The sequence below is a fragment of the Hirundo rustica genome, chromosome 4 (assembly GCF_015227805.2).
Source record: "Hirundo rustica isolate bHirRus1 chromosome 4, bHirRus1.pri.v3, whole genome shotgun sequence".
In the NCBI taxonomy this organism is placed as follows: Eukaryota; Metazoa; Chordata; class Aves; order Passeriformes; family Hirundinidae; genus Hirundo; species Hirundo rustica.
This window is the reverse complement of record NC_053453.1, coordinates 63,954,930-64,096,580: the sequence shown is the minus strand read 5'-3', so window position 1 is coordinate 64,096,580 and position 141,651 is coordinate 63,954,930. Positions and strand designations below refer to the sequence as shown.

The window sequence follows — 141,651 nt, the reverse complement described above, 5'->3', positions numbered from 1 at the left end:
GTGGAGGTTGGAGGCCGCTTGGGGCACAGTGATCATGAAATTATAGAATTCTCGATAATTGGTGAAATAAGGAGAAATACCAATAAGATCTCTACACTGGACTTCCGGAGGGCAGACTTTGGCCTATTTAAGAGACTTATTCAGAGAGTTCCTTGGGAAACAGTCCTTGAAAACAAAGGAGTCCAGGAGAGATGGGTGTGCTTCAAGACGGAAATCTTGAGGGCACAGGAACAGACTGTCCCTGTGTGCCGAAAGATGAGTCGACGGGGCAAACGTCCAGTCTGGATGAGCAATGAGGTTTTGAAGGAACTTAGAAATAAAAAAAAAGATGTAACATCTTTTTAAGGAGGGACTGATTTCTCAGGAAGTATTTAAGGGAGCTGCTAGGGCATGTAGAAAAAAAATCAGGGAGGCCAAAGCCCAGTTTGAAATTAACTTGGCAACTTCTGTTAAAAACAATTAAAAAAGTGTTCACAAATATATCAATGATAAAAGGAAGGGTATAACCAACCTCGGTTCCTTATTGGATGAGGCAGGCAACTTAGTAACTAAAGATGAGGAAAAAGCAGAAATGCTTAATGCCTTCTTTGCCTCAGTCTTTATTGGTAGGACAGCTTATCCTCAAGACAACTGTCCTCAGGGGTTGGTAGGTGGTGCCAGGGATCAGAATGGTCCTCTTGTTATCCAAGAGGAGGCAGTCAGAGAACTGCTGGGACACTTGGATATTTATAAATCAATGGGACCAGATGGGATCCACCCTAGGGTGATGAGGGAGCTGGCAGATGAGCTTGCGAAGCCGCTCTCCATCATTTATCAGGAGTCGTGGCTCACTGGCGAGGTTCCAGGCAATTGGAAACTGGCCAATGTGACACCCGTTCACAAAAAAGGTAGGAAGGAGGATCCTGGTAATTACAGCCCAGTTAGCCTGACCTCAGTACCAGGTAAGATAATGGAGCAGTTCATACTGAGTGCTATCACACAGCACTTACAAGATGGCCAGGGTATCAGACCCAGTCAACACGGGTTTACAAAGGGTAGGTCATGTCTGACCAACCTGGTCTCCTTCTATGACCAGGTAACTCATCTGGTAGATGCAGGAAGGGCTGTGGATGTTGTCTATTTAGACTTCAGCAAGGCCTTTGATACTGTCTCCCACAGCATACTCCTAGATAAGCTGGCAGCCCACGGCTTGGACAGGAGCACTCTTCGCTGGGTTAGGAACTGGCTGGATGGCCGGGCCCAGAGAGTGATGGTGAATGGTGCAGCATCCAGCTGGCGACCAGTCACCAGTGGTGTCCCTCAGGGGTCTGTATTGGGACCAGTTCTATTTAATATTTTTATAGACGACATGGATGAGGGCATTGAGTCCTTCATTAGTAAATTTGCAGACGACACTAAGCTGGGAGCTTGTGTTGATCCATTGGAAGGGAGGAGGGCTCTGCAGAGAGACCTAGATCGGTTGGATGAATGGGCAGAGTCCAACAGCATGAAGTTTAATAAGTCTAAGTGTCAAGTTCTACATTTTGGCCACAAAAATCCCCTACAGCGTTACAGGCTGGGGACAGTGTGGGTGGACAATGTTCAGGCGGAAAGGGACCTGGGGGTGCTGGTCAACAGCTGGTTGAATATGAGCCAGCAATGTGCCTTGGTGGCCAAGAAGGCCAATGGCATCCTGGCCTGCATTAGGAATTGTGTGACCAGCAGGAGTAGGGAGGTCATTCTTCCCCTGTACTTGGCACAGGTGAGACCACATCTTGAGTGCTGTGTCCAGTTCTGGGCCCCTCAGTTTAGGAAGGACATTGAGACACTTGAGCGTGTCCAGAGGAGGGCAACGAGGCTGGTGAGGGGCTTGGAACACAAGCCCTGTGAGGAACGTTTGAAGGAGCTGGGGTTGTTTAGCCTGGAGAAGAGGAGGCTTAGAGGTGACCTTATCACTCTCTACAACTTGCTGAAGGGAGGTTGTAGACAGGTGGGGGTCGGTCTCTTTCACCGGGCAGCAACTGACAGAACAAGGGGACACAGTCTCAAGCTACGTCAGGGAAGGTACAGGTTAGATATTAGGAAAAAAATTTTCACTGAAAGAATAATAAAGCACTGGAATTGTCTTCCCAGGGAGGTGGTGGAGTCACCATCTCTGGATGTGTTTAAAAAAAGACTGGACATGGCACTTAGTGCTATAGTCTAGTTGAGGTGTTAAGGCATAGGTTGGACCTGATGATCTTAGAGGTCTCTTCCAACCTCATTATTCTGTGATTCTGTGCCTTACAGGGCCTTACAGCCGAGTACCGTAAGGGAAAGTCCTCCCTTCCTCTCTTAGTGCTATAGTCTAGTTGAGGTGTTAAGGCATAGGTTGGACCTGATGATCTTAGAGGTCTCTTCCAACCTCATTATTCTGTGATTCTGTGCCTTACAGGGCCTTACAGCCGAGTACCGTAAGGGAAAGTCCTCCCTTCCTCTCTAAATGCATTTTCTGCATCTGTGCTGAGCCACAGTGACAAGGGAAAGAAAACACATGGTATTTCTTCCTTTTGTGCAGCCTGCAGTAGAGCCTTGCTGGGCTGCCCTGGCTCAGTGCTATGCACAAAGGAAACCTCCTGAGACACCCGCGGGGCTCCCATTTGCCTCTGAAGCAGGAGATGTGGTGACCTCTGTTTCAGTGTGAATAATGGCAACTGTAGTTCCTGCCCCTCCACTGATGCAGGTCTTTATTAGACCTGACTGGGTCCGTCACCTCTGCTGGCTGCAGCTTCTCCCAGCTGCTGGTGTGCCGTGTGAAGTGCTGGTTCTACTTCCTCCTATTCATGCTGACCTTACCTGCAACGAATGGTGCAATCATGCCGACAAGATCATAGGGAGGTTCAAAGTCCAGGATGGAAAAAGGAGAGGGAGGGAAAAAAAACACCAAAAAAACAACAGCTCTAAAAATAGAGTTTCCAGGGCTGGAGGTCATTTCAGTGTGGGGCTCAGGGAACACCAGAGACACGCTGGAGCCTCCAGATTGGAGGGGTGTTGGGGAGGAAGAAGCCAAAAAACCCTATAAATATGATTGCCTCTATTCTGAGAATGAGATACCTGTAAGTGAGATAGAATTGAAAGTAAGTTTTGATGTTTGAGATGTATTAGATACTGGATGTCTGGGAAAACAGTTATGTGACCATCTGAAGGTTACCTGCAGCCAGACCCAGAGGTCAAATGGAATGTTCTGTCTCACCCCCAATGTATGGTTCATCCCACACCTGTACCCCTCCCCTGAAGTATCAGGTATCTGTAACCCCATTGGCACAAGTCCTGTTCCAGCCCACCTCGAGACCCCTTATCTGGGGGCTGCGAAGGTGGCTCGGCCTCTTTGCTCTCTTTTTGCTCGCACCCTTCCCTGAGGACTTTCCTCTCTTGGAATTTCCTCTCCCTACTTCTCCCTTCCCCCACTTTCCTAGGCCTTGCCACGAGCTGCAGCCTGGCAGCTCAGAGCAAGGCCCCCACATCCCTTACAATAAACCTCATCTTCTAAAACCTAACTTCAGAGATCTCTCGTCTACATTTATCTACACCGTCCTGGAGTCCTCAGCAGCAGGAGGAAGCAATTTCTACAGAGGGGAACATCCACTTGGTGCTTTTCATTTCCTGTAGCTCTCTGCACTTAAGCAATCCCAACTTGCAGCAGTTTTGAGTCCACAGACTTCAGGGGAACCCAAAGAGAAGTGAGGCTCTGGGGGCTGGTGGAGCCCTGGCTGCTGGAGAGGGAGCGGGGGCAAGAACCATCAGCAAAGGCCTCTCTGAGCTGATCTGTGAGGGTGAGCTCCTGGAGGCCTCTGGAGGGACAGATGACATGCTGTGGATAACAAATACAAGCTGGGATGTTCTGAGTGGCCTTTGGGAGAAGTTTCTCCACAGGGTGGTGGTGCAGCGCTGGAACAGGTTACTGGGAGAGGTCAGGGACTCTGAACGGGGTGTAAGAATTGGCTAGACAGAGCAAGGGATGATCTGAGCTAGTGTTGGCAATAATTCCGCTTCTTAGAGGAGACAGGGCCAGAGGCACCCAGAGATCCTTCCCAGCAGATACTTCCATGACTGCACTTGCATTAAAATTGAACAAACATGGCCTTGTGTTGACTTAACCTTCCCAGTGAGCATGTTGATCTGGTTTTGTTGACAGGCTTTTTCCTAGAATCTGATTCTCACTAAATGCAAGTGAAAACAGGGGGTGGCCTGTATGTTACCTGAAAACACATGAGTTAGGTGTTTTGTTTCTGGTGCTGTCCCTCTGGCCCTGGGAAGTTGGCAGTTGCTGCACTGCCTGAGACGATAGGGTGCCCTATTATATAAAATGACATATTTGTCTTTTTACAAGTCACTGCTCCCTGTTACCCAGGACAGACCAGGACATGCGTTCTTCTGCTGTCTCATGGGGGCTGAGGTAGAGGTCAGAGAAAACCCTTCTTGTTCCCCTTCCTTCCGTCAGAGGCCTGGAAAATGGTAAGGAATTAATCCGAAAGTTTGTGTAGTAAAATATAAATCCCCATTGCCTGAAAATTGCTGGCTAAGGGCCAAAAAGGCCTAACAAGGAAACATGTTTCTTCCAGCATAATTATATATTTGGCTTATATTTTATTAAATGAGTAACAGCTGAGCAGAAAGGCCGAAAGGAGAGAGACTCCCCCCACCCAGAGGTGTGTTCGAGGCAGAGGCTGGGCTGAGTGAGTCGGGTGCCAGAGTGGGTGATTTAGCATAAAACACTGAGGTTTAACTGCGGATTAGACCGTGAGTAGCAATCAAATTGAGTGACTAATGCAGGTGTGTAAGGGGTTGCTGTTTATTAATGTTTAAATTTTCTTTTGAATTCCTTGAAGGTGGGAAGAGAAGGAGCAAATCCAGGCATTGAGGTCAAGTCTGAGGGGAACTGGAGGCCTGAGGTGATAAATCATCAACACTGCAGTGAGTTTAAGGGGGGAAATAATGTAATATATGAAGCAATATGGAAAGAAGAATTTTATTACTTCAGTCAGCTCTCAAAGGATTCCATTCCAGATGGTTAAAGCAGGGTAGATCAGGAACCTCCATCGATGGGGCCCACCACCTGACACCAGCAAAAGCAGCAGAGGGTTTCTTCTGACTCCAGCAGGAGTTTCACCAGGAGAGAGCTGTCTCTATAGCAGGATAAAAGAGCTGGTATGAGTGAGAAATTACCTCTTTGTGAGGAAAGCTGGTGATGAGCCTGACTATTTTGGCATTTTCCCCCACTCAGGAAATGTGTCTTGTTCTTGCAGAATATTTACGGAGAGGCTTCAGGATTAGTCTGCAGCTCTAAAGCACTGCCTGTTTCTGGATGATGGTGGCACTGGGTTATTGCTGGTGGGAATACTGGCTTTGATAATGAGCCCACCATAGCAGCCCTGCAGGGAAATAGCCCCAGGGGTGAGTGACAGCCCCCACAGAGCAGCCTGAGTCCCTCAAACCTGTTTTTTTCTAAGTCACCAAGCAGTGGCTAGGAAGCAGTGTCCTTCATAGCCCTCAGCCAAGGTCTAAGGTAAAACAAAGGCCTGGTTCATGGAGGAATTTTCCCTGCAGGAGTGAGAGCTGTTGAGCATTGACACTGCCCAGCTCCAGGTCCGAGGCAAAAAATCTCCGAGACCTCAGCACTGATGCAGTGCCGCAAACCATTGGAATGAGGGGGGATGTTTCTCTATATTGTTTTTTTTTTCTTCTTTTTTTTTTTAATTTCAAGTGCTTGAGAAGAATTCTCATTTGGGGAAAGTTTGGCTGTACTTTGCTACACCATTAGACTTCTCTGTTGGGTGTCTTCTGCTAGAAACGTTTAGATTTATTTTTGTTTGTGTTCTGTCTTACGCAGCTAAGAAAACAGTTTTGAATAGGACAAATTGTCTTGTTCCAGGGAGGAGGTCTGATCTGGAGAGTGAAAACAGCTTGCTACTTGGAGGACTGTTCACAGAAGAACAAAGCTCTGAGGACACTTCCCTGCACTGTGCCCCACTAGAGATAATGTAGAGCCAAGATGGCCTCAGGAAACACAACTATGTGAGGCAGTCTCTTGTTAAGTGTTTTGTTCCTTTGTTTTTCTAGGATTCATATGCTCCAGTGCCTGGTACTCTGGGTGCTGTTGCTCGTTTGGATCTGATGGGCTGGAAGGCAAGTGCCTTGGGTATTCCCTGCTCCTGCTTGTAAGAAAGAGGAATCATGTTAGCTCATCATACAGGGGTGCTGGTGCACTTTTCTAACAGTCTTTAATAGCTGGTGCTGTAGAAGAGGACTGGAGTCTTTTTTAATCAGGTGTGCATCTTTCCAGATTTGTTTTTTGTGTGTCACAGGCAACACGTGAGAAAGAAATACTCATGAAAGGGCCAGTGTTCCTGTGCACAACATTAATGGGAAATCAGTTCTGGATACACAGATGTGCAAGTTCCTAGTGGCAGCTGAATGGAGATTTATAATTGGATACCTAGAAAAGTGAGATGACGCCGTATGATCTGTGCACCTTGGAAATAAATCAGCCCTACAGTTATAAAACATCTTCATTTGTAATGTCTGCTTTGGCAGACTGGTCATGACGAAGAATTTTAAACTTGGTGTAGAATATAAATCCTGGTAGGAAGGAACTCTCAAGCCGACAGGAATTTAGCCCAATTTTTAGCCAAAGTGTGGATTCAACACTTTCAAGTTCTCAATTAAAAATTCATCCTCATATCATCAAGAGGCCCAGACTCACCGTACCATCTGCCTGTTTTCCAGAACAATTACCCCTGTCTGAAGGATAACTGGAAATGCCTAAATGAGATGATAGAAGCTCTGTGACCTGAGCCAAGAGCAATTTTGCTGTCAAGGCAAAAAGTTTTTCATTAAGACAGAAATGTTAGGAAATAGTAGTCTTTTGATAGACAGTTCACAAGATGATATTTGTGAAACTCTGTAGAAAGAGAAACCAATGGAAATTATTTTTACATTTACACCTAAGGCAATTGCATGGATTTATTACTACATCTGGGGCTGCAAGCCTGAGCCTGATTTATTAACTACTGTCCCTTTTGGTTTCTTATCCAGGGTGGCAAACCAGCTGTAGAACACCGAAAAGAAGTTGAGCTGCATGTCTTGTCCTTTCAGCCTGTTTCTTGTGCTCATTTTGGTCTATAAACAAACATCTCTCAGGTCTCCTAAATAGATTTTCTGATTGAGTTCCCAGAACAGACCACCACCAGCCTCATTAACGCTTATTTATGTTACTTTCATGCATGAATAAAAAAGCTCCCATTCACTGCTGATTTTATTTAGTTAGATTCTGTGCCTTGTGGTAGACATTGAATTGGAGTGACATTTTTGGAACCAAAAAAGAAAAAAAATAGTGAGACTGCAAGGAATACTTTGATGCCTGCATCTTTTGCAGTATGGAAAGGAAGAGGTTAACCTGTCCTTGGATATATGATATTGATTGAGGAGACAAAGAAAATACAGCTGTAAATATTTAGGAATATTCCCTAGTAGCTGGGGTGTTTTTTGAAGTGGGACTCTGGAGGTACAGTTTGTTTTCCCAGGGATGCCACCCGCTCCCTGCATGACAGGAGAAAGGTCACTCGTTGTTCTAGGTCCCAGCTCCCAGCTGAGAATGATGCTGTCTCCCTCCTCTCCTTTTCCAGCTTGCTTGTTTATCTCACTAGCTTTTCGTCGGAGTAACATTCACTCTGCAGAGCACAGTGGGTCCTGCTCTTGACTGGGGTTTCTAGACACCACTACGAGTAACAGACATGATTCTCTCTTTACGCCTGTCTCCTCCCTCTCCGTCCATGCTCCAGTGCTTGTGAGGTAAGATTAACAGCTAAAAAAACCCAAACCAACAAAATAAAATCTGTGTAAATGAAGAACGAGGAAGGAAAGATCCAGTGTATGTGATAAGTTGTGAAAGGGGTTTGAGTTTCTCTAGCCCTGCTGAATGATGATCTCTCTCACGTAAAGGTACTGCATTTTGGGACAAGAAGGATTTGAGGGGTGAACAAAAAGCAGCTTTGCCTGTTTCCTTTGTGCTAAGCACATTGTGAATATTCTTAAGCATTGCCACAAGGATTAACATCCCTGAATTTTAATGTGCCTGGTGCTGGAATGTAGCTGGAAAGCAGAGCAGGCAGGAATGGTCTCTCTGGGCTGTAGACTCTGCTAGGTGACTCTTTGAAGTTCTATTCAATAGCTTTTTGTTTCTCTTTATAATTTTTTCCCTTTTCTACCTTTTTTCCTCCTCCTTCAACCACTTTTGGAATGAGTATTGATACGTTTAAATTTTCTCAAATTTACTGGACTGGACTGTTTTATCTCCACATACTTTTGCACGGCAGTAGTATTAAAAAAAAAAAGGCATGGGGACAGAAGTACAGTTTGGTGTTTACTTTGGATCATTAACCTGGTCTGTAAATTTGATTTGATCTCTCCTTTTTTTCTGTTCCTCCCCTGCTCTCTCTGTAATTTCAGAGCCTGCGAAGAGACGCTGTCTTCTGCGGCTTCAGGACCCCAGCAAGAAATGGGAGTCTGATGGATTGTAAATGCACCTGCTTTGTTTAAAACCCAGCCAAACAGATAAGTGCACTTTTAATTACCTCTGAATGGTGCTTTAGACACAGCTGTGCACAGCATCTCTCTTCAATTCGATTTCAGTTTGGTGAGGCTCTGTGTTTCACCCCTGCAAATGAATGCTCTGTGGGTCTCATTTCAGCTGAGAAATACCAGACGATATTGGTATTTCACATTAAGGTAATTAATTGGTGTCTGAGGGAGCTGCAGCTGAGGGGTTGGGAGGCTCCCAGGTGTCTATCCCTGCTCTTCCAGAGCCACGGTCTCCAGCAGCCCTGTGAGGTTTTGCGACTCTGAGGAGCAGCTCTGTGGGACCAGATGAGGCTGATGTGACCCATGTGAGCCTCAAAGAGTCCTGTGGGACTCATTAGAGGTTTAATAACTAAACTTGGCTGGTTTGGTTGAGAACATGCTTGTGCAGGCTTGGCACAATCTCAGAGAAACCAGCTCATGCTGCTGGCAGGAGAAAGGGCTTTCTGCATGTGCTTGTCATATGTGTGCAGAGAAAGTGGTAACCCCGCTTCTTCCTGACAGTTTTCAGGTGGGAAAAGGGCTGGGAATGGGGGAGAAAAGACCTTGGTTACACTGAGTTTACACAGGGCATGCAAAAAATTATTGTGAGTGAGTGGTAACAAGAATTGTCCCCTCAAAGTTAGGGGAACAATTTTATCTCTCTACCAAGAAAGCAATTTCTGGCTGCTTAGGTCTTCTTCTAGAGGTGACCACTCTCTCTTTGTGGACGCACAACTGTAATGACTAAAATATTCAAGAAACCCATAAAACAGGGTCTCATATAAAATGTAACTTTGCAATAATACACAGCCACGGGGCTGGGGCTAATATTCACCATAATGCAATTTACTGGGTTAGAATAATGGAAAAAAACATCACTGAAGCTGAGTGCGTGAGCATTTTTGGGGATGTGTGGCGGGAGGCCGGACAAGAGCCAAATTATCTACTCCAGACTTGTCTTACCTGCTCTGCCAGAGATAATTGCTAGTGTAAAAGGTCTGCCTTGCTATTAGGAAAACTACAGGCAGGTTTGCTGCAGCAAATTAGGCTGTAGTAACTGACCTGAATTTGTCTTACCTACCTGAGCAGAAGGTGGGTTTCTTGGTGAAGTTGCCAATTTAGGGGTGATAGAAAGAGACAGGAGAGACAAGGAGGGAAGTGGGAAGTTGCTGCAGCTTGTGAGAACTAAATCTGGATCAACTCATGATCCCTGAAGTGTCCTTCTTTTCTAGGAAAAACTTCACTTGCTATTACCAAGGAATGTTCTATATTAATAGAAGAAACGTCTGTTAGTAATGACTAAGCTCTGTCTTACATTGTAAACAGTGTTTATTCCTGGCTCTTCAATACTTTGAAAGCAAAAAAGCTTGGCACTATATTAACAAACACTGATAAAATGGAGAAAATCAGGTGAGAAAATCAGGGCTAGTTCATTCAGCGAGGGTGGATAGGAAGCAAAACAAAACTTAAATCCTCTTGGTGCACCAACTAATGCAACTTAATGTTTTCCTAACCTCAGAGATTCTCAAGGTATTGTTAGATTTGCAGCTTTAAATCTGTTTTCTGCCAGTGAGCTGAAATCATTGGATCTTGGCCTTAGATCCCATTAAATTAACCCTAAGCTGGCCAGTTCCAGTCTGTGCAATCTGACATTACTCAAAGTCAGATCTGGGAGTCATCCTGAGGTGTGGCTGGCCTGTGACATGTCACGCTCTGTGCTGCCTGGAAGAAGAAGCAGAAAACACTTGAAGTGTCTCTTGGGAGCTGCACTGATGAGAGAGATGATACCAGGGGTGTTCTACTCACCTGGTGTGGCTGGCACCTCCTGCAGCTGAGGAGAACAGATTCAACAGCTCTTGTCCAGTTATTGAGAAACAATTCTGTCCAGAAAAGAAGATCCTTGAATCCCTAACTCCCTGTCTTACAGGTGAGCCTTGAGGACACTTGGGAAATCGTAGCTCCTGAATGCGTGATCCTCCCCAGTGATTGGAAGAAAGCCATGGGGAAAGACAAGAAAGAAGAAGCCATCTTCCTGAGGAAAAAGATAACTCTGCTGCGGGCTTTCTCGCTGCTCATCGGCAGCATGGTTGGCAGCGGCATCTTTATTTCCCCCAAAGGAGTACTGGAAAGCTCCGGCAGCGTGGGATTCTCCCTGGTCGTCTGGTTTTCCTGTGGGCTTCTCTCCATGTTTGGTGAGTGCTGAGCTTTGGCAGCCTTTGCTTAAGCACCTGGGAGGTGAGGGGAGCCTGCTCATTTTTATGTTTAGAAGGCTGGGGGATGAATAAACCCAACGTTTCTGGTTCCTATTGCAACAAAGGTTTAAGAAGTCAGGGAACGGTCACTAGGAGTTTTTAGTTCAAATTATTTCCCTGGGGCAATGGACAAACTTCCAGCGCTTATGGTCTGTGAATATCAATTCATGTACAAGTCCAGGGCAGGGGAGTGACAGCGACTGCAAATGGAGACAGCATGGTCTCTGCCAGGAAAGCCGGGAGAGAATGAGGGGCCTCCTTCTGTAAGGTGGAAAGGAGATGTAGGCACCTAAAAGGGAATCTGAGGGCTGTGCTGTGTTTTTCACAGGCACTGTGAAGAGAGTAGGAAGGGAGAGTCCCAATATGCCACATGGGACCCCCTTTCTGTCAGAGAGAACAGCTGGAGCAGAGCGCCTGGGGAGCTGCAGGGTATGCACCAGCCCGTGGCGGGTGTCTGAGAAACGGTGTGGGTATGTCTGATGCTGCCCCACTTTCTGTGTTTCACTGCTGGCTTGATTTCTGTCATTTAATGCCAGTCTTTTCTCACAAAGAGTTGTTGTCATTTTGATGACAGTTTCATTCTAGTTCTTTTGGAATAGCATAGCTCTTGTAAGTTACAGTGGATAAATCACGTGGCTTTTAATTTCTTTCATTAGCTAAAATCACCATCTCAGAAACTCTCTAAAGGTGCTATTAGGACAACTGCAAGTTCTCCCAGCCTAGGAGAGAAATCTGATGCTTATTACAGTGGGTGACTTTAACATTCTTCTTCTGTTGTAACTTACTAAAACAAACAAACAAACACCAATCCAAAACAAAAACAAACAAACCCCAGAAAAAAAAAATACAATAACCCAAAACAAACAGCAAATCCCAAACAAAGCAACAAAAACCCACACAAAGCACCAAGAAAGGAGAAATACTCCATGCCAAAAAACCCCACTTTGACACTGTGGCAGGTACATGCACGTTTAGAAACGGAGACATTCAATTGTTAATAGGGTAACAAGTTGTTCTTATTCTTAGCATATGTGTACCAATATTTCACATCGCAACCTCTGTGTGGCTTTTGTTGAATTATACACTTCTGCTTAAAGAAAAGCTGACAATATAGTGTGAGCATGGTGTTTCTTTTAACCAAGAACAGCAGTAAATGATAATGTATGTGCTAATCACATCGCCAAGCTCCGCACTTGCAAAAATTCTCCCTCTACAGCATCTTTTGATACACTTTGCTGGAAGGGCCTTGGGAGCCTCTCCATCAAGTGATGGCATTTTGTAGCTGGATTTGTTGATTTGTTCTTCCCTTTTATCAGCTTGATAATCTCCCTTGATCATTTCTCTGACACATTTTTTTTTTTGCAGTATATTTAAAAGGCCTGTTTTCTTTTATGCTTTTTTTCTTTCAAGTGGGGCATATATACAAGTCCCATTGCATGAGTTCACCAACACACTTATATGCATGCTTGAAGCATTTAAAGGGGCCCATTGGAAAGGATGGGGTGAGCTGTCTGCCTACATTTGATGCTTTGAACAGGAATTCTGCACAAAATTTCCATCAGGGAGGCAGGAAACATTGAGGTTGTCACCACCTCGCATGACCTGAATATGGCATGATTGCCATGGGACTTGGAGGCATGGCCATGTCACCGCTGGATACAACAGAGGGAAGGGATTTACGTAAAGATGCAAGATAAAGACACAAAAATGTGGCCTGGGATCAAAAACACGAGTGGAATGACCAGTTCAGCCATGGCTCGTGGCTGAGATGCTGTAGCTGCTTTGTCAGCACCATTTCACCAGTCTGTGAGGAGAAGCAAGAATCCAGGGTATCTTTCAGAGGAAGCCTCTTGTAGCTCTGTGCAGCATTTCTATCACACACCCTTCTTCAGAGCTTCCATGGAAATGTTGTAATATTAACCACAAAACAGAAAATTTCTTTCCACCTGGCAGGTAAACCAATTACTTCAAAACTTATTTCAAACCACAGTAGTGCACAAAAATAGGGAAAAGTGGTTCTGTTAAACCTCTTTTTCTTCCTCTCATTCACTACTTATTTTAAATGGATTTGTTCAATTCCTAAAACATCACACAGGAAAGGGAAAATCCATGGGATAATTGACTTGGTATATTTCTACCTGAACTTTTCCAGGTGCCTTGTGTTATGCAGAGCTTGGAACAAGAATCACCAAGTCTGGAGGACATTATATCTACATTTTGGAGACACTAGGTCCTCTGCCAAGCTTCTTATTCCTGTGGGCAGAGTTTTTTGCTATCAGGTAAGAGATTTGGTTTTCTTGCCTCTTTCCTGATGCAGTGATAATTTAAAATACCAAAAGGTATGGCACCAGGCAATGGTCCAGACAGTTCGTAAAGGAAAGAGTAGAAACAAGCTGAATGATTTTTAAAGAATTTTCAATGATAAAAGGAAGAAGATGCAATGCGGAAAGTTGCAAACGTTAAATGTGTTCTGTACATGAAGAATCTCTTCTCCCCTGGAAGCTCATATCCCCCAAGAGCTGTGGTATATTTCAGACTGGCAATAGATGCCAGATTTATTTCAGATCTTCTGTTTTCCGTGTGAAACATTTTCGGTTTCTCCAGATTCAGAAAGTGGAGACAACTTCCTGGCTTAGCCCCAAGTTAAATAATTTATAAAACTGTGAACTGCTTCTCTTTTTTTTAACATTAAAAAGGAAGTCCTCACCTCTCAATAACCTGTATCCTTCATGTAAGCTTAGATGAAGCAGAGCATATGAACTACACTTGCATTGCTCAGTATGATTAATCTCAATTTTTGCTTTCAAGTTGGAAAGTAATCATTTTGCAGCATGTGGGTTTTAACCCCTTTACTGAGAAAAACCTATGAGAAAGACTCGGTGGGAATTCACCATCTGCATGGGTGAGAGGGTTAAGCTGGGTGGGGAAACTCGCTCCCCTTCCCAAGTTTGGTGCCGTTTTACCTCATGCCATTTTTCAGCCATCCTCAGAGCAGTTTGTGCTTGGTTCCCCCCACACTCCCCACTCCAGGCCTGCCAACAGTGCTGTGGTTTCCCTGGCGTTTGGGCGCTACATGCTGGAGCCGTTTTTCGCCCCCTGTGCTGCCCCTGTCCCTGCGGTGAAGCTCGTATCTCTCCTGGGCTATTGTAAGTACTAACACTTATGGCATTGTCCGTCCTGGCCTCTGCCCTAGACTAGGAGCACTTATGGGATGTTATTTCCTGTGGGATAAGGGTCTTGCCTTACCTCCTCAGCCAGCCAAAATGTTCTGATTCAAGGTGGTGGTGTGGGGCCACTGTATTCTCTAGGAAGGGCAATGGGCCTCCCTGTTGACCAGCCGGAGCCCTAGGTAGGGGGATTTTGCCAGGTGTGGGAGCAGAAACCCTCCATGTGTAATTGTGCAAAAGCCACATGAGTTGTGGGTGTAAGGCTTGAGGTTTTGGGCTCCTCTTCTCGTGCATCCAGCCCGTGAAGCTGTCCTGCCTGTCCCACTGGTGTGGACCGGCACAGGGAACGCCGTGAAGTGGGCTGCTGAGATGTCCACACCTTTCCCCCAGGCAGGTGTGGATTGCCCAGCAGGAACGAGGTTCCTGCTCCCTTTCAAGAGCATAAGTCTGCTCCCTCTTTAAACACTGTGTGCTGGAACACACCGATGTTTTCTGACATCCTCCCTAAAGGCATGAAGATGTGGCCTTCCCCCACACCCTAGGGCAGGGAGAGCTGCTGTATCTTTCCCTGTGTGTGATGAGCACAGGCTGCAGCTGTAGCAGTGTTTTCTCTCCAGACACGGTCCTCACCCTCAATTCCTGGAGCGTCACCTGGAGCGCGCGGCTGCAGACGGCTCTCTCCGTTGTCAAACTCCTGGCTCTGGCACTCATCATCGTGCCAGGGATGATGCTGCTGGCCCAGGGTAGGTGTTGCTGTGTGGCTGAGGGAGGGTGCTCGATGTGTCCCCCATCAAGGAGCTTTCTTTGTCCTTGTGCCAGATGTGAATTAGCTGGGAGCTACTGGCGTAGCTGGCACAAGCTGCAACGTTGCACTGGGCTGATGCACCTGGCTGGGTGGGGCTTTCTCCAAAATTTAGTGGGTCTTAGTGAGCCAGAGGATGTGTGATCCTACCCAGGGTCATACTGGCACCTTCCTCTGCAGATGGTCTTTCTTTGGAGTCAGACTTGCCTGTTTCCAGCATAGCTCAAAGTCTTTCCAAAGCAGCACATATTCGATGGACATTTAGGATATGTGACAGCATCCTCCGGCCAGTCACAGCTGTGTAATGAGTTATCAACCCTCAGCTGAGCCCTGGTTATGGCAACTCTAACCCTTCCATGGCATAAGCTAATGTTTTTTACCTCCAGATTGAGATGGGTGGTAATTTAGTGAGTTTACAATAAACTTGGTATGGGATTTCATGCCCGCATGAAACTGAGGAGAAAAACCCTACCAGTAGTATCTTCTGTGAATGATACAAGAGTATTGGCTTTAATCCAAGCCTCAGCTTATAGAAAAGCTCAAGGCATTCCCACTCGAGGGATGAAGCCTGCTCCCTCTCCACGCTATTACCTTCTTGTGCAGAGAAAACACCACAGGCAGTGGGCTTTGTGTTCATGTTTCTCTCTGATGTCTGGAGCTGGCTCCTTTGAACATGCAGAGCTCCCCCTGGGCTGGCAGCGCTTCTGAACTAAAGGACTGCCCTGCAGCTAGGAATCCCGAGCCATTATTGTTAGGAATGCCTTCAAATGACAATCTGGAGCCCTGGCACATGTCCTCTGGTGGGAGGATAAGTGCAGGTGACATCTGGAGGGAGAATTCACCAAGAGACTCCAGTATGAGAGGTTGTATTTCATGTGACTCACCGGGGACTGTAAATTGCTCATTAATGCATTGCAGGCAATAAATCCTTTTCATGCACCATCACTTACCAGCCATCCTTTTAGAACATAAGAAAAGTACCTCAATAGGCCCACTCCTATACTTTGAATTAGTTTTTTTCAAACTTATTTTCAAATTGACTTAATTTTTTTTTGTGTGTGTGTGCTTAAAAATCAGTTTTGTGCTTTTAAATAATTTTGCCTGATTCCTCTGCCTTGTGCTGCTTTTTATATTTTTTTTGACTGCACTTCTGTCCTTTCCTCTGCCATTACCTTCTCTTTGGCTCAGGCTTATTTTAGAGACTTGCTGGGCCAGCATTTCAAACCCAGGTGCCCAAATCTCGTCACTGGACTTCTTGCAGAATCACCTCCATAGAAGTGGCCTGATCTTCTCCATGTGCTCCGTGCCATGTCACACCTTGCCTGGTGAAGCCCAACTAGGCAAGCAGCTCACCTCTTAAAGACAGTTTATCATGGAAAATTGAATATAGATGTGGAACCAAACCTGGGGTTTGAAAATGTTGGGAATGCAATTCCTTTTGACTGTGTTTGAATGAGAAGCCATTCAGCATTTCTCTCTTCTTCTTTTTATTTTATTTTATTTTATTTTATTTTATTTTATTTTGAGAAAATCCTGACTTTGATTTTTTTTATTGTTGTTATGTTTTGTTTTGTTACTTCGAGCAGAGAACTTGAAGGAAAAATAGGGCCGTTGGTAAATATCTGAGGCACCTCTACTTTGAAAATTTGATTTGCTTCACCCTCTGCGTCCTTTCCTGTGGGTGGGTGAGTGGTGGTGGGTCAGACTGGCAGGTCCCTGCTCCATCCCCTCCTCCAGCCTGGTTCCCATGCTCCGGCCAGCACGGGGCTGGGGTCACTGCTCCAGCAGCAGGAACAGGAGAGAGCACAGTGAGAGATGACTGAGCCTCCTCGCTGGCTGCACCACATCAAAGAGGAGTGTGTGTCCAGCTGCTGAGGGGGCTGGGGATGGAACATGGGAGTCAACCCAACAACTTAATTTGGGCCTAAAGAAAGGAGAGGACAGCGTAGATCCCCACGTCTCCTTCAGCTGTTCCCACAGCAGGGTCTGTTGGAAACAACTGGCTATTGTTGTTGCCCTTCCTGAAATGCCTACCCTAGATGTACAAGGGATAGATTATTTTTTCCTTTTTTTCCTTTTTTTTTTTTTTTTTTTTTTTCAAAGTCACTGCAGGAAAGCAAACGTATCAGCAACAGCACTAAAATGGGAGCAATGAAATGAATTTGAATACCCTGCTCCAAGGAAATCGTAATCTTCCCAGGTCTGGGCAAGAGGTACAAGGAGGATGTTATCCTACAGGGAAGGAAGCCCGTCTCTGACATTTTCCTGCTCTGTGTCCATTGTTTATCTCCTCTAGGCCACACCGAGAACTTCCAGGATGCTTTTGACAGACAGTCGCTGGCTCTGGACAAGCTCCCCCTGGCTTTCTATGCAGGCATGTTCGCATACTCCGGCTGGTAGGTGCGACGGGAGGGCACTTCAGGGGCGGCAGACAGGTGCCCTCAGCGCGACTCAGACTCTCACCCCGTCTCTTCCCATCGTGCAGGTTTCAGACCAGCTTTGTGCGTGAAGAGTTGGTCAAACCTGAACGGTAAGGCTTAGGAGGAAGCTGCCCTGGGTTTCCAGCCTCGGGGGTACTGCAGCTTTCCCAAGTGCAGTAAGGGAGGAATAAGTTTGTGGGTTCACCTGACTGCAGTCAGTTGTACTACCAGATAAAATCCGCGGTAATACTGTGCATAACAAGGGCTAGCAGCTTGTTCTTTGTGTGTATGTGTTCTCCTTCCTTGTAGAAACATCCCCCTGGCTGTCATCGTGTCTGTGATCACGGTCATCGTGGGGTACATGCTCACCAACGTCTCCTATTACACAGTCCTGGGAACACAAGATGTTCTGGCTTCTCCTGCTGTGGCTGTGGTGAGTTGTCATTGCTATTGTTATCTCCACAGCGTGGCCAGCTTATGCTGCGGTCATGGCAAGACTTTCAGAGATGGTTTTCCTATAAAATGCTTTATTGTTTTGTAATTTCTCTGGATTACTGGGCAAAAGTAAATTCTTCTTGTCAAGCCTAAAAGATAATGAAAAATAACCTGTAGATGACTGTAGAAAAAGTGAGATTTATGACTCCTATATTGCTCCTTTGATGGAATTTTCTTTTATTTTTGACCCTGATGTCACCCAGAGATCACCACATGTTCCCTAAAGTCACATTTTCTCTTCCTCCAGAGCTTTGTGCAGCGAGCCTTCAAAAGCCTGATCTCTGTGGTCCCTGTCCTTGTTGCACTATCCTGCTTTGGAACCATGAATGGAGGAATCTTCACATTTTCCAGGTCACACCCCTAAGGATCTATTATGCTTTTGGCTCGCTGAATCAGAGGGAAGCATCACTGACCTGTGTGACTTGCTGTCCACACAGTGGCATTCTAGTCACTCTTGTGGGAAAAATAAGGCTTTTGTCTCCCAGGTTGTCAGCTACAGGATGGTCCCTTTGGGCTCAGAGTCCAATTTTTCTATTTCTGACCAAGTCCAGACTTGGGTATCCAGGACTGGTCACAAAGATTTTTGTCTTCTCCCCTACTCTTCAGTTTAAATCCCCAGTTTAAAGTGAAATGTCAGTGTTTCTGGTGCACTAAAGACTTTGTTGATGTCGGCAGCTGCTCAGTGAGACTGAGTCCTCTTTTGCTGGGTTCACCCAGCTGTGCTGTTGGAGGGCATGAGGTCCCTCTGTTGTGAGGCTCTCTAGGCAAACTCTCCCTTGAGGACTTTGCTTTGAAGTCAGTGAAATGTCACTGGGATGAGCTATTCCTAAAGCAATAGTCAAGGTCCAAGAAATCTTGTTATAACAATAAGAAAAGCTTTGTTATGTGGAAAAATAAACTTGCCAGCTTCACTGTCTGCCACGCTCCAGGCTTACAGGAACCTTGAAATTGGAGAGAAGGGCAGACCTCACGAAGAAGTATGTTGTGCTGGTCCTGTGGAGCTGAGAAAACTCTCTGCTGTGGGTTCTGCTTCACAGCTTTGATTGCAAAGGGAAAAATCAGTTGATCTGAAAGCAATGAAAGCCTGAAAGCTAATGAATTATCTGATCGATTACCCTGAATTCCTGTATTAAGTACAGGTGTGGATGATCCTTCCCATTAGCTGCTCTAGATAATGGATGATTTCTTTGAGGATGAGAAGTCTCTGGACAGCACAGTTCTTCGTGTCCCGTGTTGACCTTCTCTCCCCCATCCTGGCATCATTAACATAATTGCTGCAGAAAGTCCGTATAAACACTGATGGGGCCTCCCTGGATGCCTGCCAGCCACACCCCTGCAAAGCCACAGAGACAGCAATAAAACCAGTTGTACACTTGTGCCCCAGCTGCTTGGGGCCCTGTTCAGCCCAGCTGATGCTCTGGCATGGTTTGTTTGGGGATATTAAGTTTATAAAATTGGATGTGATTGTCTTCTCCCTAATTGCTCTTTCATGAGTCAAAGGAGGAATGCAAGCAAGGAACTCCCTGCTCTCATTTTGTAGATGTTCTTGTGTGTAGCTGGTCTCTTGGCAGTATGACAAACTATATTTTCCAACAGCTGACCAGAGGATTGGAAATCATCTGTCATTTGAGGAGATTGCACTTTATTTTTTCTATACATGTACATATAAGAATATAGTCTTCAAAGCTGACAGTCCCCTTTCATAAAACTCAACACCTTCCCTTATAAATGATTAAACTTTGTGATCCCTCCACTTCCTTTTCACTGGAAAGATTAATTCCTTTTTTGATGGCAAGAGACTTTTCTTACTCTTGTTTCCAGCCTGAGCTCATTCACTTTGGACTTGCCCAAAGGTCTCTGCCAATGAGGTGCCCAAGGAGACACTGCCAGTGGTTCTGATGGTGGGCTCTGAACTGCACTGAACTGGTCTTGGGAGAGCTGGGGGAACTCAATCTTGGTTTTCTTCCAAATGTCCCCAAAGTGGAGCTCTGAGCAACTTAGTCTAGTGGAAGCTGACCCTGTTCCATGGCAGGGGAGTGGGTTCCAACGCAAACCAAACTCTCTGTGAAGGTGCAGGTAAAGGCAGAACTGTGGCCTTGAACAGCAGACTTGTGCTGAGGAAAGGAGTGGGTTCTTCGATGCCTCAGGTCAGTCCAGTGACTGATCTCATTTCTAATGTGGATGTAGAATGTTAATGTACAGGGCTCCCTGTCTTTTCCTAGGACTCTCTTTGTGGCTTCCAGGGAAGGGCAGTGGCCTCCTCTCTTCTCCATGATCCACATTCGAAGGCATACCCCCCTCCCCGCTGTCATGTTAATGGTAAGGAGGTCTGGCTCTGTGTGACATGCTCTGTTCTTTTGCTGTCTCGGCTTTCTTGCAAGGACTGGATAAACTGAGGAGTTTTAAAGGGTGTTGAGACATTAAATTACCCCCTGAAAAATAAAGAAGGCAGGATGCAGGAAATGGCTGCAAAGCATTAAGTCCCCTTGAACCAGCGGTTGTATCCAAATGTACAGCCTTGAAGTCCCTGCCTTATAACATTAGACACCTTTTTTAAAAGTACAGTCCCTACCATCTGCCACAGGTGCTGCTCGATATTGCCTTATGAAAACACCCCTCCCAGGCTTTGGCTATTTGTAAATTGAAAGTTCCCAGGTGTGGTGGAAATGCAGGGAATGAGCATTTGTAGAGATGGTCTGGTCTTATGTTTTGGTTTGTTCAGGGCTTTTTTTATGGCCGTGGTTCAGCTCCATCCCAACTGTGCTGCAGTGCCTGTTGGAGCTTGGCTGACCTGCTAAAAACTTAGCAGATGTCATTGTAGATAGCCTGTGTACCAACAGTACAGGCTTTTGGATCACACATGCTTTAATTGTCCTGGCTTGGACACAAAGCATCAAAGATGCTGCTGATCTTTAAATGACCACTCTTTCTTGTAGCACTACAGAGCAGTGCCTTTAGGTCTTTTGCCTTTCGCCTGGGACACTCTTCTGTAAAGCGCTCCAAACTCCAAAGTGTTGGGGCTATGAAGTAGTTGTAGGGGAGTTGGAGGAGGCGATCCACGGCTTTAACGACTGTATTTCGCATCCACAATGCTCAGTTCCCTTTGGTCACTGCCATGGTGTGCATCGGAGACATCTACCATCTCCTGAACTTCTTCAGCTTTTCCCGATGGCTCTTCATAGGATTAGCCACCCTTGGGCTCATCGTCCATCGGCACCGACACCCGGAGCTGCACAGCCCCTTCAAGGTAAATGCACAGCGCATACCTGGCTGCCAGGAGTGTGCAGGCCCCTCATTCCTCTCTTTGATTTGCTAATAATTGCAGCATTACATGGCCATGGACGCCTTTAGGCTCTAAGGGGTTTCAGTCCCTGATGCTTAGTGATGCCTGTGGGGAGCTCCTGAAATTTGTTGATGTGCCCAAACAGCCAGGTGTGGTAAAATGCTATAGAGCCAGCTCTACACAGAGTCCCCAGATGCATGTTAGAAGACTGCCTTCTAAGGGGGACAAAGTCTCATGTTGGAACTGGGAGATGTACAGAGAGCAGTTTTCTCACTCATCTCTTGTGTGCTGCTGAGAAGGGACTCTTGCCTGGGTCTTATTTCAGCGGTAGGTAAGTCTCAGCTCTAGCTGAGAAGCAGGAAGGTGTCAGGTTTGGGGGAAAAGGAGCGTGGGTGGAGGGGTCCTGGGAGCAAACCTAACTAGGGAGGAATCATCTGCTGGTGTAGAATCACGGTGTCATGTAAAGCAGTGGGCCCCTCTTGTGGCCTTTCTCGCTGCTGGGTGCTGGGATCCCCCTCATGTCAGCAGCGGATGCTGGAGCCGGTGCTGGAGCAGCTTTCCTGTGCCTGGGCACCTCTCCCATAGCCGGATGATGTGCAGAAGGCATTCAGCTTGAGGCGAGAGCAGTTTGTCCCTGACTCTGGTCGCCCCTGCATGGTGCCTCCAGCCAGCAGCTCCCGGGGGAGAGAGAGGACCTCCGGGGCCGCTGGCACTGGGCAGCCACCAGCTCGGGGGACAGAGACACTTCCTGCGGTCGCAGGGGTCCTCTGCGAGCTGGGCGCATCCTCCTGCGAAGCTTGGGGTAGTTTTTCTTCTCGGTCTTTGCAGTTAGCAGAGACCTTGAGGCTTCCCAGTTTGTTGGTTGGCTGCGCTTATGTACCACCCCCCAGAACCAAACTGAATAAGCTTTTCTTTTTTCTTTCAAACCAAGCTTCTCAGGGGAGATTTATTAGTGGGTGGCGCTGCTGATGGTTTCAGATGTTGAGGTTTTGCCCTGGTTTTATTCAGACAAAGATTCAGACTTCTAGCGGCTCCTAAACGCTGATTAAACGAGGGAGGGAAATACGGGCCTTTTGGTCAGTTCGGCCGATCCCCCCGCGCCTTTTCCCGGTTTCCATCCGTTCTGCGCAGGAGGGAAGGTGCGCGGACTCCTGCTGCGCTCTAGTGGCCGCGCACGGGCCGTCCCCTGCCGCCGCCCGCGGGGAGCGGAGCGCCGCGTCCGTGGGACAGCGCTGCTACTTAGGCTCTCCACGGCATTTCGAGTTAAAAACGGTGGGAAAACACCGGAAAGAGGAGGGAGCAGTCACATCTGCGTGAGAGTGTGCATGTAGGAGTGGCTGGCAGGGGATGCTCTGGCTGCAAACACAGGAGTACCTAAGTTTGATGGCTGGATGGCTGCCATACCTAGAGCGACTGATGTCTTCCAACTTGGCATGTTGAACATCCAAAATACAATCTTTATTGCTTGTAAAGATTGTCACCCTACATGAGAGCAGCTCCTTCATTCCATCAGCCATGGCAAGGAGTTACTTGGCTGAGTTTGGATCCAGAGACAGAGGGAGTGTTTCACCGTTTTTTTATTTATTGCAGTCTTCCTATTTGCTCTCCAAATAACCCAGATGAATTGGCTCACCCAATTAGGTACGGCTGAAGTGCTGAGTGCTGCTCTGATTTTCACCATGGTGTTGCTGAAGCTGAAGTTCTTGGTGCAGGGGTGGGGAGTCTGGTTTTTCTTGGTTTAGTCACTGTAAGTCTCAGGCAAACTGGAGGCAGGTCAACACGAGTCATGAATTTTGTAAGCAAAGAACAGTTTGTTTCAAAGTGTCGCTTCTTTCTTGGCTTCAGATTTTTCCTCAGCAGTTGCCTTAGGTGGCAAGCAGGTATGTGTGTGCGTGTGCATGCACAGGAGCAGGACATTCACAGAGCCATGGCGTGGAGGTGGCTTCTCCCCCTGCCTGGCTTCCAGCTGCAAGTGAGGTTTAGATTTTGGTGCACATGAATATAGGAGGCATGAACCTCACAGGGCACTCTGGGCTCTGAAGCTGATGCAAGTGTTTGCAGTCTGATTGTACAGAAGCACTCTGCAGGACAGGATATGGTTCTTCTCGTTTTCTTTAGATGGTGAAATGAATACAGTGTGGGCTGGCATATACAGAGTCAGACTGGCTACAGACATCGGTTTTCCCTGATATTCTTCTGTGCTCTTTTCCCCAGGTGCCCCTGTTTGTTCCTGTCTCCTTTACCATCATCTGCCTCTTCACAGTGGCAATGTCTTTCTACTCAGACCCTGTGAACATTAGCATTGGATGCACCATGGTTTTGAGTGGTTTTCCAGTCTACTACCTCATAATTCACAGGCAGATGTCAGACCGCTGCCGCAACCTGTTTTGTAAGTATGCATTTGACTTTCAGTGTTGTGGACCTAAAGACTCTCAAGGATTGAGACGCTGGTTTGTTCCCAGGGCTCACCTCTGATGCAGATTCCTCCTTGACCAAAAGACCTCATGAAACCTAAATCATGACCCCTGGCACCACGCTGATGTCTTTCCCAAGGCACAGCCTCCACAGCCAGATTTGTTTTAACAAAGAAAAGGCTGAGGTCTACCAACAGGGGGAACAGAGAAGGTTGCTTTCCCACCCCAACCTTGGTACCTACTAAACTTTATCACGTCTTTGGGATCACCAGCTCTGGATCAAATTTGTCTGACATGTAGCAAAAAGAAGAGAAGTTAGGATGGAGAGACTACAGGCAGAAAGTGTAACTCTGTGCACAAACTTACTTGCTGAAAGGCTGGGGAGAGGACTGGTAGGAGAAGAGTGCTGCCAGAGATCTGTCAGCTTGGTGAAGAGGACAGGATGGTTTGGGCACAAATGCAGCTGTGGAAATTAAGTGTATCTCCATCCATGCAGTGTCTAGTACAGATTTCCTTTGGATGTAGGCATGGTGGCACAAGGGTTTTTTCAGAAATCAGAGCCTGGGTTTGAGTTCAATTTGTCATTTCTGTTCCTAGTCTTGTTTTCTTTTGATTTGATGTTGGATAGATGTGCACCAGTAACCACTGAATAGAAGAAAACATACAGCAAGAATAGGAAACAGATACAGTGATCTCCCAGCATAAAGTTCTCCAGCCATCAGTGCTGATGCTCTGATTTTCAGCCATATCTCAGGATTTCCTCTGGACTAAGCTTCCTTCCTTTTTTTCCACCCTTTCAGATTATCTTACACACAAACTACAGTTACTGCTGGAAGTCGTCCAACAAGAAATCAAGACTTATTGAGAAAATCATCAGAACTCACAGAAGACGATAAAAATCTGCTTACACCATTTTTGACACCTTTGATCCTACCAAAAGCAGGCCATGCTTTTATTCTTTTTAGTCAGTGCAAATGAGGATGACTCTGAGCCAAAACCTTGCTGCGAGTGTTCCTGTGCTTGTCAATCGGGATCTGTTCCTGCCCTTTTCTTTTTTTCAGAAGAGCAGACTAGTTCCCTGAAATGAGCTTGCTTTGCCTGCAGAGTGTGTTTGGAACTAAGATCCTTATTTTGCTAAGTCCTGAGTAAAACTGAGTGAATGTGTGTGTGTGTGTACAGAGACAGTATTTTGTTTTCTTAGCTTGGCAAATAGAGGAAGTGGGCATGTTGCAAACTTAGAATCCAATACATGGAAGCCAAATGCCAGCTTCAAACAGAACTACTATAGTAGCCTTGTTGTGGACAAGGGGAAGGGTTGGAGAGAGCAAATTAGAGATAAGGGAGATTAATTGGAAAGGGAAATGCAGGGGAATAAAATTTTATTCACCAGAAAGTGCAAACTGAGCTAATGAGAAGATATTTGAAATTCAAGTATTAACAAAGTAATGTCAGAATGTTTTGCTTTGATTTTTGTATGAGAATGAAATTTTTTTAGCTTTGAAATAATTGTTCAACTTTGAATTTTACATTTGTGAAATTTCATTTTAAAATGTACAAATGCATTTTTTAAAAAAATCAGTTAAATGTCAACTAGAATATGTCAGAATAGATCCCTCCCCCAACTCCCCAGACCCAATCCTCACCAGCGAAGTTGAAAACTCAGAATTTGGCCTAGCTCCAGTGAAATACAATTCCTCCTTTAATTAGACAGGACCACTGATGAGACTTGGGCAGATTCCTGGATAAGTGCATGTTTTGGTGCTGTAAGAAGACATGAGCAACTTCACATCCAAGCTTTAACTTGCCAATTGCACACGACTTGCTGATTTAATCATAAATGCTCATTTGAACTAATGGCATAAGAAAGGTTTCCATTATTGGATTACTTTGGTTTACATTATTAATGTGGCAATGTTATGTCCAGATAAAAGAGCAATTAGCTATTTACAATCATGTAATTGTTAATTGGTTCCCAAAAGATGGGAAGGAGCATGCTGAGTCTCCCCTAATGACTGCTGGAAAGAGGAACAGCAGAATGTGGAGCATTTTTTAATCCTTTGTAGCAAACATTTATGTACTTAAAATAAAAGCAAAGTACCATTTACAAATCCAGTGTAATCTACTGAAACGTGTAAAATTTTGGAACTAAAGTTGGGGTTTTTCAAAGCAATGGAGAATTACTATTCCTGTAATGACTGTTTCCTGTTCCTGTGCTGAATTAAGCTGGGACAGCAGCAGTGTGGTTGCCGGGCTTGTTTCCCCGCTGTCCTCCCACAATTTAATTTACAAGCTGCTGGACATTGTCCAACCTGAAATACAGTCTCACTGAGAAAATCCTCACAGAGGAAGACAGCACAACCTACCAGAGAAGGTACTAGCTTTAACTGATAGAATGGATTCAAGTGAGATCTGGAAATGCTTCCAGGCTCCCAGACAAGAGCGAATCCCTCCGCGTGCCAGGCTTTGCTGAAGCTGAACCCCCTGGAACACCTTCCCACAGGACCCAGTGTGGGTGGCTGGGGAACAACCAGCCTGCAGAAGACCTTGCAGAATTAGGTGAGCTCAATCGCCCCAACATTTCGTGAGTCCGCCCACTTAGGTACTGCTTTGGGGGATTTTACCCATCAAGGTAGAAGCATGAGGTACTGCCAGCCTGGTGCCAGGCTGCAGTACCCATGTGAGCACAGTGTGCACGGGTTGTAGCATCAGGACTCCCACATCAAACCTTGGAATAGTCTGAAATTGCCACAGAGCTGCTGTGTGCCACAGAGCCACAGACAAAAGGTGAAATGTCCCTTCTTTGTCCATTTCCTCTGAAGAGAAGAAGTGAACAAGAATTGAAATTCCTGGGAGGAAACTATGTTAGGCTACCTGCTGGACTATGGTTTCTTTATAAAGGATAAATCATTTGACATATGCTGGGAAACCACACTCGTGTGCCTCTGCTGACGGTGCAGGAATTTGATCTTGTGGGGCTATACTTAGGATGTCTGCCCTGAGACCTGTTCCGTTCCCAGATACTGGAAATGCAGACAGATGTAGTACCGTGGTTGAGAAATCAGAGATTCAACAGCTCCACGGATGACATTGCAATTAAAAGGGAAAAAATTTAAAAAACAGTGTTCAGAAGGTATCAGTTTACAGTGAGCTCAAGTTTCCAGTTTGTGGAGAGTTGTTTGTTTTTAGAGAGGATGGTGTGCTGCTCCCAGTAAAAATATGTAAACATTTTCCACCAAGCCAGAACGCTCTTCCTAAAGCTGCTGTGTCATGTCTATTGAAGCTCTAAGGCCTCAGTAGGGCCTCAGAAGTGAAAGAAGCGAAAGAAATTGAGTTCATAATCACATCTGTGGTGCTGGGTTCTGTTGGCTTTGTTTACTTTTTTGTTTGTTTGTTTGTTTTAATGCTATATCTATAGAATGCACTCAGAGTGCACCCTTTCTGGAAACTCAGAGATTTATGTGTTTCAGCCACTGCTGATCTGGTGTGACTGGATCACCAGGAAAGAAAAATGTTCTGGGCAGTTCAACTGAGCACAATCGGAGGGGAAAAACAAGTCAAAGAAATGCTTTCAGCTTAAAAAAATTGCATAGTTAAGATTACTTGACCTGTTGTTAAGCTTTATGCCTCAGAGCTCAGCTGGGCAGCGCTGTCAGCTTCTGAAAGGCTGGAGGTCAGACTGGAAAACTCCTAAGCCCTGTCTGATTTGTGCGGGGAAGAGCAGAGGGGAGGATCAGACTCCAAGGCCCAGGACACAAACACCTGGGACAGCGCAGAGCCCCGAGGGCTGAGCGAGCCTGTCTCGCAGGGCTCTGTGTCTGCACACACAGGTTTGTGAGGCTCAGCGTGCCTCTGCTTGCTGCAACCTCCCCGCCAGTGCCACCACTAGCCCTGGGGGGAGCGGGATGAACGATGAACGATGCACCCACTTCCCGCACTGAGATTTGGGGGGGGGGTCACTTTGCACGGCAACGCCAGCTGTTGGATTTCCAAGAATGATGTTCATTACAGAAGCTGCTCCTTCCAGAGAGGAGAAGGTCCTGAATATCCCCGGCCGTTGGAAGGCTGGGAGGTGCTGGCTTTGGGGAAGTGCAACGACAGGAGCCCAGGAGCAGGGATAAACTCTGCTGGGTCGCAGCGACGTTGATTTTACGGCTGTACTCGCCAAAGGCCCGGGCTGGGCCTGGCCGGCCTGCTCGTGCTTGGCGGACGCGCACGCGTCTGTCGCAATAACCAGCAGGAAATGTTGCTCAGCCCCGCTTCCTTAAGGGTCTGTGCACAGAGGCATCCGTGCTCCCACGGCGAGAGGCTGCGAGGGAGACAGCGAGGTGCAGGTGTGCTGTGGGAGTTCACAGGGAGCTCTCACAGCCGTGCTTTCCTTCCGAAGGTGTCGCTGCACCCGGGGCGCCTTTGCCGCGCAGAGCAAGGGTTGAGCAGGCTCATCCAGCCTGGAAAGCACGAGGTTGGTGCCCACAGCTCCCAAGGGTGTGACTGGGCAGCCCGAGGACAGAACCGTGCCAGGAAAGTGGCACATGCCAGGCTCTGACAGCTTTCCCAGGGTGCAGTTGAGAGGGGAGGGCTGGACACACAGGAAGTTCAGGCTTTCGTAGCTTGTGGACTTGGCTTTAAGGTCTGCCGGAGAGATACCTGCTTGCACTTTGTCATACTGTAAGTTGTGCTTGTATCTTCATTCATTCATCTTTTCCTCTTGTGTAAGAGAAAATGGAGCCTGGGGTTGCTTTTTAAGGATAAAATTTTCTCTGTATAAAGTTATTCCTGTTAAGATATAAAAAGCAAATGTACAGTTGCACAAGACCATGTAGCGAGACCTTCAGCAAAATGTGGAGGGCACTCCCTGTCTTGCTGGTGAAATATTTCTGTTTGCTTTTTAAGTGTTTCACCTCTGTTTACTTCTAGTTAGGGTTAGTTGGTGAGTGGAGAATCTCAGCATGGAGCAGAAGTGCTGGAAAGTGAAAGGTCACGAGTGGACAATTTTGCAAGCTCATCTGATTAGGGCAGACTGGGAGCCCCAAGTCTCAGCAGGGGAGCTGGCAGGGGTTAGCACAGGTTATCTGGAGTGGGGATAGAGGGAAGAGAGAGGGGGTTAGCAGTAGGGAAAAGCTGCCTGGGAGCATCATCCCACCCCACTAGCCTGCTTTCCTTTCCTTTTCCCCTCTCCCCACATCCTCCCTCAAATCCCACCCTTCAAATCCACAAACTTGAAATCCTTCAGCTGTGACAGCAGCGGCATGAGAGGGAAAAAAGGGACAGCTGTGTCCAAAAAACATCCTGGTAGTGCTGGATCTTTTGAATGCCTTGCAATGGGAGAGAAGAATAATTTCAAGTGTTTTTCTAGGAACAGGCCTGGCCAGTGTTGCTGCGTACACAGGCAGCGCTGGAAAAAGATCTGTCTGTGCAGGAGACCCAGGTACTTCCTTGCTCTTTGTTCTGGCAGTCCAGGGCTGCCATGCCTTTGTTTTCTGGACCTTTGCACTGTAAACAGCCCTATGAGGGAGCTATTCCTGTAATCATTTCCTCTCATTGGCCTGCTCTGAATACCCTTGGTCCCTGCCAAAGCACAAAGGGCGTCAGAGCTGGACACGTGATCATTTCCAGTTTCTGTTTCAGTATCGTGTTCAGATTCTTCAGGCAGCTCAGAATAGCTCTGTCACGGACCCTTGGAAGCTCAATGGCTGGCACCTTTTGGCTATAGATATGTGATCCATGACAGGTAGTGTTGTAGGGGCAGTAAAGTGGTGATATACATTAAAAAAGTGTTGTCTGGGTCTAAAACTGGGAGATTAAATGGTGGGTGAAACACAGCAGGAAGCAAAGTAGAATCTCATAAATTGGAATTTTCGATGGCTATGTTTCATCTTCTTCTCTTTGTAGGTGCTGTGTCTAGGATAGAGTGCAGAGCAGAGATTTTGCTGGTAAGTAACGATATCCCCTCCTCCAAGTGAGACCTGCTCTCTCACTCCCTATCCTCAACAGGACAGGAGGGAGAAAATAAGACAGGAAAGTTCATGAACTGAGATAAATCCAAGGTTAGCATTGGGCAAGACAAACTTGACTTCGGGGAAGTTAATTTATTGCCAATTAAAATAGATTTAAATTGTGAGAAAAGAAAATTAGGTCACCTATTCCCCCCCCACCCCCGAATTCCCAGGTTCAACTTTACTCCTTCAGTCCTGACTTTTCTACCCCCTCCTACTGAAGCAGCACAGAGGGGAAGGGAAATGGATGTTGTCCTCAGTCTGTAGGACTTGCCATCTACTCCTCCATCATTCACAGAAATTTCCCTTGCTTCAGCATGGTTCATTTCCCATGGGCTGCAGTCCTTCAGGATAAATGTGCTCTAGCACGGGCTCTTCTCCATGGACTGCAGCTTCCCTCAGGGCCTGTCACCATGTTGCAGGATGGGCTTCTCCATGGGCTGCAGTGTGGATCTCTGCTCCATGGACCTCCACAGGCTGGAGGGGCGCAGCTGTTTCACCATGGCCTTCTCTACGGGCTGCAGGGGAATCTTTGTGACAGGTGTATTTTCTTAAAATGTGTTTTTTAGGAAGGTACATTTTAGGGAAAATCAGTGGCACAGGTCCAAGCCAGGGTAATTTCTGTGGTCCTTGCCATGCCCCATAAACATACAAACACCAGTTCCTCAGTTCTGGGGCAAACCTGCACTTCCCAGCTGGAGGGGCCCTCCTTTTTTGAGAAGTGAATAGGTTTCTGATCAGACCAGGGATACTGCACAATTTGGCAGATTTGGAAACCCCTATTTTGATCTGGATTTCTTCTCCAATGCAGGGCAGAGCAAGCAGCTCTTCTGTACTCGTGTTGTCTCCTGACTCATCCGTCTGCTCCTGAAATGGAGCATGTCTGGTACTGGCTCGATGATTCCAAGCAGTGGATTGAGTACGGGAAAGAGGTGAAATTCCTCCGCTGTTCATGCTGAAAGCTTTTGTTGAACCATCTTTGGAGAGTTATTTAGAGCGCCTTGTTCTGCAGCTGGGGTGTTCTACACGCACCGCTGGGTGCCCTTGCAGTGCTGCTCCAATGCCTGGGCGGAATTGTCTTCTTAATTGTCCCTCAAAGCAGGACTGGAACTCTGTGAAAGCTTTCAAGGGACTGGCTTTGAAAGCGGGTGCGTTTTCCAGAGTTGCCAAACATCATTTGGCTGGAGCTGACCACACAGGCTGAGGGCTGCTTTGTTGCTGTTGTTAGAAGCAGCTGTGCTTGGTGGGGTACCCCTCCGTCGCCGTAGAAATGCTTAAAGCCGTAGAGACTTGCTTCAAAACATTATCCTGTCACAGGGGCCTGGGGAAACATTGGTATTTCCCCACAGTGATACCTAAACCAGAGGGTGCTTTCTAACACGTATAATTTCCTTGTTCTTTCTGCAGCACCCGGGTCACGTCACTGCCACTGTGACATCTGCATTTCTGGAGAATGAATATCAAGCTGACAAGAATGGTGTTATTTTTTTCAGGGCTGGCTCTCAGCAGTATGTGTTAGACTTTGCAGGTGAAGTATTTCCTTGTTTTAAGTTCATTACACAGTGCAGTTGGCTTGAAGGTTTTTCACACTATGTCTGCATCTCTTTGAACAGCTCTTCTTCCTCCTGCAAATTTTCTCCAAGCAGAACTTGAGCAGTAGGTAAATTGCTCTGCAGTTTTGAGATGTCCTACTTGAGCTTCTACACTTGGGCATCTGTGTTCTAAAAAAACTATAACTGACAATATTGTACGTTCAAAAGAAGAGATGGGAGTAAATGCTTAATGGCACCTTATCTTATACATTTGGGTTTATACACCTGAAAAGGAGGAATGAGAAATCAGGGGAAAAAAACCCAAAAGGCACTGAAAAGTTAAAAAGTGAAGAAGTGAGCCCATGGTGAACATCTTGCAAACTACTTATGGGGAGAGAAAGCACAGTGCGGCAAACAAAAATTTAGGGCTGGTTGTGCAGAGAGAGAAAAATGGGAAAATGAAAAATGCTTTTCTGTTTCTAATTTAAAACTCCTTAGCTTTCCAAACTTTAAACGTTTCCTGGCATGAATAAAGAGTGGTGTTTAAAGGAGGAAACAATGGATAATTAGCCATGTCACACAGCATGTGCTCTGTGATATTGTTATAGGACCAAGAGGAGAGCGCAGGCTTTCCTTTTAGCACCATGGAGCGGCCCTGTGCTGCCAGAAAAGCCAGGTTTGTGGCCCCCATTGCACTGAAAACTCTTTCCTGCTGTAGGCCTGCCATGAGATGTGGTTTTCTCTGGCCAGCAGCCTGGATATGAATACCAGTGCAGGTGCAGTTGGTGCTTGGTTGCCTTTGAGTTTTACAGCCTTTGGTAGCAGGTGGTTGACATTGCTGATGTCCAAGTAGGAGCAGTGCGAGTGGGAATGAAGTTTGCACTGAGGTGGGTGGGATAGAGAGAGCAACACGATGCAATATTCAGGGCTACCTCCTCTTTTGTTTTTACTTAACATGTAAGATCCTGCCCCTAGACAATGAATTATCTCATTATTGAGTTATTGTGTTTTTCTTTCAAGACATGGTCCAAACAAATGTGCTCTTTCAAACTCGAAGAAGTGTTATTCGACTGCCTAAACATTCTGAGGGTGGACAAGATGGAAGGTAATGCACATTCATTGTTTAACAATGTCTCTAGAGAACAGCACCTTTCTGCTAAGAAGTTCCTCCAACCTGCTTAGAATGCAGTTTTTTATTTTTAAAATCCGTTTTTAGATACCTTTTCCTGACTGGTTTAACAGTACATTTTGCAGTGACGGTATTTGTAAATTATGCAACGCTTCTGTAAAACTCTCTGGAGGGACTTTGTTGGCAGTCTCTGGCAGCTGTGAGAGACCACTGGAGCAGATCTGCTCTCTCTGTGAGGGGCAAGGCCACATAGGGCTGACACAGCTGTGCCAGGAATTTTTATTCCTTGATTTATGCCCCAACACTAATAAATAAACTGTGCAGCGATTAGGAGCGAGGGACTGCCAATCCCAAGAGCTGCCATCCCAAGGGATGGATGTCATCCCTTGGAAAGCTGAGGATAAACTAAAACCTGGGACAGGCAAATCCACTGAAATTAAGTGAATTAGAGGCACTTACTTGAGATCTTACGGCTTTTTCTAAAAGAAATTCAGCTTAACAGAATTAATGAACACATCTACTATAAATTGTATTTGTGCTACAGATTTATTTTAATAAGAGTTCTCTCTGCTTTAGAAACTCACCAGCAGACAGTGCATGTGAAGCCGAGGGTTCAATTAAAGTGTTGGTTCAACCTAAGGTGTGTTCATTCGAAAAGAAAACAAACTATAGCTCCCAAATGGATGCCTGAAGGCTGCTTTAGAGCCTGTGGTTACATTCTCCAGAAGGGGGATTTGGTTAGTAGTATCACCAGCTGACTGGCTCCTTTTTCTGTTCTGTAGCCAAAACACGACTCTATCACATCCTGTCTATCCTCCACAGTGGGACCAAAGTGCGCTACCTGATATTGGGTTCAAGGTAGGACTTTCCAGCTCTCCAGTGGGAGGGGAGAGCTCTGTTCTGTGTTGATTTTTCCAAGAGCATAATTCAAGGCAGTTGAGATGTTACCAGCTTTTAAATGTGTCTTGTAAAATAAGCAACTACGATTTGAAACAAGACTGACAGTTTCATATTCAGAACAGATGTGCATTTCCTGGGAGGCTCTCTGAGAACCCCTATGATACCACACAGGGTAAGAAAGGCCACTGCTGCTCATACCTGTCCTTTGCACTCTCCCAAGGTGCTTCATCCTCTGATAAAACAGATTAATTGCATCTTAAGGGAGGATTTCCTCTGTCACTTTGGGGCAGGATGTTATCTGCTGTGGTAAAACTGCAGCATAGCCCTGTAGGGAAGGAGCTAGAGTGTCAGATTGAGGTGAAGCTTTCACTCTGCCTCAGCCTGAACACTGCTGTGCATTTCAACTTTAGGTTACTCTGAAATAAAAATAGTCCAGATGTGGAGGTGCATCATCTAAAGGAGCTCACATGGGATTGCACTGATTTCCCTCAGTCAGTGCCTGTGCTTCCACAGGGGGAGTGATGGTAAAGGAAGGTTAACAGGAAAAACAGAAGCAGTTTGTGATTTTTGTGGCAGGGCTTTTCAGCAGATGTGAGAAGGTTGATGAGTCCTTTGGGAGGACTGGGAGTTGTTACTCTCAGTTATGCCTTATTCTTACTGTTTTAAAAATTTTCAGTTGATAGAGCTCAGCTACGATTCCCAAGAATATAGAAAAATCAAGAATCTGTTTGAGAAGACAATGAAAAATTACTGCATCAACCAACTACAGAGGATTCAGAACCCAACACTTTGGGACATCTTTCAGTGGTTTGTATCTATTTTATTTAATTGTCCTTCCTGTATGAGAAGACTGGTGTTTCCTGATCTGTTGTCCTCCATAGTCTACATTTAGAGCTGCCAAATTCAGCAGTCCAGCAGAGGTGAGGCTGCCACATACCTCTCTGCCCAGGTCTGGCTGGTGGCCCAGACTTATGACTGCCCTAAAACCTGGCTCCCTGAGGCTGAGCCTCCCCTGGGGCAGTCCTGTAAGGGAACTGGGGTTCCTCTCTCTCTGGCTGGCTTGTTAGGGTTGCATCTATGTTCTTTTGTGTGTGTAGAAAAGAGTCTTTTATCCCTAGCAAGATGTGTGTGTGTGATTCTTGCTCGTGCTATTCAAAAAGTAAATCCTTTTCCTTCATCATAACTGAGCTTTGGTGTTTCAGGTTTATTATTTTGGTTTTAAACTCTTAAGTTAAAAGAGTTTAAAAAAAAAAAAAAGGATTTTTCTTTTTTGTGATAAAGATAGGGGCAGAGATTATACAGTCTTCACTGTAGCTTCTTACAGCTCAGTTTTATAATCATAATTATGCATTCAGAATTTATATAACATGGGAACTGACCAATTCCCACAATTTCCAGTCAAGAGATGTTTGTCTCTTTACTCTCTCATGTGGTGTGAAGTTGTGGGTGACACAGTCCATAGTGATGCTGAGAACTTTTTGTTTTGCTGGCAGGAGCCAGCTGTGCAGCAGGGTACCAGCAGAAGTGCAAAGCAGGCAGTAACCCCACTGGGAGTGGTTTGTGTCACTGTTCCGCCATGACCCACATTAGGAGGAGTTGAGTTGGGAAATTTCCTTGTTTGAACAAGGATAACAAGTAGTTTTTTCATTTGGTGGGTAGTGTTTTTTTTGTTGTTGTTTTTGTTTTGGTTTTTTTTTTTTTGTCTCTAGGCAAAAAGAAAAGATGAAGAAGCTCCAATTGAAAGAATTGAAAGGGGTGAATGAGAGGCTCCTGTTCCATGGGACAAGTCCATCCCATGTGTCTGCCATCTGTGAGCAGAACTTTGACTGGAGACTCTGTGGGACTCATGGGACAATGTATGGAAAAGGTACAAGTGCAGAAGGGTTGTAGGGGCTGTTGCTGCAGGGATTGCAGACCGCAGCCAGGCTGGGGAATGTGGGTGTGAAATGTCTGGTGGCTCCTGACCCATGTACTCCCGCCTTTAGGGCACTCTCACCTGTGTACATCTGCATTGCTTCAGGTAGCACCCACAGCCATCCCACTCCAGCAAGGGCTAAAAACACCTCTTTTTGCCTCAGCTACCTGCTCTTGGGCAGGTGGGATTGGGAGGTCGATGGCGAAATGTGTCGGTACTTTGCAATAAGCCAGTGTGGGAGCACCTGGCAAGAATGTTCTCGCACATTGGAGGGCTAGCTGGGGTTGTTGAATTGCTGGCTGCCAAAGTGCTGTTAGCACGTGTTTGCCCCTTGGCTGGTGTATTGTCTGACCTGTGGGTTTTTCTGCTCCCTAGGAAGCTACTTTGCCAGAGATGCCAGCTACTCCCATGAGTACTGTTCCTCTCGCAGTGGGCGCTACAGCATGTTCGTAGCTCAGGTTCTCGTTGGAGACTTTGTGCAGGGGAACCCTGAGTACTGTCGTCCTCCACCCAGAGCCAAAAATTCGAACAGGCTTTATGACAGCTGCGTGGATGACCCGACAGACCCTTCCATCTTTGTCATCTTTGAGAAGCAACAAGTTTACCCTGCCTATATCTTGGAGTACAGCAGTGAGACCAGCTGTGTGGTCCTGTAATGAATGGTGGAATGTCCTTTGAATTCACACTGAATAAATTACTCTTCAGTACAGTTTTTTAAAATGTTTGTTCAATTTCACTTGTAGCTTTAGAGCACTCCGTAATGCAGTGAACCAGTAGCATGGTTTTGGGGGTATAGTTTTTTGTTAGGGGCTATTCTTTCCCCAGGAGCCGTGCTAAACTTTAGCATTCACCGTATCTCTAGCCTGGAATGGGGATGTACTTGCCTTGCATACCGTGATGCTGTGACACCTGCTGGGTTAAAAATGACCTTGATCCACTGATATGGTCACCTAGGGTTGTTTTCTGCCTGTGGTGGTGCTGATATGCCAAAAGGAGGCTGGGCAGGGAATGTGGAAGAAGGAAAAGTGAAAGTACCTACATCTTGGTGCTCAAGAGGAACCATGGCCTGTCTTTCAAGTAAACGGCAGGAAGCTCCTGCATCCTGAAGGCTTTGTAATTAATGTTGGCAAAGAATTTTGATTTGTTTCCTGGTCACACTGCTGACATCACTTCTTACCTTGTTCTGCTGTGTCAAATCTGTGACATCCTCTCCTTCCTCTGTCCCCACTGGATTTAGGTCAAGAAAAGCAGGGATATGGCAGCTGCTGAAGTGAGATCCCCACTGTGCCATGACACCAGCAGTGAGGAAGTCCATGGTGAGATGAATAATGTCACACAGCAGGGACCCACCAGGGCTGTGGAGCCAGTTCCTGCAGCAGTGAGGGGTGAGACACAGGGGCTTTGTGAGGGCTGGCTGCTGGCACAGCCACCTCCTTCCCACCCTGCAAGCTGACACTGGTGGTGGCAGTTTTGGGTTACCCTGGTGCTGCCTGGCAATCCTGATGATGGAGGAGTACCCCAGTTGTGTGTACTCCAGCTGGGATGGATGGTGGGGAAAGCTTGAATTAAGGTCATAGTACTTGAAACTTGGTGGATAATGGGATAACATTTGGGATGACTGATAGCATGGAAACAAAAATGAATGGTTCATTTTAAAAGAGTCATGATATGTAAGTTGTGATTCAGCAGAGGAGTCACAAGTGGTTCTCTTGTGTGCGCCATAGCTGGGAGGAACCAAGAGGAGGGCTGTGTGTAGGATCTCATCAGCTTTCCTAAAGCTGCTATTTTCAGGCACAATCAGTGCCTTTAGAAAATTTGGAAAGACATCTGACTGCAATAAGTCCCTAAGCTGCACTAATTCATGTATTTTCATGTCTCACTGATTTTGCAGAAGCCTAAAGATTGTTCTTTTGCAAATTAGTGATCTCATCAGTCACAGAAGTAAAATTGAAAGTCACTTAAAGTGACTTAAAGTGGATGGGAAGGGACTGAACAGTGGCTATTTTCAGCTGTCACCCTGCATTGGTCCTTGCAACATTCCATAGATTTCCTCCTTCATCAGTGTGAGGGGGCTTGGAGATGTGCAGCCTTTGGGCAGGACAGGGGCTGGGAGATGGAGGGTTTGGGAAGAGTTTTGCTATTATACAGAGTACTCTGTGGAATGATGCTTTCGTATAAATCATCTCCCCCCATTCTTCTCCTCCATGACAGAAGAAGCCACCCATCATGTGGGGAAAAGTTGTTTCCAGCAAGGTGGGCTTCAGAGTATGATTGTTAAATTCATCAGAGGCAGGAGAAGGTAAGGAAGAACCTGCTAAGAAGCAGGCTAGCCACAGGAACAGGGGTAGTTGTTGATCTGAAAAAGAGGAAACCAGGCAGAGAACACAGGACAAGTGCAAACATGCACAGTTTGGAAGAAAATTAGATTTTCCAGTAAGTCAAAACTATTCCTGACAGCAGGGAGGGTTTCTCACAGTCTCCAGCTGCCTCCAGAATTAGGTGCTGGGTGTTATGTTGAGAAGATCAGGCAGGATCTGGTGTGAGCAGCTGTAAGAGTGTGCAGTGATGTGGCCCTGCAGTGGGCTCTGCAGGTGCTGGGGTACCACATCTGGCATGGAAATTCTCCTTGAGGAGCCCACGCTCTTTCAGAGTCATCCTCTGCAGCTGTCCCTTGGTGCCACTGCCCAAAGGAGCAGTCCTGCTTCCAGGTGGGTGCTGCTGCTGTTTCCCCCATGCCACTGCTGGATGGAGGAGCAGGTGCAGAGCGTTCACCTGTTTGAAAACTGGCCTAGCCAAAACCCCCATCTACCCCAAACCTGAAATATGGTGTTCAGCATGAGTGGTTTCCAGTTCTGCTTCTGTCAACACCAACAAAGAGCTGAGCAGGCTGCAGCAGGATTTTTAACTGGCATAAGATGATCCTGACCCTCTATCCCAAGCAGATCTGGGAATCTAAAGCTAAAAGACTCAGGAATACTTCAGCCAGTGAGGCACTGAGAGCAGAAGCTGCTAGTAAAAGTGAAAAGCAACTTAATCTAAGAATACTTCTTCATAGGACTTTTGTTCAGTATCATAAATTTGCTAAAACTCCTTCCCAAACTGAACCTCTGGCTGCCTCTGGAGTACTTGGGTGCCTTCAAGTAGTGAGCAGAAAACATTCCTCAGCACCCTTTTAGATGAGAAATGGTTGCAAACCATCAGCAACGTGTGCTAGTTGGCAGGCACCAAGCATGGATCTGTTGGCTTTCCATTCACTTTTTTTCCCCTGAAAAAAAAAAATAAGGTGTGTTGAGAAAGTGTTAAATTGTTTCTGACTCATGCCTGTGACCGACAGTTTCACAGTCACCAAGGTGGTGATGGGGAAGGTCTGAACACTGCGTAGCCAAACTGATTTCTGAGGGGTTTGCCTCTTCCTGTGTCAGCCAGACTGGCACAGGATGGGCACGTGCTGGAGTGGGCTGGCTCTGCAGCAGCAGCCTCTCTTTGTCATCTCCTGGACAGGCTGCTGTGGGCATCAGCAGCTCCTCCAGTAACTCCTTTAGCAATTGCTTTTCAGGAACCAGCAACAATTCAGAAGGATCAATGGATGCATTTTGTACTCATATAAATAATGCATTTTTTTCTACGTGTTCAAATGTACTGTCTTTGTCTCTCCCAGCAAGGATGTTAGCTCAAGTGATCTTTTCATCATCATGTATTTCTCATTGATTTTATTGTGCTTCTCTTAGGGCTTCACAGCATCCCTAGCTTTAACACAGTTGGTTACATATTTGTGCAACTGGTCTAGGCTTTCTATTAAATAACACCTCAGCAGGTTTTCAGGCTTTCTTTTCATTTACTGGTGTCAAGTTGACTTCTCAGCATTTTTAAGAAACCTTTTTAACAATTTTGACAGAATTTATCACAGGATGATTAAACTGCGGAAACCTAATGTTTGATTGAACATGCTGAATGACGTATTATTTTCCAAAACATCCAAACTGTTAAAAATCAACCTGAGCCCCATAACCTGGCATGACCACTGTATGGGTGCCAGGTGAAGAAAACACAGATATTGTTCTTGGCATGGCACGCTCAACAATTGCATTATTTAATGAGGCTGTTTCTAGATTCCCTCTAGATGTTTCTAGAGGGAATAATGAACCCAGATCACTGTGGTAATGATGGGGGCTGAAGGTTTGGGGAAGGGCAGGAGTCTTTACTTCGGGGCCTGTAGGAGACAAGTCTCAGGCAACAGCTTTTTCTGGTTGTTCCTGTCCTTTTTTAGTGCCTGTTGTCTGGCATGTTGAGTCCTAGGCATGATTTCCCAGAGCGACGCAAACTGTCTTCACAAGGTTACTTTTACATCTAGCGTACAAATAGGAGCAATAGGGAAGGCTGACCTGGTTCTTACCCATCTGTTCTTAATAAGCTCAGATTTTCCTTCCAGATGGTTTACAGTGATGTCAGAGGGCCCATTAATCAGTGTGCCAGTGTTCAACTTAGAAATACTTGGGAAATATCGTGATATCCCCACCACTGGAGGAAGCTTTGTCTTCGCTCACTCCCAAGGAGATATTTTATTTCACTGTGTGTTCTGCAAATAATTTTTCTTGGTCTGTATCTTGAGCTTTGGTCTCCTTAACTGTATTTTATTTTCAATATCGTTTTCCATTTACTAAGTCCAAAGGAGGTGTTGGAAGTCACACTGCTCTCTGCTTAAGCAATTTATGCACCCTTTCATTCTTGCTTCTTGCAGGCTCTTTCTGACTGCATTTTGCGGATAGACCCTTGTAACTTCCAGTTTGCTTTTCTGTTAAAAATTCCTGCAGGTTTATGGGGGTTTTTTTATTATGTTCTGTAGCATCCATCTCAAGCTGGGATCCATTCTGCTGTCCTGAAAGGCAGCTGACCTTTGTTTTGTCTCTCAGCTCAAGCAATTTCTTCTGAGTCTTTTTTCATATCCTTTTTCTTCTTTGACCCTCATTCCATCTGACCTCATTTTAGCAGTGACACAACCTCTGTCTTCACATAACTTGACTGAAGGTCCTCACATCAATCCTAATGGCTTAAAGAATCCCTCTTTTTGTTTGTTTGTTCGTTTGTTCTGTGGGTCTTGTTGGTTGGTTGGGTTGGGTTTTTTTCACTGAGCAAGTCAAATTCCTTCCTAACAGAATGTGGTTATTTTCACTGCATGAAGCTATAGGCTGCTAACTAAACCTAAACTTTGTGACACTGCTATCAAAATGCAGTTTTCCTATCAGAATCTTCTTCCACCTGCTGCTATATCTGAACAGTCTCAGTAACTCCATGTTGTGTCCTGACCATTGGCTTTTCTTTTCCTTCTAGGATTGAACTTTGGATTGTTTTTTCTTTTCTTCCCCTCAGCTTTCAGTTCTACCTGTTCCTGTTAACATGTGGCATCTAGGCAGTTTCCTGAGCTGAAACCTAATTAATGACACTCATAAGTAATGCAAAAGATTTATTACATAACTGGGAAGACAACATGCAGGACTCTTCTCTATCTAAATGCCATCAACCGACATAAAAAATTAACGTAATCCTCTAATGACTGTGAATTCAAGATGATTGTGAAAGTTGTTGTTCATCAAGAGAAGCAGCTCCTTGCAGTGACATGAGCCACATGGACAGAATAGCCAGTCCAGGTGATCTATCCCCACGATTGTGGAGGTTTTATTAGGGAACCTATAAACAAAAATTTGCCTTTTTATTAGGCAAATTCAGAAGTATTGATTACTACAGGTAAAACATGGATAACAACCAAATAACACTGTTGTTAGCTAACCAGGCTCAGGTGGCTGCTCAGTGCCTATTCTGTGAGCTGGCACACTCAGAGGGCAGAAAATGGCATGCCTGGGTTTGAGCACTGGCAAAAAGAAAATCCAAACCTTTTAGGACTTGTTTTCTTCCCTGAGGATTTGGAAGCTGGACAATTTTCTGGGCTGTGAAATGATGACAACAGTCCAGGAATTCCTGTAGAGTTTGGGTTTCCCTCTCAAGACTACCGTTAAGCAAACTGCCAGAAGCTGATAATCTTTTTCTTCTCCCTCCCTGTCCACGTGCTCTCTGCATGTCTTGTGCCTTGCCTCAGTCTCCCCACATGCATTTGGATATATTCTGCAGTATCTCATAATTTTACTTATATCACTCATGAGAGGACCATCAGAGGCTGAGACCTGAATGTTGGGTTTTTTCTTAACCAAACTAGAGCTTTTCAAAATTTCTTTTTTGTTGTTGTTTTGTTAATATGTTGTGTGTGCATCTATGAGGAGAGTGCTCTTTTCTTTTTCTTTTGGAAATTCTGACTTACAGCAGGACAATGTGCCAGAAAGCCCTCCTATGTTCTGACAGTTGGACCATTTGAAGACCATTTTGAGAGCTATGGTGATGTTCTCTAATCCTACCCGGAAGGGCTGAGGAGAAGCACCACAGACTGCAGAGATGGATGGGACTCTGGGGATGCACCACCCCACCAGCCCCCAGCCGTGTATGCTGTGATGAGGAGTGAGCAGTGTCCAGGAAACAGCTTATGATGGAGGTGGGGTTCAGCTGGAATGCACAGGGAAACTCCAAGTTGTAGGCAATTATACCTGATTAGCAAATAAAATGCTGTTCTGCAGGTCCTTTTTTTTTTTTTTTTTGTCTTTGTTTTTTTTTTTTTTTTTTTTTTTTTTTTTTTTTTTTTTTTTTCCCTAGTCTCCAAACTACCGCTTTAACCTCTACACAGTCAGAGAAGGCAATTCAGGGTGACCAGACTGGCACTCTGCAGTTTCAAGCAGGTTATTGGCAGCATGAGATCGACTTCAAAGGTGAAGTATCTGTTTGCTCGATGTCTAATGCAGGTGGGATGTGACTGGTGCTGCAGTGCTGCATGTCCTGCACGGGCAAGGCTTGCCCGCCGGGACACAAGAGGAGTGAAAAACTCCTTACTGCTTTTAAGCAGTCAGTGCTACAGCAGCATGGAGGGGAGTGTGGGAAGAGGGGGATTGTCCACTAAGCAGGAACAAGGATAAGTGCAGATGTTGGTGCAGGGAAGGACGCAGCTGAAGCAGAGCGAGATGTACAGGATGGGAGCTGAGGGTGGATTTGAGAAGCCCCTGAACATGGCTGCGGGACTGGCTGCGCCAGGTCTTTCGATCTTTTGCTCTGGATATCTCCGAGAAGCAAAGTGCTCTTAGGAACAGGACAAAACAGGGTGGTGATCTGTTCGGCAGCTGTCAGACAGGTCTTCACGTGCGCGTTCGGAGTCATTGTGATCGGCACTGAAAGAGGAGATGGCACACGATAAAAGGAGAATACAAACTAAGCGCGCCCCTAAAAGAAGGTGAGCCCAGCTTCCCTGCGCTGCCGCCGGTGCCGGGCGGAGAAGGAGCCCTCGGAGCGCCGGCAGGACGTTTCCCGGAGCCGGCATTCCCTGCCAGAGCCCCGTCCCTGTCCCTAGGTGGCGGTGCCCGCCCGCCCGGGAGCGCAGCCCGCCGGAGCCGGCCCCGCTCCCGAGCCCTGGACGGAGCTCGGCCGGCGCGAAGCGCCCGCAGCGCACGGTTTGCGGGGTCCTGCACCGCAGCCGGCTCAGCGCTCCCTGCCCCGACAGGCGCGGCTCAATCGCTGCTGCCGAGCGCGGGGTGCGGGTGGGTGCGAGGCGCGACCCACAGCAGGCAGAGCTGCAGGACGGTGTGAGCGAGGCGGGGAGTGCTGCGGGGCACACCGGAGGGCTGCGGGGTTACCGCAAGTGCTTTCGGCGCTGCCAGAACCTCATCTGCCTCTCTCATTGCCCGCGTCCGTCGTTGTGCGCTATCCGTCCATCGCCGCCGCCCCCTCCGGGAGCAGGATGGAAAGCTGGATGGGCACAACGGGACTCCCTCTCGTGCCCGGTGCTCGTCACTCCCTTCCTGCTCTTCTTACCGCAGAATGTAGGAAAGACTGTATCATAGCAGAACAAGACCTATACCAGAGCCTGTCCCTATCACTGGATCAAAGGGGTGTCCAAACAAAATTAGAAGCTCAAGGCAGACTTGTAGCAATACTTTTCCAAACTGCTCTGTCTGCCTGCGGCAAATTTTGGCTTGGACATCTCCTGCACCAGAGCTGGTATCTAGATATGTAATAACTAGGGATGTGTTTTTCCTTCGGTAATTATTCCATCACTTTTTAAATCTGTATAAAATTTTAGCTTCTGTAACATCTTGTAGCAAATATTCCCAGAGCTGAATGCGATACTGCTTGAGGGAGGCTCTCCTTTGCCTTGCTTTGAACTTAGCACCTGCTAGCTTTGTTTAATAAAGGGGGTGCAGATATTCTCCCAGTGCTTTCTTCATCACCTCACACTTTCTTGCGTTTTTTTCTGATTTTCCTCAATGCTCCCAGGAAACACACATCTGAAAACAGGCTGCTTTTACAGATGGCTTGGGAATTTGTTGAAGACTCATTTTAATTTGAAAGTTCTGGTGTGTTAGAAGAGCTCACTTTCTGCATACTTCTGCTGAAAAACAAATTCCAGAAAATCACCCACTTTTCCCATCAAAACTATCAAACTAGGAGCCATCGCCCTCTGTAAGCTCACTTGGAAATAGCTCCAGAGCCTAGATTTACACTTTCTTCTTCTTGAGAGCCTTTATTCCTCTTCTGAGGGTAGTCAGAGGAGGGTGAAGGGCATCAGGGAGCAAGGAGGGCGGCACTCCAGGGGTGAAGGGGGGTGACATGCACAAGTATTCGGATGGCACTGCAGTCGTCAGCAGTCCTTGGTGGGGACACAGAGAGAAGAGATGGACGTGAGAGAGGCTCTCCAAACTGCTGTGATGCAGGGGCTGGCAAAGGGTGTTTAGTGACAGGACAAGGGGTGATGGCTTTAAACTGAGAGAGGGTAAGATTAAATTAGATGTTAGGGAGAGATTCTTTACTGTGAGGGTGGGGAGGTACTGGAACAGGATGCCCTGAGGAACTGTGGATGCCCCATCCCTGGAAGTGTTCAAGGCCAGATTGAACAGAACTTTGAGCCATATGTGGAAGGAGTTTCTGTTCATGGCAGGGAGACTGGAACTAGATGAACTTTAAGGTGCCTTCCAACCCAAACTATTCTGTGATTCTAAAATTCCATAAAACACATCAGAGGCACCCTGATACAGCTCAGAGACAAACCCACGATCTGTCTGGTTTAAATCACAGGCTTTTCCCTGTAACTTGTATAGATGCTAAATCCAGCTTGTCTGTGACACCTATGTGGCCCAAAGCCAATTGCTAGCAAATATCTCTCTCCTTAGTCCAGGACAAGGTGCTGCCCCTATAACTTCTGCAGATGTGGTGCTACAGTTTCAGATTCATCCGCACACTTTTGAATTTCAAGTGGATTCAGAGAAACACAAGAGAGACTTTGAAGGTAAAAAAATCTGTGTACTTACCTCCTGACATACTTATGGGAGAACTGTCATGCACCTGCCTTTCCAAAATGCCACTGAAAATCCTTTTTTATTTGAACATGAAAACAATGAGGGAACATTTCAAAGAGTACAGGCAGCATCTATCAACACTGGAAAAAGGTAAGGGAAAGGAAGTGAAACAGAAAATAAAGAGACGGGAAGCAGTTTTTGTGAACTAATCAAAACCAGTGGCTCTGGTCTATGCAGAGTCTTTTTAAAGTAATGTCTCTGTCTCCTTGATATTACAACATGCTGAGCTAAGATTATAAATATGGGAACATTCCTTATATGTTTGTAATTAGGAACTAAAGGGCTGAAATAAGGATACAAGTATGTTGAAGGGCACGATACTGGATAATTCAAGATCAATATGCTGTCCCTCTTGTGCACTTTGTGGGTGGTTGTTGTGGGCATTGTCTTTCTATATGAATCCATTTTATCTTGGTGCACAGTGACTATGACATGCTGGTGACTGCTTTTCCTCAGGTGTGACTGTATCATGCAGTTAGGCCTTTTCCAAGCAGAAACCCTCTCTCCTTTCCCCCCGCCCCCCATACTGCTGTGACCATTGCCTCCAGGGAGAGGAACAGGGAAGGAGAAAGGTCAGGGGCATAGTAGCTTAAGCTGTTATGAACTGTATTTGAGTTTCTCTGGCACATACATCCTGTGTAGAGCTTAAAAAGAAATTGTGTGCAGTGATGGTTGCTCATGATATGTTATATTGAAGGTGGCTGTAAGCTGTGGAAGGCAGTCTTGATTTAAACATTAAAAAAATGTGTATGTCATTCATGTCTGGAGGAGATGGTGTGCATTGCCCTATAGTATCTTCCAAAACTAGTCCAAGGGAGCAAGTGGTAGGTAGGATGTCTCCTCCTCAGGTCTGGGGCTGGAAGAAGCACATGGCTTCTCTGGTGGCTTTGTTCAGCAGCTGGAAATAAAGAGAAGTTTATTCAAGGCAAGTGAGCTGTAAGCAGACCAGGGAATCAGTGCTCAGGCTGTGAGCAGCAGCTCCTTCTGGCTTTTATCTTCTCATAGCTCTGCTCCATCACTGCGCTCTTGTAAGTGAGTGTGTGGAGTTCTTATCCTTACATCTTCCCCAGTGATAAAGCTGAGCCTGAGTCATGCAACATATTCTGGGCACGTCACTGCATGGGAGCTGGTGAATCTGGCATTCACTGGAGAGACTGTCAGGCTCCTGAGGCCTCTGCAGGCTCTGGGCTTCCCCAGGCTCTGAAGCATCATCTGGTGCTGCTGTCTGGTGGGCAGCACCAGCTGCCAGGTGGGGAGGAGAGGCAGGAATTTTCCTGAGCGTCTCTGGCAAGCAGCAAAACAGTGAGAGCACCTGGGCTGAGGATTGAAATACGAGGTGCTGTGTCACATCGGTGGAAAACAGAAAAGATGTAGTGTGAGTAAGGCAGAGTCTAGAGGCCTGGAGAAGGACTCTGCAGCTGAAAGAGGCCTGGTTTTGTTGTAAGCATTTACACCATAAAGGGATCCAGATGTTTGCTCTGTATTACCACTTGGTGTGAAGCACAGTTAAAAAGATGTTCACAAACCTCCACAAAATTTTCACAGGCAGTGCTTCTGCTGCCTGTGAGTGTTTTCCCTGTGCTATCATCACAAGATCACAGAGGAGAGGGTCCCTTCTTTCAACACTCCAAGAAGAGCTTGTGCTGGTTGGAAGTCAGGTCAGCAACCCTCTAAGGCTTGGTGGCTTTAGAGATAGATTCTATGTGAAGGAAAGAAAACATGAAGTTGGAATAATCAGCTCCTCAGGCAATCACCACAGCTTGAAAAGACTGCACAGATACCTGCTTACAGATGGCAAAATGCCTGAGGCAGAAGAGAGCAGAGGAGGGGCTGGATGTAGGAGCAGCACAGGAGGCTAATCCCACTGGGTTTCACAATGACATCTGCTCTCCTGGGCAGCTTTCCCAGGGAACAAAAACCTCCTTTTTCATTCATAGTGCATTTATTTTCCCTTGCAAAAAAATGGTCCAGAGACACCTGAACCTTCATTCTGTGATAAAAATCTGCAGAAGTCCTCACACTGCAGTAAGTGGCAGTAGGAAACAGAACAAGAAAAGGTATGGGGTGTTATGCTCATTAATTTCCTGATTGTGGAAATAATGTCTGTTTATTGAGTCCTCTCCTGCTTCAGAGTGACTCACTGATCTGCTGATGTAGGCTGGGTGCAGGTAGGCTGGGTGGTGGGTTTGACAGCGTTGGCAGGCTGTCACTGTGGCAGGCGTGCTGCGAGGGGAGTGCACTCAGGAGACATCCCAGCGGCCTGGGGACTGCCAGGGCAGCTTCCCACTTTCTGCTGATGACAAGTTACATGGCTGGGGTTGTTCAAAAAAGTCTGATGGAGATGGAAAAACACCACAATGGGATTTCTAGAGTTGTGTTTTATATTCTTCTGTTAAGGCTGGTACTGGTGACAAGGTGGAAGAGCAGGTCCAGCTGAGGCATGCATAGCCATAGAGCCTGGAGAAGACAATTTTGGCATGCCACACAACCTGCTGGTGAGCTGGGAAGATCAGGAAATAAGGCTGACATCCTGTTATTTGCTTGCTGTAGCCTACAGCAGACAGAAGAGTAGGACTGCAAAAGCAGAGGTATCAGTTAGGTGGAATTTGTGCAGTGTCTTTGGAACAGGAATGGATGGAGTCTTAAAACAGTAAAGAAAAGAAAATGAATGTTGTGGTGGGAGCAAAAGCAGGTATCGATGATCTCTTGTGGTTTAGGTGATCTTTTCCTTCTCTGTGTGAACAATTTGTGCCACAACATTTTATTTTTTTTGGCCTGAAGAGGCCAGTATGGCCTGGCTGGGGTAAGGGCAGGTAAGGCAAGGATCATGCTCGAAGAGCTGTTGTTAATTTCTTTAGATAGGCCTAGGTTATGATATTGTTAGGCATGTTTATAGGCACGTAGCCAAGCAAGGAAGGAAAAGCTAACACTAAGCTGAAAGCCCATCGTGATACATCTTGCTGCAGAGCTGCATTGTAACAATGGATATTTACTTGTAGCTTGCATTAGTAAGAGAGAACAGTTTATAAAATTTATATGCAATATAAAGACGGAAGTTTTCTGAGGCAGTCTCTGAAACATGACCAGGAGACTCTCTGGTGGAAATCTCTTGAGTTTGTTAATGTCGGTCGAACTTGTTTCAAACGGTCAATCAGACTCTCCTTCACATACATCGTGTTTCCTCCAGACTGGGACCATCCAGCACTGCCTGAAATAGGATATGAGGTAAATAAGTATCTCTTCACACCTGCACACTAGGTTGGGAAAAGTTGTAGTCTGTAACAGCTTCCATCAAGTAACTCAAAAATAAGTGCCTGAGTCCAGGGTCTGGTTTTGTTAGTTTGTAAATATGTTACTTCACAATCTGCAGCTACTAGAGGGACAAGAATGGTTGAGCAGAAGAGCTTTGTAGGGGACACAATTTCATCCATTCACACCATGGTACTGTGTATCTAAATGGCCGGTGCACAGAAATGTTTGTTTATCCATTGTACCTTTAGTTTGACCAAATTGGCAGCTGACGATCTGATCTGGAGGTGGAGCCTCAGTGCTCACTATTCACAGGGCTGTTTCTCCTTTAAAACTCTGCCATGCTCTTGAATTTCAAATCAAAGCATGAGCTTTGGGAGACCATCAACTCATTTAGTATTGCTATAATAAGGTTTAGGTCTTGTCTGTTTTTGAAACATCAGGCAGAGTGATTATAAATAAAGCTGCTTTGATGACTCACTACAGCAACACCAGGTCTTGTCTATGAGGATGAGTCAGTGCACAAGAAAGATAAATGTGCACTTGTTATAGAATGATAATTTCACCTTCTCTTTTCCAGCTGGACACCTGTTCTGATATCCCAGTCTTGTTGCACAGCTTTGCCTCATCTTGTTTAGGATCGCAGATGTTCTCTGGGCAGATGAAATGTGCTCCTCAGGGTCCAATAGCTCCTTTGTATTAATGGACAAGCTCTCGGAGGAGGAGTTTGGAGCACTGTGGAACAGGAGGGAGAGTGAGGGAAGGACCAGGGGAAAGTGAGAGTGGGCTCTGAAAAATCCCAGGCCATGATTGTACCTCTGGTGGGTGTTGGCCAGGTCCTTTGGGACCGACCAGGGAGATACAACCAAAACTGTTGTAACACCTTGATCTGTGTTGCACCCACTCTGGTTTTTTGTTTGTTTTGGTTTTTTTTTTTTTTCCACAGCCAGTAGCAAATAGAGGCAAGTTGAAAACCTGCTTGAGAAGACAAAGCTTACAGAATCCGCAGGGTCTGGAGGAATCGAAGCCTGACACTTTGGCAACATTTCCAGCTATTTGCATCCCGTTTACTCCGTTCCCCTGGGTGGCAGCGGAGCCGTTCCGACACTGGCTGGGCCCCACGCCGTTCTCGCCGCGTGTGGGTGTTCCCCCTTGGCAGAAGGCGAACCCTCTTCCCTGCAGCCCCCGATCCCAGGCGTGTTCCTCGGGAGCCGACCGCTGCGATTCTCTGATTTACGATGGAAAAACAACCAAATCCAAAAGTGGGAGGGGGCATGAAGAAAAAGGGGTTGGTGTCCTGCAGAATTAGATCTGGGTTTGTAGGAAATTTGTGTTTTAATTAGGAAAATGCAGCAACTGGGAAGATTTTGATTATAATGACGGCTACTATAAACCTGGGGGTTTATATTTGGGGTGCATTCAAATTTTGTTTGGTAAGTCTGGTTTTATACAAGCTATTTTTAAAACTATCAGATTCTATGACCTTTTTCAGGAAAAGAAACAGCAAATTTCAAGTTGTACATACCCTCCCTGCTGGTAGAACAACACAAGCTGGGGGAATGTTTTCTTTACTGCTTGGCTTCTTGCAACTGTAATGTTCTCATTCACAATGGAGAAGGCCAGAATATTTTTTTCTTTTTTAATGAAACCTGAGCAGTTGATTAAATACAGCCAGAGGAGTGAGTGGACTGTTTCCCCAGGGTAAGGAAGAACTACATTTAATCATATGCTTGAACTGAACCTAAAGCTGCTTTGTTTGGGTACCTACCGCTATCATTTCACAAATTGAGAGAGAACAGGACAGGATCACTTGGGCTCAAGGGAAGTAACCAGAGATGCCAGTCCAGATCTGAAGTTCTCTAAGGAAGAAAACAGTACCAAAACTGAATGTTCCTGGAAAAAAAAGAAGTGGTTCCATTTGGCATGAGCATTTTCTACATAGTTAGAAAAAGCATTTAGTTAAAACCCTGGTGGGTTGACTCTTTGTTTTGTAGCTGTAATATGTACTTTTACACATTCTCTTGGGTCCAACTTGGTCACGATTGAACAGAGCATGAGAAATTAGTACATAGTTTTGCTTTAAAGGCCAGTGATGGGATACCTACAACTACTTAAATTAATTTTACCCCTCTGATAGAGAGAGAAACTGAAAATGTTTCAATACCTCAAAACTAATGACCCCTTCAGTTCTTCTCTGAGAACAGATATACTGCGTTTGTAAAAAATGTGGTCTGCTTCCTGACCAGTGTTTTGTCAGAAAAACTGTGTTCTGAGACCAAAACTTAGTGTTACTGCTATTTAGACTTATCAGGGCTGCAGAAGAACGTGAGAGCAATATTTGACCTGTGATCTATTTTCTTTATCCCTGGATGAGATATGACTAGCATCTAGCATATTCTTTTAATTCTCTTCTTCCACGTCAAGACAATCATGTACTTCTGCATTAGGTCCTGTTGTACTAACAAAGTTTCTTTTAAATATATCTGAAGCACAGTGTTTTCATGTAGGTAGAAAGAGCACATGGAAAAGATAAGCCTGGGCAGGAGGTGAATGAGTGGCTCCTGTTCCACAGGATGAATCCACCTGATATGCCTGTTGTCTGTAAGCAGAATTTCAACTGATGGATCTCTGTGAGACTCATGGGAGCCCATGGAAAAGCTACAAGAACGTGGGCTGTGTCTGCATCAAAAATTCTTGAGGGTTTCCAGAGTGCAGGAAAAATGCTGTGCTTCCTACTGTGTGGGTCTGATCCTAGATCTTTTTAAAGCAGTAAAGTAACAAAAATCAATGATAAAAGCTGCTAGATCAACCCCATGTGTTGGTGCCTTAAAACAAGCTCAAGCAGAAACACCTGGCAAGGATGGTTTTGGAGCTACCTGGGAAGGAAAGAGAAGAAGGTGCTTGTTGAGGAGTTGCCTGCCAAAATGCTGATAATGGATATTTTTTCCTTTGGTTAGGCACTTCTTACCCATGTTTTTTAATGATTCTTAGGAAGCTGCTTTGCTAGAGATGCCACTTGTTCACATCAACGCTGTCCATCCAGCACAGGCCACCACAGCATGTTTGTAAAGTGAAGTTCTTGGAGATTTTGTTCAGGGAAACCATGACTACTGTTGCCTTCCAACCAGACCTGAAATTTCAAACAGACTTTTGAACAGCTGTGTAGATAATGGAGAAAATCCTTCCATCCTGGTTATTTTTGAGAAGCACCAGATTTACCTGGCATATATCTTAGAGGATACACATCCTGGTAAAGATGATGTCAGAGGTAACAATGTCTTGCCTGGAAATAACACTTCAAGGTTCACCTTTTCTGAACTCTAGGTTGCATATAAGAGCCTCATATCTGACATTCACTTGTACTGCAGCTGTTTCACTTACAGGAAAGAAAACTTAACTATAACTCGTGGAATGGCTGGGTCCACTATGAGAGTTGTTTTCCTTCTAAACAGGCTGGTAGCAGTTAAATCGTAATAAATAATATAACCATCACAATGTGGCGATGATTTGGATACAAGTGCAATATAGATTTAAATGTGCCCTGTGGTTAATTTCTAAAACTAATTGCTTCCATGTAAAGTAGGGTACATAAGTAGATGTTTTTTAGGACATACTTGAGGAAATGAATATAGAAATGGGGGGAATGGAGTATAAAAAGCATGTTTGAGGGGTGACTCTCTGGACTTGTTTTTCCATGGAGAGAAGATCATCAGCATCTTGTCAGTGTAAGAAAAGTAGACAATAGGCTCTGAGCTGTTTTTGTCCTGTGGTTTGGCTGCTCTGAATTTTGTGGCAAGAGAAGGCTTTTAGATCATATCCTAAAGGACTGTTACATCATGTTCCCTAATTTCTCTGCTGGTCCCATTTGGTTATCTTGCAATAAGAATCATAAAGGCTTCAATTCGGATGGAAAAAAAAAAAAAATTCCTGGATAACGAAGAAGCAAATGACCCACTGACCTTCCTCAGTTTGCCTTGGCTGTTGATTGAATCCCGAAGCCAGAATGATCAGACCCATCTTTACATAACCTGTCTGTGGGAACGGGGAGATGCCACAGCCTGTACTGCAGTCCAGTCACACCACAGATCAAAACAACAGCAATCTCCCACTCCTCTAAAAGGGAGTGAAGATGTTATTTTGAGCTGTCAGTGCCCTCCTGAACTGCAGGCTGAGCTGGGGCCTTCACTTAGACGATCTCCCTCCCAAAATTTGAAGGATGAGTGCAAAACCTTCCTTGGATTGAGAGTGGGATATCGTGGTGGAGTTCTGTCTGGTGTTGCCACACAGGTGTGCAGCAGCCTGCTGTGTGCCTGGCCCTCCCATGTAGTGGGCAGTGTTGGGATGTTGAACTGGATCTGCTGGGGAGCAGTTGGGGTGCCATTGCAGGCAGCTGTTGCTCAGCTTTTGCTCACGGTGAGGGAAGAGCAAGTAATTTAGGACTGAGTTGACAGCAAGTTCGTCTGTACGTGGGGGTCAGTCATGGGCCAGCTGGAAGCAGCTCCCTGAAGTTCTGCCCTGGTGCCAGCCTGTACACTCAGCCATGCCCCATGGGCAGCCCTGGCCCGTGGGTGTAGGAACACTTTAGCAGGGCACCACGGCTGCTTGGAGTCATGTTCACTCTGCTGGGAATGAAGTCTCCCACTCTTGACCCGAGCTGTGCATGGGGTCATAGTGTTGGAAACACCTGGTGTCAGTGGCCCCGTGGTGGCTGCCCACTGGGAAACACTGTGAGGAGTTCTGCAGCCTCTGCCAGCGGGAAACTCTGGTAACGTAGGAAATTGGTACTAGAAAACATTGTGGGAAGCCCATAACTAATGCTGGGGATGGAGTTTGCTTTGTTCTCTGGTTGCTCTCAGGACTACTCACCCTGTTTTTCTGTGTGAAGTCTGCCAGTTCCACTGGTGACACTCGACCCCAGACCAGAGCTTCCCTGGATTTAGGTCAAGAAAAGCAGGGATATGGCAGCTGCTGACGTGAGATCCCCACCGTGCCATGACACCAGCAGTGAGGAAGTCCATGGTGAGATGAATAATGTCACACAGCAGTGACCCACCAGGGCTGTGGAGCCAGTTCCTGCAGCAGTGAGGGGTGAGACACAGGGGCTTTGTGAGAGCTGGCTGCTGGCACAGCCACCTCCTTCCCACCCTGCAAGCTGACACTGGTGGTGGCAGTTTTGGGTTACCCTGGTGCTGCCTGGCACTCCTCTGGGGGCCTGAGAACTGCCTTACTGATGTGTGCTGCAACTGGGATGGTTGAGAGATTGTTCTACCATCTGAATTTTCAGCTCTTTTCATGTTTTCTGTAGGATATCCCCAAAGTAATTTAGCCCCTGGACTGGAGTGTTGCATTTGGCTTACTTCCACTGTCTTATATTTTTGAGGGGAGTTGGGGGATTTGAGCGGAAACTGAAGGTTTTTCTTATGTAAACAAGTGATCTCATGGGGAGCTTTGTGGATGTAATGGATGTGGATCTTGTTTGCCATGTCTAAGCACAGGGCTTTTTTGAAAAGACAAGGTAAAAATGCATTGCAAGGGGTCATATGTTCTAGGCAACTCTTCCAGTTGTTGATAAGATTGTTCTTTTAACTTTCTGATAATCAGCATGCCAAATCCAAATCTGTAATTACTCCTCTAGCCCATCTGTCCTGCTAGGTGGTGTTGGGGTTTGCTGGGGTGTAGGTGCTCTGTGTTGCACTGTTATTGAATCTCATGTTCCTCCCCCTGGAGTGTTCCTGTCTGTTTGGATGGCCAAGATTTCAGTTCTGTGCAGTGACAGCCTGAGGACCCCATTTCACTGCTTGAGTAGTTTCTGACCGAGGGCTGAAGGTGTTTGTGTGAGTGTCTGAGATGAACTCGTGCCGTTACTGGGTACAGATATTTTCTCTGCAACTCAAAACACCGTTAAGCATTTTGGGTTAACTGCTTCCTGACAGTCACTGACTGCACAGAAACACATGGGAGCCTGCTGCTAAGTTTTTTATGGAAGTCACTTTTTGGACTCCCAGTTTAGCAAAAACACCCTGCTTTGACAGGCTCTTAACAGGGCAAACGCTGTTAGTGAAAGCACATGTATGCAAACAACTCCCTTCCTTCCTGCTCTGTTGTTAAACCTGGTAACTCAAAATCCACCCATCTCATTTCATGTTTTTCTAAAGATGAGGAGGGAGGTGACTCTACTTTAATTTCACAAAATGCTATTGTGTAGAGCATTTTGCGTCTTTGAATGTTCAAACACTTCTTTGCTAACAAAGTGCTGGAGGACTGAATATAATATCTTGTTTGCATCTTCCTTGCTGTCTGGTAAGCTTTCACATGAGGGTTATCACACCATTAGAGCACGCTGTCCCTTCACATGGTCAAGTCCCAAAGGGAATATTATAAATTTACTGTTATATATTGATTCAATTGTTGTGTGACAAAGGTGAGAAGTGTCTTCTGGTTTTGGTGGTGGAGAAAGAAGTGAAGGAGGTAGACTTTGACCATTACTGGGGAATGAATACCTGCTGGGCATGCATAGATGGCACAGCTGGCTGCAGGGTAGTTACTGGAAGAGGATTTGGTGTTTGACAAGTAGGTAAGATGTTTAACTACCAGGAGAGCCCCATGTATCCTAAAATGATTACTTAGTTACCCACCCCACAAGTAACTCAATGTGTCCCCATATACAAAGAAATTACTGTGATAGATGTAACCATTTTCACTGCATGGGATTTATAACTCTCTTGGGAAAAAATAGCTTTTGGTTGCTGTAGGTCTAGGTAAGCTTTCTGCAGGTTTAGGTAGGTTTCATAGAAAATGTTTCAGTTTAGTATTGGGGTCTCATATCATGGTTACCCTTTTCTGGCACCAAGTATAGGTTGTAAGTTCAAAAACTGCCTTAGAACAATTAAAATTTCCTTTGAGATATTTCTGGGGAAAAAAAAAAAAAAAAAAAAAAAAAAAAAAAGGCGAGAGAAGAAAAGGAAGATACTTAAGGTATGAGAAAGCAAAGCAGAAAGAGAAATACCAGTGGCCTTTATGTGGATTTCAGAATCCCCTTTTCACTCTTTGAATTACCTTAATTTATTTTTTTACTTTTTTTGGTAAGACATGCCTCGATCCCAAAGCCACACAATCAACAGTCCTCCAGTCATCTTTTATAGTGAAGTGGCAGTCATAACAAGATCAGGGTCATTAAATAATATCCCTTTTCAATTTAATTACTATCCATTATTAAATATTCTGTTGTTTAAAACAGAACTGCAGCTCTGATCCATATTTTTCTCTTGGGTGGGGTTAACTGTTCAGGGTGAAATTAAGCTCCACAGGTTGAATTTTGTACTTTAGATTGAAACAGGAAAGAGCGGCGCTATATCCCGTCAAACCTTTGTCCTCTCAAACTTGTTAGCAGGTGTAGAAAGCTGACTCAAATGTTGGGTTTGACCCAGAAAGCTGACTCAGGTGGAATTGCTGAAGGTCAAAGCCTTTGCCAGGATGCCACCTGCATGAACAGCACCAATTAAATGTTCTGTCTTGTGTGAATTACTCAACTCATTTGCTGGTATTAAAATGTAGGTGTTGAGATGGCTATCACTGATAGCATGGGAAGTTCTTTGAATATAAAGGCTGGATCTGCAAAATTGAAATTTTTACAGCAGCAAATTTTAGATTTCCAACAACCCTCCCTAGTTTTCAGGAAATAAGGAATCAAGTTTTTAAAGCTGAAATTCAGTAGAAAAGAAGCTCTCATGAAGAAGCCAGAAGCATTTGTTTGTGTGGTTCCTTGACACTTCTTATTTACAGATGGTTCCTTCCAAAGCGCCTTGGAGACAGCAGATACCTAAATGTCAGCTGGACTCTGAGGTCTAAGGTACATCATGCACATTCATAATTATGGCATTGTGGCTGTTTTATGTGACTTTGCTTTGCTATCAGATACTGTAATATGAGCATGAAAGATCACTTTTTTTCAGAAGGTACAGGGTGTGCAAAGACGAACACCTAAGATAAGATAAGCAAGACAATCTAAGTATCGATATTTAGAAAATGCTTCTCCATCAAATACACCAAAATAATACTGTTCTTTAAAAGGCACCCCTCAGTCCCGACTGTTGTTCAGGTTGGTTCATTGTCCAGAAATCCTTGAATATCCCATAGACCAGAGGCTGAGATTCAACTGACCATTGCACAGAAAGGAGGGCGGCCTCTAAATAAATCTCAAATGCTTTTAAAATACCAAGGATCTAATCATGCTTCATTCCCTTTGGTACATGCTTGAAATTTTCTTTCTCATCCCACAGGTTCCAGTAAGCCCCTCTGTTCTTGGTGTGAATATTCTCTGTACCCTGCTTATTTCTCATACAGATTTAAAATGTGTTGTCTTTACACAACTTTTACTGCATCGGAGGTATTATCAGAAGGAAAGGGAAGGATATTTCAACACACATTAAAATAAGTGTTGGGTTCTTTTCAAATTTGAACATAGTGCAAAGACACTGCAATTTACTAAATTACTATGAGTTCATTCCAAACAATTTTTTATTTGAATAAATTCTGGGACTAATTTAGTTTTATAGTAGCATACTAGGAACACTAAGTACATAAGCATGTGAAATCCTTCAGCCCTGACAGGACAACCTTTTTAGCTGAAGAAATTGATCATTCAATTTTTAATTTTTTTTCCCATTCTTTTTACCAAGCACTTAACAACATGCAGAACTTAATTAATGACAGAGACAAACATCTGTCCTTAAATAGCAGCAATTTCTTCTGCCAATGAAACTGGTTTTCTCCCCCTGCATTAAGCCATGAGCTGGCTTAAACACAAGGAGGGGCTGGGCAAGCAGAAGACAGCGCAGAGAGAGCCCCCCATTTATTGAGACTGGGGATTACCATCTGGATTTCTGCTCCTGCTGTAAAATAAGTCCTAATAATAGTAGTGGGGAGTGGTGTGTGCTCAAAGCACAGAAAGAACACAACGTCCTTTCTCTAGCTGATTAGGGCTTGTAATCTTTTTTTTTTTTTTTTTTTTTAATAGTATTTTTAAATACTCCATCCCTTTTTAGGAGGATGTATGTTCTTTGCCTTTTTAATTGCTCTTATTTTGCAAAGCTGAGTGAGAACAAGTCCTATGGCTTAGGTCACACTCATCTGGATATTATTTCCTAATGCTTCTGACAAACAAATTAGTGAGTGCCCCCCTGGTGAAAGAATTAACAAGGATTCCCAGTTCACTATGCATTTATTGAACTAATGGCTATGTTTGCTTTGGTTTTCCTTGTTTGGGCAAGGCCTTCAGAGGTGACACTACTGATCTGAATTCTGTGTGCCTTTGAAATGATGGTTCTGGCCACTTTACTTGCCAGGTGCTTCAGCTGCTTAGCAACTGGGACAATGGTCCATGAGATCCTCGGTGTCTCTGAAGGGTTTTGGAAACTTAGTGGTTCATGCCTGTCAGCCTTCCCAGACACGCTTTAGTGCCTGCTGGTCTTTCTAGCTGAAATATCCTTCAAAAGAAAACAAGAGGCAATCTTTGTGTTTCAAAAAGCCTAGCCTGTAGTGCACTTAGCCTATCTTCCACAGGCATGTTTTGGATTTTAGCATCTTAGCACAGAGCTCTTCCTTTTATTTTATCTCCTCTCTAATCTCTAGAATTGGGTGCTTTCTTACCTCTTGTCCGCCCTCCCTTCCTCTCACCATGGTTTTCTTTTCTATATTTTCTGACCATTAAAAATATTAATTTTATTAGATTAATTCTAAGACTTTGTATGCAATGATAGGTACTTTTCTTTCTGAACTGTTTTGAGTAAACTTGTATCAGGTAAGTACACATATGATGCGAATGTTAGTACATATAAACACAAACTTTTCTCCAAATGAAGCCTGATCAATTTTGATTTGCAGTTTTATTAGTGAAAAATGCATTTACTGATACATTTCTGTGTGAATGAACCTGAGAGTACATGAGAACTTAGGATAAATATTGAGATACAGGCATATGAAGTCAGAGCAGGTTTCCTTTAAAGGAAATCTGCCTAAAAGAGGTGGATGAATATCCTAACAGGAGTAATGGGACTGTGACATACTTGGCCTGGTTTGGGAAACAGAGGGTGTCTGCTTACAGCTGAGGATCATCAAAAGCAGATTTTCTACCCAGGGTCTCCTTGTGCTCCATCATTTTTCCCAGGGAATGGTGAGGGGAGAAATTTGCATTTGTAGCTGTGGACCAGCTCCCACAGTGCAGCCACATCATCTAATTTTCTTGATCAGGGCTAGAGCCAGACCCACTGCCCTCTTCCTCAGGGGCAGGAATTCTGTTTGCTGCCATCCCTACCCATAGCAGTCTGGTAGTAGCAACAGTTTTCTGGGGAAAACTCTGTGGTGCAAGCAGGACTGTCCCAGTGGGAACAAGGCTGCCCAGCCATCAGGTGTGGAGCTGGGTGCAAGGAACCAATCCTTCAGGCCTGGGGGCTGTATTAATCAAACAGCCAAGGAGGGCATACAGAAAACACCTTCCTCAGTCCTTCTTTCTGTACAAGTCCCCCACTCGCTCACCAGGGTGGGCATCCTGGAAGCAGCAGGAGAGAGTACACCAAGGGCTTGTCCTGCTGCAGTGAATTTTGTAGGAAAAGAAGGATAAGACAAAGCAGACAACAATAATTGCAAAATATCCCGGCTCTAAAATGAGGCAAACTTCCAGAGAGCTCTTATGCAAAAAAAAAAAAAAAAAAAAAAAAAAAAAGAGATCTGGAGATTCAGCTCTCCCACATAAACAACTTCCTTTCAAAGTCAGAGTCCAGGGCAAACAGGCACACAATTCGTATACATTCTGCTCCCTACTGCTCTTGCCCAGCAGGCTTGAGCTACCAAATATGTGCCACCCAATCAGCGTCAGCAACATTTCTGTCCTAGCCACCACCAAACAGTGCAAGCTTGAAATTTAGCAGAATTTAGCACAATCTGTTTGGTTTGAGTTAGCCTTTCCCAGTTCTGTCTTCCCATGCAGGAGGAAAGGAATTGCTATCAGGAGGTGATGCTTGCCAGAACACAGGGTGCCCTCTGACAAGCAGGACTTCAGCTCCATTAAACATCCCCACGCCCTCTGAACAGAAATCTCAGTGTTCTGTATTCTTACAGCTTGGAACAAGCAAATATTTCTTCACAAGCAAATATTTCCTCCTGTACATTTCTAAAGTGATCTCTCTTGCACAACCACACTATGCATTCAGGCAGTTCACTCTAATTACCGCTTTGTAACATTCTGCATCTGCTTCTATTAAGTCACTGCAGTTGCTAGTATGTTTTCTGGAGTTGTTTTACTTTTAAACAACTTTTCTGTGTCTGTCTGTCAACAGCTACACTCTTCGTTTTACACAGATTGAATGCACTCATTTTCTACAGTGTGTCTTGATACTGCAGCTCAGCTCCAAACTGGAACCCACAGCAATCCCTTGACAGGTGTCTATCAGGCTTTCAGGTCATCCCTTATTTCAGGTTTCCTTCCAGACTCATAGAATTTGTTTTTGAACAACAAATAATACAATTTAAGTCCTCAAAGAAGTGTAACAACCACTACTGGAAGTTTTACAGTGTTTTCTCAGTGGGCCAAAGAGCTCTCCAGCCACAGCCAGAAGCAGGCTGGAACACGTGGGTGAGATGTTTGAGTCCTTGGAGTTAGCTGATGTCACCCACTCCATCAAGGTGGGGGTCAGTCTCTTCTCCCAGGTAGTAAGTGATAGCACAAGAGGAAAGGACCACAGGTTGTACCAGGGGAGGTTTAAAATGGATATTAGGAAGAATTTCTTCACTAAAAGGGTTGTCAAGCACTGCAACAGGCTGCCTGGGGAAGTGGAGGCATTTAAGAGTTGTGTAGATGTGGCACTTAGGAACACGGTTTAGTGGTGAACTTAGCACTGCTGCTTTAACGGTTGGACTCAGTGGTCTCAGAGGCTGCTTCCAACTTTAATGATTCTATTGTGGGTTCCATCCCATTTGTAGTAAAATAATGGAAGTCAAAAAACCCCACAGAATAAAAGTATAGCACTTTAAAAAGTGTACAGTAAGTTTTTTTTTTCTAATAATTCCAAATTAAATGCATTTTTTAATGAAATGTTTCAATCATTTTTAAAAATAACAGAGTTGTATCCAATGGAAAAACTGTTGCCTAATATATCTCTAAGGCAACCTCTCTTGAAAACAGCAATCTGTTCTGATGTTCGTGTTCATCACGATTTCCTTCTTTCTGGGGTTCATTAGCGCATTTTCTTAAGTGTGAATTTGTTAGATTTAGGGGGTTCTTTCCTTTCTAAGTTGTACCAGTGATAATCTCAGATGGTGCCACAGGGCCACAAACCCAGGCAGAGTGGCATGCAGTATCAGTGGCGTGCTGAGACTGGTTGAGGTGCTCAAATGTTTGAGGACACCTGTACACCTCCATTATTCTTCTGTTGATGTTTGAGAACATTCAAGTCACCAATTAAGCAATTAGATACATATCAGTATTTGCTTGGTCTTATCTTCCCAATGAAATACCTGGGCAGTACCAGTTTGGACAAAACTCAGGGATTAAGTACCTCAGGTGAAAAGCTGCAGTTGTTATAACTGAGGCAGTGACATTCTTTCATGTTGCTCTGTGTGACTGTGTTATTGCTGACAGCAGCAGCCAGCACTGTTACAGTGCTCCAAGCAGTAAGGCACGCTAAGCAAATTTCCAGTGATGTACTGTGCTTCGTATTTCTCAGCCACAAGCAGGACACAGGCACCTCAGCTTTGAGATTCAGCTTTGCTAAAGTAGGATTTTGAGGCTGCTAGACAGCAAAGGTGTGAGTTGCCCAGTATTGGTGGGATTCCATGCTGTTCACGCCAGGGGGTCACAAAGCCTGCCCTGTCCTGACAGGTAGTGTGTCCAGAAGGCTGAGACAGGCTGCGTCTCTGGGGCAGAGAGGGTTAAGCCACTTTGAACAAAAGCTGGATTCTTGTCTTTTCTTCCTCGAAGGGAATGAGAGAAACAAACAAAAATAAGATACAAAAAAAGCTGTTGTGAAACAAGCCCATTGCTGTTCTCTGGAAAACAAATATGTGAGGATTCATTTTTAGAGGCATGCTGAAGCAGTGGGGCACTGGAGGGTGGCCACAGTCACTCTTCCTCCAGGGGCTGTCACTGCCCTGCCAGTGCCAAGGACTAAAATTGTCTGGTTTCTTAGAAGAGGACGTGGTCCTGACCACAAAAAAATGTCTGCTGTACAAAACCACAAGCTATTTCTCACTCCAAAGCAAAATCCTTAATCGTAGCTGTTCCTGCAGGAATTGGGGCATGGCTGCTGTGTGAGGAGGACTCCTCCTCTCAGCATATCGAGGGGCTGGGAGGTGTCTTCCACCTCAGAGAGGTGTTTGTCTGTGTAAATGAACATTCTTTTCATGGCCAACTGAAAGGTCGATTTTCAGCTGACAATTGAAAAGAAAAAAAAAAGGAATTGCATCTAGGGAAAACAGCTGCTAATGAGTTTCTATGGTTCATAGCAGTGTTGACAAATTTTACCACAGACGAGTCTATTGATTCTGGCAACATTCCTTGACCATCCCAAAAGTAATTGTTACATAAATTTTTGGCATCGATTTATTAAGGGATGGTTATTTAGTGTTTGGACGTCCAGAAAATCAAGGGACTGCACTTCTTGAAGCTGGAGGAATGGCAAGAAACTGCAGTGTATTGCTCTCACATGGTTGTCAATGTGTGCATCTTAGCACAAAGCTCCAGCGGTTTCTTGCAAGTGCAATGTTCTGGAATGGAAGTCTAGAAACAGTAATTACAGATTTCAAATAGTCCCAGGTAAGACCACAAAAAAGAATTTGGAACATAGGGAGCTGTGGACTCTTATGCTTCCTTGTATATATGTATATATACGTGTTTTGAAAGCTATTAAATGAAATCACACACCATTAGGCAAATTCTCTTAAAAGAGAAGAATATATATGTCTTTGAAAAAGTGCGTTTGTAAGCTTGATATATCACAGCTTTTAAAATTACTTTTATTCTGAAAGTGCTAAACCCCATAAACTTTAAATGAGACTTTTCAAAACAGGTTTTGACCTTTTGAATCCAATTGCAACATGTTTTATTTGAATATACAAACTGAAACATAAAATGATGACAACAATTATTCCTGGAAGGTATTAAAAAGTTGATCTGTATGCATAAATTGAATTATGGCTCTGGCAAATGTGCACTATAAGCAAACAGATACAGTATAAACACTTCATACTCCTCTAACATCTACTGCCAAGGTCCTCTAATCATTTAAAATCAGTTCAGAATGTTGCTGTGAGATAGCCTGCCTGTACTTGATTACATACACTCAAAAATAAGAAGATTAAAGAAACTGTCAAGGGGACAAAAGTGATTTCTTGAAAAATTTAGCAAGAGAAGGCCAGAAGCGAAGATAGTGAAGGTGGCACCAGCTACAGTCTCGAGGACGGACTGTTCAAATTCCTGAGTAACACAGGAGAAACCATAGGGGAACCCAGTGCCAGGAACTCTGAAGGCACTTCAACAGCACATTTGTGAAGTGCAATTTTGCAAAAGACTTATAAACTGCCCCCACTGGGCAGGTTTTCCTAGCAAAAGACATAGTCTTGCCATGAAAACTACTGCTCTGCCAGACCTGATGTTCTGCTACAAAGTGTAGCTTTCCTCGTGGAATAGATGTTATAGTGTTCCTCGGATGTTACTGTTGTTAAATAACAACAATAACCACAAGGAAACTGCTCTCCAACATGGAAAATTTCAATATTTGCACAGAGCAAGGCTTGCTACAGTGAAAATCAATGTTAGACCAGGGATGAAGCAACACAGCAAGAGCATGTGTTGTGTCCTTCAGCCACCCCAGGGACACAGGAGTGTTTTGTTGCTATGCCAGCTACTAGTCAGCACTGAAAACTCACTGCCCATCCACAACTGTGTGCTTCTAGTAAGTAATGACAATAAAAACAAACTAATGGGAAGATGTGTTGTAAAGTGGGGTTGCTGTTTTGACCCAGATGACTGCTCTGGGGGTAAATGCTTGGAGATGCCACCATTGCAATAATGAGGAGCCACCAAACCTAGTGGCCTGGACTGTCAAACCTCTTTGCTTCTGTAGAAGTTATTGTGTCATGTAACTCAATGTTGATCCTGTTGCTGGACCCCAGGACTGGATCAGAAAATAGAGAATATCACCCTGACTCTGGATTTTAATAGCATGATGGGCACTTTGTCAAGAATAAGACAAAGGACCTAACACAACTTTTACCCTCAGTCTGTATGAGGTTTACCCAGGGTCCACGCGCTGTTGGCAGAAAACGTAGGATGCGCTGTGAAGGTCCAGAGCTGGGGAAGAAGCTTTAGCTCCATTTTCTCCTATGTCTTTGGAGCCTTTCTCTCTAGGACATCTTCCACAAACCATGTCCAGAGTGCCAGCTATATGAAAGAGAAGGGAGATCCTTGGAAACCATATGCAGATGGCCTGAACCAAGCTAAAATTGGAGAGAAAGAACGGACAGCCAAGGTAGGTGATGAATCATACATCCTACAAATCCAGACTGCCTTGAGCTAAAGAAAACAAAGCAAGCTGGGGAAAGTTGCAATGGTTTAGATTTCCTAAGTACAACAATTTTTATTTTATTTTGAAACAATTTTCCCTTAAGGAATGACATTTCATTTTAAGTTGGAGAAGGCTGGCAGCTCAACCTATGAAATTTTTTTCCATTTTGCTGGAAAGAATTTTTTTTTTTTTTTTTGGCTAATCCAAAACATTATTTCCCCCTTTCATATTCATCACCCACCTTTCAGTATGACTCCCTCACCATTTCAGTCCAGTATTTGTTGGTTATTTAGAAAAAAAAATAGATTTTCCATAATTGTTCTCTTATTATTTTTGCTAAATAACCTGATCTGATGTGGCAGTCTGTATGCTTTAGAATTGTAACTTTCTCAAGTGCTCAGATGGCATGAAATGGAAATGATGCCTAACTCAAGCTGCTCAGTTCAAAAACACTGTGCTGGAAGGAGAATAGACATCTCCTTGAGACCCATCCCCCTGTGTGCTAGTAATCTGTAAATGTCCGGCTCAAAAGCCTGCACTCCAACAGCTCAGAAAGCTTCCCAATGGCCCCAAGAAAACCTGGAGGTCTGTGGTAGAAAAACTGGCACCTTTGTGTGTTATTTGATGGGAAGAAGAGAGAGTGAGTGCATCCTGACCGGGAGGGTCACGTCCCTGTCGGTCACAGCGAGAGGCAGAGACTGTGATGGGCAGTAAAAGGAGATTTGTTTTACACATAGGTAAAATATTTTGTACCAATAAGGACAATTCAGCCCTTCTACAGCTTGCTGGGGAGTGAGGATCCCATTCAGGAAAGTCTTTATGAATACCTGTCAAAATGGTATGGCTGCTTCATCCTGGGGTTGGATATCCTTCTCTGGTCCTGTCCAGATTCTTCTCCGTATTTTTTCCATGACTCATAAAGTATTTGTTAGCTGTTTTGTCCTCTTCTGCCATGGTTTATCTACAGTGGTAAAATTCAGACTCACTTCTGAAGCAGTTTTCCACCATTTCCTCTGAAGCAGCATTCCCTGACTGTTAGCACTTTATGCCTCAAATCAGAGGAAAAAAAATAACAGCTGGAAGATCACCTATCTAAGATCATATCCACAGGCAGAGGAAATCCTCAGAAGTTATAAGGATCCTGAGCATCTCCTGAAACCATGGCTTTTAGCAGGATCATGCCTTCACACCTTACCTTTGTAACCATCCCAAATTAGCCTGTGTGCCACTTTTTCCATTTTTGGGAGCACTTCTGTTCCAGCCATTCTCAATCCTATCACACTATCCACACACAGAATCTCCAAAACCAAGCATTGATTAGCAATTCTCATGAAGGTGGAAACTCTCTGTGATGCTGGACCCAGGAGTTTGCTGGTGGGCATAATGTCGGGGCACAGGGACTCATGAGTGCCAACGACACAGAAGTGACTCCAAGAGGATTTAGACATCCACGCGGTGGTGGAGGTCAGTGCATGCAGGGCAATGATGTTGGCTGCAGCCCTGAGAGGAACATTAGAGTATTTTGCTCTTCTGACACCAGCAAAATCAATCACTGGTAAAGTTTGGGATCCATTTGCGCCTATTGCTGGGAACAGGAAGAGGAGCAAGTAAATAAGACTGGATGTGTTATGGCTAGCTGTCTTTTGTTCTCTTTGATCACTTGAAAAGACAAATGACTGCTTACTTTAGGCTATTAGGCATGTTTGTTATACATAAGGATTCATGGACTTTCAGTTATGCTTTTTTTAAAAAAAGACTTGCTAGAATTTTAGTGGGTATTAATAAAAATTCTGTGACTGTTCTGAATGAAGATAGCAGTAAGTACTGAGGCACTCAGCAGATGCACTGCTCTCTGCATTGGGCTAGTATAATGTTTCCTTATATTAAAGGACAAACTCACAGAAGAGAAATGTGGGTAAACAACGTGTTAATCAGTGACAAGTTTAAATGTAGACCCATACATAAATAAAATTTCATAACTTTATCATTATTTATTACCAAAGCCAAAATATTTCCAGGGGAGTAGTTTTCCACTGGAGGAGAAGGTTCTGTGAAGCTGTAACAACATAGTGACAACTTTTACACTTTTTTGGAAGAGGAAAATTTTATTAAAACATGAAAGGCCGAGTAATTTCATTCTATGAATTACTAGAAATCCAGAAAACAATTAACTGTGTGCAAATCCTAATAAATTACTTGTCTTAGAACTCGTTTAGGGAAATTTATTCACAGAAGGTTCACAATGAACATCATAGTAACTAGCAAAATACATTTTTTAATGATGATCCCTTATGGCATAGAAAAAGAAACCAGTAAAAAAAAATAAAAGGATGTTGCTTTACATCTAAATCTCTTCTGTGTAGCTCCTTCTCTCAAGACCTTTGTGGGGAGACTGATCCCAGCAGGAATGCAATCTTCTGGAAATTACAGCAAAGTCGAGTGTTTCCCAGATGGGTGGAAAGTCCCATCTTAATGCATAATAATAGTTACAAATAGGTGTAAGTCGTGCTTGTCGGATCCTGGGAGTGCTCTTTGGGTTTCCTGCTATAAACAGTAGGCATTAAAGACAAGCAAAGTTCAACTTTCCTGATAAACTAAAGTACAGAACTCAGTTGCTCAGAAGGCTGCAAGAGTTCTCTGGCAGAGGCTGTTGTGATTTGTCTAAACTGTCTAAACTGAAAAAGCTCTGAAAGCACAGGTTTAACAGAGCTCCTGCACCCTTGTGCTAGGACACCTCCTCCAAAAATGTCAAGGAGAGCAGATATTTTAAGGTTAAATAAGGGTGGAAACTGAGATGTTCTACAGTCTTGCTTAATGCTCTGCTCTGCTTATTGACTGGAGAAGTGATTTGGTTAAAAGGTGGTGGAATTTCTTTTTGTTCTTCTCACTGAGTTTCTGAAAGGCCAAATACTTAGCCTGTGGATTTTTAGAGGTAAAACCTTCATGCTTTTCTCAAGAAGCAAGGTAAATTGGAAATAGGAACCTTCTTATAACCAAAACATGAATGTTTAATTCACTCCAAAAGAAGGCTGAGACTTACAACTCTCTGAACTTTCTTCTGACAGCTGTGCCATTGGGGGCTCTCTGAGGTCCTGCTGTCTGCCACAGCCCCAGATGCAATCTTAGAGCCACAAAACCTGTGGGATCAAGTGTCAGCCCTGCAGTGTTTGGTGCTACAACATCCAAGGCCCTCACCCTGCAAACTGAGACTGCAACAGATCTCCTTCCACCTCCAGCTCTCCTACATCAGGGAGGATAACTGACAAAGTTGTATATGAATGGCCCAGTGCAGAGCATGGATTTAAGCCCCCTGGACCCACACGTAGGCGGAATTTGGAGTGTTAAATGTCATTCATCTCAAGCTGCCCTTTTTGCTTTTTCTTACCTGCCTGCTTTAATTTTCAAAGTCCAAGGAAACTGCAAATACAGCCATCCCAGCCCCAGAAGTGTGCATGAGGCGTTCCTGTACTGTGCAGCCCTTCCAGGATGAATTCTCCCACTGTCTCCTGGTTCTGTGTGGTCATATCCGGGCCCCTGCCCAGGTGATGGGGGTGCCACAGCCCATGAGCATGAGCTGCTCCCAAAGGCAGGAGCTGTGCACAGGTTGCTTTCCTGCAAAGCTGCCTGGTGAGCCAGTCGCTGACCCAGGCACGCTCACTGCTATGAGCTTCAGCTTCCTCGACTTGGGAAATACAGGAAAGGCAAGAGGGACTGAGTTACTTTACAGCAATTCCTGCAAAGACTGTGATTCATTTATTTGTTCTTCTACGAACGCCCTAGCCAGATGACTAAGGCAGATCTGCAGGCTGATGACCCAGAAACAGTAGAGCTAAATTTCACATGTGGTGGAAAGAAGAAAGTTAAAAGCTGTATGCAGACTGTTATCTTCCTATTTGCAATAGTTTACCTCTCAGTACTAGCCCTGGGCTACACCAGAGATACAGCACAGAGATTTGCTCAGGGGCTTTTCTCTTTTTTTCTACTTCTTCCTCATCTCAAGGTAGGGTGTCTGAGGTTACCTACACCTGTGACTTTGGAAATTAGCAGTACATAAGCTCACCACAGCTGCTGGGTCTCTCAGGTGGGAGGGTTGGAGTGGCCTATTTCCCTTTTTTGTTGAAGTTCAAGCTGCTGAGATGGAGGCTGCTGGGTTTACTGCACCATTTCTTTCCCTCAGGTAAGACATTTTTCCTTGCAGGGCAGGTGGGAAGGAAAAGGAGTGTCAAGTGTAATAAATCTGTTTTGGTAGCTAGGACTGCTGAGCTCCTGCAGGGGAGGCAGAAACTTGTCTCTACCCTTATCAGAGGATGGGTCTGTGAGATGGCTGCAGTGACTTCTGAGGAATTGAAGACAGACTGGGTAAATGTAGGGGGGAAAGTGCTTCTTGCTGCTTCAGATCTGTTTGTGAAAGACCTTTCTGTGAACAGAAAGTGTCAAGCTACAATGCAAAGTGGGTGTGAAACAATCTACTGCAGACTAACTGGTTAAACCATGCCTAATGTCAAACTGGTGCTAAGGTAATGCAAAGGGCTTCAGTATTTTGTTTGAATTTTAAAATTTGTTTTGGCTGGAGTGATATTCCCTGGGAGGTTGTTGGTGATGCCACTGCTGGGTTGCTCTCAACCTGTGATTCCTTAGTGCCAGTGAAGTGTTGTACTTCTTGGGGTGCTCTGGGTGCCTAGGGAACCTGATGTGCCTCATCCCACCACCTGTTTGTGAAAACATGTGGCAGGACTCTGTAACAGGGCAGAATTCCCAGCCTGTGTGTATACATACCTGTAGGAACCTGCAATCATAAATATGTTCAACCTCTTGGCTGAAAACCTCCAAATATTTCTGTTTTCTGGACTTCCTTTTTTTTTTTTTTTTAAAAAAAAAGGTGCTTTTATGAAACACATCTTGAAAGTATTAAGCCCCAAGCAGCACATGACCCTAGCACTACGAGAAAACCTTTAGAGTCCTCATCATAGAATCCTGTGTGCAGCATGCAGGGTGAGATGGGAAAGTTCTTCTCATCGTGTTCCTCTGTCCATTTGACTAGGCAGTATCTGATGTGGAGGTGTTGTGCACTGGCCATTGCAGGAGACACTACCTTTAAACCCCAACACTCTTGTTTGACCCTTTAATAAGTGTAGCCATGATTTCCAGAAAGCTGCCCTGCATAGTAAAAAATTCATACAAAGATCAATATGCCCTTTGATTTCTTTATTTTTTTTTTAATATTTCCTCAACTATATGAATATCTTCTCATTCCTGTACCATGATATGGGCTGTAAATATAGAGGCTAGTGCAGGTTCCTTATTTTATGGTTTACAATTGGAGAATATTGGCTTCTCTCCATACCACACTAAACAAGTCCATAATCCATCAACTGGCTTCTTCAACACCATTTTTATCCTTTTCCAGTCCTGATTCTGCCAGAGAATGAATTCTGTGGGGCACATCAGACCTTTATTCCATACAAAGTTCATAAACACTCACAGGGTTAAAGTTACTAAAAAGCTGTAATTTTGCATGTGTTTTCCTAGTGCTTTCTCTTTCCTAATTAGTTTTGGTTTGTAATTTCTCATGGTTAGCGCAGTGTATCCACATTTCCATCATAAATGCTACTGGAAAGATGCATTTCACACTCAATACTATTTTTAAAGGCTGGGTTTTCCCAGACCTGGGAAATATCTTAGGTGAATGACCTTTCCATGGAGGTGGGCCATTCCTCAATGAACAGGAGGAATCCAGAAAAATGAAGGCAAACATCCAAGTAATCTTTGCAGGGATTGAGAGTGTCCGAAGGAAACCCTCACTCAGCAGTCAAGTTTGATTTAGTTGTTCATACATGTGGCAAAAAGAAACTTGGGAGAGAGGAGAGAACAAGAATGGATGTGTTTAGCTGCAAAGAGGGTCAAGGAATAAGATTTGGAGGAGGCAAAGAGAGTCACAGAAAGTCAATCACTGATGTCTGTGGAGTGCTGAAACTGTTGGGTGAAAAAGAGGTGCAAATCAATGTGTTAATTCAGTTGTTTCTGGAGTATCTCTGTCCAGCCTTCTAGGGCATGTGCTTGCTTGAGGGATGCTGCAGGGCTTCCTGTCACTACAGTAATTAGTGCCAGAAATGCAGTGAAATTCACATTTACTCATATTGCAATTGAATTATACTCATATCATCCTTTACAACTCAGAGGGTCTTCTCTGATAACATAACTGCTGGTGTGTCCAAAAGAAACAGCAAAGAGAGCAACCCGCGTAGCACTGGGATGAGCCATAGTACAAAGAGGGAAAGGTTTGATCCCTGTTCTGTGTTATCCTGTCACCGGTGACCTGGGTGAGGTTCTGGACTGCAGATGCCTCCTTCCCAAGAATGTACATTAAGTTTCTTGGTTATTTCCCCCTTTTACCCTGATGAGTGGCTCATACAGAGCTGAAACGTTCAGTGTAGTGGATGGAGCCAGTTGCCTTCCATGACACTGTAGGGCTTGGTAACTGGATAAGGTGAGGCATGGGGCCTCTGTTTTGTGCATCTGCACCTTGTGTGAGCTGAGGCACTCCTGATTTTTACATGCTGAAATGTTAGTGGGATGCTACCCAACGTCCTCAGCACGCCACCCTAGCACAAACTTTAGTTATGTGTGAGGTTTCTCTGAGATATGTTCTAGGTCATCGTGAGCTCTCATTTATCTTTTAATTGAGTGTACGTTTGTCCTGGTGCAGAATTTTGCCTTTGGTGTGTTCAGTGACCTTAAACTGATCTGAGACCCCCACCCAGGTAGGTCTGCAGTCTACAGAGCAGAACCTGAGGAGTTTCCTCCAGTGGTGCTCCTGGTGTCCATGTGTAAGTGTTTATACACAAGTGTTGTCTTCCTTTCCAGCTCCTTCTTTCTGACCTCTTTTTCCATTCGGTTCTGCTTTGCGTTTCATTTGCAATGTGTTGCCCTGTTGTGAGTATTGCTCATCCATGTTGAGTTAGTGTTCCCCAAGGAGTCTGTGTGGCATTGGAAAAGTTTTTTTGGCTTTTGCACTCTCAAAGCCCTTTATTATAAGTTGGGGTTTTTGCTCCAGGGTAGTAGGATGTTGGGAAGAGCTGAAATATGGCACTGCTGGGAATCTATTAGTATAAAAACTGCACTAGTACCCAACATGCTGATTTCTCTGACCCCAAAGGCAAAGGTGTTTGCAGTTTAGTCACAAGTGAAATAAGGCTGCTGAATCTCATTCTAACACTCATATCACTCTCTTATGGACTTTCTTCTCCACCCCAGTGCTTACCTCTAGACCTGTGAATCTTCTTGTTGAGATCTGGGAAAAAATGTTTTGGAACAGCAGATCTCTCCCTTCCTCTGTCTCCCAAAAATAAGGAAATCATCTTGCAAATACCAAACTGATTTATTTCAAAGTGTTTTGGTTTGGCAGATAGCAACAAGGAGACTGTGGTTTTACTCACAGTAGAAAGGTGACATCTCATCTTAAATCTTCAAATTTGACCTACTCTACACAAGGGGTATGAATTTGTCCTTACTGCTTGCTGTGGAGGTTTGAGAAATGTCTTGCACATCCCAGGCATGCAATTTCTTTTCCTTTAAGAGTCACTATAACACTGGTTTTGCTTCCACACTTAAACGATTCACACACTAAATTGAAGAATCAACTCTGATTCATTACCAAATGATCTTAATTAGTTAAGGAATGTATCTGCCTCTCTGCTCTTGAATACCTTTGCACCTCTCAAGAATGTGGTAATGGTTAAATATTCTGTCAGTTTGGAGGTGAGCATCTTTGGGGCTTTTTTGGATTCCAGAAAAGAATGAAATGAAGAAGTGTCATTAAATGAGGGCCCTGCTGCATGCAGGCAAAGGCATTGCCTTTTCTGGTCACCTCTCCTCTCTGACTGTTTGTAAAACTCACTATCTGCCTTCAGTTATCATTATACTTTGACCAGGAGAAGAGATCTCATTTTTGCACCCAGGCCTTACTGGCAGGCAACGGGTGAAAACTACAGGAGGAACTTTCTTCCTTTCCCCGTGTCCATTTCTGTCTACCCAAAATTGCATCCTAATTCTGGTTGATGGCTTGATATGGCCGATTGCCCTTTCCTGCACACTCTTGTAAGGTCTCTTGGCAGCTCTGCGGTACGAAAATGGGATATAAATCCAAAGGGCTTTTTTTACTGTAAGACTGTAAAAATGTACACAGTGCACATCTCACTTTGTCTCTTACTATTTTCACTATTTCTCTTGCACAGGATGAGGAAAGTTGTTCTTTCTGACACAGATTCCTATTCCAGATAGTCAGTCTTGGGGAAGAGGAAGCTCTGCCTCCATGTGGGGGAACAAATTCATCTCCCTGTTCAGTGCAGGGTGGGGTGATGTCAGCATGTTAACTGTGCCAGGGCTTCCTTGTTGCTTCACCGAATAAACGTGAGCGTGCACATGCCCAAGGCTGCTGCACTCCAAACCCCTGTGCTCTGCCCTGAGCTTGTGTAACAGCAGGCAATGCCAGGTAAGCCCGGGCTCTGATGAACTGCTGGGGATGTTAGCACATCACGTGGGTTTCTGCTGACCAGACCAGCTCTTAGTTTGCTAGAAGAATCTAAAGTTCTGCATCATTTGCTCTCTTTGCTGTAAAGTAACTTGTGCTTGGCTGAAGTAAACATCTTTGGTCTGGATTTCATTTTACTTTGCAGTTATAGAAAGAGTCACAAAGAATTCAGGTTATTTACCACAAAAGTGAGTACATTTTCCAGTGCATGATTGGGTCTCTTCTTGTCATGTATGAGTGCTGTCAGAGCAGGAGGTGCTGGAGCCTCCTCTGTCCATGCCTGATCCCTCCAGCTGGAGCAGGGCTGTACATGACCATTCCAAGTGATGTGTTTCACACCAGGCAGTGAGGCCAGTAAGACACTGAAATGTGCCAGATGGAAGCAAATCATGCTTGGGGCTGTGGTTTGGGCTTTTCTCCTTGTGCAGCTGCTGGTTTCCCAAGGTCCCACCTGCGGGCCTGTAGCTATCCCCCACCTAAACCTCTTTGTGTAGGGCAAGCTGGAGAACGATGGGTAGCAATGGTCTGAAACTGAGCAGAGTTGGGGGGAAAGTAGGCTATATGTCAGTGGCAGTTTCATAACTGATGGAAACTAGCATGGGAGCATTTGCCCCTGGGAAGAGGCTGCATCTTTTTTCATCAGATTCAAATGAAGCAATGCAAAGGAGGAGGAGGAGGATTCTATTAAAATTAGAGGAGGGGAGGAATTTGATGGCATGACTTGGGCAGGACAAACTCTCATAATCTGCCCTGCTTTATTTAATCAGTATAGGCCAAAGATTATATGTTATTCCTTGTTGGAGAGGTCTCAGCATATTTTCTTCCTTATTCACATGTACATATTCACCTGCTTTATTAAAATCTCCAGCGATGCCTGACCTCAGGGAGGGGGATGCCTGGAAAGAACAGTGAGCTGCAAATGGGGCTGGTGTGAGCATTTAAGCTAAGCACTAGCTGACATTTGCAGTTGTAGACAACAAGAGCTTTGCCAAACCTGGCCTGAATGTTGACTGTGACTGGAGAATTGCACCTGGTCAAGTTACAGTGCAAAAATTCGTACAGTGCTACTGTTAAGCAGTTGAGCCTTGTGAGCTCTATTTAGGGCTTGTACTTATGAAGCAACTGGAATAACATGTTGGGCATGGTGGTGACTCCTCCTCTCTGGCACTTGAATTTAGACTTGGATTTTATTCAGTTTTTTGACCAGGACTTCAGCTGTTTGCAAAGGGGCAAAGCAGGACCTTGTGATAGTGGTTCTGGACACCCCTGGGTGCAGAGTTCCACCTGACCTTGAGATTGTCCTTGGATCTGCACCAGAGGGTTTCTAATATATCTGAGGAGAAAGAAGACACATCTGCCCCAATTTTGTTTTTTATACCTTCCTCTGGTCTAAGTGGGTAAGATAATAAAATGGGAATTGCCCTTGGGTAACCTCCAGGAATTCTCCTTTGTTGGCACAGCTTTATGAATGAATTTATAAATGCTACATGAAGGCCACCCCAACAGAAGGGGCCTGCCTTCTCCAGTGGTGCCCACCGAGCTCACCCAGGGATGCATTTGCACTTGATCCTGTTGGGAGCCTTCCCTGCTGCTCCTGTGAAGTGGTCATCCCTTTCCCTCTTTGTCTCAGCTCTGAGGAGCACACCATGACCATACAGAAGAGTTTCCGTGAACTGTACACTCTGGCATTTTCCTGTTCCAGTCACTCCAGGGATAATGAACAGCAATGGTAATAAATAAAAGCAGATGCTGTAGACTGAAGCTTATATATGACACATTTTCCAATGTATGCACATCCTAGTACATGAAGTACTCTCTCTCTCTGAGTGTATGGTTTAGTTTCTTCTCTGATACCTCTCCAGTGTACTCCTTCAGAGGCAGGAAACTGGGGTGCTTGGGCTCAGGAGGGAGGCAAAGTAGCTTTCTGCAGGTGAGGGTATGGGCAGATGCACCTATAGGCTGCAAACAAGTAGTTTGAAAAAGAAGCTCATGGTGAAGGAGTCAGTGTTCCTTACCCCAGTATACATGCTTATGCCTTCATGTTTATAAGAATTTTTAAGTGAACAGAAATTTCCTTGGGTTAATATCAGTTATAAAGAAAGCAAGAAAGAAGTTTAAGGAATTTTTAATCTCGTGAGATGAGGACCTTCCTAGCTGTAGCTGCAGGTTGTGTACGTAATGCTAGTTAATACCACCCTTGAACAACAAGTACAGTGTCACACAAGTGACATACACTGTCTTGTGTTTTACTGAGGTCCTCAGCTGAGAGCTGTGTGTGTGTGGGAACATGAACATGCTTGTAATGCTTTAGGGCTTGAACACTAGTTCCAAGTGGAGCCAGCCGGGATGTACCTATTGAATAAAGCTCATGTGTGCTGCTGCACAACACTCTGGTCAGAGTTAAATGAGCTTCACTGCATGAAACAGTGCACACACCTAATCCGTATCAGCAAAAAATATGTACGTATGTATCAGATTCAATTAGTTCACCACTCTTGACTTGCTCTTACTCGAGCTGCAGAAGAAAATGGCACTGGTTTGGACCACGTGATCCCTCTGTGGTCTCTTTGAACTTTGCCCGTTCTGTGATTCTGATTCTGCCTCACACCTACTGAAGTGGAATGTTTTGTTTCAGATTAAGTGAAGAATAATCCATTAAATGAAACTGGTTTGACTTGAGCTAGTGAGCTTGTTTTCAGGAGAAATCTTCAGTTTTATCAGCAGTCAGTCTTGACCCTTCAGTGTTCAGCATTAAAACCTGCCAAGCCACAACCAGAATTTCAACGAATTAAATAATTTGGTCATCAATAACAAGAAGAGACTGACAAGACAAAAAGAAATAAATGTCATGTTTTTAATGCTGATTTGAACAGCCTTACATGAAGACAAAGCACCAAACGTTGAGTCAGCAAAGCCTAACAGCAGTGGCTGGTTGTCCAGACCCACCTCTTGTTCAGTATTCATCATTGAAGGGATACTCTGGATGGTCACGCCACCTGTGGAAAGGTCAGATTGGACAAGTGAGCCCCTTGGGTGAAGTAAGATATCAAATCACTGCAGTCATCCTGTGCCCAGCAAACCTCTTCCTTGCAAGATATATGTGACCTTCATGGAAGGCTCTTCTTATTCAGAAGCTGCTGTGCTCTGAATAACTGTGCCTACAGAGTTGGAAGTAAGCCTGTGTATTTGAGGAGAGGACAGAGGACATTTTCCAGACCTACAGACTGCATATCTTAAGGAGATGGGGAAAATCAACAGGTCTCAACAGTATGTCAACTAGTCTCACTATTTAACTCAGGCGAGTAGAAGTGTTTTAGGAAAGGGGACGGCTTCACCATGTGTGCACTGTGGAAGGGGAAGACTTTGTTCAGATGTCTAGAAAGTCCCCTAGAAATAAGGGCTGTGTGTGAAGAAGAGGTGGAGACACCAGACTGTTCTTATGCCCTTAGAGCTGGCATGAACAGGTCAGGGTCTGGGGTGGTGCTTTCCCCAAGCAGCTGCAATACCTAAGCTAGGTCTGGCTGTCCTCTAGCCTACATGTAGATACCCTGCCAGCATCTACAATGACAGAGAATTTACAAATAAGCTTTGGGATGACACAGTTCAGGGGAGAAAGGGATGGTCATGGGTGCTTTGTTTTAGAAGCTGCATGCTTAGGGAAGATGCACAATCCAGGATCATTATAAAAGGCAAGAAGAAAGTTCCCAGGGTCAGCTTCAGGTGAAAAAATAACATGTATTTGCCCGTTATTGGCAGACTTGAGAGAGAGGTAGCTGTTTTCTGTTGTGGGTTTTCTTGTTTGTTTGAGAAGATGATGCTAAATCACAAGCCCTGGCTTGACAAACACTTTCCATTAGCTAAATGAAAAATTTCTGAAGAGCATTCTCAGGTGCACCATGGCAGCTGGCTGCCTTGCCTTACAGCACAGCACAACAAATACTGGCATTTATCCGGCTGTGAATCGTTCCAGTCTGGGAAGGACACATTTCACAATATTGAAGGAAACTAACTGAAAGGCATCAAACATTTTGAATTGGTTGTGTCAAAATATTTCATTCCGATATTCAGCCAAGATCAAGTGTTTACACATTAACAGATTGAGCTGGTTGAAAAAAAAAAAATAAAACCAAAAACCAAAACAAGCCACAACATTTTGGCTTGTTTGACTTCAGAATAATTTGATAATGTCTGAGTTGCCAGTGTCATTATCGCTACTTTTCATCTATCAAGCATGCTTGCTAATCAGATTTCACATATTCAAAAGTCTGAATCCTTTGAGTGAAAATGATTCACTTGGAGGAGTCAGTGCAGCTTGGCATAGCTGGTAAGGAAAAACATCCATAGCAGGGAATGGAAGCATAAGATAAATCAAGCAGATACATTAAGGTAAAACTTGCCCTACACAATGCTTCTAGATTTCTCCAACAGGAGGAGAAACAATTTCAGGTTATGATTTCCTGAAGTACTCATGTTTTTATAAATCCTCCATTTTCTTCTCAGACACTTAACTTGCTAATTCATTCCACTGATTGCATTATCCTGTTTATATGGGCTTACTCATACCATCAGAACAACAGGTTTGCCCACAGTACCCTTATGGTGGCTGATAAGGGGAAGAACCAGAGAAAGGCTGGATTTTTCCATTCCTGCAGGCATGTGCATCACAGCAGTCAAAGGTTTTGCACAAAGTTGACTAACCAAAGTCTCTCAGTATCGTGGTTTGACTTTTTCAGATACAGATTGCTGGATGAAATAAGAAATGTGTTTCGGCTGGTAATTTGTCTGATGCAGTGTCAATTCCAGACACTTCAGTGTGGTAACGCGGAGTGGGCATATATATCTATATATATAAATCTACGTATCTGCTCCTTACATGGCAACATCACTTTTTCAATAAGGCTTTTTTCATAGTTGAGATCAGATTGTACTTAAACATTTTTCCCCAAACATGGAGCTCTTGTGAAAACTAGAGCTGCCAGTGCCTATCCTATGCATCCTGTTTTCCTTATCCTTGGTGGTCTCCTGTGACCAAATTCAGTCTAATAAAGCAAAGCATTTAACTTACTAGCTTTTTAGATTCCTGACTTAGAAAGTTCTTCTGCTGTGGGCATTTACAGCCTTTAACTTTGCTTCTGGAAAAGGCTCTTGCATTTGCACCAAGGTTACATTTCGTGTATATAATCTTTAAAATTTAAATTATGCTATAACTCAATTTTGCTATATAAAACCAGACTGTCAGATACCAAAACACACTAAAGAATCTCCTCGGCTATTTGTGAGAAGCCTTCTAGAACTAAGTACTGCAAATTGATGGAAGGCTATTTGAAGGAACCAATGCTTCAGAGCACCTGGCTGAGCTTAAATGTGAAAAATTAACTCCATTATGATGCTTTTAACTAGTGTATATTTTCAATCATATTTATGCAGCACAGTAAGTGGTTTGTTTGTTTCTTTGCAACATTTCCCTGTATCTTTTGAGCAATGGTCAACATTTTAGAGTGCTATTGATGCTATTTGATGCTGTTACCAATGCTTTTCATTTCACGCTACAGTTTAGCAGGGCACAGGTAATCCAAGGTAGAAAGAGAAATGCGTGGAAATTAATCTCTAGCATTTGGCTACTTACTGAGTGCCCTGAAAAGGGGACAAGAACAAAGTTTGCCCATAAGCTGTAGATGCTTTTGAGCTGAAGGAAAAACAAACAGCCTTATCCTCTGGAAGAGGGGATGTTGGGTAGGTCTGAGTTTTCTGGTGAAGCAAAACTATATTGGGTGGTAAGCTTTAGGTGGCAAGCAGCAAGCCTTGTTTGTTCTCAGAAGAGATAATTAGGAAGTGGTCTAGCAATCAAACAAGCTTCCCGTTCTTCTGTTTTTCTTAGAAGAAGGTACAACACAATTTATTTGAATTCCAGCTCCAGTATCCGCACTCCTAGACAGGGATTATGTTATGCCTTATCAGTGTCTGAGACCACCGTTCCCACATAGGAGAAAGAGTTTAAGGAAATGGAGTAGAGATGGAATAGCAAGAAGTCACTTTCTAATAGGTGAGCTTTGAGAACCTGAACTGCAGGCAAATATTGTACACTTATTTTTGCAGTGGGTCCAAGAACATATTCAGGCTGCATTAAAAGTCTCTCATGTTTAAGCCTTAGGTTAGAATAGGCTTGTTTATGCAAAAGTTAATATTAAAAGGAAGTATTTTTTATTTATTTATTTATTTTTAATTTTCTGAAAGAATAGGAATGTTCTATGAGGATCTAGGATTTCTGTACTTACATTAACAGTTCCACGTAACGAACATTTTTGTTCAGGGCTTCAATTTCTTTCATCTCTTTCTCAGTGAGGGAGAAGTCAAAGATCTAATGGAGGAGATGTTAGGAATACGTTAGCATTTCTTGTCATAATCAACCTTCATATGTTCGAGATTCCAGAATGACATTCCCTCCTTCTCCCTGTATCTCTCCCACAAACCCATCCTTGCTTGCATTTGCAGGAGTCTCAAGGACATGAATAAGCCCAGTCACATTTGCCTACACCTTTTTTGCAAGAAGGGGAAGGTAGTCTGGCAATACTGAGCCACCAGCTTTGAAAGCGGTGTATTTCCAGGGAAAGTAGGGAGCAGTGTGAGTACTGAATGCTGCAAAGGATTCAGGAAAAAAAATTGTCTTATTTTTGGGTGGTAGTCAAACCAAATGTTTTCTGGTGATGTGGTTGTGAACCTTTCTGTAACACTTGTATGCAGCAACATACAAGTTGGCCTCTTGAGCAGCTGACCGATACCTGAAGACGGGGCGGAACAATCAGTCATTCCTGAGCTCCTGCAGCCTTGGGCTGCTGACCTACTGAGTTACCTCATCTTGCTTGTGCTGCTCACTGCAGCAGCTGGTGCTCTGGGACACACCACCAGCCGGAGCTTTAGCTGCTCCAGAGGGTTAAAAGACTCCAACATTTCCTCTATACGTTGCTCAATTATTGTCATATCTTATTACCTTTAAGTGGTGGGGACAAAAAGCATCAAATGCGGCAAAGTTTGCCGTTGGTTAAGTCTTACACGTGTCTACAGGAAAAACGGTGAAATTGCCTTCTGTAGGGGCTAAGCCAACATAAGTGGATTTATCCATGTAGTACTGGGGTATGAATTTACCTGGAAGTTCTCTCTGATGCGTTGTGGATTGAAACTTTTCGGGATCACCACCACCCCTCGCTGGACATTGAAACGCAAAGCAATCTGTGCCGCAGTCTTGTTGTACTTCTTCCCAATGGCATTCAGCACAGGATCCTTCAGTAAAGGAGGGGAGGACACATTTACCCTGGAAAAAAAGTGGGAAGGAAAAGAAAACAAAAAACCTCCTCATCTTTAACGTCAAAACAGAGGGACATCTACTTGTTTGTGGACAGCACGCTGCACCTTCTGCCAAGCAGGGTGAAAGACGGGAGAAAAGCTTTGGCTCTGAGGTTGGCAGGTTGTCAAAGGCAACTTCCTATGTGATGTCCTAACGTTGACTTAGTTTCTCCTTCCTCACCTAAGCCTCGCACATTCCCCATTCCAAACACTTGCCCTCTGTTAGAGGAGACCTGAGGCACCTGGTATTCTTTGACGACAGCATGCAGCAGGAGTGTTGAAAGTTTGCACTCACAACAGTAATATTTAGACACTGAAGTTTAAAACCACTTTAAAAAATGGGGGCAGAGGTATTTTGCACAGAGACCCAGCAGTGGAGAACTATGTTTCCCTGGATATTGTCCTTCTATTAGAAATTAACATGGGGACTTACCATGATTCATCCCTTGAGGTTCCCAAAGGGCTGTACCCAACAATAACAATGTCATGTTGTCTGCAAAATTCTAGGAGTTTGGGTTGGGTGAAGTAGGGATGGCATTCTACCTACAAGAGTAACATAGAAAGAATGATTAATCAACGGGACCAGGCACAGAAGCAGAAGATATCCCAATATTTATGAGAGCTACAGACCAGGTAATGCTTTCAGGAAAGGAGGGAATAGGGAAACTTCATCTGTGGTTACTGTTCTATTCTAATTTTACATTGTTGGGTGAGTGATTTTTTATTTTTTTTTTTTTTTTTTTTTTTTTTTTTTTTTTTTTTTTTTTGTGGACAGCAGATTAATATCTGCAACTTTAATTTGGCTGCAGGGAACTTTTATTAGCCAACAGTGGAAAGGTGGGGATAAGTGGGGATTCTGCAGGTGAGGCAAGCTCACTAGACGAGTAGACTGAGAAGGCAACCCATCTCATGTGGGTCATTTCTCTGCCTCTTGCATTCAGGATGACTAATCTGATGTTGTTTTTAGGGAAGTGTTGGCATAAGCTGTCCCAGTTAGAAGGGTGAGGGAGGTATACAAAAGGTGAGATTATGACCGTGTTGTGAGCTCTGCCATCCCACGTTGCAAACGCTGTTCCCTCACAGGCAAGGGTTTTCTGGCTGTCATCTCAGACTCTGGGAAATGGATGTCTAAAAGGTGACAGAGCAACTACTGTTTGCAGTGGTTGCTATCTGGCAAGTCTGAAGCTATCTGGCACATCTATGCTTGCTGGCCAGCGGCCCTAAGCTGGGCTTAATCTTTTGCCTGGTTTTCCTCGACCCCAGGAAGAATCGGCAATGCTCAGTGTAGTCTTAGAGGCACACCAGAAACAGCAATTGCATTTTGCACCCACTGGACATGTTAATACCAGGGAAGGGTGCTGGAATTTCCTATTCTCACAGGCAGCCTTTCCCTTCTGGCCAAATACAGAAATGAAAGCTGTGGCCAGACTCCTTTTCCTGCCTTTTGGCCATTCCAGCCCTCCGGGCCGTACGCTGGGAGTGGGAAGCTGGTCCCGGTTGGTCCCTGGCCTTTTGTCTGTTACTGCTAATGTAGGTATTTGTTTGTGCCAGGCGAGTCAGAAGAGCTTCCCAGAGATTTCTAGGAAATGCAGTGGGCTGCCAAATCCCAGAGCCAAAGGTACCAGGCGCTCAGATGGGTCGCTGCCACTTGTCGCCTTCTCAGAGCCCCGCTGCTGTAATTTAAATCGGATGTGCCTGTCATCCTCACAGGATTATTGCTTAGCTCGGGCCAGTCCCATAACAGGGTGTCCTTTAATTGAATGTTTTCTCTATCTCTTACAAATGTCTTATGGGAGAAGTACAAGAGAGCAAGTACAGGAAAATCAGGAGCAGCTTCTAATGGCTTTTACACTTGAGACGCTTGGAATGACTCAGGATCTGTAGGGTTGGGCTTGTGTCAACTAAGGTAGACATGGCTTCGTTGAGGACTGGTTAGGTCTGAATGGCTTTCTTGGGAATTTTTGGACTTGAAGTAAGGTACCTTGCAGAGATCTAAGATCTGTTTTGACTAAGCATTCAGTCTTGTTATGAAGCTTTGGCACAGAGGCACCTGTTTTATAGTCCTGGAGCAGAAACTGAGGAAGGTTGCTCCAGAGCCTTCAAATACCGATTATTAGCCTAGATAGGAAGAGTAATATTTTCAAGCTAGGAACAAAAGTATGGAGGGCAGCATCTGTGGCACAGTACGCATCACCTTTCTGTACGTGGTGGCTTAGGCTGTGTGTTTGCGTTCCCCAAAGGGCAGTGGCACCGTGGCAGGCACTGCCTTTCGCTCGCAGTCATACCTGGTTGCTGACAGGTTTGTACTTAAGTCCTGGCTTGTTCATGATCATCTCCAGTTGCCTGCGGTTGAAATTGGATACTCCAATAGACTTTGCCAAGCCTGCATCTTTACATGCCTCCAGAGCCTGCAAAGAAAGCAAAGACAAGAGGAGTCCCACAGGTTGGCTTGATTTCTTGAAGCATGCATTTTAGAGAGAGGTGGAAGATAGACCATTACTGAGACCCTTGGCTGCAGCAGAACGAACAGCTCTATTAGCATGAGGGCTGGTGTTGTCCAGACAAACCAAACCCTATTCTTGTGTCAACCTGCTCTCCAGACAAAACCCTAATGTTTTTCACCTCCTGTGAGGGTAGAATTTGTCTGGAGAGCAGAAAGATTTAACCTGAGATATAGATACTTAAGTGCCAGGCAACCACTTTTAAAGAGTTTTGCTTACTTTTATGCTGCTTTAGCAGCGCCTCAGTGCTGGAGAAGGAAAAGTGAACAAAACAGATTTCTTTCCTGATAAGTCAATTCACTCCTTTTGATTGCAGGACAGTTTTTCATACAAAGTCTGTATCCAGTGAAATCCCCTAAATATCTGGCAAGGAACATCACAAAACCTGCACAGAAAACTTCAGTACAGTATCAACCAGGGGAAAAAAAAAAAAAAAAAAAAAAAGGGATGGGAGAGAGGCATTCTAGATATTTTTCTCTTTAGACAAATCCTAGTAGCTGAGAAACTCTTATGAATACTGGATATGAATATGTTCCCTGGTTTTTGTTAGCTTCATTTGCTGGGTTGTTAAGGGAAAAGGGGGTCCTTTCCTATGGTCTTCCCCTTTTCTGCCCAGAACTCTGCACACAAATAATTCAGTGACTGTTTGAGGCAGAGCAGACCCCACCATGGAGCTGGATGCCCTTCCAGGTTTTGTTATTCTTTCTGTCTCACAGGAGCTGAAAGCAGGGAGGTAAGAGACACTTTGTGTTTGATGACCTCTAGTTGGCCTCATATGCCTTCTATCACTCAGTGACAAGTCAGCAAATACAGTCATCTGCATTAATTTTTGCCGGCTAGCACCACACTGAGAGAGTGAAATTATCTGGATTGAGTTGAGCCATTTTAATTTAGATTAGTGCTGCTATTTGCAGTCACTACCCACCACCTATTTTTCTCTTGGCTTAACTGAAGAGAGTAGCCTGCTATAGAATAACCATTATATTAAACACCAGCTCAAAGATAAAAATATAATGGTGTTGGGAGACCTATTGCTCTCAACATCTAAGCAACCATTCTGTGAAAAGAGGGGAATGAACTGCATCAGCCAAATTCAAGTGTAACATAAACAGCTACCATGGAAGTCCCCCTTCCCCTGAGACCCAGGATGGATGGCTCAGCTGCCAAGGGAAAGTTCAGGCCCCCTCTGGGCTCTCTCCCCCTTCAAAATTTCACTCAAAGTTTCACCGTTCTTCATCTTTATCTGCTGTACCTCGAGTAGAGCTAAATTGGGACACGACTATCCAGATCTGGACAGTGGAAACTGAAGTGGAGCACGTACTAGCACCTCTTATCTCTCTTAGTGTGAACTGGATGTAATTAGTGATGCTATTTCATCAGGCCTGGTGCAAAAGGAGAGTTGAGCAGCTCTGGTCTTGAGCTAAAGAGGTGTCCATGGCTTTAAGAGGCAGAGCTGTGAGGAGATTGCTAGTCTCACTTTCTGCCTCACCCAAGATCCTGAAGCCAAATGGCATTAGGCTTAATGAGACATCTGCCTAAAGGACTAGAGCACATCACAAACAAATGCAGGGTGCAATCTTTCAGGCAAATGTTGCTTCCCTCCAAGTTTTCTTACCAGAAAAATCCTGCGTTCCCATCTGATAAGTAAATTTAGAAGTGAGTGAACTTGTTCTAATGGCAAGTGATGGCAAGGTCTTGGGTTTTGTTTTTCAGCGGGGGTGTGGGGGGGAGGTTTGAGAGGAGAGGTGTTGGTTCTTTTTTTTTTTTTTTGTAATATGGTGGTTTTTGTTGATTGTTTGGGGTTTTTTATGGTGAGCTTCAGGGCAAAATCTGTTTTTTTCCTGCAAGTGAAGATTTAAATTTTTTCAAGATGACCTTAATCTCTTCTGAGGGCTCCAACTTTCTCTTCCTGTGAAGACCTGATAAAGGGGAAGGATTGGTAAAAACCTAATGATAAAAAGCTTCAAGCAGTGAATGTAGAGTGCACTCTCTTAAAGAGGGAATGTGGATGTTTGATGTTTCAGCTACGTTTTGTTATAAAAATAATTAAATGACAGCAAAAAGGATCATGCTTAAGGATATAAGTAAAATTTATCTATGGAGCTAGTAGAATTCAATCCATTTGCCCTGGCAATTTGCTTCAGTTATGTTTATGAAAACCACAAGTCAAAAAGAGAATGAGTATCTGTGGATTTAAAGTATATATGGATGGATGTTGTGTTTGCTTACCTCCCAAGTGGCACATAAGTCCGTCTCATGGTAGATAAATTTTCCATTTTCATCTTTTGGGTAGAGCGCATCTCCAGGCTGAAAAGTAAAACCATACTGCTGTGCTTTAAAGAAAAAAATTTCACTCCTTAGAGCAAAACTTTTTTCACGGACTGTGTTTCTACAAGTAAACAACAAAAAAAATTCAACAGTGTTCTGAAACACCCTAAGTTCAGCAGGTCATTCATGCTGGGCTTACCACATCCTGGTCTGCTGGATCGTCCTTGGATACGCTCCTGAATTGTCACATGAGAGTACACTCAGGAGTTCCTGGATGGCCTTGTTTTTCAGTAAACTTTTGGCCTTTATCTTATGGCATCTAAAAGACTCATCTCTTTCCAAAGGGCTGGGTTAGAGTACCAGCCTGTAACCTCTTCTACTTCTTCCCTCTTCTTTTTGGCCCTTCCCTTGCCTCCTTTTGTCCTAGGCACTTGGGAACTGGACTAAGCTGGTACTCTCCCCAGCAGCTGGAGGGTCCAAGAGCTACTGGCAGTAAAGGGCTATGGGCACAGCTAACCTCTTAAGTGCATTATCCACCTTTCTTTGGGTGCTAGAAACTCTTTCTTCCAATCTTTATACTCTGTAGGATTCAGAGATGATTTATGAGCTGATATCTCACAAGCACAGCTTTCTCTTATTTGCTGGTCATTTCACTGCTGTTGCAGGCAGTGCATTAACACCTCGCTCCCTTGTGTCTGATCACAATTTCACTTTTGTGTTTTGCTGGGGTTTGGTTTTTCTTTTTTTTTGAACAAAACCACTTCGTTGAAGTCTGACATTTGATCTGACTTCAAACCGCTACATTTCAAAGGCCTGGGTGCAAGATGTTGACGTGGTAACTCCTTGGAAACATGCAGCTGTGACTAATATGATCAGTAACTATCACCTCCCAATTCAGTCGAGTTCAAATCCAGGGCATTTAATGGGAAAAGTGAGCCTAAGGAAAACACAGCCTCGGATTTCAGAGGGCCAAGGTCTCAGTTAAAGGCATAAGCCTCTCTTCTCCACAAGTGTTGATTTTCTTCAGAGAATTCCACACAGAAAATCTTGTTTCTTTTGTTGCTCTGTCTTACTGGAAAAAAGAATATCTTGACTAGAAGGAGGTAGGTGGCTGTTGGGTACGTTTTTTTTTCTATTAGAAGGCAAAGTGTTTGCCATCATAACGTGAGGGGGAAAAGCTTTATTTGCAAAACCACCCCATGGTATTTTGGAACAAACTATTCATCCCATGATACCCCAGCACACTTTCCAAGGACTGCAAGTTTAACATATTAAGCAGTTGGACCTGTTTAATTTTAGTAAATGAGTCTGGCTTCAAGACCTTTTTACTCTGTCCCACTTCTAATTCACTAGCTTCTATTCAACTTTTTTTTAAAAATAATAGTCAATAGATAGCAATTATATCAGCTAATTTACTATCCTCCCATGTTTCTCTATCATTTGTGTTTTAAAAATGAACCAAGTCAGGATGAACAGTGCTTGAAGATGAACTTCTCTTGACTGAGATGTGGTGTGAACTACGGTGGATCTCTACAGTGATCAATTCTTCCTCCTACCTGCAGAGATCTCTGCAAAGTGTTGAAGTGCAGTTTTGTCTGCTCAATAGTCTCCGGGCAAAACTTTCTCTACCAAGCTATCTTTTTATGAAAGGGAATTTCTGAATGGAAGAACTGCCTGCAGATGGATAAAGTGCTGAGAGATAGGCAGTGTTTTGGTGGTGTCAGGGTAGTGTTTATGTGATCTTTGAAAAGGTCTTTCAGAAACAGATCACGTACTTTAGCTCTGGGTTCTCATGAACTAGACCATACCAGTCATCCTAGAAATGCTGATGCCTTCTCTTGCAGTTCACTTGGAGAGAGCCTTGTATTTTACACTGGATCAAAGGTGGCTTGTTACCACGCCGCTGCACGAGCACTGAAATTAGTGTGGCAACACCGCACGGTCGCTGCCGTTGTGCAGGATCACATCTCATCGTGTCATGTTCGAAGTCTGGAGGCACTCCAAGAGATACCAGACCACTTACTTGCCAGTTTAAAACCCAGAGGCTGTTAGCCACTGAGAGGAAACGTCCCGCCCCCATTAAAACAATTTTCTCACCAATACACACGCAGGAAGACAAGCCTGCACATTCCCTTGCCTTCATAAAATGGTCTTTGACAAGCAGGCTTTCTCAGGAAAGCAATTTTAACAACCTGTGAATGCCTGTCCTATAAACAGAAGGGCAACAGGAAGTCAAATAGTAATACCAATTGTCTGGTTTGAGTTATTCTCCTAAAATTACAAGATACTTGGATGAGACTTGTTCAGCGTAACATTAAAATATCTGCTTTCCTGACAGATGACAGAATCACTTGGTTGGGGCAGATTTGAAGATCATTTAGAGCACAAGTTGTTGCTTACTGATGAATCGGTCATCTTAGAAGAATCCCCTAAAATACCTGCTGGTTTTTTACCCCTAAAAAAAAAGCTGGGTAAGAGTTCCCCAGGCAGAGGGAGTGCATGTGATGGCGGAGGAGCCCTTTTTCTGCTGGTTACTGCCTTGCTAGGGTGAAGGAGCTGAGCAACACCGCTGGGGGCTAAAGGCAAGAAGGACAGAAGTCCTGAATGGGGAATCTATGTGGGGAAAAAATACAGGGAGGTGTAGATTAATATTGGTAGGTCCGTGAATAATTTCACCCCACGTGGTAGCCATTCTTGAGCTGTTGAAGAGCAGTGGGGCTTTGCCTGAGTGGTGCTCTCTGAAACCATGGTGCTCTTACTCTGCCTGAAAGCCCTGTGACCAGTTGCTGGCTGGGCTCTGCAGGGGTGTGTTTCCAACTGTTTTCAGGGGGGTACTGTTAGTTCTGTCTTGAGTACATCACTGCTTCCAACCAGAGACTGCTTTTGCTAGACTTTTGGGGAGGAAAGAGCCAATGTTTGCAGGCTAGGGGGGAGTAGGAGTTTCTTAGAGTTACATCTGCATGCTCCTCATCAAAGGCAAGCGTCACAGGCAGGATGGGTGTATTCTTGAGCAAGGCAGCAAAGAAAGGAAACCTGTCACCACTGCAAAAGGATGGTGTTTTTTGTATTTGACATAGAAAAGTACATATTTTTCAGGAAGAAAGTGACATTTTTTTTTTTTTCTCTCCTCTCATGAGAAACATGAATGAATCTCTAAGTCTGCTACTCCTTTAGCTACTCAAGATTGTTGATACAAGCCTCAGGGAGTCAGATGTACATTACTTTAAAGCCAGCTGTCTCTATCTTTATATTGTGAGACAATGACCTTCACTATGTGGGAGAATGAACTACTAAAGAATACAAACACAAGAAAAGGGAAACAGGAAATTGCTAGTGGTGGGAAATTTTCAAAAATGTACCCAAAAGGATTCCATACGTGTGGCTGTATAAATAAAATTTTAATATTAGAGTCTGGTTACTCCTATACAGGTTTTAATAGGATATGGTCTCCTCAAGGGGAAAAAAAGGGCTGCTAGTGTAATGTGATAGCCACATTGGTAAATTGCTTCCCATCTGATAGTTCTGGTAATTTGGAGTCTGCAGCAAAATATGACTTTAATAATCAGAGATCTACCTTTCTTGCAAAAAGAGGACAGTTTAGAGCCCACACCTTGTTCAGAAACAATTAACCAACTAAATGCCTGACCCTATGCTTGCCTAGAAGAAAGATTTAATTTGCTCAAAACCGCTTAAATGTTTTGAATGTTACTCTCTTCATTTCATTCAATTTCATTTGCCTTTATGTCATGTACTTGTAGAGTACAAAAAGCTGTGAAAGCAGGAAGATCATGGACTTTCAACTGTGATGTGAGCTCCCTATATTCAAAGGTTTTGCCTACAAGTTGCCTAGAGCCAGCAGAATGAGGGAATATCAGACTTGAACATTTAAGAATGAGAGATGGACAAACCATGGTTGGCACAGGTTGGGATCTAGTGAAGCTGAGTGCTGCAGTTATGGAGATTAAGATCATAACCATGACTTGCCCAGCAGCTTTAATTTGGGACAGAGTAAGGAAACCAACTTGGTGACTTTTTCATGCTTCCCTCTCCCCCTCTGAACTGTGCCCCTGGCCTGTTGCTGCTTTGTATGACCTCTTTCCTCCAGTGACTCACTCCTCATGACTCACAGGGAATTCAGACACATGTACTGCTCAGCTATGGTAATTTTTCAGAGTAGGAACTGCTCAATCGCAGTTGGGGAGCTTCTCCTTCCAGCAGAAAGACTCCAAGCAACGTCTCTCCTGGCCTGTTCTCACACCACCTGTAAGCCAGTGGGTAGTGCACAGAAATCCATGTATGCAGTATTTATCAAAATACATGTTTTCTGCCCAAAATGCTATTGACAACATAGGCAGGAAGCTGCAAGGAATACTCTGAATGGAGACCCTGATACAAGTTAAGTTCATGCACTGTTTCCAAACAATTTTGCTTTTTACCTTGAAAGCCATTGGCAGCTCAATAATATAGAGGTCAACATAGTCCAGCTGCAGGATCTTCAGGGTTTTCTCCAGCGTGGGACGCACCAGCTCTGGGGGGTGGCAGGTATTCCACAGCTGGGGAGGCAAGCACAGGCTTTTTTTGGGTGCCAGGAGGAACAGTGAAGCAGCTGAAGCCCCCCAACACACACTCCCTCCCCCTTGTCCTTCTGGCAGAGCCCATTATGCAGAGTATAAAGACATTGTGCTCTCCATCCCTGCAAGGCAGAGGTGAGGGCCTTACCTTGCCTTCTGTCAGAGCCAGGTGCAGAGGTTAAGACAGGAATTTTTGCCCAGGACTGATGAAGTGTTGACCCAGTAAAGCCATTACATCTTTTTTTTATTACAACACAGGTTCTTCTGAGCTGAGTATATTGCCAACTCTTGCTCAATGAACTTAAGAAGGTTCCTTTTGTTCTCCAAGCATATGCTTTCACTGAAAAACTTTGTTCCCACAAGGAATCTGTGGTCAGTTTTATGCTTGAAGGCAGAAGCTCGGATCATGTGAGTTAGCTGTTGAACAGCCAAGCACCCAGCATTAAGAGAATCTTCTGGTTTTCTTCTGTGGTCGGGGAGCCTGAGAGACTTCCTGACCTAGGGAAGTTTTCTCTTATTCCCAGTCCCCACGGGAAGATGTGTTTGTGTTTAGTCACTCTAGTGCAGGTGCGAGTAGTTAAAGCACAGTCTTCTGTAACTCTTTAAGGCAAACTGCTTCCTTTCAGGGTTATGCCCCGAGGTTGCTATGGAGTGTGCTTAGCTGGTGAGTGTTCAGAACTATCTCTAACTGAACCCTGCTGATGCAAGTCTCTTGCAAGAGTAAAACCATAGCATGGGTAATTAGTAACCAAGAGCTCTTAGTAAACTGATTGAGTTTTGTCGATTTTAACTGCAGCAGAATTAACACACAATAGAAGGCTTAAAGTGCCATTTGAATACACAAAATAAATTGGGTTTTTTGTTTTCGTGGTTTTTTTTCAACTTACAAAACTAACATTTGGAGTCACGTTGAGGTTTTTGTCACTTTTGTTGGTTGGAAAAACCTGCTGTTTGCTGGTACGGTCATTGTCTATTCAGTTCTGCCACCAAAGCTGACAGCCACTGCGTGCCAAGGCATGGAATGAATTTGTTCTAAAGACACAAAACTTGAATTGTGATTTGTGGGAGAAGATATTGATTATAGGTGTTAAAGGGCATAGTCTGTGTAAGCTTTGAGTTATTTTAGATGCTTGTTTTGTTTTTAAACTACGTTATAGTTATTCCCTGGGATGCTCAGTTTTGCCCACAGAAGCAAGGATGTGTTAAGTTGTACTGAGAGCGGGACATTTGACCCTGCCCTAAGGTGACAAGCCAAAACACCTGGAAATTCATACTAGGCCTTTCTTAACTGTATGCTGCAAGATGTGAAGAGTTTTTGATCAGCACACAGTGGTAGGAGGCTAAGGTGTACTACAGTAAGGGGACCAAGGTGCTGTCCTCAAGAGTTTTAAGTTGTTCCACTGGATTTACTGAAAACCTTTGGTCTAGGTGGTTTTTAAGCATGTTCCATGTAAAATGAGCTTAACCTGTATTTAAGTAAGGAAATGACTTTGTAGACACTTCATGTCCAGTTTTGTTACTGTGTTTTAGAAACTTGGTAACCTGACATATATTGCCCTTTCTAACCCAGTTCTACTGAGCTCAGCATTTGCCAGTGAATATATTTCCCTCTAAAAACTGCAGAGATTCTGAAGAACCATCCTTTAAAAACAGCAAACGTTTGTACTATGTCAATACATCGATGCCATGGAAACTTGAGAGTTTCATAACTGTTTTCATGATTTGTACAAGTTATTGTATTATCTACCTAAGCAGAACCCATGTTTGAGCAGTCAGAGCTGCCAGCTGGCTTTGGCATTTTAGGACACCACATTTCCTGGAAATGTTACTTCTAGTTTAATGAAAGAAATATCCTGGGATGAAAGAGGAGACCAAAAAGGTCTTGCTGTATAAGCCAAGTGAGATGTTGGCAGTTGATATAAAACCTCTAAAATTTCTGGATGCTGAGCTGATCAGGCAGCCAGCAGCGAGCGCCAAGTGCAAGTGCTGATGATTTCAACTGGCAGATGCAGCGCGATCACACCAGGTCACTGTTCCAGTAACGCTGCCACTCAGCAGGGCTGCTCTCGTCAGTCCCTGCTGATGGATCAGCCTTCCATCTGCAGCAACTTTGCTTAAGGAAAGATCTGCTCGGGGGGCTTGAGCCTGAAGGCTCTTGGGAATTTCCAGTACTTCTGATGTCAGTAAGGCAGAAAACATAACTAACTTCTGTGGTGCCTGGTGCTTCCAAGAATGGTCTGTGTATCTACCATGCTTCGTAGGAGATGCAATAGTTCACATCAATCAGTTACTGATCAGTGCCTGAAGTATCTTCTGGGTAGAGATTTGCCTATAGTTTGAAAGGTACTTAAGTTTGTGAGGTACATTAAACTAAAGATACATAAGGTAAGGGAGATCCATTCCTACTCCTTCTGGGCAGTTCAGAGCTGCTGTGAGAGCTTTGAGTGAAACCTGTGAAAATCCTAGATTGTGATGGATTGAATTAATTGCAGAGTATTTTCAGTTTCTGCCTTTGAACTCCTTTAGTGATTGTAGAAATGTTGTAGTGGACTATCACTCTGAGCAGCTACCATTTTGTCAAGCACAAACAGGACACTGTAAGAGAAAACCCTGCGTCTTCTCACATACACACGGCAGGCTGGGAGCACAGGCATTGGCTGTTGTGGCACTGTGTGTTGCAGCCCTGTGGCTTGCAAGACCTGCAGTTTTCAAAATGACTCAATGTTTAAGTACTGATTATCATCTAGGAAAATCATCTGGTTATCAGATCAGACAATTGAGTATAGAAAAGCTTAATAAATAAATGAAGTTTGGAAATTTTACGAGGAGATGTGCTTTCATAGAGCCTAAAGGTTGATATGGGCAAATAAACTGCAGGGGAAGCAGTTGAGAAAGTTAAAATACTTAAAATTGTTAGGACATCTGGTTCTACCCTTTTGGCACAGCTTGGTGGTTTTGATTTGTAATATTACTGATAATTTGCAGTAATGAAACCATAAAACTGCTGAAAACAAGTATTTGCACTGATCCAAATCAACATATTTGGCATATGAGACACTGAGAAATTACCCTGATAAAGGCAGAGAATTTGAGAATGTGAGGTTTTTCTCAGAATGGCAAGGTTGTTATCAGTAGAACCAAGCAGGAAACTTGGAAAAGAGGTGCATATTTTACAGATTGGAAATTGTCTATGGCCGCTGAAAATCCACTTGGTCTGCAAACTATCCAATCTGAAGCTTAGGTTTCCCAGATCATAGAACTTAACTGAATTGTTCACAGTAAGCCAGGCCTCTCATCCCATAGGATCTTTCACTCTAGGAACAGTGGTGTTTATTTGCAAGTCTGTTGAGTAATTGTGGATTACGTCTTATTTGGGAAAGGAGAAAGGGAAAATATTAGGCTGATATGTTCAAAGAAGCACTGCAGGAAGGACTATTTGAGGCCCTAAACTCCCTTAGAAAATGGACAGGCACCATCAGTCTTTATTCTAAGATGTGCAATGAGCTCTCTTATACCTGGGGTAATTCATGGTAGTCATGGCAGCTTTTGTCAGACACTTCACTGGACAAGAGATTTCATTCTTTTAGGAGAGAGTCAAGTCAGAGAGTTAAGACTTGAATGTACAAAGTAGCTCATGTGTTATTCCAGCCTCATTGTTCTCTAACAGAAGTGTAATGACATCTTCTCTCCGAGTAAGTTGATTCATCATCCTAAAACTTTTTAATGGCAGGTGATACAGTAACTAAGGGTGTAGCTTGATGAGTAATTTTCTGGCAGTAGTAGCAATGTAGTCTCTTGCTGTTCTCCCATACACAGACACTGGCATGCAGGTGCTTGCTGCCACCCCTTCCATTGTGCAACCTCATGGCAAACCTGTGCAGGGAACTGCTCTAATAGAAAACAGCTCAGGTGCAGGATCATTGCCCAGACGGGGCTCTGTGTGTGACAACACAACGTGTGGCACAGTGAGAGGTTAGGCAGCACTTTAGGCTGAATGTAACCATGGTCTTAACTTGCAGGTGCTTACAATAGTAAACAGTAGGGATGTTGCATGGTTCCCACTGCTGTCAGAGATTTAAACAGAGAACAACAGTGATTCCTGTGCCTCACAACAAACCTAGTGTTCATAAAGATCTACAGCACTCTGGTAATGCTAGGAAAGAAAAATAAAGGATGTTGGGTCTGGAAGGAAGCATTCCAGATGTTGACCAGTGGCATTCTTAAGAAAGACCATTCACGGAAATCCTGGATTTAGTGTAAATAATCTTGAGTGCAGGTTCTCACCTTGCCACAGTAAAATATGTCTTCTCGCTTGATCTTCCCTTCAGCAATCTTCTCCCGGATGGCTTGTCCCACTTCATGCTCATTGAAATAGACAAAGGCACCGTCAATGTGGCGGTAACCGGCATCGATGGCAGTCTTCACCGCCTCCAGACAGGAACCTTTGGGAGTCTGATGGGAGAAGGAAAAGAATGAACTTTGTGTCAGCCTACTGCTTACCTCTCCTTCAGTGCTAGAGGGTCCCTGAGGTGTGCGTGAGATTCGTGGTGTATTTTATGCTGAGTGACCATCCCAGGCAACAACGTTCCAACTTCTAAATAAAAAAACTGCTGCGCACTTTTTCTCAAAATTGTTGAGCATGTGGGATTCGACTGGGAAAAGGCAGCAAAGCAAAAATGTCTCTCTGTGCAAGAGAGAATACAAGTGTCCTCAGGAAGTAGAATTGAATGCATTTGATATGAAAATTATTTAATAATTTCTTATGCAGAGAGCAAGGTCTTTCCTACAACAGCCATTTGATAAAATCCCATGCTCAAGGGGAAGATGACTTTTTGGTTGAGCAGAGCTGGACAACCACCTGCTGATCAGAAGCTGTTTGAGTAGCTTGAACCTTTCAGCATTGCAAGAATTTAGATTTGACTTTTTTCTCCTCAAATCAACTTACCATTGTTGATATCACCCTCTGAAGGTCAGGACTATCTACTGGTATTCCCAGTTCTGAACAGCTGCTTTAATGTGTTGTTAAGAAACAGTAGTTGCTTTAGTGTATATATATTTTAATGCTTCAGTTTAAGATGAGCCCAAGAAACCTCCAAATAAGTGATATTTTTGCACTGTGTGCTGCATTTATGTTTGCTCATCGTTGCCAAAATTCAGAGTAAGCTTGTTTTTTTCAGAACAGTCATATTTTCCATTAGCCAATGTGGCAAGCAAAATTACATGTAGGCCAAACTAAGCAAAAAAGCATAAAATTGGTTACTGAAATTATTTGCCTGGTCACTAAAATTGTACTGAAAACAACTTATGGTTCGTACACTTTTTATAATGAGAGAGCAGCTCTAAGTGGTGGTGGCCAAGGGCGTAGAGCAACGCTATTCTCCCATCCTTTTCATGGGCATTGCTCTGCTGCAACAGGGGACATCTGATTCACTTTAACAAAACCTCAAATAGGGCAAGTAAAACTGCTCTGCTGTGCTGCTGTCTGTCAACAACAAATGACAAGAGTTGCATTTTGCTGCCTGCAAGTGCAGGGCCAAGACCACACTGCTTTTCCTGTGAAGAAAACAGATGCCAGAGGCACCTGGAAATGAGATGATATGAAGAGAAGATCTCAAGTTTGTTGGTTTTGACAATGCCACGGGAAGAAGGGAAGCAGGACTGGCAGTAAGTGTTGTTGGGAAGGACCATTTTTTACCATAGCAATAGCTCTCCTTCCTCTCTCTCCTAGCTGCCACTGGCCTGGCTGTCCAGAAGTTTGCCATGAAAGAAACAGGTTCTCTTCCACCACTTGCTGAGCTAGAAGATGTGAAACTCATAGCTGCTATAGATAGGATGCTTCAATGATTAAGGACATTGGTCTTCCCTTCCATGTTCATGAAAGAAAAGTCTTTAAAGGACTGCTGAAGACACCTGGGGGTGTTTTCATCCCTGTCTTTCAGTCCCAGAACTGTAGGCTGGTGACAGATCGTTCTGGGATAATGGGACCATATTCCAGCCTGCTTGCTCAATGCCCCATCCTGGCTGGCTCTGAGGGACACAAAATGGACCAACTTCTGTTTGGGCATGGGAGGAAACTTTCTGCTCCAGCACGCAGTGCCTAAAGGTTACTTAAAATGCAAAGCTGCTCACACGTGCCCTGATTTATTACAGACCTGAATGAGGCCTGCTAAGCAAAATGGCACAGTTTGGCACTCTAGAGTGTTTACAGCAGTGATGATGCAATACTGTGTGCTTAATTGAGGGAGACAATGCAATGCTTGTTTCAGTGCCTTGCTGCTTTCATTGTGGAAGCCTACCAAAAGCACGCTTGGCCCCTGGTGGGGCCCTTTCCTGGTTGTTAGTGGGATGTAATGAAGACCATGGCAGCTACCAGCTTTTCAGGCACCCTCAATGGCTACTTTTCATTTGGGGCATGCTGGGCAGTGTTACAGAAGCGCGAGGCATGGAGCAATGACAACCTCCAACATGTTCTCTGCTTTGTCCCTGCCTGAACCTGCCAGGAGAGGGTTTGAGAGAGGCATCAGGATGAAAGCTCTGACACGAGCATTACAAGCCTGCGGTGACTGATGACAGTAACTCAGATCTCTGCCCCAGCAATGAGCTGCACGAGGTTGGAGCCGCAGTTGCAAAGCTCAGGCTGACTGGCACAGAGCAGCAGAGCTCAGCCGAAAGGTCTGGGGAGCTCGAGCCTAAGTGATCATTAGTTATCTGAGAGACAAATATATTTCCAAAAGTGCTATCATTGTTTTTTCTCTCTGAAAAGTGATTTTGGAAACAGTGTGTCTTCTAGATTTCTTCAGCCTGTTTGACTTTTACAATTCAAATGTATGAAAGCAGAGTATTTAGAGGACAGCAATGCATTACCATAATATAGATTTTTTTGGGGGGAAAAAATATTATTTCTTTTTTACTTTTTCTATTTGTTGAAGAGACTGAAAATGGGATGTGAACCCAGTACTAGAATTTCCCCTCTTCACATTCTTGAGAGATTGCATGAGCACAGCTCCGTATTGTTTCCTGACACTGTAAAATAAACTCTTCCAGGCAAGGAAATGTTGATTATTGGGTTGCATCTTTTCTCAGTCACCAGGGCCCATTTGGTCAGTAAGTAAAGCAGAAGAAATAGGTGAGGAAAGGTACAATCTCACGTGTAAGGGAACAGCACAGTTTCAGACATGGAAGGAGGGTAGAATAGCGGGAAATGCTTGCAGTTACTGCATCTGCTTTTGGCTGAATCAGTTGACTTGTGTTAGAGCTGAACTTCTGTGTATTTCTTATTTTTTTACATGGGACTTATATCTGTACAAATAATCTTGTGAAAGATTCCTCCATCTCAAGGAATAACCTTATTCTTTAGGGGCTCAAGGTGGCTTTCTTTGGATCAGTTCTTGATTACCAATGGCAGGAGATGGTTTTATATATATATATATATATATATATATATATATATATATATGTTTTTATTGCACTGTTCCATTTTATCTGTTGTGGTATATTAGTTCTGACAGATTCTGGTTTAAGGTGCTTCACATAAGATGCAAAGCAATCTAGGGAACAGTTTTTGGAAAATATTGCCTCTATTGAACCATCCCAGCTGAAGGTCTGAGACATCTGTGAGTCTGGAAACTTTATACCATATGTTTATTTTCATTCTAATGGAGAAACTATCATTTCTGGCATTTCACATATTTAATCCTTCCAAATCCTGCAGTAATGGGCTGTGGTAAACTGTGCTGATGAGTTGCACAGGCTAGTCAGGTTGTGGTATTGCCACTTTTTAGAAGTCTTGCTTTAGGTGTTGTATCTTATTCCACTGTTTCCTGACAGACCATACCAAAATTCGGTGACTCAGACCACCACTGCTCATCCATTTTTCCATCAGAGAAGGCACAAGCCTGGATCTTTCCCCTCTACTTAATTGGTCAGTCTGAGGTGCTTAAATCCCTTCTGTCTTTCATTGGTCTTCAGTAGTGACCATGTCAAAGGTTACCACTGAAACCCAGTTTTTATAATAAAATAATAAAACTTTTATTTAAGTGCAGATAGAACGTTGTGATGCATCTGTGTTGTATAAGGGTTGGCGCCACTTATCACAGCAGCTGATGGAGCAGCACCTCCCAGGCTATTTGGCCATGGGCAACCACCTTATTCTACTCAGAACCACGGACCTCTTCCCTCTCCTTCCTGCAGGTTATGCTCTCTTAGTATGTTATCTAAAATGCAGTTGTCCATGCAACTCACTCCAGACAGGGCTTTATTTTGCACCTTTCCTGAATGAGCAGGGCTCACTTTGAGAGTAGTACAAATACTAGATGAGGTACTGAAATGTCTCTGTGTCATAAACCTTTGTGCTTTGTTAGTAGTAATTCAGGACCCTTTAGCTTTGGCCTAAAGACAAATCTGCATCTTTATTACTTTTTATTTAAGTGTAGATAAGAGGTGTTCTTGATCCTTCGCCGTAATTAATGTTTCCATTTCTAATCAGCATGCCTTGCAACTATGCTACTTTGATCAAGGAGTTGTTTTAGAACTGGAGTTTTATAACCACTTGTGCACTGTCAGATATTTATCTTCAGTGCTTTTGGAGACGGTCACTGATTTGTGCCAAAGAACCATATTAAATTTATCGCACATTTTACGATAAAAAAATAAGCGTTTGGTTGACTAAGAGGACTTGCTCAATCACTAATAAATTTCTTCAATAGCATGTGTTATTTTTAAGATCATAAACTTTAAGGAAGCAGGAGACACAATTATTCCCTCTGTGGAAGATCAGACAGCTACAGAAGCTCAATCAGACAATGCTTGCCAACTTTCTAGCCCTAGTACAGTAGAGGCCGTGAGAGAAATAAACTCAGAGCAAAAACAGAAGTGAAGGCATCATGTCTAGTCCCTCTAAGCCTTGATACTGACCCCTTTGACAGAAGAGATAACAAAGAACATTACTAGCACAAAAAGAGTAATCAGAAAATTGTGTTTCTAAGGGGGACCGAGACAAAGGGGTCACTGTGAAAAATTTTGTACAAACGTAGTAACCCATAAATACTAGTAACCTAGTGTAATAAACTAGCTTTGTTTTGCTGGCATAGCAGAGTCTGTATCAGTCAATCCCCACACCCTCTATCAATCAATAGCTTGTAAACCAGCTGATTTACCATCATGCATGACAGATTTAACTGGTATCTGTTTCCTTCAGGCTCCATGATAAATAAATCCAGCAGAAGGGCTGAGGGAGCAGACTCAGATATGCACCTTCACTGAAAGAAAGGAAGCAGCGATTTGGCCCCTTCTCCACAGATGAAGTAGCCAACTGGCCAGTTACCACTTTCTGTGAGTCTGAAAAAGCAATGTGCTTCATCAATTCTGTCTGTCTGAAAGGGTCTGCTCTCTTTTTCCTCTGAGACCATAAACTTTCCTAATTTTTAATGTTTATTCCAGACACCTTCCATCACATCCCATTTTGTCAAAAACTATTCTTCCTACCATAGCAAATGGTTCAGTTTTGTTCATGAGTGCACATGACCAAGCCACAGGAGAGTATGTTTTGTGTAGGCATACCCATGAGTTTTTCTCTTCCCACTCAAGTAGAACAGTGTTTGCTCAGCAGTGTTAGTGGTTGTCTGACTTATTACTGTTATTTAGTGTCACAGTTCAGCTGCCCTCCAATTCTTTTGCTTTTTCTATAGCATCTTTTTCTGGTCAGCAGTTTCCTTTGGCTTTCCAGCTGATTAAAAGGGTTGTCTCCAAAGATAAAGCTAACAGGACACATTGGCAGATTATAATCTTGCAAACCCCTGTGAACTGCTACCGTAGTCACTGTTTTTATGTCTTAACATCAGTGTCATCATTTATTCTATATTAGTGCATACAGTAAAGGAAAACATTCTGACTCAGGCTCCCAGATTCTGCTCTGCCCCGTTTTACAGGAGCAGCTTCACAGAGTTGCACCAGCATCAGCAGCACATGAGAGCAGAGGAAGCAGCACTTCAGGGAAGAAGCTCTTTGCCCTAGTCCTGAGCACCTCACCTGCTTAGTGCAATGCTTTGCAGTCTCTCAGCTGGGAATAATGATCTTGGGGGGAAAAGCCTGAAGTGTTAGGAGACACAGGGCCATCTTCTGGAAAAATCTGAGTCTAGCTGCAGCGGAGTTACACAAGACATCCAAGCCATGGGCCAAGCGCTGCAGTCCAAACCTATAATTTAGGATGTGGAGCCGCTGTTTAGGAATCTTAGTCAGCTAAATACAGGAAGGAGAAAGTAGGTACATTCCTGGGCTCAGGGCCTCCTTCATCAGAGCTCGGCACTCACACACAGATTCTTATGCAAGTTTCTAGAAGCCCAATTGCTTATTTCCATTTGCCTGTTTTCTGGACAAGCTGGCAAAAAAGATTGGCTTAAGATATTAGGAACAGTGCATAGAAAGCATGTGTACTGAAGGCCCTGCAGGAAAACACAGGTTGAGTTTACAAAGCTAGAGGATACAAGCCACACAAGGGTACATTCTTAGAATTGTTTAATCTTGTAAAAGAGAAGCTGTACTGTACACCTCTTTCTTGGAAAATGCAACCGCCAGCACATCCCTCTCTCTTGTACACAGGACAATCTGGCTTTCATCCCCCGGAAGCATTGGCAGCCACCATCCAGGAAGCAAAACTCAGCAAAGGGCTCTCTGCAAAAGCAGATAGAAGTGGGAATGGAGGCAGAGAACACAGCTAAGAGCCACAGGCTGCTGTGCTGGCCCAGAACTTAGCTTCATGTCATGCACTGTGTTGCCTTGGAAGGTGGAGGACAGCAAATACGCACAGAGAAGATGGGGGGAATGGTGTCACTTGTGGCCTTGTGTTTCACGACGAATGAAGGTGGAAAAGATGTGCCTTTCTCCTCTTACTTGATGCTCTATCAGTGGCCTGAGGCACGGGGTTTGTCCATGCAACAGAAATTAGATTTCATAACTGCAGATTTAGCATTTCTAGAATTCCTGTGACATTGTTATTCTAGGATTTAGCCAAAGCTTTCTTCAGGAAAGCCTTATTATTGTCACTGGCAGACAGTGCTGGAGTTATTTTTAACACTTAATTGGAGAATGCTCTGTTTTAGGAACGCTGCAACTTTTCACTTGACACAAAATAAGTTAATGCAAGGTGAAGCTAAAGAGCTGCCATACCTTTCTGCTGGCAGCTAGAGGATTACAGCAAACCAAGCACATGATATGGACACCTGGGTCCCTGTGCTCCCAGTGAGAGAGGGGTGGACCGGGAAAGTTTCCTGAAGAGCTGGAGGACACAACAGCCAGCTGGCTGGCCCTGGAAAGCATGGATCTATCTGGGAGGGTGGGTGCTATCAAAATACCCTTCAGACAAGCAATGCAATCACAGGGATGCATGAGGTACAAGTGGAAGATAAAGCACCAGCTTGTGCAATAAGAGAAGAAAAGGTTGCCAGTACCTCTTCTGCTTCATTCCCTAGAGTTAAAGGGGAGAGGTTTCTGGCGCCAGTTCGAAGAAGTGTTTGCAAAGGCAAATGTAAAACTTGGGGAATTCCACCACCTAGTTAGCTGAACCAACAAGAGTTGGCTTCGAAGCCTAGAGAGGCATTTTTTGCACAGTGCTTTCAAGTTTTGACAAATCTGGCCTCCTAGGTCAACCAAAGAGACAATCCAGATGTTTAGCTTCCCGCATGAGCTGCAAGAACATGCTTACGCGGTTTTTTGGAGAACTGTGGGGAATCAGGGACACATCGGCGTGCACAGCCATATTTAACGTATGGAGTCGTCCAGGGACATTTTAAAAATGGAGCTTTGCCTGGAAAATTGGGCTCTAAATGTTCTTGCCAAAAAGCGTATCTTTCAGTTGTGGTAATCCCTATTACTCACTCGTAGGGGTTCAGTTTTTCCGCTCTTCAACAATGCCAGTGATTCCCTGTCTCATCTTCTGTAAAACAGTCTTCTTAACTTTTATTTAGATAGAATGGCTTTCCCTGTAGCTTTTGAATGGACTTAAAAAAAACCCCAGCATATTTAGAAAGCCATAGGAAAAGAGAAGAATAAAAGTACTATTTTTGGGGTGTCAATATTTGGGTTAGTATTATTGCACTGGTAACAGCTAACTTTGTAGTTTTTGGAAGAGGGATATATTGAAACAGCTAGTTCTTGTCACTTGCAGCATGCAGCTATGGAATGGAAAAGGTCTGTTCTCTGTTTGGTTACTTTTCAAATAAGAATCCCTGTGACTGGTTTTGAGTAGTGCTACTGTCCTAGAAGCTTATCTGGATTAACCCTCTATTAGTTTTGGACCTGGACTGACTAAACACGGCTCTACCCTGTGTCACAGGCAGACACATAGTTTGGTGGATCCTGCTGGTACCTGATAGCCACCATCCAAAAGTTGTACTGACTCCCAGACAAAGTTGTCACCTCCTAAAGGCACCCTTGTTCTGGGATCATTTTCCTGCGGAGCGCTCTTGCTGTATCCAAGTCTGCACGCGTTGGTACCGTGTTTGGGAGCCAAATGACGCGGTGCCAGGGCGGCTGCAAGAGCCAGCTCCTCTGCTCGGATTAGGCAGGCATCACTGCACAAGGCCAGGCAATTACCTGCCTGTCAATGGATTCATGAGTGCAAGTCCTCGGCTCTGCGTGGGGATACCTTTGGATATATGGGGATACCTTGGTCCTGGAGCAGTCTGAAAATGTTTTCATGTAGCAGCTGAGATGTCATCATAGGTTAGAGGTACTACCATTTTAAGAAAAAGGGGTTTTGTTTTAGGGGTGCTGAGGTAGCCAGGGGGAAGGGAAGAGGTTGTCCTGAGCACAATCTGCTCCTTATAGCAAAATAAAAAAATCACCATTTTTCAAGACCAGCAATTTTGTGTCCATTTTGCTCAGAAGTCCTCCCTTAGTTTAATGAACTTTGTAGCTAGAAAGCTAGTTTTTCACTCACACTCATCTACAAGGTTGGGCTGTTTGTCATTAGGAATTTCACATGTTGACCACTTCAGTAAACACATCTTTTAATCTGCTCCACATGACTAGACACTAATTGTGTTGACAACTGGAAACAGAAGCCATTAGCACAGAGCAAAGATTAGTAATACTATCACTTTGTTTCTATTAAGCTTCTAGTTCCATGGAAATGAAGAACCACAGAGATTTCGTCAGAGAAGATGTGAAGAGGTAAAAGAGCATTTTGCAAATTCAACAATGTCTTAAAACTGTGGGTTTTGTGCAAATCAAAGTATTAGGAATAAAGCTTGTGTCTCCAAGGAAGTTATGTGCAAGAATCTTTCCTCCAGGTTGACAGAGTGTGGTAAGTTATTTTATCAAATACAAATTTAAAATCTGGTTAAAATACAGCTCTTACACAAAAGCTAGGAGTTTCTGAGTCTGCTACGTTTCAGGGGAAAAAAAGCATCTACCTCTTCTAATTACCCGATTTTTCTAATTATGTGACTTAGGTTTCCTTTCTTAATGAGACAAAGATGCAATCTTGCATTTATGCAAGCCAAAAATGTTCCATTATATAACACAAGGTTACAGGGAGCTAGCAGGAACTGAGGCATCAAGAGGTGGTTGCAGGCAGAGGAGGAGAGGTCAAGGCTAAACATGAAGGAAGAACTGAAGTCAAAGAAATGGAGGAAGACTGCTGCAGTGGCAGAACAGAAAAGTTGTATGGTTGAGAATAAAAGGACAACACAAGATAAACTAGAGGTAGTAAACATGCCACTTGAGCATATAAGAAAGGGAATCTTAAAATGTCTCTTGAAGTGGTAAGCTTTTAGCAAAAGCCATTGATGAAATCAGAACTTGTTCTGAGACCCTTTTGATTTAGTTTAACCTTCTAGTGTGTACCCTCATCTCTTTGTTATAAGGAGTTTGATGTGTGAAAGCACTCTTTCATCTGTGAAACCACTTATTCCCTGGCATATTTGCCACCTCTGTAGCAAGCAGCAGGGATGAATTAAGGCAATACTAGAGCCCAATCACTGCAGTTTCTTGACTCCTCACACAGGCTCTTGCCCAAGAGCCAGGTTGATCAAGAAATCCTGCCTTTATCTGCTAAAAGCTGATGCCTGCTGCTGCACCTCCTCAAGGCATCTCGGCACCAAATATCAAGAAATCCTGCCTTTATCTGCTGTTGGCAACTGGGTCTTGCCAGTAACTGACTTAGTTAAGGAATAAAATCTGAGCAATTAATCGAGGGCGTCACTCAACACCAGGATACCAGCCACCGAAGGAGAGGCATGCCATCTGCAGTTTGTGCAAGAAAAATTGCCTCAGTATGGTTTAGTCCTTCAAGCACGAAACTAACTGAGTCACAGCTCTGTGAGCCATCTGGCTGCAGATATTGGGTTTCAGAAATATTGTTCAGTGTAAAGGCTAGGCTACAAGTTTACTAACAGGCAGGCAAGGAGCCCTCCAGGACATGCAGCAGATCAGGCAGTTGTGTTTCTGGGCTGTGGCAATGTATCTCCTTCCCTTCACCCCTGACTCAAATGGTCAAAACTCCGCTTGGACGTACGATTTCAGGATATCCTCAGAGACTGAGGGAACATGAGGCTACCCTCTGAAACATCTCAGAAATCCCAGCCCTGAGAGACCTCATGTTGCCATGTGTCAGCCAGCCGTGGCTCTGCTGTTCCAAAGTGCTCCCTGAAGACAAGAAGAACTAGTACTGCATGAGGTAATACTGCTGCTTAAAAAGCAAAGACCTTGAGAAAGCCAGTGGTGGTTACCAAAAGGGACTATGAAAGGACACAATGTATTTTGGAAATGCTGGCTAGGAGATACAACCCAACAACATTAAAAAAAAAAAAGAATTGTTTCAGGAATTTTATTTACTTCTTAAATTCAAGCATAAATAAGATGGTTTGTAACCCAATATCCCAGCTGACTCCCCCAGCTCTGTTCAAATCAGGTTCCCAATATTTTACCTCTGAAAAAAATAATTTCCTGGCCTACATCTGTGGTAATTTCATGTAGGTTCATAAAGATCACTTCATTAGAGAGCTAACTTCATACTCAGTACTTGCTGAGTTCAAACACATATTCATGTGTAATCATTCACATTAAAATGACTGAGTTATTTTCTTTACATATTTACTCTAATAGCATGTCATGGGAAAAAAGATAAGGCTGTAAGAACACTCGGATGTTAGAAAGGTTCCTGCTCTTGTCACTGCGTCTCATGTCTTTCAAGAAAAAAATCCAGAAGCCAAGTTTACCTCAGGAGGAAGATGGTTGTGTGAGTCACAGAGGGAGAAATTTACAGGCATGAAATCAAGAAGTGAAAGCCTTTAAGCTCAACAGTATCTGCAGAGATCTCTGGTATCACTTCTCCCAGGAACGCTCAATACATGATTAATTTTGTAGCTTTGGGTCAGGCCAGGTGACCTTCTTTGCAAGTCACCTGAAATCATTGCTGTCTCCAGCCAATCGTGTTTCAGAAGCCAGTGGTGGCTTTCCAGGAGGAAAACGGGGGATTAAGTTGAGTGTAATTCCTCCCTAGTACTGCAGCTCAGAGATCCAGATCCCATTGTGGGGACGAATAACTTATTACCTCTTTTGACTTAGCAGCAGCCTGTGGCAGCTCCAAAGGCGGGCAGCCTGGAGCAGGGGTGCAGCCAGCACTGCTAAGAGTGATTGAAAAAGATTGTGCATGCACATCCTCGTGCGAGGAACTTTTTGGCAAAAGTGATCCTATGAGAGCATTAGAGGCTGTTAGACCTGTACAATGAAAAATTACTCTGTTCAGCTTCTAGCTTGGGTGTAAAAAGTAATTCAGGGTGCCAAAACAGTGTTTTTACTTATCCAAACCAGATTTTTTTAACTTGGTCACTCAGAATGGATCTGAGAGCCCTGGATGAACTTTTCCTCTCCCTGATTCAAACCAGCAATTTCTTCTTAAACAAAACCCAGACTGTCTGGGCACTCACAAGGGTTACTTTGTGGTAGTTAAAGATTTGGGGAAATGGGTCTCTCTTCCTCCTGGCTGGATGCCATACCAAGTTCTTCAGCATCCAGCACTGTGGGGCTGGTGGGCAGCGCACTTTCCCATGGGGAGGGTGCTCCTCCTGCTCCAGCCTGTGCGTGTTTCTTCTTGCCTCTCTCCAGCTATCACCTACCCCACAATCACATTATTTCCCTGAGCTGTCTGATATGAATTTAATCCCCAGAGGCTGAGAGGAGGACTGAATCTGGTTTCCCACCGCCCATGTGGATTCCCTTACCAGCGGGCTATTCAGGGAAAGGCAACTGCTACCTCCAAGTGTTTTAATAATTCTTTGATTCCTCAGCTTGTACTGCCAGTGCCCAAAATGAAATGCTTTGCCATTTGTTTTGCCTGAAACTATTCCACAAAACTGCTTCCAATTTATGAATGGATTTGGCTACCTCAGAACCTCATTTTTAGCTAAGTTGCAACGTGCCAACAGCCCTCACCCAGTGCTATTCTTGAGCACTTTGCCCGATCTTATGTTTCAGAAGCAGCGCCTGTGCACAGTGTGGTTGCTACAACCTTCTCTCCAAGCCCTGTCCTCCCTCAGTCAAAACAGGAAGGCAGGAGAGGAGCTGTGGCCAAGGCCCCTTGACCTTCCAGGGAAACAGCGAGTATTTATGTGGAGACACTGGACTGATGATCTTAGCTGTGTTGACAGGGATGAGTTATAAAGTGAAGCAGGCATAAGTGCAGTTTTAACGAGGCATAGGATTTCCAGGATTTAGGAGTGTTTTTAGCACCTTTCCCCTCTAAGACTGCTCGTCCCCACACTTCATCTGCTTCCAGATGGGTGCCAGTACTGCTCGATGGGCTGTGCTGGGAACTGAGAATCAGTGCTGGGAGGTAGTGGGAGCTTGGCATGGACTGCTCTGGTTCTGCTGTAGCGCAGGGCAATCCCAGGGGCTCATCCAGGGGCCTGTCCTCCTCTACCACCCTCCCCTGTGGGGCTGCCCTCTCCCTCCTCCCCCCATCTACTTAGTGCCCTGGAGAATTGGGTCAACGGCTTGGGGGCCCTCAGGGAGGGGGAGCTGGACACGGTGCATCTGCCGGAGCCTTGGCAGAGCCGCTCCTGCACTCGCAGGGCTTTGCCAGAAGGATCCACAGAGCCAAACAGAGGTAGAGTTGGCCGCAAATTTTAAAGCTGTCTGGAGTGCATTGGTAGTCCTGATTCACAGTTCCCACTGTGGTTTCCACCCAAACCCATGAGGAGAAGTAATATTTGGGGAAGGGAAGAGAGAACAGGGGAAGGAGTCAGTGACTGAGATTTCCACTTATTCACTTGAGTCCATCCCTGGTGGGATAAATAGCCCAATTTTTATGTAGGCAAGAATCTAATACAAATCATACATTTCCTTCCTTGCATGAAGGATAATGCAAAACCAACTCCAACAAACTGAAATCTTTCCACAACAGAAAATTAAGCTTAATAGCTATGCAGTTATTGCATTCCTTTATTTTAAAATAAGGACAGAAAACACAAATTTACCAACCTGTAAAAAAATTTTATGTGCTTCTCTTGATAAATAATCCAAGTTTATGACTAATTCTATTCTGTGACCCAGTGAAGACTCCTTTCTTCCTGTTAGCAGACGAACTGATGGCCAATGGCTTCATTGTACTTTCTTGCTGTGGTAGGAGAGTAAAGCAAAAAGAAACCCCCAACGCTGCACTTTTCAGCCTCAAAGAATTAGCTGAATTGTCATCCCAACCTCTACCCAGTTAGAAGAAAAGCTCTCTTACATCTGGGGGGAAAGAGCATTCAATTAAGATGAGTCTGATTGACAAACAGACCTTTTCCACAGTGGTCCAGCTGTGCTTCTGTTAAGCGATGTACTACTTTGAGTCAGTAAACTTGTACAGGGGACTTTCTGTCAATAGATGTATTTTTTGTTGAGTATTTCACAACCAGAGAAGCATGACTTATCTCCCAAAATTGTCTTTGGGAGAACAATTAAGTTATTTAAGATGAGCAAGGCAAGCTGCTGACACATTTCAGTTTTGAAGGCGCTGCTGTTCAGTTTATGCAGGCAAAGCCTGAAACGTGAAAGCTGGCCTCCTGCCTTTGTTTTCTTCTAGCCGACTGCCGGAGAAGCAGATTTCCCTGTTCCATGGCTAACTAGATCTGCCTGGTTGGCTTAACCAGCGAGCACATTCCTGCACTTCAGGAAGAACACTCTGGGCTCATTATGAGCTACTGGGCTACAGCCTGACACTAAGAAAACAGATTTGGTTTGGACAAGCTGCTCTGACATGGAGGTGCCAGGGTGAATAACCTTTGGGGGGGAAAAAAATCAAAACAACAAACTAGCACAGAATCAAAAACCTGTCTCCAAGAGCGAGATGAATAAGCTGACAAACGAATGGCTGTATTTTATATCAAAGCACAAAATAACCAGAAGTTGCAGGGATCTGACTCATGAGCAGAAATAGAGTGCTGGGGCTGGCTTGAACCATCGATATCACCAGCTGCCTGCCCCCACAGCTGGAGAATGGGTGGCTCAGATGCTGCTGCTTAAGCAATTCAGCCACAAAAGGCAACAACTAAGCATTTTAAGGGAAACGTGTCAGCGCTAGTTTATAGCCTCACTCCTTAGGATAAACCTTGAAACTGTCCTGGGTTACCACAAAGCCTTTCAGTTGTTGAGGCAGGAGGAACAGGACAGACACCTCGCCAGGCATCCCGGTGGAAGTTGCACCAGGCACTAGTCAGCACTCAGCAAAGCAGCTTGTCCCAGCCGAGCAGCACTCCGCCGCCACAGCAAGGAGTTGACAGAAGCCCCCACCCCCCACCCCCCTTATCAGCAAAGCAGCCTTTTTGAAACGGGCAAATTTTAAGCTGTGACCTATTTAAACGTCTTGCTCCATCACCGACCAGCAGCGCGATTCTGCAATAAATCCCACAGCACGCTGCTGCTGCTGCTGCGTTTCCCCAGCTGCTCTCTGTGACAAGTTCTTCGACTCAAATAGCAGTTCTAATCCTAGCGTAAAGCTCCAGCCCAGCTCTGCCAGATAAACACACATTGTTTCACCTGGTCTTCTGCAAAAATGAGACCGTGGCAAGTGTCTTATCACTGCTATTTTCTCTACCTCTTCTCAGCTCCTCCTCCCACCCATAACTTTCTAACGTGTTTATTGCGGAGAAGGAGAAAGCTCAGAAAATCAAACTCCTACAAAAGCAGGGGGAAGGAGAAAGGGTGGTTGGATATGTGCACCCATCCACGCTGAGGGTAAAGTTACACGGCAGCTTCAATTGCTCTAAACTGGAGTTGCCGTAGCAATGCCTGCCCTGCCTGCATTATCCTGTCCTCCCCACCTTCTGTTAGCAGAAAACAAAGGACCTATATGCGAAAAGCAAAAAGCCACTACCTGGGGCTGATTCGGCTGAAAACAAGCCCTACCTAAAAGTGATTCATTTTGGCTCATTGAGCTCCATGCAGAGGCTCGCCGCACACCTCGAACCGCGGGAGGGCAAAGGAAGGAAGCATCAGGATTTTGCAGGACGGGGGTAGAGAAGAAGCAGATCTGTTGCTCTGTCGATTTTGGGACAGATGAATTCCTGCAGAATGAATTCTTAGCAGGCTAACAGCGGTGCAGAGAAGCTGCCTCCCTGAGGGGGAGCCCATCCAGCTCCTCTCTCAGTTCCCTCAGGTTACTTGCCACTCTGGGCTCCCTGCCTGATGCCACAGTATTGAGCTACAGCTTGTCCGGGCTGTGGGCAGAAAGTGCAGCAAGGTAGGAGCTCTTGCGCTGGCAGCTGTATTTTTTTTTTTTTTTTAAACTTAAAACTAGGACAAAAATTGCAACTTCAGGGTTGGGGGCACGATGTACACGTCTGGAAAAAGATGCTTCAAGTTCACTCAGAGCTATTTGGACACTGAATTATGCAACATTCTTCTTTGCTATATCAAAACTCCTGTTAGAGACCTTAATTTTGTTTGACTAACCATTATTCAAAGAAACACCAGCTGAAAATATCTCCCGAAAATTTAGTGATGTGAGGGAGGGGAAGATGCCCGGGCTCTGAAGTCATTAATTCCTATTGATTCTTCCCACGTAAACCAGCACCTTTAACCTGTGACATCTGCAGCCCTGAGGACGTTTACACCCTTTCTGCATCACTCATGCATTGCCTGCAGTAGTGTTTGTTGAAAATTCTACACCGTTATTGATACACCACGGTACATTTAGTGGTTGGTAAATGGCTTTAATCAAGTTTTCTTTAAAGAGGTTCTTTTAAATACCTTGTGATATGTGAAGTCACACACACACATTGATTGCATCGCGGCTATTACACAAGAGGGATTCTGGCCACGATGACTCTTTTCCAACTCTTCAAACAAAAAAAAAAAAAAAAAAGAGAACTGATGAAAGATCAGGCACTTTAGGAGAGCTTTAAAAGGCAGCGGCTACTGAATTGCCTTCGCGCTCCCAGGTCGGCAGAGGAAAGAAGCATCAGGTGTGCTTCCCCAGCCTCCGCGAGTGCAGCCGAGCGGCGCGGTCAGACGGGATGCCTGCCCGGCGCAAAACCGGAGGATGCAGAATATTTGAGAGTGGTTTGGCCGCTGGCAGTCAGCTGTGAGAGCCGCAGGAATCAGGATGCAGGAATTTGGGTCTTTGTTTCAGGAACATTACTTGGAAAGTATCGGGGGCAGCCGCAAGACGGTCCGAAATCCCTCATCTCATCTACCCTCGGCGCAGGGGGCGAGGCGGGGGAGCCGACGGCACCGTCCCTCCTGGCTCCGGGTGGCCGAGGGCTCCCGGCCGCCTCGCCGGGGGTCCCATCCCTTTCCGACCCGGGCATCGCACGGCACCATGCCGACTCCAGGTCCCCCGCGCCCCTGCCCGTGCGCCCGGCGGCGCGGGGCGGTGGGCGACAGCGGCAGCCGCAGCACACCGCAAGCTGGGCGGGATTTTGCTCTTATTTCTTCCCACCTTTTCCTCATCGGCGGGCCGCGCGCTGCCCGCGCCGCTCACGGTAGAGCCCGGTCTTTAACTTCGCGCGGGGAAAGGAGCAAAGAGAGAAGTAGCCGGGACGGAAGGAAAGGAGGAGGGTAGCCGCGGCTCGGGGGGGCCGCAGCGAGGGCGGCCGGCACCTGCCCCCGCCGGCGGCGAGGGGCGCCCCGGCGCCCCCGGACTTACTTTCTGGGGGTCGGCGTAGGTGCCCAGCCCCAAGAGCGGGATGCTGTTGCCGTCGCTGAGCGGAACGCGGTGGCTCTCGGCGGTGAGGTTCATCGCGCCGGCAGGTAGGGCCGCCCCGGACCCGGGGCTGACTCCGCAGGGGGCGGGAGCCTCCGCTTGGCAGCCAACCGCGGCCCCTGGCACCCGCGCCCACCGACGGCCGGACGGAGCGGACCGGCGGCGGCTCTGGGGGGACCGAGGGACGAACTGCCTCTGCCGCCGCCGGGGAGCGCCTTTTTGGGGGGCCGAGCCACGTGTGCCCGCGGCTGCCCTGCACCGCGCCCCGCCGCGCACCGCCCCGGCCCCGCCCCGGCCCCGCGGCCACCGCGGCTCCCCGCGCACCGCCCCGCGCCGGCACGGCCCCGCCGCGACCCCCGCGGGGGCTGCGCACGGGAAGGGCCGCTCCGGACCGTGAGCGGCTTGGGGAGCTGCTGCCCGGCGGCCAGCGAGCCCCCGCGGGCTGCCCTACCTGCTGCCGGCGGCAGGGCACCGGCTTCCTGCGCTTTGGGGTGTCGGGTCTTGGAAATTTGCCCGCAGAGGTGTAGAACAGCGTCCACCTCTCCTTTCCAGTGGTTGAAACCCACGGGTATAGTGGCGAGGAGGGAAGGAAGGAAATCCCAGACCTGTGAGTAGTTTCTCTGCCTCAGCGCTGAGTCTCAAATTGCAGTGAATGGGCTCAAGTTCCTCACGGTCCGGTTCTGCTCCACAGTGGGGGAAAAAAAAACCCCAAAAACAAAACAAACAAACAAACAAAAAACCTCAGCCAAAAAACCGTGTTTCCTAGTGCTGATAGCCCAGAAGGAGACAATATCCTTTATGAAATTCATCACATAGCTCTTACTGTCTTTTCTGGTCCTCATGAAACAATTAGGGCCATGCTTTTACACCACTCTGCAGAGGTACCCTGTCCTGAACCCACGCCTGCTTTGTGACATCTATGCTGAGTTCTCATCATGTGATCTGGAAGTGCAGGGTCTTTTATGTCATCCTGGATCAACCTGGAATTAAGCCCTCAGGGAACATTATTCCTTAGCCACAACAATGGTCTTTGCTTGGCAGATTATCTCCTGTGATACCCTACTTGGCTTTCTGTGCGTGGTAATAGTTCATCCGGTTATGCAATTCCAAGAGGGGTTAATGGATCCATCATGATAAGTTCTTGCTGTAGTTCTTGCAATCAACAGGTGTGCACTAGTTTGCATTCAGAGAAAGGGTTAGTTGCTGCTAGGGCTGGAGAATACCCTACCACGAGACCCTTTTGGTGTTACTGGTTAGATGCCTGCAAGGGTCTCCTGAGGAGATGGAAAAAGTGCCACTTCCACATCCAGGAATGTTCCAAGAAGTTCAGGACTGAGTGCAAGCCAGCTAGATCCCCAACCCAAAATTTCTGGACAGTTATGATGTCCTGTAGGACAAAGGTAGGGTGCTGTGGTGTGTGTAAAACACTCCTTGGAAAGTGGGCTGAGTGTGACTGAGGTTTTCTGAGAGCTTTACCTGGACAGCACAGTGCAAAGAGCTACCTGAAAGGTGGTGGGGCTCCGTCTCAAGGGGGGGAAGCTGAGGCAAACTGCAGCCTGGCTGTGACCAGGCTCATCCTGCTGGACCCTGTCTGTGTGTTGCTGTGAGCTATGGGCACCTGCAGGAGGAAGGAAAACCAGTGACCACCTCCATGCCCCCTAGCTGCTCCCATGGAACTGATTATCTCTTTCTTGCTACAGAGGCTCCAATCTCCTCTCTGTGCCAAGCACGCTCCGTAGGAAGACAAGTCAATGCCAGCTTGCACGTCTAAGCCATAGCCATCATTCTATTGTATTTCTAACAGAGGAGCAGACACATGGAGAGATGGAAATGGGGTGAGTAAAGAAAGTCTGATGTGGCAGAGGACATCCAGAGACCTCCTTATTTCCAGTCCCGTACTAGAATTCCATGAAGAGGCTCTGCTGCCCAGCGGCTGACTCCTATCCCTTGATTTCTATGCTCCAAGTCCACTCCACAACCTGCTTTTCCATAATTCCTCTCAATCCAGCATCTTTGGGAGAGTTTTTAGGCACACTTTTGGCTCATTTTCTTTGGGCTCAGAGCACATCCAGTGTACTAATGTGCTCTGGCAGGAGAGCAACACGTGCCCGGAGCTGCGCGTGATCCTGAGCTAAGCAAAGCACAGCTGTGTCTGCCGTGCCTGTCCCGGGGAGAAGAGCAAGCACAAGGAGCCTCTCTGGCAGGAGTACACGGGCCTGATATGTGAGTTAGCCTTCAACAACTGTGAAAGAAGGATTGATGGACTTGCCATAATACACAGAACGGGGAGCTCGGGCAGGAGAAGAACTTGTGCTTCTAGGAACAGGCGGGCAAAGTGGTCCACCACCTGCGAGGCAAGCCAGCCACACCTGGCACTCCTGCCCTGCCACAGGCACAAGACCGCAGCACTCATCAGGGTAACAGGAAAAAGTCACCTCACTTCTAGTTTCACTGCTAGATTGGTCCTTACAAAACTAGCCAATGTGCTTGCCCGAGAAATTGGAGAGAGGCAGAGGGTTTTACAAATCCTTCCCGCTACTCCTGCACCTTAACTGACAGCAAGGAGTGTGAACACCTCTTACGCATGAGACTTTTTAAGTCTCATAGCTGCTCTAGCTCCCTACCGTACTGTTCCAGCACCTTTGCAGATTTTGTATTAAACCCCAGAAAACAGACAGGGAAATGCATTTTTTCCCCTTTACATCCAAGTTACTAACTAAAAAAAAACCACCTTATTTCATAGATATACTAGCAGGTTTTCAGTTGACAATGAATATCCTTTAAAGAACAAAGGAAGCCTAATAATGGAACCTGGAGCCTGTCACATGTAATTCTTGTTAGTAATAATTTCTGTTAGCTGTTCAGGGAAGCACAGTTCTAAAATTCAGAGCTTAAATGACTTAACCAGACGTTTTACGAGGACACAGTATCTAGCAACCCTGACTGCAAAACAATGCAAGTTTCTAGAGGCAAAATGTTGGATGCTGGTCATTGTCGATCAGTAACGATTCAGGAGATTTTATGAAATGCAGATGTGATCTCGGTTCTTTCTCTAGGAAACAAAAACAATGAAGTTTCAGCCTGGCCTGACTAGAAAGTAATAAGTGCTGCCATCCTATCAACACGAGTTTGCCTTCTCTAGTGAAGCTCTTAAATCACACAAAAACACCTTCACAAGCAACTAAGGTAGGTTTGTGATTCATGTTTTGATGGTGCAGGGTTTTAGAATTGCATTAGTCATCTCAAACCTAAGTAAAGAGCAGGGATTTCAAAAGCAGCATCTTATATGTGTTCTGTTCCCCACCCCCTGAATCTCCCCACAAATAAAGTAGATTAAAAAAATTAACAGAAAAAACTAGATCTAAGTTTTTTACAGGAAAAGTGGGTCAGACATTTGAGGATTCTTGCTGTTAAAAACTTGCTGAAATCTCAGGTAGAGAAAGTACTTAACGGCCTCCTTTACCTGGGCAAAACTGGTCAGGGATCTTTTAAAGTAAAGAGGTCACCTTTTTACTCATTTTATCTCAAATTGCTAAGTACCCTGGGAACAGGAGAAAATGTGTGAGGCCTTTAAATATAGAATCCCCAGTTCTTGGAAGGAAGGAGAAAGAGTCATTGATTGAGAAGGACTGGCCTTGTCATCATTTATATTTCACGTTTTCTTGGACATTCATGGGTTGTCCCCCTCCCTTCCCCACCACACCCCCCCCCCCTTTATTTTATTTTTTTTTTTTTTTAAACTTGTTTTGGACAAGAGCACATGTTAAAAATAGAATTTTCCTGTATCATCTGGATCTAGGTGTGTTTACACATTGTAGATTTAGATCTAGAGATTCTAAAGGTGGGTGACCTGTAGTGCCTAAAAATGAGCTTTTCATAAAAGTGAAATTTGAAAATACTTTAAAAATACTTGTATTTGTTAGACGAAAAGTGCATGTTGCTACAGTTTCTATTTTCTCTATGAGTCCTGCTCCGCTCTGTGTAATTATCTGCTAGAATGCATACTCTGCATGTGTTTTTAGTTAAAATTTCTTAAAACACGGTCTTAAAGTCTGCATATTTTCAGCCTAGTACTTTAATAACTCACATAAAATAGCATGTGTCCGTCTTGCATGTGGAATATCTACTTATGTATTTTCAACTATTTAGCTTAGAGATTTTGGTAGCATGTGTCAAGACTAATGTTTATTTTCTATTTTGCCGTTACCTATGATAAACTAACACATATAAAAGAAAACTTCTAGCTTAATTTTAAACTCTAAGAAATAAGGTCTGTGAATGCTCAGTAGAGGGCCTATGCACAAAGTGAGATTTCTTTTTTAGTTCTTGCTACTTCTGCCACAAAAGATATAAGCTGAACTGGAGAACACTTCTCTGATTTAAAATTTAAAAAAAATGTAGCATCTTTCTATTCTGTTTTCACAGATTATCACAATTATTATCACATATATCCCAATACACTTCTCGAGGGTACCTGATGAGTGGCACCTTGCACTGCCTGCATGATTCCTTCATTTAGTGACCAAGGGATTCCTCATATGGAAGCTTTGTGATCTCTTCCCTTTGGTGATGTTTGTTGCCCAAGGAGGCTGATCACTGCCAGGATAACAGCCTGGGCTTTGTTGGGAAGTGTGATGTAATGGGCATTCCTAGCAGTTTTTATGCAAACTCCTTTTTTTTTTTCCCCTAGCTCCCACTGGTGCAAGTAAACTACTTGGCAAAAAATGAAACACTTAAGTGCTCTTTTTTTTATTATTATTATTTCAATAACTTTTATGTCTGCTAAGGACTAGTTCTTGGTAAATTCTCCTTTGAAAGACCAAAGATTGCTTTCAAGGTTTTGAGACTTACAGCTTGGCAGTGGTGGGAATATGATATATGTAAACTTTTAGTGAAACTCTTTGCTGCAAGTCCTGCAAAGCAGTATCTGTCCTCCGAAAACCTCATCTGACCTGACTTTTCACACTGGTCCAGCACTTCTGCTGGATCCCTAAGGAGAGCATGAGGACAGGGAGAAAATGTGCCTACCACTCGTGCCTGTGGAGAGATTTAGGAAAATACTGGATGGCTGGGTCACTTATCCCTTCTGCTTCCTAGAAATGCTCTGTGGCTACAGCTGTGATAAAAGGGAAATTCCGATGTATCCTTGATGCCGATCCATTGCTCCTAGTAACACTGGAAAAGTGAAGCCACCGCAAACCTTTGATCGCTCCTGGGGTACAGGAAGAATGCCAGAAGCTGCTCCAGATTATGCTCCCACCATTTCTGTGGCTGTGGGGGTGTGCTCACACTGCACCGAGGCACAGGGACCAGCCTCCAGTGGCCATCCCGGCCCATCCCTGTCCCCACGCCACCTTGGGACAGGTGCAGAGCCCCAGGCTGTGCCATCCCCTGGAATGCCACTGCCACAGCCCTTGTGCCGGGTGCTGTGGGGTGCTCCTCCACGGGGGTGGCTGTACAAATAGCCAGAGCCTGCTCAGCAGTTAAACCCCCCTCTGGTTTGGGCTGTAGTCACTGAGGGAAGCTGTACCAGAAGCAGCAGCCTCACAGAGAGTAGAGGAAGCAAAATCTCACAACGTGAGAGCCAAATTAGCCAGGCTGTTTATACACCACCACCATGGCACAGCAGGAGAGGGGCCAGCACTAGAAAATGGGCACTTTAACACCCTAAAATGTGCCCTTTTCCCTTTTGATGTCCACTTCGGGAACTTGAGTTGCTCCATTATAATCCCTGGAGTGTTACTCATGGTTGAAAATCCCTGTGGAGCACGAGGGACTCCTTTGGAGGATCAGAAACTGCTGGGAAAGGGAAAGAGATGCTCAGTTTGAAAAAGCAATCCTCCTAATCCTTTGGAAAGGTAATGCTCTAGCCCTTTACCAGTGTCATTTATACAGGTGCTGTCTCATGAGCCTGCTCTCTTTTGGGCACTGTCTTTATGCCCTGAGTTTGGTGTTAGCAGGGCTTGCATCAATCTGAGCCAGAAGCCAGCTTATTTCCTCCCCCTGACACTGTTCACTGATTTATCACTTTCTTCTAGCAACAGTGTCTTAGTTTTCACTCCTGGCTGTCTGCTCCGGCACATGACCGACCTGGGAGCTGAGTGCTGCCTCTCAGATCCCCAGCCAAAGGTCAGTAGCTGCATGGTGGCCTCTGGATTCCTCAGATACCGACCCTTGTCATGTGGGGAGGCATTAACCTTTGGCCCTGAGTAAGTGTCCTCATATCTCACCTCAGTTAGTCTGGCCTGTTATTTGATCCTGCCCAGTACAAACACCTTTCCTTTGGCATCCTGCAAATCTAAGCCCTGTCTTGATGATTTCCAGCACGCCGTACACCTGGTGCTGGTGGGAGATACCTGTGTGTGGCACCCAGGGCTGAGTAAGCAGTGGCAGAAGGGGCAGCTTGGGAAGAGCTGATTGTGCATCCACAGCCCCTCCTGCCTCCCAGCAGTGGTGGTGACTCCCTCTGTGCAACCTCTCTTCCGCACCCAGAATAGGGATAGCTACTGTGGGAGGATACTGCCTGTATCAGGCAACAAAGGTGTTTTGAGAGTTTGAGAATTTCGGGTTTTATAACTCCTGATGCAGGGGGAGGAACTCACTGAGAGTCCCTTACTTCTAATCAGGCTCTTGGGAGAGAGTTAGACTCAGCACCCAATCTTTGCATGTTCCAAAAATGTGATATTTCTCTTGCCTCTTTTTAATGCAGAACTTGGTCATGGGTTCACCTCAGTGCACCACCACTACTCCTGCCAACTCCCATGTTTACCTGACACGTAACCTCGCACAGCTCCCTTGGGTCCATCTCAGGCATTCTTAGTTCAGCTCTGATGAATGATCATTTTACTTTCTTGCGCTGGGTAAACAGCTGTTTTCCATGTTACCTGCTTTAGCAGCCTCACCAGCACGCTGTTTCTTTCCTTGCCTCCAGTAGCAAGCAGACACAAGTGACTAATTGCAGCAGGGCTGCACCAGCACCTTCTTGCAGTCGGGACAGCGTGAAAAACGCACATCATTTTCACACAGCACGCCACAGGTCAAATGGCTGCAGGATAAAATAACAGGGACCAGGCACTTACAGTCTCTTTTCTGTATCTTTTACTGTTCAAAAGAATGAAAGCAACACAGGCTTGGAGGGTCCCAAAGTGGCCAGGCCCCTTTGGTCACAGCACTTCCAGCTTCAAGCCCCTACTGGGGAATCTCTCCCTTTGAAGTACATCTCACTTGGGCAGAATCCAACATCACGAGGAGGAAACTATTAGCTTGTAAAGAGAACCCCACAGGTAAAGTCTGACCTCCTGCTGGTTTCTTAGCTTGCAGTTATTTCCTGTGGATGCTTTAAAGACAGATGATATTGTGGGTTTTACTGGTGCTACCTGCTAGTGGGCAAGGCTCTGTGTCCAAAGGAACAGGGAATTTAGAAGAGTAGGCTTTAAAACATCCCACTGATGCATTTTAGCCTATCTGCATGATTTTTTAAGTGTGGCAAAGTGCTTTAAAAGGCCAGATAAACTCATCTTTGCGTGGGTTAGTCCTTGTCCTGGAGCTGGCAGCCCAGGAGGAGGGAAATGCTGGTGGGAGCAGGGTGATGCTGCCAAAGGATGTGAAGCACCACTTGAGCACCCGTGCTTTTTGAGCACAGGTTCTATCAGGGCTGGTGGGATTTACAGCTGTGTTCAGCTCTTCATTCCACATTAAGTAACAAGGTGCTGCATGCAGATCACCGGGCAGGTTTTTTCTCTCAGTGGGCTCTCAGTTTTCAATGGCCATTTCTTTTGTCTGTTTTGCAGACAGATTTTTTTTTTTTTTTATCATCTGTTTTTCTTTTCCCAAATTGTCACTGAATTTTTGATGTTTGCATGTACATTGGCAGATTGAGAAATCTCCTGATGTACTGTGAGACGTGCTTATCGTATCCTGCCAAGCTCTACCAGCCTATAATTTGCGTGCCGTCTTCCATGCCACCTTGCCTTTGGAACTTCATTGTCAGGTTTACTCAAGCCTGTGTCCAAATATCTACATTTTCAGAAAGTCTCATCCTTCTGCCCTACCGCTTTTCCATGCCTTCTGTCCTCTTGTGCAATGAGGCAACATGATGTTAACCTCCTCTCTCCAAGGCGTTGGGTAGCATCTCTGCAAATCAAATGGTGGTGGTCCAGTCTGGGATTAGGAAATAGTAAGAAGTGAAAAATTCCTTGTTTGCATAAGACTGGAAGAACTGTTGGGGCAGAGCTGGGGCTAGAACACAGAGTAAGTCATGGGACTGCCTGTCATAACAAGAAAGGGGAGCTTGCAGCAGCCTCTTTTTTTGAGTTGATTTGTTAAATCTCCTGTAATTGGTTTAGTAAACACTAATAGATGGGAAACAAAACAAAATGTTCTCTTCCAGCTTTTGTAGACTGCGTGATATCTCGCACAGCCATATGGGATTAATGGTGGCTGTTGGGTAGGATTGTATCATAAAACTTTTATTAAATGTTTTAAAGCCAGTTAAAGAGACATTGCCAATTTGAGCTTTCTAAGATTTTGCAAAGTAAAAATTTTTCCGCTGTAGTCAAAGTGCTTTTGAAGTGCTAGATCCTGAAATTTTTAACCATTTAAGAAGTAAATTGCTAAATATACTCTGCTGGTGCTGAGCCAATACTGTGACAGAAATTCAACTAGTTATTTACAGTACTGTTGTGGGCAGAAAATGAATAAAATGCTCCAAAGCAGAAATTAATTCCTCCTATCTTCCTTAATTTCCAGAAGTATATTAAATCTTAATTGAAGCCCCATTAAAGTGGCATTTTAGACAGGAGGGTTTGGGTTCTCCTACCGGTTTGATGATTTGTTTTTCAGATAAGCTTTTCTTAAAACCCTCAAGTCTCCAAACGGAGAAATGAGACCTTTTGTGAGTGTAATACTGATTATTAGACAATCCATATGTCTGAATCCTTGAATTTCATTAAAAACCAAGCTTCCATTTCAGGTATATAATTCCCCATATCATAAGGTGAAAATGTCCTTTTTTTCCCATGGAGAGCATTCAGCATTCAGCATCTTTCAAGGAGCAAAGCAGCCCACGACAGGAAAAAGACCTGCAGGGCTCAGTGTCTAGGGTAGAAAAGAGATGGGTGGATGTAGATGCAGTCACAGTTTGCTTTCCTGGGTAGCGTTGTACTCGCAGTCATGCGAGAAATAGGAATCTTTTGATGGAGCTGAGGATGCACTTGGGTTTCTGGGCTGCAGGCTCACACTGCTGGGTCGTGTCCAGCCTTTCATCCTCCGGTGCCCCAAAGTCCTCCTCAGGGTTGCTCCCTATCCCTTCATCCACCAGCCGTTGCTCATACCAGGGGTAGCTCCTTTTCAGTTCTCACTATGATTAAAACTCCAGGATGCTCGATCTTTAGATGTGAGCCCATCAGAGCGCATCCTGGACTGTTGTGAGACTCTGAAGGGCAAAAGCATCTCTTTGCTACCTGCTGCGCCTTGGGTGTGGGCTGCCTCGGTCTGCGAAAGGGCAGCAGAGGCTGGGGCAGGGATTCCTTCCCCGTGCCCGATCCATTTCCAGGCTGCTCTTGGCGCACACGCTCAGCTCTGGTGTTGCAGAGGGCTGACGCGTCCCTGCGGCGTTCCGGGGATTTCCTGCGCGCTGGCGGCGCTGAGGGGTGCGCTCCGGGGTGAGGCCCGAGGTGAGCGGGCCTCGGCACGGTGTCACCTTCCCGGGCTCACAGCTCGTTGCTCACCCGCAGCTGGGACCTGACGGGCTATTTTTTTTTTTTTTTTTTTTTTTTTTTTTTTTTTTTTTTTTTTTTTTTTTTTTTTTTTTTTTTTTTTTTTTTTGTCTCTGTTTTGTATAAATCTTCGTCGCTGTAGCACTTCATCTGATGTGACTAACGCGCATGGTTTTTCTCTGCTCTCTCCCCTGAGGAAGGTGGGGGGAGAATTAGTGTGGGCAGTGCAGTATTTCTGCTTCGGTCTGGTTATTTTAGAAACAAACTTAAAAACATATGTTCATTTCAGTTCGTTTATGTGACAGAGGCAAGGTTGAGGAGATATGCCTGGAAAGCGTAGCTGAAACCTCCCTAAGAGCTGGGCTGTGTTCAGGGATCATGTTACACGGAGTTTATTGCAGGCTGGTATTTGAATTCACTGTAGCCTGCCATTGTACTTTAGAGGTCCCTTTCTTTTACAGATCTCTTCATTTTGTCTCCTTCTATTTGTATTTCTTCCGTTCATTTTTCTTTGCGGGACAATTTCATTTTTTTGAAACGTTCTCTGTTCTCTGTAATCATCTATGCTACGGAAACACATTTGTATAAATCTTGATAGCCAAAATTTTCTCCTCATCTCGATCCTCGTTGTGTTGCATATTGTGTCCTTGCTCCACAATTCCTACCTAAATTTCCAGTCCTGGTGAGACAGACTGTACCCTTGAAATACTTGTGTATTAATGAGGCAACAATTGGGATTGGCAGGTCACGGTGATGGAAGATTTCCTCATGAAAAAGTGAGGATTGGCAAGTCTGGTTTTCATTTTTCATCAAAAGGAAAGGAGAGTTTTGTAAATGATGGTGGGAAAAAAACCTGAGGAGGGGAGATTCCAGGAGATAAAAGCCTGTCTGCCAGGGAGGGAGGTGAGGGGGCAACCCACTTCAAGCCCCGGCTCCGCTGGACCTGGATGCAGACCTGAAGCCCCTGCCTCTGTGAGGTTGCTGGCTGGGGCTGCTCCCCTTCTGGCCAATGCTTAAAGATGTAGAAAGTTAGAAGAAAAATGAGAAAAATAATGGCAACTAACTTAATCATGGGAGGAGAGCACCCGAGTGTGCCTTTGCTGAAATCTGTCACAAAAAGTAATTAAAATTTCTCCTTTGTGTTCTCCTCCAGTGCTGTAATCCCTGTGACTGCCAAAGCTCATCCTACTTCTCACCAGCTGGACTTTCCTTGGGGCTGGGAACTTACAGCCACTTGAGTCCTTCTTCTGGGAAAAAACGTCCCATAGAGTGCTTCCCAACACTGCAAGAATGCAAATAGGATTTGAAGAAGATGGTTCTTATTTGATTATAGCTCTAAGCAACATCTTCTGGTCTTTTGTAGAAGTATAGTTCCAAGTTTGTATTAAAAGGGGGAGGGGGCAAGGGGGAAGGCAAATTGGGATTTTTGGAGGGGTTTTGGTAAAGTCTTGCACTTTGTTACTGTAGTGGTGCAATGGAAGCTTGATTTGTGGGTCCAGGGAGAATATAGATTGTGAAAGAAAAAGTCGAGATTTTTGATAGGAGCAAATAGTTTTGAGCACTCCTTTTGACTTTTCCTCCTAGTGATATTGGTGGGGATATAGTTAATTTTAATGGGAACAGGATCAGTGTATAAACCATGATAAACCTTCACTAAATGAAAACTGGAAAATGTCTACTGAACTGCTTTTGAAATATCTGGATGTAAGTAAAAGGGATCAGAGGCCTGTTTGTTGCTCAGAGAATGTATTTGACTCTGGACTAATAAATTTTCCCAGATTGTCTTTAAAAAGTTAGTTGAATGAAAGGTCAGTCCCATTTGTAAACAAAGCTGTTGGAATTTATTGTTAAGTAAAAGCACCAGGGGCTTTTGCAGTACTTTCCTCTGTGGCTGAGTGCCGGCACAGTTGCTTTTTAGAAGGCTTAGTGCATATGATTTTTTTATTAGAAAATAAACAGAAAAGACATGCCAATCAGTAGCTTCAAAAGGTCCTTGCTGCAATATCAGTGTAAGAGCTGTGCAATAGCCTCCTGATGAAATGGGAAAGCAGGCAAGTTGTTTTCAGGCACTGTGGTAGAAAATTGAAGTTCTGGCCAGCCTAGTGAAAAGTATATGAACCTTCTGGGGAGTCTCCGCTACATTTGCCCAGCCTACACTGATTTTTTTCACTGATTCTTTGGAATCAGGTGAAAATCAGTAGTCTGAGGGCTCAAACCAAACAGAAAAGAGAAGGACACTCTGAGGATGTGAAATCTTGTACAGACACCTGCAAAAACCAAAGCAGCTGTTTGCTGTGTTGCACTGGCAGGAGTGCTGTGCAGAGCAGGAGGAGTGGTTGCCTCATAGACTTTTGGGTAAGGACACCCTACTCACTCTCCCCCTACCCTGTGGCTGATGCTGACAGTGCTTCCTAGTTCTGTTCACATTATCTGTCCAAACTAGAGGTCTCTGAGTTGGGTGAGCACCCTGCAGTACAGCAGGAGAGAGGGGCTCTGCGTAGGGATCCAGGCTGCACGAGCTCAGCAGCTGCAGAAGTGGGATTGCCTCTCCAGCCATCCCTGATTGTTCTGCCATGGCAGTGCCAAGTTCAGCAGGGGCTAAGATTCTGCTTTTTGGGCAGGAGCTGTAGCAGTGGTGACATCACTTTATGTGTAGTGTCTGAATTTCTTCACATCCCATGCCTGTGCCTCCTTTGCTTTTTATATAATGTGGCTTGTGCACGGTGTCATTTTACTAGAACAACGCTTCTTAGGCACTGCTGTAACCAGAGATACCCTGACCTTACTGTCACATGCTGGCTATTTCTTGTGCCAAAACAAAAAGGTGAGAAAATAGAAACTAAAGGCACAGAGCAATTGCCATGTATATATTTGCACTTCTCTCTCCTGAGCCTGTAAATAATCTGGTTTGTGGCAATGTTTCTGTTAGGTGTTTCTGCCTCGTTTCTGCTTGGCAAATGGCTTTGGAGAGGCTTGGGAGGTTTTATTTGCTTTTTCAAGGGAGAGAAAAAAAAAGATAAGGGGGGTTTGACTGAGGCTGTCGTGAGGCCAGTGAAGCTTCAGCACACCAGCTGGGAGCATGGTTCACTCTCTACATGTGCTTAGGGAGGCAGCCAGGTTCCTAGACAGGATGGACAGCTAGCTGGGAAGAAAAGGACAACCCAAAAGGTTATGTGGTCACATGGCTAGGTTTTCCTTGGGCTGGCCTTCAACCCCCTGTCCCCATCACAATTCCTAGGCAAGGCTGTCTATCGAGGCTTGTGTAAAAAAAGAGCTGCACCCTTTTAATCAAAGCTGTGAGTTTAAGTAGGCTTCCAATAAACTCATGCATGTGCCTGGACTCTTATTTCAGCCTGAAGTGGGGGGGTAGGGGGGGTTGTTTTTTTGGTTTTGGTTTTGGTTTGTTGTGTTTGACCTTTGTGTTATTTTAGCTTAAATTAAGAGCAGACTGCAATTATTACAGTATTTTCCTCCTCCAAAAATGTGTGATATAGTGTTTAAACTTGTAGAAAATCATGGTAGACAAAGCTTGATAAACTTTGGTCCCTTTCCAGAAAGGTGAAGAGGAAAAGATTTCTCCTGGACTTGTTTTCTCAAAGTGAACTCCAAGGAGTCTCTGCTGTGCCTCACTGAACCCAGGCTCCTTCTCTTATATCAGTGTGTGGTGCCTTATAGCAGCTCCCAAGACTTTAACCTGTGACATCTCAAAGAACACACACATGCTTCTCTGCACAGAAACCCAAGGATGGGAGAACGAAATTTTCTGGCATTTGAAACTTCATTTCAGTGTTCAAATTTTAGAAATGTAATTCTATTAAGTAATTAAGAGCCTGTTGACACTGAATGAAAATCACAGGAACATTAGGCTGTTGTATGGGAGAGTAAAGTGCTGTGTGTCCTACCAGATGATGAGACCTCATAATAGGCCAAAAGCTCTCCTGGAATCCCCAGCTGAGGGGACACAGCTTTTGTGATGGCCACCTTCTGGCTCTAAGAGAGCTCATTTCTCTGAAAGGCAAAGCCCTTTTCTTGCCCGCTCTGCCTTTGAACTAAGAAGCGTGAAACCTAAGGGATGCTGCACCACTTCCTGAGTTTCGTGTTATGCGTGGATGGCTGGACATTGTTCATGCTGAGCGTTCAGACAAGAGGGGAGAATTTGCGTGCGGTGCGTCCCCTCTGAATTATCCCACAGCAGCCTGTCCCACCGGACCACCTCCATGGCTGAATGAACAGCAGCTGTTCATTAGCAGGGAACAGAGATCCGGCGCTGGCCATAGGAAGTAAAAGCCCTAGAGCACACTGCAGTAGCCTTGTTCTCCCTTTACAAAGCTGCTCTCTGTTAAACTGTGGTATCGACCCTCACTGGCGTACAAATGCCCTTCGTTAGGGTTTGCACGCTGTGTTATATGAGTCCACTGTTAAAAAGCAAATGAACAAAACCTGCTTGTGGTAATTTACTGTAATGGCACTGGAAGTCAGTTTAATCAGGGAAAAGAAATGATTGGGGTGATTGTGCTCAACTGGAAGGGGCAGGACAGCCGGTCGCTGAGGTGGTGACTTCACCGGGGACTGTGGAGGAGATGGATTATTTGCAAAATCTCAGCCTGACATGGCTCTCACAGAATGCAGCCTGCTCCTAAGACACACATCGGTATATGTTTAATAAGGTGTTAGAACAGAATCTGAAATGTTCGTTCACATTCCCCTGTTGTGGATCATTTCAGTGACCATCTGGTGCCCCTCTTACTTTTTTTAAAGGAGCTCTTGCATCCTGCACATTACTTTCTGTTTACCCTCTGGGCCCCTGCTTGGCAGAGTGCCATGGAATGTGCTTGGTGTCCTGTCCTTTCCTAACTCAGCAAAACACTGAAGACGGTGCGTAACGATAAGCCGTCGTGTTTCCGCTCCCACCTCACCAGGAGAGCCTCATCTTACCAGCTGTGAGAGCAGCCTCTGCTTGGAAGGTGGGAGAATGATGTGAGAGTTTGTACAAGCTGTACTTTTATTTCCAGGGAGATTTTTAACGCTTCTTTTGGTGGCTTGCTCAGATTTGCATACCTGAGTAGAGGCAGCAGCCTGATATCCAAGTGGTAGAAGAGAAATCTGGTTGAAGAAAAAAAGAATTCTTTTCATGAGTCCAGGAGATACTCTCTGACACCAAGCTGAAAGACTTCCCAGCTGAGCCATCGTTATCTGTGTATTAGTGCTACAATTACAAACCTACCTGGGCTTTGCAGTGTGCAAATTCAGTTAATTTGCTTAGCTGAAAGAAAAGCAGTAGCTCTACCCTTTCTAAACTGACCAGCATGGAAGTCTGTATTTTAACCTTAAGAAGAGCTAGCAGCCTTGAGGAATGCTACTAGGAAGTGGACCTCAAGCAGTTACACTGAACAAACAATGAATTGCATGTATTTCTAATGTGTCTGTCTGTGTGGACGTGATTGAGAGAGGGCAAAGAAGAGGAAGGATGGACCTGACACCAGCCATATTCAGTTTAGAAGGGAATGCAGAGGAGACTGTGGTTGCAGACTGATTTAGGAGTGCATTGAGTCCATTGAAGGAACCTGGTGTAAGTGGTGGTGGGTTGATGTTTTTCACGTGGCAGCAGCCCTGATGCTGTGCTGTGGACACATTAAGCTGCATCACCTCCAAGAGACACAGGCTGAGACAGCTGAGCCCATTTCCACCAGCACCACTGCAACTCTGAGCCAGCTTCTGCCAGGAGAGGTATTTTGTTGAGGGGATGGAGCTGGGATGATTCCCAGGCCCTGGGCAGGCCTTGCTGTACTGGCACAACACTGCTCTATGAATTCTCTGACAAACTAAAACAGCTGAACTCTTTCACGTTTAGTTTGTTTAAGTGGCCCTTTGCAGTGGCGTGAGTATGCTGGGCATTTTATTTGTCCTTCTCTGGATATCTTTTGCTTTGTCATGCTGATGACATTCTTACTCAATTTATTTAGCCAACATTTTTTGGCTAGCACTATGTTGAACTCTGCTTCTGGAGTCCTCTTTGGTTCAGGTGCCTCCACAGCTTCTCTAGGAAGCAAGTCAGGGTTTTTCTGGTCAACAAGATCATTTACATTTGCATTTGTTCACTGTTGTTCCTCTTTCCTTATCTCTGTTTGTATTACATTGCCATTCAGGGTGTTCCTGCACTCGTCCCATGTTGGTATGGTGCCCAAAAGTTGACGCTTCTGTAAGCTTGTAGTCTGTGTGTGGTACAAAAAGTACCAGAGAGAGTGGCTAGAGATTGCTATAAAGTTCTCAACGTTGTATTTTATTCTCCTAAATGAAATTCCTGCTGTAGATCCTCCTACATGCCAAAGTAAGGAATCTGTGTGAAAGTGTCTTCACTCCATGTGTGTTTATTGTCAAAGTCCTTCAGGCTTTGTTTGACTATTTTGATGTGTCCAGTTTCTTATCTGATGCTTTCTGGTTACCTTTCCAATTCGGGGACAAAGTCCAAAGAGAGTTTGGCATATGCTTATGGAGGGTGGAGTTGGCAGAGAAATGGTTTAGCACTGCCCCCTTTTTGATTGGAAAGCTGTCCTTGTAAAATAACCCCAGCTGGGGTCTGAAAAAGAGAGAGTTTCTGCATTTCCTTAAGTGCTATTGTCACAGTACCCAGAGGAATAGATCTCATTTTAAATTTGAGGAGTGTGACTGTTCCCTCTGTGACACTTTGGTATCACAGGCTGGGGCACATGCTCAGAAGGAGAATCAACTGCAGGCAGATGTCTCTCGTGACTGTTTTCATGACCTGTCCTCAAGGATGTCCAGGGTTCAAGGTCCCACACCACCCCCAGGTGCTCTGCTTCATCATCCTTACTGCTGGAAAACAGGCCTTTACACCTCTCCTGAACCTCCCTTCCCCGGGTTTAAAGATTATTACTTTCTGCTCTAACCCCCCCAAACCTCTACTGTGTATACTTTATATATGTTCTGATGTAGAGTGTTTGAATTCCCATGAGAACACAGAAAAGAGCCAACTCACACCTCAGAAGGTGACTCAGAATCCTTTCTGGCCAAAGACAGAAAACTCTGCTCTTACCTTAGCAGGAAAGACTAAAATCATCTAAGAGTGTCTTGAACGATAGCATTTAAAGAGTGGCAATGCCTGGATACTATGTGAGGATGGAAGGGACCTGAATATTTTTATTTTTATTTTTATTTTTATTTCGATTTTTTTTTATTACAAAACTTTTTTTTTTTTTTTTTTTTGTTTATTTGTTTATTACAAACACATTGTGTTCTCTTAGTAGGTGCTTGCGATCCACCATCCATCTGGAGCAGGAGCAGCAGTGATTCTGCAGCCTCACTCAGGCCAGAGTGAGCAATTACAGGTGTGGACCAGAGTCAGCCTTGGAATTCCTGAGCACACCAAGACAGCAGGAGATCTTGTGGTGATTATTAATGGAATATTTGTGACTGTGTCCAGGCAATTTACGTGATGAGTAATATAAACGTAGAGGTTATTGAATGAGGAGTGAAAACTATTAGGCAGGAGGTTAGTGGTTGTTGCTTTAGCAGGGGACCAGAAAGAAAATCCTCCCTGGGGTCATTAACTGTATTCTCCTGACCCTCTACTAGAGGAGAACTTACCTCAGGTCTCTACTGGTCCTTGTGTCCCAGCTTGAAATGTCTGAAGTGACGGAGATGATTTCCTTCTGTGAGCTATGACCTAAGCTGCAAGTGAGTGTCAGTCTCAGAAGATGACTGCATTTCTCAGAGAAGTTTCCTTGAGAACCTTTTCTGGTAGTTAAACAACCTGCTTCAAGCTGATTTTTCCATGTTTCTCCAAAGCTGCAGAAAAATCAGTGGTTTTGAACAGTGTTCCACAGCCATTGCTTTGTTTTTTGATAATTCATTAAGAACAATGACAACAAAAACCAAAAATCATTCTAGTGAGCTGAATAAAGTTGAACTGGCAAATCCCAGATACCCAGAAGAAACAGTGTCCTGTTTATAAAAAAAGAGTGTGGTTACTGTGGTCAGACAGCTGGGCTACAGGCCAGGCCATTCCTCCTAAACATATTTTATCTAACCTCATGTCACAGACAGGATGTGGGGAATGTAAGATTTTCTCTTCTGAAAGGTACTGGCCATTCACAGTGAGCATCCACAGACATTGCTCCCTTGACAGCTGCTTTGACTTACACCCATTGAACCTCTGCTTCTTCATCAGGGTATCAGAGGAAATTTCTAGAGCTGCTGGGATCAGGACTGGGCTTTCCCCAGGCAGTCAAAAAGGCAAAACCAGGCTGCAAATGGGCCTGAATGGACCCATTCTCCTCAGCCAGCTGTGAACAAGGTATGAGGTATTGAGGTATGTCTCACCTAAGCACGGGGTGTGATTGTAGCACATAAAATATGGGTGCAGCTAATGTGGTCCAGAAACCATGAGACTGTTGAGTCCCTGGAGAGTCCTTGCTCCTTCCCTGGCTGATGGTGTTGCATAGGGTGACTGGAAGGATCCATCAGGGCTACAGGAGCATCTCTGCTTGGTTAGCTGAAGCCAAGGGGACGTCATGTGGTGGGATTTTAAGATCCAGGTTTCCCTTTAACTAGAGGCATCTAGATTTTCCACTAGGAAAAATGCTGCCGCTTCCTTGAAAGTGATGTGCAGTCAAAAATGAGATTAAAGATGTCTTGTGTCATTTTCCCTTTGTGAAAGAAACTGCCAAATTTAATTTCTGGATACAAGCAAAGCTCATCTCTTAGTCTTTGTGCAGCAAACCCTGTGATGGTAGTGGGGCTTCAATGGACAAAACTGGTGTGAAACTGTTGCAGTCTCCCTGACAGGTGTGATGGGTTTTATTTTGCCTCTCTTTCTGCAAGTGGAGACCTCAGATCATAACCACAAGGAATTTAAGCCTTGTCATTTGAATTTTTTTATGCGAATACCAAGAATATGTAAAACACTCATGGCTTAGACAATGCAGTGAGACCCTGGTGTGCAACACAGACACTCAGAAGTTTGTTGCTGGTCCCTCAATGCAGTACTTTGATTTTTGCAGTGTTATATCACCTCCCCTTGGACAATAATTGGGGCCTTGGTGTCAGGTAAAACTAAGAGACAAAACTGTATCACCTTTATCTGGATGCTTATGTGCTGCTGTGACTAAGGAGAATGTATATAAGTATAGGTAACAGTGAGAGAAAATACAGTAAATAAATACTGAAGGGAGATTAAAGGAGGTTCACAAAAATCATCCTATTTTCTTTTAGAATTTATGAAGATTTGCCTTGGCAAAAATTATATGGTTGGTGGTAAGCTTGCTCTGAGGGAATGTACTCACACAAAGACAACTCGCTGGCAAAATTATCTTTGAAGCTGTGCCAGTAGCAGGTAGAGAAACTCAGGTGCAGCTCCCAAAGGGCTGCTCCTCCCTGATGAGGATCATTGCAACAGGCAGACATGGTAATGTATTGCTAAACTGCCTCTTTTTATTCTTCCTCGGTCTAGGAAATGCATTGTTTTCTCAATATAAAGGAACTAATTACTTATTTTTCAGGATATTTAAGCAAATGCAGTGTATACGTGCTCCCCTGGAACGTACTCTGGAATTGCTGCAGCTGCAATCATAGCAGGGAAGGATTTTGCTGCTCTTGTCATGTTCTTCTTGCGGCACATTATTAGGCAAAGCTGTTTCTTGTTCTTGGATGGGGTTTTTTTAATGCACTGGGAAACTTCTGCTCTAGCACTTTTGCCAGTTTTCTTTTTGGAACTCCAGATTAATTTATTTGAATGCTTCTTTGCTATTTCTCAATGCTTGCTCATCTTTTTAGTTTCTTTCTCTCTCTCCTATCACGAAATCTTTTCCCCCTCCTCAAACCAGTGACCAGCAGAAAGACTAAGAACATCTTGCCCTTAACTATCTAATCCATTTAGACCAGATTTTTCTCTGCCTTTGTCTTGTGTGTTCAAGGCCAGTCATCACCTTGATTTCAGAGCAACCCACAGTGATGGAACAGTTCTGGTGCTGAGCAGGGAGCACAGGCAGAGCTCAGACACCTACCCTTTCTTCAGACAAGCTTTCATGCTCCTGCACTTGGAGAGAGATAAAATTCCCCCTGTGAAGTACTGGTTTCCTTTTCCACAGATTCACAATGAAATGTGGTTGAGTTTGTTTTGGTTTGCCTTTTTAAGTTCCTTCCTTCTCATCTCCCAGATGTTTCCAGTTGCATATCTTCTCATTTCTTTAAATTTAACTTGTTCCTATTTAATTCTCAACATATTCTTCCTTATTTAATATTTTTGCTAAGACTTGTACTACATCTGCTGGAATCCAAGAGAAGCTGTGGATGGAAGTAATATTTTTCCCCAGTGAGATTCTCCCTGTCCCTGGTATACAGGTATAAGTAGTTTTATTGCCTTTTTTGTTTTATTGCTTGGTTGGGATAATTTTGTTTTGTTTTGTTTTTGGAAGGAGGCAGGGGGAGCAGGTAAGTTAGTTGTAGAGCCACAAGGTTTAATTTTACCTTTTGCTGCTCTGTGACTTTTCCAAGGCTTGTGAGGTACTGAAGCGCTGGGCGATGGGAAAAATTACCAAAAGCCTTTTTATTCATATCAGCATGCTCTGCAAAGGCTGTCTGTCCATTGTGACATCCCCTCTTCTGGCCTTGCATCACTCATCTACACCACCTGTCACTACTCCAGGCAGTGCTGCAAACTGCAAGCCCCTGGAGGCGAGGCTGGTCCCTCTTATTTGGAAGAAAACTTCCGTTTTCTGGTCCTGGAGTGAGTTTGGAAGCATCTTGTTGCTTTTGTGAGGGGCCTGCGTTGTGACCCATCTACCTGGATTTCCCAACCCTTTTGCAGCACATCTCTGCTTTCTCAGTGGTCTTGAGGGACAGGTTAGGTTTGCACTTGCAGTGTCTGATCGAGGGTGGCATCTGTATGCACGATGGAAATCTTTTCTCCTTTCTTGTGACATGTCTGCACAGAGTGTGTACTTAACGTGGGCGTGCTCCTGTGCGGGCAGTGCGTGCCGTGACTGTGTCTGCAGGTGATGCTGGGGACAGGTCCCTGCTGCTGCTGCATTCCTGGCTGCTGCTGCTGCCCATCCCTTCTCCAGTGGAGCAACAGTGCCAGCTGCTGGCTGCTGCGCCTGGCCTGCCATCCGCTGAGCTTAATTCTGAGCGCAGAGCTGCCTAAAACACGGCAGTGCCCCCTTTGCTGACGGTCTGGCTACTTAGCAATAATATCTCCGTTTGTTAGTCTTTCTTTCCTTACTAAAATAATATTCTGTTGAGCTCAGGTAAGCCTCGAGTTACCTTTGCTGGCGACGTTTCTAATTTTTTAATGTTGGTTTAAAGTTCTGTGTCTCTCCTGATCTCCCAGGACTAGCTGCTCAAAGAGGGGAGAAGGTTTCTGCTCTGAGCAGTGGAGTGCCATGAAGTGTTCCCTGGAAGTTCTTTAATCGTTCAGTTGTGGCAGCAATTTCCTAGCTGTGTATTTGGGACACTTATGGGACACTTATTGTTATAGCCACAATGGGCTCTGGGGAAAACGAGACGGTGATTTATGTGTTTCTGCGCAGAGTGCACGCAGCACTTCTGCTCAGGGGAGGAAAGAAAAAAAAAAAAGAAATAAAAGAAAATGGGAGGGTAAGAAAAAGAAGATAATCTGCAGCTGTACATATAAGTGTAGTTTTATTCAAATTTCAGTGAAATGTTTTAATAGAAAAAAAAATTTTGTGTTTGTGCGGTTTTTTTTTTTCTTTTCCCAAGAAGAATAGCAAATGGAAAAGACAAGTTTGTTTCTTTAAATGTTTCCTGTGAGAAAGGAGTTACAATGTTTGTGGGAGGGAAGAATAAAAGTATTAAAGGAAACAATTACGAGAGCTTTTCAGAGGAAGGAGAAAGACAGTGAACAGCGAAAGCAATAAACCTGGGAGAAATGAGCTGGGGAATTTTGCAGAGGAAAAAAAAAAAAAAGGAGGGATAGGAGGCAGCCAAACAAACTGAAAGTGAGTTTGATGAGTCAGGGTTTCTGTGGGTTTCTTGCATCTCCCAAAAGGCCATTTTTTATTTCCTCTAAGCCACAAATGTTCTTCATTATTTTTGGAACAGAACACGAAAGGAAAACTAATAAATCAGCTATTCTTAAACATACATGACAAGTCCAGGCTGAGGCACAGGTGGACCACAACCACAGGAGGTCTCTTAAATCAAAGTTGGAGAACTTTGGACAGCCAGCAGGTTTAGCACTGCTTCCAGCCCTCTGTTACTCTTTCAATCATGTAGTTTGGGGTTTGGATAAGGAAATCTACCCAAAAAAAAAAAAAAAAAAAAAAAAAAAAGGCCAGCATCAAAATGCTGCCTTGATAGACAGGACCATCAAAACTTGTGTGCAACTGAAACCTCAGTAAAGAATTTCTTCTTATTATCTAATCTAAACCCACATCTTTCATTGTGCACTGGTCTGTTCCAATACAAACGTCTTGACTTTTTATTACTGATGTAAATATTAAGCTGGATATAATTCCATTATTTACTATTTTTAAATTAAACAAAATAATTATTTTTCCATGAGATGTGGTTGCAATTTTCAGGAGTCTTGTTCTAACCATGCACTGATTTGTTTTACTTTCACACAGACAGGTAGTCAGTCCTCTGAAGCAGTTTGTTTTTCTGAATGAAGGGAGCAGGCTCCATGCTTTCTTATCCACGGCTGGCCTTTGCCACTGAGATAACCAGCCACTTACTGAAAAGATATTGTTATATGCGTGATACATTACTATGTTATTAGGGAAAATCAATGGGAGCAGGACTGAAGAAGCTGAGCAGACCTGACGGAGAGAGGAGGATGGGAAGGAGCGCCGTTCTGCGCACAGAGGTGGGATGCGAGGCTGGGGAAGGCAGAGGGCTGTCACTCCCTGTGCCAGCCGTGGCTTTTCCCTGCGGTGGGGTGCGATGCCGTGGGGACAGGCTGTGTCTGCTGTCCCCGCAGGACGGGCAGGGGTGGTGGTGCTGGCAGCCACGATGCCGCTAGATGTCCCTTGTCACCCGAGTGAGGTAGGCAGCTCGTCCCCATCTCTGCGCCTCGGGCATGCGGTGTTATAAAGGAGCCTGTTCTTTAAGTGTTAAATACAGAGAAAAAAATGTGTCTATATTTAAAAAATAAGTCTTGTGTCAGCCTGGCATGGATAGCAAGGAGAAAGTTGCTTCCTTAGCCACTTTATTTTTAATTGGGAGGTACTCCGTCATAGGGAGGATTTTGTTTCGAAGAGGTGTTTACAGGGCAGTTCAGTATTTCCTGGGGGAGAAGTCAAGCTAGGAAATGCTGGTTTGGTGAGCCCAACACCATGGTCCCTGCTAACCTTTCCTACTGACACAGGCCTGTCTGGTGCAAGCTGGGGGCTGGCAGCCTGCATCAGCTGAGCTGGTTGGGGGAAAAGACCTGTGAGCTTCTCTTGTGTCTGCTTAGTGACTGTCTTTTTTAGGCAAAAGGTGGGTAAAAGGGGTTGCTTCTGTGAAGAACTCAGCCCTTCCACCTCACTGGTGCAGCCATACACCCCAAGGCTCAGTGTGCCCCTGCAGGGAGGGGGAAAGGCTGTAGGAAAAGGGAGACGCTGCTGAGGAAGGTGGACTGGTGCAGTCATGTAGAGCGAAGGGCAAGAGTGGCTAAAGGGGTCACAGGGAAACCTCCCAAACCTGCTTATGTAATAGACTATGAACACGAAGAAAAGTTCCAATAGGAATTTATTACATTGCAGCAGGCAAAGCAAAGGCAAATACAGCGCTGGACGGCAGGGGAGTCTCGCTCCACCAACTGCCGTGAATTGGCAGGTTTTTCAGTCTTGCTTTTATCTTGCTTCTTTCCTCCGATGATGTATGTGTGACGTGTTGCTAGGAGGGTCTCTTTCTGTCCCTCGGTGGTCGCAGAGATGAAGGCTGTAGTTGTAAGCTGGAATTCCTGAAACTTAAAGCTGGTTAAGCAAGTAGAGAAGGAATGGGCAAGGGTCTGTTTGCCTATAAGCTTAGATAGTGACATAGTAACTTCCTGTTATCTTGAGTTATTTGATCTCCAGTGAACAAAAAATAGTTAATGTTTATCACACTTACACCTGGCCCCTCAAAAGCCTTTTCTCACCTTCCCAGCCCCTGTGTCACCCAGCACACTCAGAGCCACGTGGAACTCACGCTGCCCAGGCACACGGCTTGTGTTTGTCCCTCCAGCCAGCTGTGCCGGTCCTGTCTTGCCAGCGGTGCTCGTGCCTCTCCACACCAGTTTCACAGCTGGGTTTGAACTGCAGCCTCCAGCGGCCTCTTAGCAGTCCTGTAAGAGTTAATTCCTGCCTGTGCCCCAGGCATGTGGCCATGTTTTCTCCACGGTGGAAGCTGTGTTTCCATATGTCCCTACCTCCCACGGCTGGCACCTCGGCGTGGGCATCTGTGCCGCTCTGCATGCCCTGTGCCCTTGCGGAGACTCCTGAACCCGCGACGGGCAGCTCCTGCAGCGCCTTCTGCACGCAGCATGGCTGCGTGTGCAGTGGGGAGGGATGCCCCTAAACTGCCCTGAAAGCGGCTACAGGCCTTTACCTGCCCAGACAGCGTCATGAACTTTGCTCCAAGATGAGGGATACCTGACTGACTGGCACCTGTTTCTCAGGGCGTGCTGCTGCCGTGCGTGGCGGCACGAACCAAGCTGTTGAGTATTCAGAGTCATATCTGCCTGCCTGAATGACAGAAATTAAAAATTTGCTGCTTTCTACCTCATTTAAACCTGTGGGAGCCTGTAGGGCTCATCCTCCTCATGCGCCGAGGTGTCCACGCGTGCCACTTACCAGTCAGGGGCTTCTTCAGCAGTAACATCTGAGCAAATCTCTTAATAACAGAGGGGCTACACACAGATTATTGTGATCATAATTTGGCCAACATAGCCTTTATTACTAATGGTGATGCTGGAGATGGAAAACCCAGCTTGATTCTCAGATCCCTGCTGAGAAGTAATAAAATAAAGAGGAACAAAATCTGTGCGTGAATTTGCTACCAAACCTTTGAAAAACACAAAAGTGGAACCCTGCCAATGCTATTGCTGGCAATTTTTCATAGTGGAGCCTCATTTTGAGGTAGGATTAGAAGTGGAAGTGCATTTTTTTTTTTTCTCTAACATTAGTATCATGTTGTTGTGTACAAATGGAAGGATTACAATTATTTGACATTTCTTGTATTGTAATTATTGTGTGCTGCCCTTATACCCACAGAGTATTTTTTTAATATCTTCTGATAATAGAGTAATTAGAAAATAACTTTAGCTATCGTAAGAAAAAGGTGCCTGTTTTATTAATACAAAGAACAGACAAAGAAAGCACTTCAATGGAAGCGCCTTGTTAAAAATGGAGCCGTGTTTCTTTTTGCTTTGTTGAGAAGAAAGATGAAGGCAGGCTGGCTTTATGTAGTCTTTTGTTCATCCTTGGGCAATGGCAGAACTTGCAGCTAAATTCTCTTGTCAGAAAATTCTATGATGGTAGCTGAGAATGATATAATATCATGCATACTCATTTCAACAACAAGAAATAAAATTTCTAACCCATAGCTTGGATTTTGAATATCAGAAAGAGCCTTCAGTACCAAGAAATGAGCCTTCAGTACTAAGAACACAGAAAAAGCAACTAAAATTTTTTAAACATAAGAAGAGCCACATGATATAACCAGTAGCAAATAAAAAGGAATGTAAATGTAATATTTAATTATTTATTTCACCCTCTCTCTCTTTTTCATGTTAATATGTTCTTGACTCTAGCTCAGAATGACATGCTAATTATGAATGTAAGAAAAACTAACATTTTATTGTGCTAATTAAACCATGTGTCACATAGGCATTTAGGGAGAATTTCCCATGCTTTCTAGTGTGAATGGAAGGAAAGAGCAATGGTGCTCACTTAAAACTGGATTTTTTTCCCTAGTACCTTGCAAAAAGGCATCATTGTATTTTGATTAATACATGCTTGGTCCACCTCGGATGTTTCCATGGAAACAGAATTTTTTTCCTTGATGGAAATTGTAAGGCTCAGGAAAGCTCCTCACTGGACAAAACCCCTTGAGCTCCTGAAGAAATACTTGTTGGAAATTTAATGTGCATAAACAGAACTCCCAAATTCCTCCTTAGTGTTATTGTTGTCAATGCTAATACAGAACTGTTTTCTTAATGATACACAGTGGTGCCTTTTCACTCCACAAGAAAATAGAGTGAGAGTAGCATAATTTCCATTGCAAGAGAGCACTTTTCCTGGTCCAGAAATAATTAGCCTGCAACCCTTGCAAAATTAAATTTTGAGAATCCAGATGTGTATATATTATTTAGTTCTGGATCCAAATATTTTGGCTTAATGGCTGTTAATATTTAATTAATTTTGTTTTGCAGATTGGCAATAATTTAAACGTATTATTCTTGTGTGCCTCAGTTTTGGATATGGAGTTTTCTTGAGGTTTGGTTTGTTTTGGTTTTGCTTTTTCCTCCCAAAGAAAATACACTCTCTTACTGGATGCTACTGTGATATTTGGAATACCTTTTGAAAATCAACCAACAGAGGGAGCATTTGTGTGTTATTATTAATTTAACCAAATGGCTGGAAACATGACTCTCATTTTTCCCATAATTTCTGGACAGTATGTTTATTGTGTAAAATTATAGGATTTCTTGACCATTAAAATAGCTTGGTTTGGAGTGTTTTCATTTTAAAAAAGTCCAATCTTGAGTTTAGCTGACAGTGCAAGTAGCTATTTTAAATTGATTGTCAGCTTTATATTTTTTTGTTTCATCTTTGTTCATCATGGCAAGGAATCTGCCCAGTGGAAAAAGGAAAATCACTTTGAAAGCAACCACACTTTTCAAACTTCTTCCAGAGACATACTGAAAGCAGAAATTAAATGTCAACTAGAGAAAGCAGAAGCCTCAGTATTTCTTGGTACCTCTTTTATGTGCACACTCTCAGAATGTGAGTAAGGATGATGGTGATGTGTACAGCATTAGAATGTGGATGATTATGATAATAATAACAATAATGATAAAAAGTTTTGCACCCGTATTCTCCTGAAACCTTTCCTCTTCAGCTCACTGTTACTTTTAGCCACTCTCACTGCACTTCTCTTGTCCTCACGAGGAGTGAAGCAATTGCTGCTCTTTGCAGTGTCTCAGCAGATCAGAGCCAGGAACCCAACTGAATGAGGTGGGAGGCTGTGCAACACTTTAGAACCATGAAATAACTGGGAGGCACCAGGACTTGGCTGCAGAAACTGGAGAGAGACTTGATGCAGCATCAGGGCTGAGCATCCCTCTTGGCTAGGAAATGTGATGCTGCCCAAAATGGTTCTGTCGTCAGGGTCTGGTGGTGACGTAGCACCAGGTTGATTTTGGAGAACTGTGCTGCCCAAAGCCCAGGGTTTCTTTGAAGACAATATCTCTCCTTTACAGGTAAGGCTGCTTTAATGAGTCCTCATTTTGAACCTCAAGGGAATGATGTGTCAGGTACTCGGAGTTAGTAAGGTCTTTCAGTTAGGAAGATTTTTTTTTTTTTCTTTATACTGCTGTCCCTGATGATTAAATTAGGATGCAACTCTTTGCCTGAGACCTGAGAATGAGCAAACCAAGGAACCTGTGGTGACTCTGCCTCTAGGGGACAGGAAGACACCGAACTATTTTAATGGCATTAACAGCACCTTATAATTAAGTGGAGAGCAGTTGAGTCTGCAGCACTGCCATGTGCAGCAGAGGGAGAACCCTATTTATATGCCCAGCAGGCTATTCTGGGAGTGCTAACACTGGGAGTGAGCAGCTGTGAGAAAAACAGAGAATAAGTGCTAGAACACTCTGAAATGGAAATCACAGCACAGGGCCATATGTGTTGACTAAGTAGTCCCGCCAGCGCCCTCCTTTCAGTGCTCTGAAGTGATAGATTCCAACTTGCTTGACGAATCTTCATAAAGTTGCTATTCCAAGCAGCGGCTTCCAGAAATGTAGCCATTCCATTTATACAGCACATGGGATAACACAAGTCTGCAAACTTCAGTCTAACGCTGCTGGAAGACCAGGCAAGAACAGAAATATTTGCCTTCCCCATTGCAGAGCTCACTAACCCACGTGCATATCATCCCCTGGGAATGCAGTTTCCTTATCCTGAGGTTCTCCTGTGAGCCCCACGCAGATCGATTCCTGTGTGCAGGACTCACACATTCCAATGTTTACCTTCACCTCTTAAATCTTTAAAACAAATATGAGAACAGAGTATGAATTCCCTTGGCAAGGCTGCTTTTCTACATGGTTTGGTTATTTATTTGCCTGCCATGACACTGGTTCCTCTCAATTGTTTCCTTTCAATTTTGTTCTCAGGCTCTTTAAAGGTTTGAGAACATCCTGTGAGACCATGTTTGTGCAATGGGAATATTTTTTTCCAAGCTGTGGCACCTGTATGCAGCAAAGGTCAAGCCAAAACATGTGATAGTAGTGGGAACCTCGGGTGGATTTCCTAAAATTTGTGAAAAGCCAGTCTATTAAAAGCAGTCAGGTCTCTCTTACAGCCTCATCTCTCAAATCCCTCTGCACTTAACATTGTAAAGCATTGAAAATCCAGTGGTTCTTGAACACTCTGGCTCCATCACAGGTGCTAAGCCCTTCACAGGTGTTAAGCCCTTCTCAGAGTGGCAGCTCCAGGCACCAGCCTGGAGTCACCTCCTGCAGTCCTCGATGTAACTGCAGCCATGTGTCCATCCCAGCACAGCCTTCCAGACCCAGAGGTCTGTGCCGCAGCTGTGGCCCCACTTCTGTTCCCTCCTTCCTCCCAGCTGCAAATCCTGGTGGAATTCCTCCTCAGATCAGACACTGCTCCCAGGACATCTAAGTTCTCTGTCCTTGCTGTATGTGTGTTGCTCTGCTGGCACACCCGGTGGTGTCTCAAAAAATGCCACTGAGTTTTCTGATATTTCCCATGAGGGAAATTTACTGCTCCCTGCCCAAAAAGCCTGGGATCACATGGGCATTCTCACTTCCTCAAGACCTGGAGTGACCTAGGCCAGATGGTGTTTGATAGTTTCAGTGTTCCCCACCTGAAGTCTTCTTTAATGTTCATTTTTTTTTTAATCTCAGGTTTGTGTACTTGTGCATAACAGAAACTTGTGAATCGAATATCAGAGGTTTTCCAAGTAACTCTTCGAATTTACCCTGGCAGTTTTGCAGTTTATTAGCTTCTCAGAAAATTTATGCGTTTGTCTCATGGGAAACACCAGGTAGATGCCAGAGGAACTAACTGCCAATTTATTATTCTGGATTATTTGAAAGAAAGAAAAAAGCAATTTGTGGTTTGGTTGCAGAATAAGATGTGAGTCAAAAACAGAGTCTCAGGAAATCTGAGATTCACATAGAGAAATCCAGCTGCGCATGCCTCACTGAAAACCTGGAGGATGCAAGTACACAGTAAAATATGTAACAAATCTGAGGATCTAGCAGTGCTGTGAGCAACCCAAGAGCTTTCCAATTCTGTAGTCACTGCAGGCATCCAACTCTCACTGGCTGTCAAGGTTGTGCGTCTTACTATGACTCTTTAAAGGTCATGCTTAAAGATTAAACACAAGAGGTTTCTTCCTGGTGTTGATGAACAGGATTAATTTGCCATCATGATGCAACAGCAGCTGTGCATGAGAAGATTGTCGGTGGGGAGGTGCCCTGGATTAAGTTAAACACAGGTTTCAGAGCCACAGTTTTGAAGGATGGAGGCTTCTGCTTTCATCTTAATTGACTTCTTATTTGGGATTGTCCTCTTACAGCTGTAAGCTCAGTGATGGTGGAAGTCCAAGCTGAAAAGGAGGGCACTGAAACCAGCTCCTGACCCAAAATTCCTCTTATGACTCAGATTCCTCTCACCTCACCGAGGGCGAAGGCTGATGCGAGAGCAGCAGTTCCCATGAAGGAGCACAGTACAGAGAACGGAATTTTAGGCACATGCACACAGTTGTGTGGTTAATCATGAATGAGCGGAGTGTGTTTTGGAAGTGTTGCATAATGTAATTACTTGCTTCTGAGCTGCAGACTCCTCAGGGAAATTACTGTTGTATGAATGTACATCTTAAACCATACAGCCATTATATATAATGTTGTGTTTGGGCAAAAAATAGGTCAGTCAATAATTTGATTTAAGTTCTTCTTATGGGTCACCAAGTTAGTCAGAACCGTATTTGCTGAACTTTGAAGTGTAGTTATATTAGGGCCCATGGGATTTGAATGTTCTGAGTCAAGGGAACAAGCTCCATAACTTTTTTATTGACAACAGTTAAATATCCTTTCCTAGCACCTTTAAATGCAGTAATGCTTTTGCATGCCTAAAATTCAAGAAAACTAAGTAGCCATTAGTTTTTCTACACATTCATCATTTGAAAATTGGCTGCTTAAAAGAGTTGTGAGCTAAGTATAAAAATGGCTTCAAACAGAATAACTGAGGCCAGGAGTGACATTTGGAACCACCATTCTTCAAAAACTGTTGCCATGCCAGGGGAAAGGGAATAGCTGAGAGAACTTTTAGTAATAGTGCTTGAAAATACAATGTGTGTGAAGAAAAGAGACATTGCAACCAAAAAAAAAAAAAAAAAAAAACACCCATATATATATATATATATATATGTGTGTGTGTGTGTGTGTGTGTGTGTCAAGTGGTCCTTGATCTGCTTCATTCCAAGCTTTCTTGAGAGTTGTCCTATTCCATATTCAGACTTTTTGACCTTGTTTTGCCACATGGGTTTAAGTGTAAGTACAGACACCCAGGTGAGACATAAACTTTAGAGAATTAAGGATTTTAGAAGGGTTAAAATTTTAGTTAGAGATAAGCTTTGCTGAAATTAACTAAAATAGATAGGTAGCCTTTGCTGAAATTAAAAGTTAGTAATTAACTAAGAGAAACTGGGTTTGGGATCACTCTTCCGTATTAGAATAACTGATTACTTGTCAACTTTATGTTTGGTTAGCTGTGTTTATAATGAAGAATACAGAAACTGATAAATAGCTTTTAGGAACACAAGACAATTGTAGGCCTCTGCCCAGAAACCCATTGAACGGTCATGAAGACAGGAAATAGGAGTCCTACCAAGGGCTCATTTATCACACTTGCATTGAAAAGGTAGAAAGGTCAGAACGAGGAAGACTTCTTATTTCCTCATTTTGGGGACCCCTCCCCATGAAAAGGACCGACCCATTTCAAAGAACAAACTACGCATGCTTAATGGCTTTCTAGCTAATTACCATACAAAGCTGGGAATGGGATGTAGCAGGGTTATGAATATGCATTTATGTTTTGGGTATTCAGTGCTTTTGTAAATAAAAGGACTCTGTGATCACCTGTAAATTGCGGTGTGTATTTGGAAGCTATCCCGCACACTGCCTGGCGTCGTAATAAACATACAGTTTCTAACTTTAAACTGTTAGAGAGTTTTTGTCTGTCACAGCTGGGTATCGATGCTAGATCAATACCCATATTTTCTTTAATAAGTTACAGGAAGGTTCCAGAAATTCACAGGTCCAGAGCCTTATGTCCCTTAACCATCTAACACATGGTTACTTCTCTAGTTTCTCATGCATTGTAAACGGTACTGTGCTTGGGGTCTTTCAGAGCCTCAAAGACCACCTGTGAAAATACCTAATGAGTATTAATGGGCCTAATGACCCCACTGGCCAGCCTCACCTGGATCCTCCAACCACACCATGGCCTGGGGTTAGTTCAGTTCAGCCTGGAGCTGCTGCTCTCTTCCTGAGGTTTTGTGGGCTGTGCTCTCCTCTTGCCCCTCCTAGGTGGCTCCTGGCTCACTCTTTGCTGTGCTGTAGACCATCAATGGACACCATTACCAGTCCCCCATGTTCAGCACTGCTCTGCCTCTTGGTGAGGCCCTGGATGGTGGGATGTGACCTCCTCCTGCTTGGTCCCTGCTGTGAGGAAGCCAGACCCGTGTGATGGGGCCATTGTTCTGGTGATGAGGCTGATTCCCAGTCTGATTTCCTCCATGAGGTTGATGTTACCTGGATGCAGGTCAGTAACTGGTTTTATACCTTACACCTGAAAAAAAATTAAAGGCAATATTGTCTATTTAACTTCCAACTCGTATTATTTTATGTTCATTCTTGTTTATTATAACTTGTGTGTTTTGCTATATTTTGCTATTATTTGCTGCCTCCTTCACTGACAGTTGTGATGGACATTAAATAGGTTAGCTCTGTACCATCTGAAAGATCTTAATTGACAAGTTTAATACATTTTAAGTAAACTTTATTTGATCTTTTACAGTCCTAAAATTGCAGACTTCAAAGCTATGTCCTATGTTTCAAAAAAAATTGTAATTTAACTCAAATTCCAGGTTTTATTTCTTCTCATTAAGCTGGAAAATGTTATTGTGTGCCCATAACTGGGAGTCTTTGATCTCAAGAC

At 44.5% G+C, this 141,651-nt stretch overlaps 3 protein-coding genes and 2 long non-coding RNA genes across 13 annotated transcripts; 4 read left to right on the top strand and 1 right to left on the bottom strand.

Annotated features, from left to right (window-relative positions):
* Positions 1–7,650: 7,650 nt before the first annotated feature.
* On the top strand, positions 7,651–25,518 carry LOC120752009 (cystine/glutamate transporter-like). Of its 5 annotated transcripts, none has more exons than XM_040062612.2 (14): positions 7,651–7,809; positions 8,467–8,745; positions 10,505–10,769; positions 12,982–13,108; positions 13,860–13,975; positions 14,614–14,739; positions 17,095–17,194; positions 17,284–17,328; positions 17,528–17,651; positions 17,961–18,064; positions 19,936–20,032; positions 20,811–20,960; positions 23,211–23,385; positions 24,211–25,518. In XM_040062612.2, the coding sequence occupies exons 3-14, from the start codon at positions 10,577–10,579 to the stop codon at positions 24,273–24,275; spliced, it is 1,422 nt and encodes a 473-aa protein (XP_039918546.1). In that variant the 5' UTR covers positions 7,651–7,809; positions 8,467–8,745; positions 10,505–10,576; the 3' UTR covers positions 24,276–25,518. The 5 variants fall into 5 exon arrangements, with proteins under 5 accessions (XP_039918546.1, XP_039918545.1, XP_058276264.1 ...); XM_058420281.1 differs by having other exon boundaries at positions 7,671–7,809; positions 8,467–8,572; positions 10,504–10,769; XM_058420282.1 differs by lacking the exon at positions 7,651–7,809 and adding an exon at positions 7,885–7,959 and having other exon boundaries at positions 8,467–8,572; positions 10,504–10,769.
* Positions 25,519–25,942: 424 nt separating this feature from the next.
* LOC120752010 (protein mono-ADP-ribosyltransferase PARP12-like) lies at positions 25,943–35,557 on the top strand. Of its 5 annotated transcripts, none has more exons than XM_058420284.1 (10): positions 27,810–27,869; positions 28,764–28,835; positions 29,300–29,340; positions 30,215–30,335; positions 30,811–30,931; positions 31,956–32,040; positions 32,847–32,922; positions 33,641–33,771; positions 34,674–34,831; positions 35,255–35,557. In XM_058420284.1, exons 4-10 carry the CDS (start codon positions 30,276–30,278, stop codon positions 35,533–35,535), a joined length of 912 nt encoding a protein of 303 aa, XP_058276267.1. In that variant the 5' UTR covers positions 27,810–27,869; positions 28,764–28,835; positions 29,300–29,340; positions 30,215–30,275; the 3' UTR covers positions 35,536–35,557. The 5 variants fall into 5 exon arrangements, with proteins under 5 accessions (XP_039918553.1, XP_058276267.1, XP_039918552.1 ...); XM_040062616.2 differs by lacking the exon at positions 27,810–27,869 and adding an exon at positions 28,023–28,075; XM_040062614.2 differs by lacking the exon at positions 27,810–27,869 and adding an exon at positions 29,036–29,138.
* Positions 35,558–67,207: 31,650 nt separating this feature from the next.
* LOC120752191 (uncharacterized) lies at positions 67,208–101,593 on the top strand. The gene is made up of 4 exons (XR_009207763.1): positions 67,208–67,305; positions 92,668–95,011; positions 97,536–97,669; positions 98,936–101,593. It is a non-coding gene; the product is annotated as an uncharacterized LOC120752191 (long non-coding RNA).
* On the bottom strand, positions 74,499–109,659 carry AKR1D1 (aldo-keto reductase family 1 member D1). The gene is made up of 9 exons (XM_040062908.2): positions 109,467–109,659; positions 92,624–92,791; positions 88,205–88,321; positions 83,730–83,807; positions 81,285–81,407; positions 79,433–79,542; positions 78,802–78,967; positions 77,934–78,016; positions 74,499–74,654 (listed from the first exon to the last, which is right to left on the bottom strand). The coding sequence occupies exons 1-9, from the start codon at positions 109,557–109,559 to the stop codon at positions 74,612–74,614; spliced, it is 981 nt and encodes a 326-aa protein (XP_039918842.1). The 5' UTR covers positions 109,560–109,659; the 3' UTR covers positions 74,499–74,611.
* Positions 109,660–111,226: 1,567 nt separating this feature from the next.
* On the top strand, positions 111,227–120,518 carry LOC120752131 (uncharacterized). The gene is made up of 3 exons (XR_005700603.1): positions 111,227–111,358; positions 112,580–112,709; positions 120,393–120,518. It is a non-coding gene; the product is annotated as an uncharacterized LOC120752131 (long non-coding RNA).
* Positions 120,519–141,651: the final 21,133 nt, after the last annotated feature.

Bases quoted from the DNA above. Each gene is read 5' to 3' on its own strand.
- LOC120752009 (XM_058420281.1), top strand. From the start codon at position 8,538: ATGCACCTGCTTTGTTTAAAACCCAGCCAAACAGA. The intron at 13,976-14,613 runs GTAAGTACTAAC...TTTTCTCTCCAG, and splicing joins CGTATCTCTCCTGGGCTATT to ACACGGTCCTCACCCTCAAT. The intron at 17,652-17,960 runs GTGAGTTGTCAT...CTCTTCCTCCAG, and splicing joins CTTCTCCTGCTGTGGCTGTG to AGCTTTGTGCAGCGAGCCTT.
- LOC120752010 (XM_040062619.2), top strand. From the start codon at position 30,276: ATGGAGCATGTCTGGTACTGGCTCGATGATTCCAAGCAGTGGATTGAG. The intron at 30,932-31,955 runs GTGAAGTATTTC...TTTTCTTTCAAG, and splicing joins GTATGTGTTAGACTTTGCAG to ACATGGTCCAAACAAATGTG. The intron at 32,923-33,640 runs GTAGGACTTTCC...AAAAATTTTCAG, and splicing joins TACCTGATATTGGGTTCAAG to TTGATAGAGCTCAGCTACGA.
- AKR1D1 (XM_040062908.2), bottom strand. From the start codon at position 109,559: ATGAACCTCACCGCCGAGAGCCACCGCGTTCCGCTCAGCGACGGCAAC. The intron at 83,808-88,204 runs GTAAAAAGCAAA...TTTACTTTTCAG, and splicing joins AGCTGCCAATGGCTTTCAAG to CCTGGAGATGCGCTCTACCC. The intron at 78,968-79,432 runs GTAAGTCCCCAT...CTTTTTTTCCAG, and splicing joins ACCTCAAGGGATGAATCATG to GGTAAATGTGTCCTCCCCTC.